At 43.5% G+C, this 144,179-nt stretch overlaps 2 protein-coding genes and 1 long non-coding RNA gene across 5 annotated transcripts; all 3 read left to right on the forward strand.

Moving 5' to 3' along the window:
* Positions 1 to 216: 216 nt before the first annotated feature.
* Positions 217 to 22,624, forward strand: LOC141991413 (uncharacterized). The gene is made up of 3 exons (XR_012640364.1): positions 217 to 250; positions 19,406 to 19,441; positions 22,543 to 22,624. It is a non-coding gene; the product is annotated as an uncharacterized LOC141991413 (long non-coding RNA).
* Positions 22,625 to 25,029: 2,405 nt separating this feature from the next.
* Positions 25,030 to 74,524, forward strand: SUSD3 (sushi domain containing 3). The gene is made up of 5 exons (XM_074959701.1): positions 25,030 to 25,264; positions 45,692 to 45,880; positions 47,388 to 47,535; positions 50,994 to 51,152; positions 73,876 to 74,524. The coding sequence occupies exons 1-5, from the start codon at positions 25,177 to 25,179 to the stop codon at positions 74,096 to 74,098; spliced, it is 807 nt and encodes a 268-aa protein (XP_074815802.1). The 5' UTR covers positions 25,030 to 25,176; the 3' UTR covers positions 74,099 to 74,524.
* A 9,443-nt stretch (positions 74,525 to 83,967) lies between these two features.
* On the forward strand, positions 83,968 to 133,290 carry CARD19 (caspase recruitment domain family member 19). Of its 3 annotated transcripts, none has more exons than XM_074957795.1 (6): positions 83,968 to 84,198; positions 108,449 to 108,591; positions 112,349 to 112,502; positions 118,952 to 119,011; positions 121,072 to 121,143; positions 125,339 to 133,290. In XM_074957795.1, the coding sequence occupies exons 1-6, from the start codon at positions 84,183 to 84,185 to the stop codon at positions 125,452 to 125,454; spliced, it is 561 nt and encodes a 186-aa protein (XP_074813896.1). In that variant the 5' UTR covers positions 83,968 to 84,182; the 3' UTR covers positions 125,455 to 133,290. The 3 variants fall into 3 exon arrangements, with proteins under 3 accessions (XP_074813896.1, XP_074813898.1, XP_074813897.1); XM_074957796.1 differs by lacking the exon at positions 83,968 to 84,198 and adding an exon at positions 95,105 to 95,308; XM_074957797.1 differs by lacking the exon at positions 118,952 to 119,011.
* The last annotated feature ends 10,889 nt before the right edge of the window (positions 133,291 to 144,179 follow it).

A 144,179-nucleotide genomic window follows, 5' to 3' on the forward strand; every position in this document is an offset into this window, starting at 1 on the left:
CATTCTCCCTCACCTAATAAGTACCCTTTTAGGAGAGAAGACTGAATACTACCTGCAACCTGGTATTGAATGCTATAAATTTGAAAGCCAATAATTATGAGACTAGAAATTTAACTTTATACCTTAAACTAACTCCTAGGTGGATGTCTCTTGGGTGGTGTCTAATTTCCAGGATATTTTGCTGGCTGCTGTGCCAGAGGAGAAAGGACAGTTTCTGGCACGGAAGATGGTGCAGCTCAGGACTCTTGCGGTGAGTTCAACCTTTCCATGCTCCACTTGCTTGAGAACTTCCTGTTCACCCTAAGCCTCCCTCCTGACATGGCCAACTTCCCCTTGTTTCTTTTTCCTGACCCCCCCGACCCCCCACCCCCCAGAGACCAGGAACCAATAGGGACAAAGCAGGTTGAAAGGTGGAGCTATCCAGAGGGAGAGCAGATAGGTGGGGTCAGTGACTCTGAGAGGAGGGTGGGGTAAGGAGAAGGTAGGTGGGTATACATTTTTGATCGTTATATGGGGAGGTTAGAGGAGTAAGAGAAGACTTTTTGGGGGAAGAAAGGGGAAAGCTCAGAAACTGGGAGGAATTGAGTTGTGAAAGAGCGTGAAAGCATACTTCTCCTTTTCAGTCCCTCCATGCAGAATAGTGACCGCCCGTTGCATATTCTCCTCCAGCACTCTAAAGTGGGATGCATGTGGTCAAAGCCCTGTAACATGTATTTTGGTCTAACCCTCTCACACATTTTTATTCTCATACCTGCCTTGTCTGCCAATTACATTTTATTGCAGTGAGTTAGAAATCAGTTCTTTAATATTTCATACTCTCAATGGTGTAATGGTAACCTGATTCCACATTTTACAGCAAAGACAAGACAAATGATTGCAGCACTGTAATATGATATTTGCTAAATATGGACCAGATCCAATCCCATTAAAGTCCATGGGAGTCTTCCCGTTGACTTTCATGGAAGTTGGATTGGGATCTATAATAGAAGTCTGGGGAAAACCTTAGATCTTTTGGTTCTCACTGATATGCTTTCCTGTTTCTAAAGCTCCCATCAACAAAATACTTTGGGGCATAAAAATAATAAATTATTATAATTAATTGGAACAAATTCCCAAGGGAAGTGGTGGATTCTCCATCTCTTGATGTCTTCCAGAAAGACACCCAGTTTTGATTTGAAGAGAGGTTTTGGCCAAATACAAATTCTGCTGTGTCATACAGGAGGTCAAACTAGGTGAGCTAAGGGTCCCTTCTGGCCTTAAACCTCTATGAGACCACAAGACTATATGGTGTGGTATAGTATTGTGTCCAGTTCTGGGTGCCACATTTCAGCAAAGATGTGGACATATTGGAGCATGTCCAGAGGAGAGCAACAAAAATGATTCAAGGTCTAGAATACATGATCTATGAGGACTGAAAAAATTTAGTTTGTTTAGTCTGGAGAAGAGAAGACTTGGGTGGTGGTGGGGAACATAACAGTTTTCAAGTATATAAAAGGTTGTTACAAGGAGGAGGGAGAAAAATTGTTCTCGTTAACCTGTGAGGATAGGACAAGAAGCAACGGGCTTAAACTGCAGCAAGGGAGGTTTAGGTTGGACATTAGGAAAAACTAAAGCACTGGAATAAATTGTGTAGGGAGGTTGTGAATCTCCATCATTGGTGGTTTTTAAGAACAGGTGAGACAAACACCTGTCAGGGATGGTCTTGGTAATACTTAGTCCTGCCTTGAGTGTAGAAGACCTGACGATGTCCCTCCCAGTCCTATGATTCTATGAATATTGATGAAAAATGGAATGGATCTAATGCTGACTACAGACACAGAAAAACCAGTTCTCTCAGTGGTTGAGAAATCACACTGAGCTCCTAGAGAAGATTTTCTGAGTTTAAATAGATGGATAAATGCTAACATGCAGATATCGATTCGCAGGATGAAGCCTGATATATAGTAGTAAGAAAAGGTATTGCTTTTGTCCAATGGGGAAAATGCCCTCAGTTACTCATTCCTCCCACTTTAACTTAATCTGCTGCAAATTGAAATTCCAGTCTAGGAACTATAGGTAAGTTTCCAGCTAACTATCTAAATGACAGTAGGGGAATAGAGATGAATTTTAAGGAACTATTAACAGCTGATAAAATTCTGAGAAAGAAACCTTGTCATTAGCTTCTTCGTCCCAAGCAGTTGGAATTAGCTAAGCACCTCTTGATGCTCTTTGGGGGATGAAGTGAGCTGTAGCTCACGAAAGCTTATGCTCAAATAAATTTGTTAGTCTCTAAGGTGCCACAAGTCCTCCTTTTCTTTTTGGGGGAATTGATTAGTTGTAAGATGTATGGTTAGTTGTAAGACGTATGCCTTCTTGGTTAGCTGTAAGACGTATGTCTTCACCTTCAGAATTTCTCTATTATTCTTCCTCATGAATGTACTCGGGCATGTAAGCACCTCTCAATTGTCTGTGTTTTCAGATTCACTAGCTAGAATAAAAACAAGGATGCCTGGCATTGGAATCGCCTGTCTAACTCCTTTGGGTGCAATATTCTTTGAGGGATGGGATGCACTGATTTGAGGGACTGGAATGATAATCCAGTTGTCTGTGTCACAAGTTAGCTCTCTGGGAATGAGAAACATGGCTGCCAATTTTATACAGGTCAGTGTGTGATGTGTCACATGACCAGTCATGACAAATCACGGATTTCCCTCGCCCAGTTCCCCTTAGCGGTGAGAGTGGTTGTGGGGAGGAAGGACCTTATTCTTTGCACCCCTCAGAAGAGGGAACAAGGGCTTGCGGGGAGCTAGAGGCAACTTGTAGGGGTATCAGTTACTGTGTGGGAGACAGCCTGGGAGTTCCTGAAGTGAACCTGGGAGGAAGTTTGCTGTGGAGTGGGAGGGACCCTCACGGATTGCTACCCAGTTGGAAGAGGGTACCTGGAGTAGCTGGGGAGTAGAGATTGTTCAACAGTAGGGAATATCCTGGAGGTGGATGTTGTTGGAGTAGTGATGGGACAGTCAAGGAGATTCCTCTGCTCCTCCTCAATCCGCCAGCCATATTCAGCCCCTATCCCCACTTCGGTTGAGTGCCTGGCCCCATGCTGGCCCCCCTCACTGCCCTTGTCCCCTGATTCAATCCATTTTATCCTGTCCCCTCACTAGTCCCTCCTGTTCTGTCCCCTTGCTAGCTCCAGCTTCCCCCTTCCTTTCATTAGCCCTTTCTCCCCCCTGCCTTGCCACTCCCTCCTTCCCTCTTGGCTGTGCCATTTGAGCAGGAGACCAGCAGAGGGAGTGGAGTGCAGAAGAGGGAAGGCCACCTGCTCAGCAGGCACTGCACACCAAGTGTCCACCAGGCTAACTCCCTCCTGTTTCCTGGAGCCCTGCTGACTACGTGACATCCAGACAGTGCTATGGGAATGGATGTCGGGGGCCTGGAGGTGTGAGTGTCACTTGAGACACGTGACACTTGGCAGGTCTGTAGTTAGGTTAATTTAGGCCAATGGAGGTGCCATGGCCTTTCTGCTTTGGGGACCATTGCTGAGTGAGACTTGACTTAGACTTTAATATTGGTTCCCATTTCTCACGACATTTCTGAGTCACACTCTCTAAGGTAAGTGGGGAAACTGAAAGTATAAGCCAGGTATTTTGTACCCTATTTACTATTTATACTTCCACAGTGCCAAGAGGTGGTTCAGCATCATAGGCAATATTTATATGTAAATAAACCTTTGCACAGCTTTTTATTACTAAGCAAGGGCCAGCCTTCCCCTTTTGCTCATCATGCTGGCCTCATAAATGTCACAGTAGAGGTGGTTTTAAAGAAAGATTTGGAGGAGAGGGGTCCGTTCAAAAAGGGGGAGCCATACATAAGGGGTCACATGGATGAATGTGTGCAGAGGTTTGTATGAGAGTCTGATGAACAAACGGATGAGGCTGGCACCACCGGTGCAGCAGAGGAAACGGAGGAAGTGACATGGACCAGACTATAGAAAGAGGAAAGGTTGTGATGGCCTTTTGAAGGTGAGGGCAAGAAGTCTGAAGCTGATGGAGTGAAACATATGGCGTAATAATACTTCAGTGCCTGCCATCTGAGTATCTATGGGGCTAGAACCCACTTCTCTTCTGATGTCCATTGAGCTAGTTTAATCATTAATCAGTGCTCTCATGCATGCAAGCTTAATTATGGCCAAGGCTAAATGCAAGATTTTCTGTCAGACCCAGAGGAGAAATCAGACTGGATATCGTGATTCTGAAAAACAGACCGCTGCCTGCAGAGAAATTGGTGCATGGAGATTCTCCACAACCATCGGAAAAATACAGGATTTTGTAGGAAATATTTTGTACAGGGCTTCACCCATCCTTTTAGCATACTGCAGTGGTTCTCAAACTGTGGGGTCGTGACACCATTTTAATGGGGTCACCAGAGCAAGCATTAGACTTGCTGCGACCCAGGGCTGAAGCTGAAGCCTAAGCTCCATCCTGACCCGGGTCAGTGGGACTTGGGCTCAGGCCCTCTCTCTCCCCATCCCGGGGGCAGTGCTCAGGCTCCGGCCCTCCTCCGGGGGTCATGTAGTAACTTTGTTGTCAGAAGGGGGTCATGGTGCATTGAAGTTTGAGAACCCCTGGCATACAGTGTTCTATGGGAATGCCCCCAAGAAATTCTTTCCCCAAAAACACTTATCGAAGCAAAATCATATTGAGTAAATTCTGAGTTTTTTACCTAAATGGTGGAAATATAAACACCCTGTGGAACTGCTTTGGTGCACCACAGTGATCTCTTCAATTTTGTTGCCTCTGAAAAGTTAAACTATGACCTGTTGAGCAAGACAGATACTCATTGCTTTGTTTGCTTCTCTGCTGAATCTCTCTTTCTCCTTACATGCTTCAGATGTGCCATAGTGGAATGCCCAGTGTGACAGATACGGGGCGTGTGAGAGCTCTGCCCCAGAGGCTCTAAAGAGAGACATCAGGTTGTCCGATGACTCTGTGCAGACTTTTGAAGGATGTTGGTCACTTGCTAGCAGAATGTTTATTATCTGAATAGTTGAAGTGTGAAATTATGAAAGGTAATTGCAGAAATTGCCAGGAAATAACTTTGGGTTCCCCTAGGATGCTCGTCAAGCACCCTATTGCATCCACTGCTTTAGTGCGGCGATGTGGGAGATGTGACTATGTCCTGCAATATCTTCGGGAGATCTTACTGTATTAAGCTTCAGTATCATTGTGGGTAGGGATTGTATGTAATTCCCTGTGGGAGAGTGACCACAGCTGCCAGGAACTATGAACAGTGTGGGGTAATCAGATAAATTCACTCAGATTGTAACACCTCCAGAGAAGTACCACCCCTTGGAGACACTCACATATACTGGTTCAGACTGGATTCTCCCGAGACCAACAGACAAAGAAAGGACTTCCGGATAAATATCCTGAGTGTAAACTGACCCAGGGCCTGCTTCTGATCCAACAAGAGGACAGGACCTTCTGTCCAAGGGGAACCCAATCCTTCCTGGGAAGGGCTGGAAGGATTTTGGCCTACTGAGGGCCTGTAAGATTGATGGGTGACCTCTGGTAATCTTATTGGCATGTGTGTAGATTCTTTTATTGTTTTAATATATTTCCCCTGGGAGCCTAAAGTGGATGCCCTTGGTGGACCATGGAGGGGAAATGCAGCTGCACTTGCCATGAACTTTGACACCTTGGACCAGACTGAAACTGTTGTGAATATGAAAGACTCCTGCAGAACTTATCTTAGTGCTTTTCTCTTTTGCGTGTTTTATTGTATTGTATTAGCCAAAAGCAGGAGTGCTCTTCTGGGGGGAACATTCATTTTCTATTGTATCTGGTTTTAAAATGAAAAATTAATTCCATCTCTTTTTTTCCCCCCCCGTAGCTTATTGTTTATTATAGATGTATTGCAGCATCTTATAGAACGGGCACATTTGCCATGTGTTTTAAAAACCCATTGAGCACAAACTGCTGTAATATCTACGTTTGACATTTAATAATCTAGACAAAATATGATTCCATTTTCTCAGTTCCCATATCCCATATTTTAGTGGGGAATGTTGAGGCTCTTGCTATACGTAATAAATTACAAAAAATAAACTGTATCTGCTTGGGTTTAGGACCTAAATTCACCCTCCAGTCCTTGCTGAAGCTGACTCTGGATGCCCTGCAGGTGAGAAGTTTGGTTCCTGGCACTGGGTGACAGGTTAGTTTAGTGAACAAGGAGGAATCGTACTCTATGCTTCTACACTCTTCATAAGGAGAGCCATACGGTTTGCCTTTGCAATACCTTTTGCTGCATTTAAATGGCAAGCTAGATGCAGCAGAAATTTCACTGTGTCCTCCTTTGGTTACCTCCACGGACAATGAATGTTACAGTCAGAGGCCAGCAGACAGATAAGCTGCTGATTGGGTACATTTCAAACATGCTGGTTGGGTACATTTCAAACATCCTCTTTTCTGCCTTTAGGCAGCCTGAAAATGGTTGTGACATGGATTTCCCACTTGCACTCAGCACTCAAGAGTTTACATAACAGTGGGAGGCTGCGTTATCTTGAAGGTTAAACGCCTCAACAGCCAGTAAAACATTCTCATTTCCAGAATACATTTACACCCACTGATTTGTCTTTATAATCCAGTGTGATAAGATCCCTGGGGGTGTGGCAATGCGTGATAAATGCGTATGCACAAGTATATGTAAATTGATGTGTGCATGTGTTTTCTTGGGAATATTGCTGGTCCCTCAATAGCTAATTACAGCTGATGATAAATAAGGCGCATGGGGGAAGACTTCTTTGACTTCCTTGTAGTGTTTCAGAGCCCAGGCTCCAGCTTGAGCAAGAATGTCTACACTAGTTTTAGCCCCACCAGCCCAAATCAGTTGACCCAGGTTCTGGGACTCGCTGCTGTGGGTCTTTTATTGCAGCATAGACATACTGCTTGTATTACGTGGCACACTCTGACACTTCAATTCCACAGGAATTAAGAACTTCAATACTGATTCAGGCAATAACACAACTGTGAGTTGGGTAAACTGAGATGGCTGAATCTTACCTGTGCAGGAACTGAAAGATCTCTTTCAGATGTCTTGTTTTATGGGAAAGCAACAGGAAAGGAAATACTCCCCCAGGGGATAAACACACAAAAGTTTCTTTGATCACATTTACAACACTGGGGGGAGAGATGCATTTGAACTTGTCTTTGGACTTTCCCATTTGCTGCAATGCTGTTTTCCCTGAATTTTCTATCTAGTCCAATGTACCCTGGGTATTTTAGATTGTTTTACTTTCTCCAGCTTCCTGGCTTTTCTTTTCCTAAATCTGAAATCTAATTTAAGAGAATGAAGCACCACTAAATACCATTGAGACTAGAATTCTGGTACAGTGCTGTTGGATAGGGAGGAAAGTATTGTATTTAGCTCTTTGTTTTCTTTAGCTTGAACGGCAGCAGTCAGTACTATATATTTCTGACTACTTCCTTTTTAGACTTGGCTTATTATTTTTTAACAATTATTTTAGATTTATGTTAATTTAGGAAACAGGGACCTCTGTGATCTTAATTTATCTCGGGCTGAGAGCATTGTGGTAGCAGTGCAGTCAGCAATCCCTTCCATGACTGTTAAATCTGGATAACGAAGGACCTAAGGAGGAACCATGTGCTAGCATTCGATAGCACAGACCATGTTGGCTAGAGAGTACGACGGGGTCTTGGTTGTGTAATGGGTGCTGGACACAGACATCTTCACGATAACAAGGCATGCAACCATTCTGACATGGTGGGCTGTTCAGCACACAGCATTAGTACTGAAAAGTGCATGGTATAACTGAAAGCAGAATTTGACCCTACATAGATAGTAAAATATTAATGGACCAAATAGGCTTAGGAAGAAGGTAAAAAAGAAGAAATGCTTTGGGCTTCTAAGGTTTTGTGACCATGATACCATTGGTCCTATGCAGCTGCATGTTCTGTTTTGGATTTGAGTTCCCATTGCCTGCTAATTCAAAGTCAATCAAGTGTGCCTTGGCAAGATTTATTATTGCTTCCTAACTTGCTACTCTAGGAGCCAGATTATCCTAGTTATGCATGCACCTGATTTATGAGTGTGAATCCATGTGTGCACACAACTGGTCTGTTTGCAGGCACGCCTGGCCAGCTAAGGTGCTCCCTTGTACTCTTTGGACGTAATGGCTCAGACTATAAATAGACATGCACTCGGAGATGTAGGGTAAAAAAAACCCTGGCCCCATCGAATTCAATGGGAGTTTTGCCACTGACTTCACTGAGATGTGAGCCTCTTTTTCAGCTTTGTCATTCACCCACCCACAGAGGAAACATGGTGACTGTGCTGCTTCAACTGTACGTGCATCAGGGTGGAAAGTAAATCATCTAGCGTGGATGTCCTGTTCAGTGTCCAATGCATAGTATTTTTCAGGGTGTTTTCACTGTGAACATACAATATTCAAAAAGATGTGACCAGAGACACAGCGGTTGTAGTGCTTTTCCACCTAGTACTGGAGAAATGTTAAACCAGAGCAGTCAACACAATAAAGAGAACTCTTTTATGTGCCCGAGCAGCCCATCAGGGACCTGGAAGGATGGCCCCATTTAGAAAAACTACTTTGGAAACTTTTGTATTTCATACTTCGTGAGACCATTTCGCAATCTATTTTACATTTATGCCCATCATTTGCCCCACAGACCAAAGGTAGCACATGGAGGCATCCCTCCCTCATCCTATTCTCTCATGTTTCAATAGTAAGCACTACAGGTGGTCAAACTATTAGTTAATAATGTCTGTTACAAATATAATCTCTCTTTCAGTCAATGAAATATTCATGACCTGATCTGGATTGTCTGACATTTTCTTTGTGATATTATCCAAACAGGTTGGAAAATTAATTTTCAACCTACCTCTTTTGGCTTTTTGTTTCAACCTTCAGCTATTTGTTTGTGTTGTGTGGTTGGTCAGCCTAGTCACATGGTGTAGATTCTGTTCCCTGACTGGATGACTGAGGCACTTTAAACATGAGAATAACAAACCGTGAATACTACAAATTCTGGGACATGGTTTTGATTGGATAAATCTTTGTACTGCAGTGTGTAAATTTTGGGGATTTACAAATAACCATCATGAATCATAGAATCATAGAATATCAGGGTTGGAAGGAACCTCAGGAGGTCATCTAGTCCAACCCCCTGCTCAAAGCAGGACCAATCCCCAATTAAATCATCCCAGCCAGGGCTTTGTCAAGCCTGACCTTAAAAACTTCTAAGGAAGGAGATTCCACCACCTCCCTAGGTAACGCATTCCAGTGTTTCACCACCCTCCTAGTAAAAAAGTTTTTCCTAATATCCAACATAAACCTCCCCCACTGCAACTTGAGACCATTACTCCTTGTCCTGTCATCTTCTACCACTGAGAATAGTCTAGAACCATCCTCTTTGGAACCACCTCTCAGGTAGTTGAAAGCAGCTATCAAATCCCCCCTCATTCTTCTCTTCTGCAGACTAAACAATCCCAGTTCCCTCAACCTCTCCTCATAAGTCATGTGTTCCAGACCCCTAATCATTTTTGTTGCCCTTTGCTGGACTCTCTCCAGTTTATCCACATCCTTCTTGTAGTGTGGGGCCCAAAACTGGACACAGTACTCCAGATGAGGCCTCACCAATGTCGAATAGAGGAGAACGATCACATCCCTCGATCTGCTCGCTATGCCCCTACTTATACATCCCAAAATGCCATTGGCCTTCTTGGCAACAAGGGCACACTGCTGACTCATATCCAGCTTCTCGTCCACTGTAACCCCTAGGTCCTTTTCCGCAGAACTGCTGCCTAGCCATTCGGTCCCTAGTCTGTAGCTGTGCATTGGGTTCTTCCGTCCTAAGTGCAGGACCCTGCACTTATCCTTATTGAACCTCATCAGGTTTCTTTTGGCCCAATCCTCCAATTTGTCCAGGTCCCTCTGTATCCTATCTCTGCCCTCCAACATATCTACCACTCCTCCCAGTTTAGTATCATCCGCAAATTTGCTAAGAGTGCAATCCACACCATCCTCCAGATCATTTATGAAGATATTGAACAAAACCGGCCCCAGGACCGACCCCTGGGGCACTCCACTTGACACCGGCTGCCAACTAGACATGGAGCCATTGATCACTACCCGTTGAGCCCGACAATCTAGCCAACTTTCTACCCACCTTATAGTACATTCATCCAGCCCATACTTCTTTAACTTGCTGGCAAGAATACTGTGGGAGACCGTGTCAAAAGCTTTGCTAAAGTCAAGAAACAATACATCCACTGCTTTCCCTTCATCCACAGAATCAGTAATCTCATCATAGAAGGCGATTAGATTAGTCAGGCATGACCTTCCCTTGGTGAATCCATGCTGACTGTTCCTGATCACTTTACTCTCGTCTAAGTGCTTCAGGATTGATTCCTTGAGGACCTGCTCCATGATTTTTCCGGGGACTGAGGTGAGGCTGACTGGCCTGTAGTTCCCAGGATCCTCCTTCTTCCCTTTTTTAAAGATTGGCACTACATTAGCCTTTTTCCAGTCATCTGGGACTTCCCCCGTTCGCCACGAGTTTTCAAAGATAATGGCCAATGGCTCTGCAATCACATCCGCCAATTCCTTTAGCACTCTCGGATGCAACTCGTCCGGCCCCATGGACTTGTGCACGTCCAGCTTTTCTAAATAGTCCCTAACCACCTCTTTCTCCACAGAGGGCTGGACATCTACTCCCCATGTTGCGATGCCCAGCGCAGCAGTCTGGGAGCTGTCCTTGTTAGTGAAGACAGAGGCAAAAAAAGCATTGAGCACATTAGCTTTTTCCACATCCTCTGTCACTAGGTTGCCTCCCTCATTCAGTAAGGGGCCCACACTTTCCTTGGCTTTCTTCTTGTTGCCAACATACCTGAAGAAACCCTTCTTGTTACTCTTGACATCTCTTGCTAGCTGCAGCTCCAGGTGCGATTTGGCCCTCCTGATTTCATTCCTACATGCCCGAGCAATATTTTTATACTCTTCCCTGGTCATATGTCCAACCTTCCACTTCTTGTGAGCTTCTTTTTTATGTTTAAGATCCGCTAGGATTTCACCATTAAGCCAAGCTGGTCGCCTGCCATATTTACTATTCTTTCGACTCATCGGGATGGTTTGTCCCTGTAACCTCAACAGGGATTCCTTGAAATACAGCCAGCTCTCCTGGACTCCTTTCCCCTTCATGTTAGTCCCCCAGGGGATCCTACCCATCCGCTCCCTGAGGGAGTCGAAGTCTGCTTTCCTGAAGTCCAGGGTCCGTATCCTGCTGCTTACCTTTCTTCCCTGTGTCAGGATCCTGAACTCGACCATCTCATGGTCACTGCCTCCCAGATTCCCATCCACTTTTGCTTCCCCCACTAATTCTTCCCTGTTTGTGAGCAGCAGGTCAAGAAAAGCTCCCCCCCAGTTGGCTCGTCTAGCACTTGCACCAGGAAATTGTCCCCTACGCTTTCCAAAAACTTCCTGGATTGTCTATGCACCGCTGTATTGCTCTCCCAGCAAATATCAGGAAAATTAAAGTCACCCATGAGAACCAGGGCATGTGATCTAGTAGCTTCTGTGAGTTGCCGGAAGAAAGCCTCATCCACCTCATCCCCCTGGTCCGGTGGTCTATAGCAGACTCCCACCATTACATCACTCTTATTACTCACACTTCTAAACTTAATCCAGAGACACTCAGGTTTTTCTGCAGTTCCGTACCGGAGCTCTGAGCAGTCATACTGCTCCCTTACATACAGTGCTACTCCCCCACCTTTTCTGCCCTGCCTGTCCTTCCTGAACAGTTTATAACCATCCATGACAGTACTCCAGTCATGTGAGTTATCCCACCAAGTCTCTGTTATTCCAATCACGTCATAATTCCCTGACATCACCAGGACCTCCAGTTCTCCCTGCTTGTTTCCAAGGCTTTGTGCATTCGTATATAAGCACTTGAGAGAACCTGCTGATCACCCCTCATTCTCAGTATGAGGCAGGAGCCCTCCCATCACAGACGTTCCTGCCTGTGCTTCCTCCCGGTATCCCGTTTTCCCACTTACCTCAGGGCTTTGGTCTCCTTCCCCCGGTGAACCTAGTTTAAAGCCCTCCTTACTAGGTTAGCCAGCCTGCTCGCAAAGATGCTCTTCCCTCTCTTTGTAAGATGGAGCCCGTCTCTGCCCAGCACTCCTCCTTCATGGAACACCATCCCATGGTCAAAGAATCCAAAGCCTTCTCTCCAACACCACCTGCGTAGCCATTCGTTGACTTCCACGATTCGACGGTCCCTGCCCTGGCCTTTTCCTTCCACGGGGAGGATGGACGAGAACACCACTTGTGCCTCAAACTCCTTTATCCTTCTTCCCAGAGCCACGTAGTCCGCAGTGATCCGCTCAAGGTCATTCTTGGCAGTATCATTGGTGCCCACGTGGAGAAGCAGGAAGGGGTAGCGATCCGAGGGCTTGATGAGTCTCGGCAGTCTCTCCGTCACATCGCGAATCTTAGCCCCTGGCAAGCAGCAGACTTCTCAGTTTTCCCGGTCAGGGTGGCAGATAGATGACTCAGTCCCCCGGAGGAGAGAGTCCCCAACTACCACCACCCGCCTCCTTCTCTTGGGAGTGGTGGTCGTGGAACCCCCAACCTCAGGACATCGCATCTTATGCCTTCCAACCAGCGGAGTCTCCTTCTGCTTTCTCCCCCCAGACATATCGTCTGGTCCACTCTCCGCAATGGTACCTGTGGAGAGAACATGAAAGCGGTTAGTTACCTGTGTCTGCGTTGCTGGAACCCGGACATTCCCCCTTCTTCTTCTGGAGGTCACATGTTGCCAAGCTTCTTCACTGGCCTCTTGGCTCCGCTGTGACTCCATTGTGAGTCCCAATGGTTGTGTGAAACCTCATGATTTTCCTGACTATGATGAGTCTTGACAGATGCCCAGGCTCAGTTAGTGATCTCTTCAGTTAAAATATAAATATTTCCTGTCTTCTGCAAAAGAAAAACCAGCAGGTCTGCCAAAACCCTTTGTTTTGACTAATCTCCTCGTAAGTTGCACCTGATTTTGTGAAATATTTTATCCCTCACCCACAGTCATCCACTGAATTTTTCGATTTGGGAAGTATTTGAAGCTGAAGGCTGGAACAGGTTTCTTGTGTGACTGAAGCTGGGAAGACCAAGCTCAGAGAGTTGAATCTTCAAAATTTTGCATCCCTTCAAAAATCTAAAATTAGAAAATCCTGCCTGGGAAAAAAACCGTCTTTCAGAAAGCTTCCTACCTTTTATCTTTCATTCATGTCCAGATAGCCTTTTTAAAAGTAGCACCTATGACACACAGACCCATTCCTTATATTGCTCTGGCAGTACCATTGAGCAGCTTCATTTCTTGGATACTAGGGTGCCGTCTGGCCTACCGTGAGACCAAGAGGAAATGGACTTCATTGACCATACTCAAGGAGTCTCTCTGAACTGCTAACATAGGATTGAGGTTTCTTCTGATAGACAGCTCATATCTCATAGAGAAGTGCCTCTGCTGAATTTTCTAGTCTGGCACTAGGACACAAAGTTCTCCTCAATTCATTGAAGGAAAAAAACTGTTAGTCAAAGCAGAAGTTAGCCCCATGTTAGGATTTGCAGGGACCTGCCAAGCATACTCACCAGAGTGCCCTAACAATCCAGACAAAGCTCCACGTTTCATGCTGAGGGCTGGGGCTGCAGAATGCTTAATGTGGATTCTGTGCCTGCTGCAGAGGGGAACTTGTTTTATTTTTGGCCTTGAAATTGCACCTAATGTCTGAAGTCTGTGCCTGCCTCAGAAGCTATTTTTCTGAGAATAGAGCCCTTCATGAGTTGTGGTCAAAGTACAGTAATTCCTTTGAATAAGCCCAAAGTAAACTATTAAGATTATTCAGCTTGTAGAATTAAATGCGGTTTATACAGTATACCGCTGGCAGATTTGCAGCAGGAAGAGCCATCTTCCTCTTGATTTTTACCTAAGGAGGTACATTTCACAATTAAATCAAATGGACATGAGACAATCTTTCTTAAAAGCCCTTGTTAATAGGATTTAAAACACAAATATTTCTAACAACATTGCACACTGGTAATAGAGCAGGTTTTTACTTCAGGCCAAATATTTAAGTTATAGTTTTTCTGTTCACATTAACATGTTGAAAGCCTGACAAATGACTATTGCAGACAGTTGCTTGCATGAAGTGCAACTGTATTTTATACAGAGTAATAAACAGAGAGCAACTAGCTTCAACTGTGTTATTTCAGCCACTAGCAAACATATAGCTTGCACTTTCAGAAGTTGCTAATGACAGCTTGGGTCAGGAATATATTTCTTTCATTGCCAGCACTCATTAAGAATAAGCTCCTGAATCTCCAGAGTATCAAGGTGAATAAACTGCGTGGCTACAAAGGAACCAAAAGATACATCCCATAATTAGTATCTTGGCAGGTTTTGGAGTGCTGCCAAATCACACAATGTGTTTTGAATGTCTCCAACGCCAGTGTTTAGCTTGCGGTGGGGAAATTAGCATAAATATCCTAATAATTACTTTTCTTGTGTATTAGATCACATTGATATGTCCCATAGGGGAAAATAACTCACTTAAAGAGACTTTGGGAAAGTGATCACCATTGCACTTGTTCTTTCTGTTATAAATTTGAACTTTCAAGGGCATGGTGCATCCTTTTTAGTTATTTATTATATATTGAGGAAAAACCAGAAGAACATCAGAGTCATTTAATAAAAAGCAAAGTTGGTAAATTCAGGTATATATTTTGTTGTCCTTTGGTTAGAATCCATCTCAATGAAAAACATTCTGAAGGGTTAAGATATATAGGGCCAAATGCAGAAGCAACAATTCTGCCATCTGAAGCAACAATTCCCATTGACAATGGAAGTTTCACCAATGTACATGAGGGCCAAATTTGGTTCCTCCTTTAGAATGTTTTTAAAAAGTGAGTAATTGAGCCTTAAATTTTTTAATATGCATCTCAGAAGCCTCTTTTTCTGTAGCTTTTGTTTTGTTTTAAAAATAGTGGGGTTTAAAAAGGAACAGGTATAGATTGTTATGCAGGGGGTTTGTGCTGTGTATGGTATAGGACTGGGAAACCCATTTGGACAGACCATGTTTCTTTGAAATTCTTCCATCCTAATCTGTCCACATATGCTCACACTTTTTTAAATTGGTGGGTGCAGAGTCAAAGCCTTCCCTTACAAGTTCTCTAATGCGGCAAGATTTAAAACAGAGAACCTCACCTCGCGCCGGCTACTGATTAAGAGGTATGCCCTTGCTCAAGGTCATTCTGATTTCCTCTTGTCTATTTTTTCCCACTCCGGGGGGAGTGGTGGGAAGAGGCGGGGCAGGGTCATCCTCTGTGAGAAGCAAATCCTTTTGCCTTCTTTCATGGTGAAATCTGCTAACTTGCTGATAACACTAGGATTCTGAGGATCTCGTGTTTCCTATGAGAAATTCTGTTCATGTTTAAAGGCAACAATTCTTAAATCTTTACAAAAGATCTTGTTTCTAGGAGCTATTAGGTCTTCAGTGATATTGCTCAGCCCAGCACTATTCTTAGCTGAGAGGAATCTCTCTCTCGCTTGCTCACGCACTCCTATTTCTAGCACCATTCTCCTGTTTGTTCATCTACACAAGCACTCTACCCAGTGTGGGAGTCTTCGCCTCTGGTGGACTTGCTCTCTAGAACTGGCTTCAGCTGTTTATGTGGCCACATTTCATTTCTCCCTCCACTTCTTTCTCCTACATCCTTCCTATTCCTCTTGTTAACTCATTTCCGGCACAAGCACCCCCCACTCACTCCCAGCCAAGGCCTCTTAAAACCACCACTTACTTGCTGCTCCTTCTCACTGCCTCCTCATGCTCCTGGGGCAATTCTGCACCAAAAAATTAAAAATTCTGCACACAATGTTTTAAAATTCTGCAGATTTTGTTTGTCAAAATAACACCATATAATCACACCAGTTTCAATTATTTTGGTAATTTATTTCAAAATACCTGTCAGCAAGTATGTCTGTAACAATACAGACACACAAAAACTTCCCCCAGGAGTAGAGAGTTAAAGGAACCCCCACGACAACCCAGTTCCTGCTTCTCTGCCCCCCTTCTCCCCAGCCCAGATACTCACACCTCCTCCCCCCGTGAGCCCAGCCATGGGGTCCCCCAGCCCAGACACTCACACCCCCTCTTTTTCCAGAGCCCAGCTGTGCCCTCCCCTCCTCCCAGCCCAGACTCTCACAGACCCTACCCTCCTAGAGCCCAGGGAGAAACAGCCTCATGTGGGGTCCAGGGTTTGTACTGCGTTTCCTGCATGCCACTTCTTACTTCAGGGCATGCGGGGAACTGCAGCTGCTGGAAACCCTCCAGTTTCCTCTTCCTCCCCCCCCCGGCCTTGTCTTCTATTTGCGAGCTGGGCTCTGCCAGGTCCAACAGCCCATAGTGGTGGCCAACATTTCTGCAGCCTATTTCTATGGGGGGAAATGGAAATTCTGTGTGGCCAACATTAATTTCTGCAAAATCCAGCATTGTGCAGAATTCGCCCATGAGTATCCTCAGAAGGCTCTCTCCCTTTCCCAGACATGGGGTGGTACAAATGCAACAACCCAGTCTGTGGGCTTCTCGGTCATGTAGTTATGCAGTGGCTGACTGTCCCACTTCCAGCTGACTAGTGACTGCCTATCTCCCTCATGAAGGGTCAGTCGATGAGATGGGGGTGGCCCTTGTCTGACAAGCCCACACCAAAATTCACTGTGGGAGGGGATAGCTATTTAGTATCCTCCCAAACCTGATGGAACAGTAGGGGGGAAGTCTCCAGACCCTCCACCCCAAAGATATCCATAAGTGTTCAGGGCTCTGGATATAAAAGAGGGTGATGGGAGTGCAGGCTGGATGGCTGGGGATCATGGTGGTTCAGGGCCTAAGTGAAAAAGAGAGAGCACCAGCTTTGGTGCTGGTTCTATGCAGCAAAGCAGGAAAGAGAGAAACTGATTGGTTTGGGTGATAGTGAGGAAGGAGTCTGCTCTGGACTGTTTTAGCTGCTTGCTTCTATGTTAATATAGGCAACCTGAGGCAGGTTTGCAATAGGTTCCCATGTGTTTATCAGTAATGGGAGGGCTGTCTAACTTCATGATGCTGTGCAGTATGTTTGTTTGTAACACTGGGATTTTGCATGTTTTTAAAACTTTTGTCTCCCTCCTATTCCTAGAAATGGAGCAAACAAAAGGGGAAGAGAATTATTTGTTTGCTGTTAAAATTTTCACAAGTGAACTGTGAAAATTTAGCAAGTGACATAGTCCAGATTACCATGGGCACTGAAGCCAAAACCAAACAATGCTTGGTAAGGCTGTCTCTGCTGAACTGTAACAGTGCTATCCCTCTATGAGGCTATAGTTTGCACCTTACAAAATAAAGCTGTATTGTGCTGGAGACAGAAATGATTGTTTCCATAATGTTTGTTTTCTCAAGCAAAAATGCATGTACATTAGGAGCAATTGGCCTCTTATGCTGTGCTGTTCATCGCTGTTCCATGGGATGAATTTGATCCCTCCTTAAATGAATGTACCGTTTTCAGATTCTGTTTTGATCAGAGATGCATCTGTATCTCTAGTACAATAAGTCACCACAAGTGCTTTTTATAGCAGCATTTACAAGAAATTCATTGATCTATGCCCACACGCTGTACCCAAGCCCTTAATAATATTGGATTGTGCCCTGTAAAGAAAGTGTAGGGTTTTTAGGTTATAGGAAAATCCCATTTTTGCTATACAGTTTGGTGGGTGTTTCCCTTTGTTATTGTCTGGGCACAGCACAGAGCTCAAGGTTGTGCTTTAGCCCCATTGTGTGTGGGTAGGACAGGGGTAATGAGTGGGTAGTAAATCAGGTTAAGCCTACAGCATACACTTCCCCACAGACAGAAGTAAATCTCAAGCCCCTTGTGTACCCACTCCCTTACCCTTGTGGGGGTGCTGAGAGCCATTGAACCCAACAGTAAACCCTGTATATGATGGAAACCACTTCAAGTCTGGGTGTGTGGCAGTACCCCCCAGCACTCATAGGGTGACCAGACATCCCATTTTTAAAGGGACAGTCCCATATTTAAGCCCTCCTGCAGGTAACCTGACTTTTTCTTAAAATTGGGCTAATTGTCCCGTATTTTCTGTCTCCCGCGATCAGTACTGGCAGGTCCTGCTGCTGGCCGGATCCCTGCTCGCCAGCCGCCCACCCACCAGCAGTGAGTGGGAGGGTCCAGTGGCCGACAATGGGGGTGGGTGTGCAAGGCTGGTGGCAGGGCAAAGCTGCAGCATGCGGGGCCAGCTGCTCCCCGTCCTGGTCTGTCAGTGCAGCCCCCGCAGCATGCTGGCTCTTGCTCCCTGTCCCGTTTCTGGCCGGCACTGGCTGCACTCTGCGATGGCTGGCGAGTACAGCCAGTCACCCGGCAGCAGCCGGTTACATGTCACCACATCAGCCATTTACATGCTCCCCCCTCACTGTCCTCCCTGCTTTGCCCCTTTGCCCCCTCCCAGCCCTGCTGCTCCTCCATATCCCTTCCCCACCCCCCCATCCCCCCCAGTGCGGCGCGTCCCACTCCCAGTTCTGCATGGAGAACAAGCCCCTGGTCGTACTGCTCAGCTCACCAACAGCCTGGCCGGCAGGCTCCTTCCTTCCCCCACTGCCTCGGGCTGGGCTGGCACTCTGGTAAACCCCAAGACCCTCTGGCTCAGTGCGCTGGCCAGGAGGAGCCAAACCCTGCATATGCCCCATAGGTGCCGACTTCTGCTCCCACCGGTGGGTGCTGACCCCTCTCTGCCCCTGGCCCCTCCCCTGCCCTGCCCCCCTTTCCGCCCCTGCCCTGCCCCCATTCCAACCCTTTCCCCACATTCCTGTCCTGGCCCCACCACTCCCCACTTCCTCCCCTGAGCGCGCCATGTTCCCGCTTCTCCCCCTCCCTCCCAGCATGCCGCCAAACAACTGCCTGGCAGCGGCAAGGCGGGAAGAGCTGGGAGGTAGGGGGAGGAGCGGGGATGCGGCGCGCTGGCGCTCGGGGAAGAGGCAGTGGAGGAGGTGGGGCACAGGTGGGGGGGGAGTTTGGCTGCTGGTGGGTGCAGAGCACCCACTAATTTTTCCCTGTGGGTGCTCCATGGAGTCGGCGCCTATGCGCCCTGTTGAACTTGCTTGAATACGAGTAATTTTATCAGGTGTCCCATATTCAGCATAGGGAAATATGGTCACCCTAGTTGAGCATGATTGCAGCCTTTGGTCTTAGTCCCACAATTGACAGAAGTAGCTGGGTGGCCAGGATCAGAGCTCTCAAGAATGCAGGATTGGGGTCCTCCGAGCTACCTGTTCATTTCTTTTTCCCATGTGTTTTTACATGCAGCACTTCCCACGAGCACTGGGTAGGATCAGGCCTAAGGTAAGGACTGCAGTACAGTGTCATCATTTCTCGAAATATATATATTCCTATTTTAACAGCAAAATGTGTCCACTCTTACTGATGAAGACTTTCAGTGAAGATGTAAACCCAGGGTTGTGAATTCAATCCTTGAGGGGGCCATTTAGGGATTTGGGGCAAAAATTGGGGATGGGTCCTGCTTTAAGCAGGGGGTTGGACTAGATGACCTCCTGAGGTTCCTTCCAACCCTGATATTCTATGATTCTATGTACATGCAATATATTGAAAGAAACTGTCATTTAAAAATATATTCAAAGAATATTAAAGAGTGATTTGTTTATTTTCACAGTGTAGTTTGGTGAAACATAAGATGAACTGAAGGCTTTAGTGGAAGTAATAAAATTGACTGAGTAACTTCTGACCTGTTCACATTATTGCATTTTGGCACTGGACTGTGGTGGGACATATGAGGCATGTGGTGTTTAGGTTCCTGATTGTGGTAAAACCTTTGTTTTTCTGCTCTATCAGTGATTCATCTCATTTTGGCTCCTGTTTGTCACATGTTTTCTCTTTCACTCTGATGTAAAATTGTGCAATAGCCAGGAAAATAGCTCTCCAGCTGTGCAAACAACAGATTTTTTAGTTCACTGGCTATTCTGAAAAAAAAAATTGTTTTAAGTCCAACCAAAAATGATTCCCCCCCCCCCCCCAGTTCAGCAAAACAAAAAGTGGAGAAAATAATTTGGGGTTGAATGAACTATTTTGTTTGAAATGAAATGTTTCATTTTGATTTTGAGCCTTTTTAAAAATGTTTTTAAATTGTTCTTAATAAAACTGAAGGGAATTTCAAAATGAAAAGTGAGCTGAAAAATCAAAATGTTTTGTTTTGAAAATGTCAAAAGGAAATGTTTCTATTTTTTTTTTCAGGTTTTTTTCTTTCATCCGAAACAATCGGTGAAACCAACACAAATTTTGCAAAAACATCTCAAGGTCATTTTTTTCACCAAAAATAGTTTTGGCTGAAAAATTTCACCCAGGTCTAATCCACTTGCCTGTTGTTAACCCTCTTTGACCTGAGTGGCTAATCAAAGTTTGAAGCCCTGGGGACACTCTATATAGTAGTAGAAATTGATGAAAAATTTGGTGTTCTTTTTGATGCAATCTTCTTTCTTTACAAAGAATGTACAAAGTCCTGCTTCTCTGAATGCAGGAGGAACCCAAGGCAAAAGGAGTAGGCCATGTCTGTGCTACAAGACTATAGTGGGCTAACTATGGCGCCCTAGCTATGCTGGTATAACCCTGTAGCATAGACGCAGCCTACAATGAGGGAAGGTGTTTTTCCATTGCTGTAGGAATACCACCTCCCCAACCGATGGTAGTTGGGTCGACAGAAGCATTATTCTGTCAATAGAGCTGCATCTGCACCAGGGGTTAGGTCAGCATAACTACATTGGTCAGGGTGTAGATTTTTCATGCCGTGAGCACCCTAGCTATGTTGACCTAAATTTTAAGCATAGACCAGCCCTCAGCTTACAGGACCAAGCTTCTTTTCAGCCAGCATCCAGAACTTCTCTCTAGGTTTCTTTCAGGGTCAAACAGCACTTGCAAGCATTTGCTTGGATTTCTTCAGGCTGTCTGCCTGCCTCTGGTTTTGTGTTTTATACACACACGCACTCCATCTGTCTCTGCCTCTCTCTCAAAACAATAATCAGCATAAATCCCCTCTGCTCACACAGTCCAAAACTCTTGAGTGTGTCACATAACCCTTTTTGTTTTAGGTAGGGGATTGTGATTAATTTGCCCACACATTTATGTTAATTGAAGTGTGTGTTCACACCCATCAATCTCAATGAGGTTTTAACTCAATCCATAACAAGGTTTCACCCAGCTCATAACATTATTTATTGATATTACAGTAGCACCAAGAGGACTCCATCAAGACTGGGACTCCATGCCACAGGCTTTACTAATACATATTAAGAAGCAATCACTGCCCTGAAGCTTGACTCAAATGTGTACTGTATTATTAGAGAGACAAGGATAAGGTAATATCTTTTATTGGACCAACTTCTGCTGGTGAAAGGGACAATTTCTCAAGCTCCATAGAGCTCTTCTTCAGAAGTTGGTCCAATGAAAGATATTACCTCACCCACCTTGTCTCTCTCATATGCTGGACTCAACACAGCTACAGTAATACTGCATACAATACTATTAGTCACTTTCAGAACACGTTACTCACAAGGACCCTCTTACACAATATTGCCTCCTCTTACAGGTACCTGCTTGTGGATTTGAAATGCATTTCCCCTGGTAGCTGCAACTGTCTTAATTTTGTATAATATTAGCAAACAACTCGGTACCTCACTAAATCACTTAAACAATGGAACCCAAAGGTGATAACTATCCCTTTAGTTTTGGTGTCCGGAGAGAAGTCTGTTCCAGGTACAGTGGGCTTCTCTATAGGCCTGATCCCAAGAATTTCTTTACATCTACAGCTCCCAGAGACATCAATGGTTCGGCCCAATTAAGAAAAAAAAAAACCTCTGTCTCGGGATCCTGGCTTACCCAGTGACCACTTTGAAGCTGAGTAAATAATTTAACCTCTCTGTGCCCAGTTTCCCCACCTGTAAATTTGGTTAATACTGACTGCGCCTACCTCTTAGAGGGAGTGTGGGGCTTAATCAAATAATATTTGTGAAGCGCTTTGAGATCCTGGATGGGAGTTGCTATGTAACATAAGTGCTAATCGTGATGATTACAAATGTTTTTATTCAGTGCAGAATCTTGAAAGGGTTTTTAGAGCATGTTTGTACTTGGCTTTTGTTGTGTAGCCATAGGGAGTGGAAAGGAATTTCAGTGCAGTGCATCACGAGCTGTAGTATTTCCCCAAAGTCTGATCTGTCATTCTAACCCACGTGAATCTTTTGTTTTAGACATATTTTAGTTACAGATGTGGAAATACCAGGCAGTATTCTTTGTGGCGTTTCAGTGAAGAACGTCCATATCCAGTAGCATATCATACCTATGGCTGAGTAGCCATTTCACTTCACTCCACTATATCCTGCCAAAACAATATTGGCAGTGGAATTTGTTACACTGTTGGTGTGTTTGGTGTTTTGTAGAATCTCATCTCTCCAGTCCATTGCTATGAACTGTGGTTCTGGAACAAAGCTCTGGCTCAAAAATAACAAGACGGTAAATCACCAGAGTGAGAGTTAATGGCCACAGCAATTAGTCTGGGCCCAGCTCCATATGCTCAGCGATATCGACCGATGCTCCCTTCTGTCCCTGCTGTTCCTGCTATTACCTCTGCCTCGCCAAACAACACAACCTGCTGAAGTATATCGTTTCCAAATCAGCTGCTGATGCCAACATCAGCAAATCAGAGAGATCACCAAACCCCATGCTTGTCCACTGACAGCAATGTGAGTAAGTAAAGAACCATCTGTGATCTTTTATTTTTTTTAAAGAGAGAGAGAGAGAGAGAGAGAGAGAGAGAAAGTTGTAGATGTTATGTGAAAGTACTGAATGTTATGGGTTGGTGCCCAATTAAATGGGGTGTGCACAGTGGCAAGTCCCATCCAGATGCAAAGTAAAGTGATCGTGGCACTGTCTGTCCAATAAGTTTAACTTTGTACCCTAATAAAATGATAGAACAAACTTCTGTGACACATACAGTGTCAGATCTGGATCCTAGAATATAATGGCATGATGAGCAAGAAGTAGACTTGTTTACAATGAACAAACCATGCCAGACAAATTAGATGGCTCTGCAGCACATGAGGATCCCCTTGCAATGGGGAAATTTTCCAGTTGTTGGACCTGCTGAATTTATAACCATGTTGTGCTTGCAGATTGATACAAAGTAGTCTCAGCATGGCTGAGAATCTAGGCCAATGTGTCTTAATGGGTGGTACTTTATACTGTACTAAGAATAACTTGAGGCATCTCACCCTTTTTTCACTGGGCTTCTGTAGGGTGTTAGCTTTAAAACTTACATTCAATATATACAACGTGGCAAACAAAATAATTGTTCTCAGATGGAAACTTGTTTTGATTTGAGCTTGGATTTGAGAGTATCTTTAGGGAGAGAAGGGTCTGATCTATACTCACAAGGAAAACAGAGCTAGTGGAAACAATGACACAGTCTGTCAGGGCAGCACAATTAGAGGTTATTGCTATCGTGATATGGAACAGATGGGAAATCTTGGTTCCTTCTGAAGAGGTCTTTGAAATAATGAGTCAAGCTGCATCCTTAAAAATCCTCCAATATTCTCCGGCAATGGCCCCAAACACTACTGTAAGTAGTAAGTAGTATTGAGATGGCTGATGGCCCATTAAGTTAGGAAAGATGATCTTGTGGTTAAGGCACTGGACTGGAACTCAGGAGACTAGGGTCTGCACAGGCTCCTTGAGACATGTGGGGCAAGTTACTTAATCTTTGCAACTCAGTTCCCTGTGTGTAAAGTGTTAATAGTGCTTCCTTCCTCCCACGCCCAGCCTTTGTCCACCTTATCTGTTTAGATTGAAGTTCTCCAGGTCAGTGGTATAGGGGGCCTGCTCTCAGTAATGACCATTGTTGTCAAGTAGTGCAGTATTGGGTGCATGGATGGTGCCACTCAAGGGGACACTTGCTGAAGTTAAAGGCAGCCACATGCAGTAGTAATGGCTGCAAAGTAAAGCCCCCTGCATAAATACACCGACAACCTTTGTGTTGCTGCTGTGCCTTGCCCCTGCCCTGCACTCTCCTTTTTCCGCACCTTCCCTTTGCCTCTCATTTGTGTTTGCAGATGTGAGAAGCACCCTCGTGAGTCAAGAAATGCCCATCACCCTGTAGCCACCATCTGCCCTCGCCCTCTGGGCCTTCCCTTTCCCCATCACTAGGGTATCCCAGGGGGAGCAGACGGCACTTGCCTGCAGCCTCAGCCCAGTCCCGCTCGGTTTAGCTTCCTCCAGCCGGTCAGCCAGGCCAGGCCCCAACTGCCGCGTTTGGGGATTGTGTTATCAGCGCCAAGGCCAGGGATTAAGGGTGACTTCCAGGAAGGGGGAGGGGGTCCCACCCTCGCCAGCTGATCGTCAGGAGCCCCCTCCTGCCGTCCCAGCACCGGCTGGAAGTTCCGCGCCAGCCATCATCGGGCAAAGAGCCACGTCTTGGAGCAAGCAGGCGTCCAAGCCCCTGCGGGGGTGGGTGCCCACGGGTCTCCAGCAGGTCTGGCTGCGCTTGGGGAGCTGCGTTCCCAGGCTCTCCCCTGCCTTTATCAGCCCCCCAAGTGCCCGGCCGGGGCTCGCCGCTGAGGAGCCGGTGTCGTGCCTCTGGCCCAGGCGAGACCAGCAGCAGGGGAGCCGGCTGACTGCAAATCTCTGGCTGCCAAGCGGTCCGGGGACCCCGGAGCGCAAAGGGGCAGGATGGAAGGAGACGCGTCTCCTCCAGCCCGGGCAAGCGGCTAGATCTGCAGATCGGCGGGAAGGGGAAGTGGGAGGAGGGGGGGTCTCCAGGTGCCAGCCCGCTTCCCCCGGCTGCGACAGCTCGGGGGAAGTGAGAGCCGCGAACCGGGGGAAGGAGAAGTGAGCGTGTCTGCGGGGGGCGCCCGGGACGGAGCAGCGCGGCCGGGTGGCCGCCGCGTGTCCTGCTGGGCAGCGAATCGCTCCGCCTCGGAGGGGCCGCGGGGAGCTGGAGGCTGCGAACCCTGCACCTGCGGGACGAGCTCGCCGGGCTCAACCCCAGCCGCGCGCGGAGGGCAGCCCGGGCGCCAGCCATGCAAACGGCCACCGCCTCCGGGCTGGATGTCTCGAGGGCGGGCGGGCCCCGGGAGGACGGGCGCAATGCCCCGAAGAACTATACAGGTAAGGGAGCCGGAGCTGCAGCAGCCCTGCCGAGCGCTGCTCCCGGGGCTGAGCCCGCCGAGTGGTTGTGCCCGGTGTGCCGGCAGCTCCTGGCTGTGGGGGCCGGGGAGTCAGCCGGGCTGCTGCTACTGCTGGAGCGGGGAGGGTCGGAGCTGTGGACGGGGGTACTCACATTGCTGGGGATTCACCCCACTTGCAGGAAACAGGGAGCAGCCTCTGAGTTCCGGTTGTTTTTTGGGGGGCGGGGTGGGGGGGTCACCTTTTGCCCAGCGGGGTCAGACTTCAGCTCCAGTGCGGATTTGAAATGCATCGTAAACTCGCACTCGGAGCTGCGTGGTGGCTCCAAGCCAGAGGAGGAGAGCAGTCCGGACCCCTTTAAATGGCCTTCACTGGCACTGACTTGCCGACTCTCTGCTGTAGCCATAGCTCAGTTTGCTGGATTTGGGACTCTTAGCTCCAGAGAGGCAAGTGGTGTCAAACGGGGTCATCAGATAAGCTGGCTTCGTGCAGGGAGAGGATGTGTTGGCAGAGGCTCTGAAGGGTCTCCTTAACGGAATGCACCCGCATAACACGTTATAACAACGGGCAGTCCTTGTGGCACCTTCGAAACTACCCAATTTGTTTGATCATAAGCTTTCCTGGGCTAGAACCCACTTCACTTAACCTAGCCCAGGAAAGCTTATGCCCAAATAAATTGGTTAGTCTCTAAAGTGCCACAAGGGCTCCTCGTTGTTTTTGCTGATACAGACTAACACGGCTACCCCTCTGAAACCTGTCACAATGTTATAGTGCACAGGACAGTACTAGACCGAGCTGTAAGGCACTGGGTATCCTAGGAATAACTAATTCCTTTATTCTCAGGCGAGGACCACATCATGATGCAGGCTGCTTGGTCTTTTAAGAAGGGAGTTTGGAGTAATCAGCTTTGCTTCCTGCACTTTTTCAGTCAAAGCCAAAGATGAGTTACAGTTTGGGCCAATCTGAGAGGAGAGGCCTGAGTACTCATTTTGAAGGTGCATCTCTGTTTCTGTTGGTATCACCCCCTACACAGAATTCCTTCTTTCTATCGCAGGTAATTATGTTGAGCTTGCACCACTGAACTCAGTGAGCCTTTTGCCACTGACTTCAATGGGTGAAGGATTCATTCCTGTAAGAATTGACCCATCCCTTCTAACCAGCCACCACCTTCTCAAAGTTTTTCAGATAAGTGAAAGAGGTTTAAATTAAGTGAGTCTCTGCAGATGACTTGGCCCTAATGTAGCTGCAATTCCATGGTAATCATTTCATAATAGCCTTTTAGTGGTAGTGATGGCTGGAAAGGTTCATGTACGTTGGTGTAATTGTATTGAAAAGCTGTCAAGACTCTATTCAGAGTAAAAGCTTTGAAGAAGATAAGGTGGAATATCGACATAATACAGTTAGAAAGAAAAATGCGAGCTGCTTGCTTGGGACTTGTAAAGCATGTTCACTAGCAAGATGTTTTACAGAGCCGTGATTCCATTTACAATAATCATAGTAATAAATGATGTTGCCTTTAGAGGAAAAATTCTGTTCCTAAATCTCTGCCTGTTATGATAGTTTTGATTAAATATTCGGTATCAGCAACCATTGCCTTGGTTTGCATTACGTTTAACAGCTTGCGTACACTAGACCATATTGTCTATTATTGGGACACAAAGCATACCTCAATGAGTTTAACAACATGCTGAGCTATTGCATGGAAGTACTAATTAAGGACCTGATCTTGCGGTCCTTACTCAGGCAAAAGGCCCAGCGAGTTCACTTTACTCACTTTGTTATACACTTTTGGATATGCAATACTGGTATGTTTGATCTGTGCAAGTATTTCGAAGAAACAAACATAAGAGGAATGCACCATGTTTTTAAGCCAACCCATGCAGGGCAAGCTGGCTGCAATAACTAGCCTTTTTAAGTAGGCTGCTCCAGAAAGGATTTTATTGAACTTTAAATATAATGGAATGGAATTAAATTATGGTAAAAAGTTTGAAGTCATCTTCTTTGTGCGTGTGTGTGTGTGTCCCATATTTATTTACAATGTGGTGGGGGGCATCTAAGAAACGCATAGATTAATAGACATGTGAAATGAGAGTATCACTTTAAAGGGGAAAGGAATACATTTTCATTATAATATCAGATTCAAAGATCTATGTTATTAAAATGAAATAATCTCCTGACAACTACAGATTGACCTGGCAGAAAATGGAAAATCTCATTTTTCCTTGCACAATGAGTTAGTGGAATAGAATACCTACATGTTGAAAAAAGATTTAAGGCACAAACTAAAGCTCCAATTCTGCAATGTAATCTGACAGCATGGGTCCCAGCAGCTGTGCAGAGTCCCTTTAGCTTCAGTGAGGGTTGATGCTAGTGGATCCTGATGCAGGATCTGGCCCTAAAATATTTAGGGAGTTTTACCATTGACTTTAATGGGAGCAGAGTTAGCCAAGTGCTGAGGGCTCTTGGAAATCCCGTCCTTTCTGTTCACAATTCAGCTTGTCCTCAAGAATGCCAAGCTGCACTGATTTAATTTGCTTGTGTGGTTCTAACAGGCTATATTGATGATCTGATTTTAGCATACTGATAGAAATGATCAGACACATTCAGTCCAGCATTTTTTGGTAATGCTTTACATTATGTCCACTACATACGTTTAACCATACATTAGATTTATTAGAACCGTTCATATGAAAAATAACCAAGTTCTAGGAAACATGTATTGAGAATTAAGAGCTATGTGTAAACACAGATTGTATTTCTCTGCATTTATGCTCATTGACTTTTGCAAAATTGTCTGGCTCTGCTCCCTTCCCCTAGAGTGTCAGGTCAGTTTTGGGGCTTTGCTTTGGGCTCACAACTGAAACATGGCTTGTTGGTGGCTTGTCCATTGGTGGCTCAGACCTTGTGCCAGTGTGGCCCATGGGTGAAATCCTGAACCCCCTGAAATCAATGGCAAAACTCCCATTGACTTCACTGAGCCTGGATTTCATCTCAGAAATCTGGTTCCACCAGGGCGAATCTGGCCTTGAATTAATTTAATTGCTTGGTAGCATATAGCACTTACCTGTAGGCTATCAAGCCAGCCCATCTTATTGCACTTATGGCAGGCCTCAGTAAATGTTTTAAACAACAATTTATATTTATTAATGTAGAATACCTGTGTTGACAGTAATACATTTTGTTGCTGTAATTAATGTCTGTTTCAGGCTAGCAAACTCTGTGTGTGTACGTGTGCACATGTATGCATGTGCGAGTATGTGTGTGTAAAAGTTGGTGAGGTGAAATCTATCCCCTGGGCCAGGGTCTGGGGCTACTGAATGGTTCCGTTCCCTTTTCCGCATGAATTTCATCATAGTTAAATACCAATTCATTGTCATAAAAATGTTCATTGAATTAGCTGACTCTGACACAGTCTTTAAATCTGCACTAGTGGTTTGGATAGTCAACCAAAAGTTAATTATCATGGACTAGTTGTCATATAATTCTAAATTATATCTTTATGTGAGACACTTAATTTAAAATGAGACCACATTATTTATGCGGGGATATTTGTAGGAGAAACGATATATGCAGAGTGCTGGTGACAAACTGAGTTTCCCCCAGGCCAACTGTTGTACTGTGCAAGATTTTTTTTCCTCTTTCATACTACTGGTGATCATTTTTCATATTGCACAAGTGGCGTGTCTTCATTGTAAACTTCCAGACCACAAATGAGAAGCTGGTGATAATGATCTATGTAGACAAACTCCCTCAGGCATCCCTTTTGCCGTCCATGAGAAAAGTGATGCAAAGTGTCTGTTTGCATTAATATGTTAATGAGAAAAGGCTAAAGAAAAGTTAAAAGATGTTCATCTACACAGTCTAACTTCTTTAAAAAGATTTTTAACTCAAAGGGAGTTACAGCTCCTCAAAATTCCCAGCAGTGAAGTTCAAACATGCTCCACTTTCTATGATGCTACCTCCCCAGGTTTCTGAGTGTAGGTTTTTCTGGCACATTTTCTCACCTTGACCGAAAATAGACTCCAGCAGAGTGTCTTACGTTCTCCTTTGTGATAAAATGTTGCGCAGTGGGCTAAGATCCTCAAAAAGGTACTTTAACCCTGAGCTATGTACGTTAGTATGTATTATACCATTCAGTCACAAGAAAAAATGTGTATTACTAGCAGCAGGCATGGCTAGAGCCACACACCAAAGAGATCAAAGTATTGCAAAAACCATGCTGGGGAAGATGCAGAGCACTGCACTACTAGACATATCTATGGAAGGAAGAGTCTGCAGAAAAGGGCATAGTGTGTGAAAAGGTGAGGGAGACTGTTCCAGGTACCTTTGCCAAAGCTGAGATGACATCTTTCCCTGGCCCCAGTGCTTGTGTGATTAAACATCCACAAACACATTTACCTTTTCCATATCACTCTCTGAATTTTTGCCAGGAACAAGTTAATGCTACTTGGAGCAGCGTAAACTTATTGTTAGCATTTATACTGGTGGGCAGATATTCACTGTCCTCTCCTCCGATGCCTCCCCAGTTCCTTTGCACTGCTCTGAAAAAGCATCTGGAATGCTGATATAACTGGCTACCTGGGGAACCTCCTAATGGAAGGAGCCAATGTAACTGCTCTGCCCCCAGTTTGTGGTCCCTAATGTGGGTGGCATGCCAGGGTTGGGAAAGGGAGCTTGGTCAGAGTGCTCCTCTGTTCTGTTGCCCCCTCAGCTGCTTGAATAGCCCGTTGAGGTCTTTTGCAGCCAAACACAGCTCAGAGCAGCCCTGAGGCTGCTGTAAGCTACACCTTGGGCTGATTGCATAGGTACAGGGTGGAGGGAGACATAATGGTGGTTTCTTATCACCCCTGCTGTGCTATGCACAGCACTAGTGCAGCTGAGGATCTGGCCCTTTGTTTTTCCAGTGTGGGGTATGCACAGCTGTACTTTGGCTTTGCCCTGACTCCTCGTGTGTTTCACCAGATCATTCCCTGATTTGGAGTTTGTAGCTGTTTTGTGGATCTTCTGCATGGAACCATTTCATGTTGGAGGTTAGTGTGGCAGCTCCCCAAGGAAGAGACTTCAGAGCTTTTTGATAGAATTGCAGGCAGGTGTTGAAGTATGTTGGTTCCTTAGAAGCCAAGAGAACATGTGCACAGAGATTTTATGGTTACTCTTCCTTTGTCCAGGAAGACCAAAGGTAAGCTTGTTCTTCAAAGCCATGAACAGCTCTGCTCTGTACAAAGACTGACAAGAGGCTCTTTGCTATTTTCCTGTGATCGGATGATGCATTTGAGTTTGTAGACTTGGAGAGAAAAAGACTCCAGGTTTCTTCTTAACTTCTATTTCCACTGGCCAAAATGTGAGACAACTTGGAATATGTGGCTGGTAGTTTCTTCCATTTTTTACTATTGAGATCAACGTAAAATCTTTGATTATATAAGATAAAGAAGTAAAGGTGACAGTATTTCAGCTGATAAGGATGTGGGTTTATCTCCTATGTGACAGGTAAAATTATTACAATTTTTGTATATGCCATAAAATCCTAGAACAGCATAAAACAGAGGTGGACAAGATTTATTAGGTCATCCAGTCCCGTCTCTGCCAATGCAAGATTGTTCCCTGCAGTATATTAGCCAGTGCTTTAGTCTGGTTTAGTTTTAAATTTAGTTTTAAATTACTCAGATTATACAGGTGAACTACATCTCGACTTCTGAGTTTCAGCTAATTGGTTTGGACTGAAACTTGGAGATTTTAAAAATCTGAAGTCACATAGCTGTACACTTCCTGGTTTTGGTGTCACCAGGAAGATAAAACACCAAAAAACAATTGATTTGGCTGTTCCCATCCTGTCAGAACTGGGAAAGTCCTGAAATTCCAAGAGAGAGCCTAACATCACAAGATTTCTAGCCTAAGAGCTAAATCAAAGAGAACTGGATGCTTTTGGTTAAGTATCTAGTGTTAATTTCTGCTCACCTTCCTCAGGCAAGACTCCCATTATTTTCCATATAGACTAAGGAGCACAAGATTCAGCTCTTAATATTTGGGATAAATTATTTCAGTAGAACCCATTCACTCCAAGCTAATTTCAGCATGGAAACTCTGACATGTTTTTTCTCAGCTGCAGTAGCTGATAAGCAACCGTTATTTTACAGATCAGTATTGACTTTATCAACAGATAAGAATAAGGCTGAAACAATTTACAGCCTTGCTGGAATACTGTCGTACCTTCCATGCTTCCCTTCTTTTGTTTGCTGCGTTTTGTTAGATGACAGATATTTTTAAACGCATAAGCTACAAAATGCAGAACCATTCGCAAAAAGAAAGCAAGGTGAATTCGCTATTGGGGGCAAATAAACAAAACTCCCATGGTGCAGACAAATCTCTGATACAAGTCAGTGGTAGTTTTGCCAAAGGCCCAGATTTTTAAAGGTATTTTGGTGTTGCTGAGTTCAGCATTGCAATGCCTAACTGATTCAGGAGCTTAAATTTCATTACTAAAAAGCGTTTAGGGACTTAGCCAAAATCCCATTGGCTGTTGATGGGATTTAGGCTCCTAAATCAGGAATTGCAATGTTGCAATGTTGAGTGCAGCAGTGCCTGAATACCTTTCAAAATCTGGGCCTAAGTGAGTAAGGATTGCACTATTTGGCTTGTTGTTGTCATTTCCTGGATATGGACTAATACTTGACTGCCATTTTAAAAGTGAATGGTAGAATATCCTATTGTATTCATTCTTCTGTCTAAACACACAGACTCGCAGGCCATTGTATGACACTCTTAAAGTCAACAATAAATTAATTAAACAAATCATAAGGGGAAGAACAGTTGGGAGGGATGCAGGTCTTCAGTATCTGAAATACGCATTCTGCCAGAAAAGGCAAGGGACAGCTCTGCTTTGGTACAGTAGCTCAGGACACTAGCAGCTTTATGACAACTAATCTACAATGGTTCACTTTGCTTTTCCTTCTCATGACAGTAGTAAACAAGAGTAAGCCGCTTTCAGTTCCTGTCATCTTTCACTAATCCTCATGATCAGGGAAGCCAAAACCTGCATTTATTGGATTGTACTGTGAAGCATTTGTGGCTTTGCTTCTCAGGTTTGGAGCGATATCTCTTGGGATCCATTAATTCCTATTACAGGATCCAGTCCTGCAAGATGCTGAGCACCTACAACTCCTGCTAAAATCAAAGGTACTCAGCACCTTGCAGAATCAAGTCCATAAGCAGATCTTGTAAAGATAAAACATTCATCCTTTATGGCTTTTAGCTCAAGTTGCTGTTCGCTTTTAAACCCTTGCACATGCTTAATTCTGTGCCATTTAACAGTATTATTTTCCTACTAACACACGTGCACATGCATGCTCACCACATCTGTATCTATCTAGCTACACACACACCCTCCACCGTGAAAAGGATCTGGAATCCTGAAGTCTGACCTCAGCAGTGAAAAAATTTACATAGTCATAAGACTGCAGAGAAGATTGTTAAATTGGTCTATTTGGTTAGGTTCTCAATACATGAGTGATTTCTATCACCAAAATAAATTACATGTTATTGCTAATTAACACTGGTTTCTTCAAAAAAATCAGTTATTTGCTGACAATTGCGAATGCTAGGTCACAGTTCTTTAGTACACACCTAGCAGCCTAAAACAGAAAACCAGTTAAAGAACAGCCTTCATTGTTCAAAAGCAAAAAGAACCATGCACAGGCCAGTATCCAGCATGGGAGAGAAGATACAGGCAAAATTCTCAACCCTTGAGCCTGCCTCTTTGCACAACTCAGGTGGCTTAAGGTGGACTCGCCTGACTCTAACTGGACAGCTGAGAATCACCCCAGTTTAGGGGAGCTATCAGATGGTATGAAGTGGTTTAACCAGTTCATGCACCAACTGCCCCGCCTCCCAGTGTAGTGGATGGGAGGGAGCACGTTGGGGGCAGGGTATAGCCTGCCAGCACTGACTCTGTTAATTCTCAACTGGAGCCTGGAGCCTGTTAGTGTGTGTTGGCACAGCCCCTAGGCTGTTTTAACTTACGTTGGGGGCGGAGCAGTTTGAGAATTAGGGAGCTGTAACCAGTTCCCTGATATCTCTTCCCACTCCACTCCACTAGGCAGTTTTTGACCCAGGAGAGTGTGGGCTGCAGAATTTTCCTTATAGGGCCCACTCGGCTGGGAACTTTCTGCTTTGCACACAAGTTGTGAGCAAAAGACTGGCAATCCTGAGGTAAAAGGGAAAGACCGCAGTCAGAGGCAGAATAGACATCTGGTTTGATGTGTTGTGTTAATTCCTGAATATATGTATTTTACACACCTTTTTAATGTACCACACCAGATAGTCTAGACCTGCCCCTCTCTATTGGGCCAAATTCCCAGCTGATGTATACTGGTGTCGCTTCATTGAAATCCAGTCCATCTACACGGGTTTATACCAGCCGGGGGTCTGACTCATAATATGTCAAATGCAGATTAAAGCTCTGAAGCCAGGTTCTCTACCGTGCTCAGTTCAGTTGTAAGGAAGGGGGTCATCAGCTGGGGACTCCCCTTCCCTGCCCACAACAGGATCCTGCAATTAAGCCTGTTGGGAGTGAGGCCTCGGAGGCAGCTACTCTGACTCTGTGCTAGCTGGATCTCCATTCCCTTTATAAAGGTAACAGAGCAGGCAAGTGAATCTGTCCCCTCATATATATGTACTACAAAGAATCCCAGTGAATAATAGTCTGTTCTGGGTTTAGGATCAGGCTCTCTTTTCTTCCTCATCAGAGAGCTTTTGCAGGCAGCATTTGAATCCCACCACTTATATTGCAAATTAAATGAACCATTGAAGCCAATGAAAAAATGGCAAACATCCTGATATTGTTATAGTAACATATTTTTTATTCATTTCTCCATCATGTGTGCTCAGATAACTGTTTTCTGTTCTTCTGCCTCTCCCCCAGGGCTACTGCGTACCTTAAATCCTCAGTCCCTCATATCTGATCAGCTCATCGCTCCCACTGCTTTATCCTTAGAGGATTAGCAGGGCACATCAATTATATATATGTGTGTGTCTGTGTAATATACTCAAGAGTATTATGGATAATATTGTGCTTGGTTTACAATTAAAGCCTTTTCTTCTTTCAGCCAGATACTTTCTACAGGCCAGGTCTAGTTTATGGGGCTGTGTTACTGTGTTTTGGGCTAACACAGCATGATATAGTGCAATATAAGGAAGACTGATGAATATAGCAGCTTTTTTAAAACAGTATTTTCTGATCCGATATCTGCTGGACCAACCCACCTGTGCATATTTAGCAGTTTATCTCAGTAAGCCATGCTGGGTTTGAAACCCTGGGTAATTTATGAAGGCAATCTCTACCTGAAGCAAAAACAGAAAACTACATCTTTTCTGACCTTCTTTGGACATACTGTAATGTTCAGCTACTGATAGAAACAGATTGTTTATATTTTTTAACTATTAAAAAAGGGGTGGGGGACTTCCAGATTGTGTTGCTGGTTTGTTTTCAGAGACAGTAAAACTGGTCAAAGATTAATTTACTGAGGCATTTAGAGGGATAGCTAAATATGGGTAAAAAGTTATAGTTTTGTCTTTGCAAAACGTTCATAAGGATACTGGAAAGGTTTGCCAATTTTACAGAATTTCATAGAATTTATAAAGCTGCTATAACGTGGGCGGCAATTCACATAAGTAAAATAAAATAAAAATCTGCCCCAACATTATAGGTTCTAATATATGTTAATACATGAACTGTCTGCAGCACATATCCTGCTATCATCCCCATTGGCAGCCTGCTCTGTAAATTGCCCTGGTGATCAAATAAGTGTTAATAAATCTTCACTATCAGAGCTATATGAAAAATTCTTACCACTGGGCCGAAGGATGGGGAACAGGGAAGGAGATCTCCTTTTCACCTGTTTTGCAAAAAAAAAACAAAAAAAACCCCCAAACCTCCTGCCCTTTTCCAGCACCTTCCCCACCCCCGCCACAAACATTTTGTGGTGCCCCTTAGAGGGTTTGAGTAGCTGTGGAGTGAAAAGCAAAGCCTGATAGCTTTCACAGCAAACTGGTCTTGCCCCATTGCTGACACTGTATTGTTATTAGAGCTGGAGAACAATTCCACTTCATAACAGTTTTCGAGGTTTTGGAATTTGATTTCATTCCGCATTGGAACAAAACCAAAAGCGTTCAAACATTTCCCTAAAACAGAATTGTCTTGAAACATCCTGTTTTCAGATTTGAATAGTCAGAATTTCAGTCTGGGTCTCTCCTCTTTTAGTAACCGGAGTCCACCTGGGACCTCAGAAACCTTCCTGTTCCTATCCAAAAATCGATACACCACCACAAAATGTTTTGGCTTCAGCAAAGCCGCTGAATGAAAAACCATTTTGCAAAAATGTTTTGACTAGCTCGAACCATTGTGTTCTACCACGTGGACTGGCATGGGCTGGCTCCTGAAAGCTTTTTGCCAATCAGCGATGCATATGCAATTTTCTGTTTGATGTCTTCCAACAATAGCTCCTATCTCCATTTTGAGCACTTGCCTTTTTGTTTCATGTGGTCGTCCTTTTGGGCAGGGACTGCCTTAATTTTTGTGGCTGATAAAGCACCACACAAAGAGTTGATACTTAACAATTAATAAAAGGAATGTTCAGGCCTATGCTATTCATAGCCTTCTCTCTTTATAGATAGAGCAATGTGATTTAAAGGTTTTGACCTCATAAAAGATTACTAGTTCTGTTATACCCGAGGCTCTTATATAGGCCTTATGAGAGAGTCACCAAAGACAGAATCACTATGAAGAGCTTTTTTTTTTCCCTCCGTGGAGATTTGATCTGCATGTGAGCAAGATGTTAAACTGGAGACTAAAATCTGAATTGTCATGAAACAATCACAAATGTACTATAGATGTGGCTTCTTTTAGTGACAGTTTTCATGCAGCTCTTGTATGATGACCCAAGACGTTTTGAACATTATCCCAAGATAGTACATGAAATTTCTTATGGATAAGGGAAAATTTTAACATTTCCTGTTGTCATTGTTTCAATTACAAAATATGGCTTCTGGTTAACCTATCATTTTGGACTGTCTGCAAAAATCCTATGGTTGGCTGCACATGTTTAATGAATTAAATGTTATTCATGAGCACTGGGAAAAAATAACGATGGAAGCTGAAAATATTTTAGGTATAAAACTACAGACTTCACCAGCTTTCTGTCTAATAAATGAAATTGCTGCCAGAGAGGCTATTTCCTGGCCTTACAAAATCTGGTTAAGAAGAGACAGGGTGATCCTGAAGCAATGCTAACATGACACAATGACTTTAGTGTCAGAGCGGATGATGTGAGTGTCAAGATCAGCTGCAGATGAAAGGATGCTATGTAGAATATTAAGAGAGCAGTGAGTAATTTGATTAGATTTGGTTACCTTTTTATGGTCTGTTCACTAAGATCTTTGTACCTTTATTCAATGGAAAAAGATGAAATGATGAACTAGGGGGCCATAAAAAAAGGGCCAAAGGGAAGTTGGCCCAGCAGAAGGAATTACCCTTTTTTCTCTCCTCCATTTTTATTATTCCTTGGTGAGAGAGGAAGTTGTATTGAGTGATGTACCTGAGCTGCAAATTCCAGATCCAAACTAGATTTGGTGTTGCCCAGATATAGACCCATAGTTTCACTGTTTGCATGAGTTAGTCACAAAAACAACAGTTGACATCACTTTCACGAGTAATTTTTATTTGTGAATGGTTTGCTTACAGGCATAATTCTGGTGAATTCCACAGCTGATTATTTTTTTAAACAGAGAAATAGCAGTGAAGAGGTAAGTAAATGAATGCTTCTAGGTTGATGAAGCATTTCCATGCTGGCTAATGAAGTCATACATTTACTTCTCTGAGGTATTGTAGCTTATGGTTTTAATACTGTTGGTAAATGTACTAATAAAGTGCAGAAAAAAACTTGGCATTTACTTTACCAGAGACCTCTTTAAATATCTTGTTTTTCATTTGATTATTTTTATCAATTAGTTCTTTATTAGAAAAAATACTCACTACATCTCTCTTCATTAGATCTAAAAGTGAGATCTATGGACCAGAATAACGTTGCTTTGATGTAAACTGGGGGGAAAATCAATCGTGGAGTGCGGTACAGTGACCAGAGCAAATCCACTTTAAAAAAAGTAATCTAAGAGACATGAGGAAGAATCAGCTTACACAGATTTGACATATTCCTCATATTCAAAGTAGGGAGAATCACATATATTGTCAGTCAAACCCATCCAGCATTTTTCGTGATGTATAGTTTGGACTTCTTGTGGATTAATATACCTTTCAGGCCACGCAAAAAGGGAGAACTGCAGGATATAGAATCATCGATATGTAGAATGGGAAGGGACATTGAGAGGTCATCCAGTCCAGCTTCCCATGCTGAGGCAGGACTAAGTATACCTAGACTGTTCATGACAGGTGTTTGTCTAGCCTGTTCTTAAAACCTCTAATGATGGGGATTCCAAAACCTCCCTTGGAAGCCTATTCCAGAGCTTAATTATCCTTCTAGTTAAAAGTTTTTTCTTAATATCTAACCTAAATCTCCCTTGCTGCAAATTAAGCCCCTTACAGTTTTTGTACTACCGTCAGTGGATGCAGAGAACAATTGATCATAGTCCTCTTTGTAACAGTCCTTAACATATTTGAAAAGAGTTATCTGGTCCCTCTCAGTCTTCTTTTCTCAAGACTAAACATCCCCAGGTTTTTTTAAACCTTTCCTCACAGGTCTGGTTTTCCAACCTTTTATCAATTGGTTGCTTTCCTCTGGACTCTCTCCAAGTTATCCACATCTTTTCTAAAGTGTGGCACCCAGAACTGGATACAATACTCCAACTGAGGTCTCATCAGTGCCAAGTAGAAAAGGACAGTTACCTCCTGGGTCTTATATATGATACTCCTGTTAATACACCTTAGGATGACATTAGCTTTTTCACAACTGCATCACATCATTGATTCATATTCAGTTTGTGATCCACTGTAACCCCAGATCTTTTTCAGCAGTACTACTACATAGTCAGTTATTCCCCATTTTGTAGCTGTGTATTTGATTTTTTTCCCTGAGTGCAGTATTTTGTACTTTATTGAATTTCATCTAATTGATTTCAGACCAATTCTCCAGTTTGTCAAGGTTATTTTGAATTCTAATCCTGTCCTCCAAAGTGCTTGCAACCCCTCCCCACTTGGTGTCATCCACAAATTTTATAAACATGTTCAATTTTCCAAGTCATTATTTAAAATATTCAGTAGAACTGGACAAAGGACAGACCCCTCTGGGAGCCCACTAGATACATACCCCAGTTTGACAGCAAACCATTGATAACTACTCTTTGAGTATGGTTTCTCAGCCAGTTTTGCCACACACCTTATAGTAATTTCATCTAGACCAGGGTGGGCAAACTATGGCCTGGGGGCCGCATCCAGCCCTTCAGACATTTTAATTCAGCCCTCAGGCTCCGGCTGGGGAGCAGGATTGGGGTTGGCCCTGCTCCATGAGTTCTGTGGCTCTGCACGCTCCCAGAAGCAGCGGCATGTCCCTCCTCTGGCTCCTAAGCATAGGGGCAGCCAGGGGGCTCCATACGCTGCCCCCCCGCCCCAAGCACAGCCCCCACAGCTCCCATTGGCCGGGAACCTTGGCCAATGGGAGCTGCAGGGGCAGCGTCTGCAGATGGGGCAACACACAGAGCTGCCTGGCCATGCCTCTGCATAGGAGCTGGAGGGGGGACATGCTGCTACTTCCGAGAGCTGCCTGAGGGAAGCGCTGCCTGGAGCCTGCACCCCTGACCCACTCCTAGGCCCCAGCTCCCTGCCCCAGCCCTGATCCCTCTCCCGCCCTCCAAATGCCTCGGTCCCAGCCTGGGGCACCCCCCTGCAGCCCCAAATCCTCATCTCTAGCCCCAGCCCAGAGCCCACACCCCCTCCCACACCCCAACCCCCAATTTCATGAGCATTCATGGCCTGCCATACAATTTCCATACCCAGATGTGGCCCTCAGGCCAAAAAGTTTGCCTACCCCTGATCTAGACCTAAGTTTCCTAATATGTTTCTGAAAATATCACGTGAGATGGTGTCAAAAGCCTTTCTAAAATCAAGATATGTCAGGACTACAGCTTCCCACATATTCACTGTGCCAGTTAACCCTGTCAAAGAATGTCAATGATAGAACAAATTTTAAAGGTGGGATTTTCAGGAGTGCTCAACATTGGCCTAACAATTACAGCTGGTTGGAAAATGGATTTTTTTTCCTGGCAACAATTGCAGCTTTTCAGAGAAAAATTGAAAACTAAAATATTTAGTCCAGAAACTGAAATATTTTGGTTTGGAAATGTTGCCGTGGTGCCTAATGGGAGTTGTAGTTCAGATGCGTCATGCTCCTATTCTCCTCTACAGGCTGGGCTCCTTGGTTTGACCACATTTCTCATGATGCACCGCAGTCTCCCCTCCTAGTGAGGAGAGGCCTGGCCATGGTGCACCATGGGAGATGTAGTCCGACTGGGGAGCCTGGCCTATAGAATCTGCAGCTTACATGTTGCAGGATCAGGGCTAATATAGACAAGACAAAGGGTGGTAGAAATGGAGTCACTGAGACATGAAGTGACTTGCCTAAGATCACACAGTGGTCAGTGTCAAGGCCAGGCATGGAACCCAGTTGTCCTATCCTTTCAGTGCCCCATTCCGTGGACTACTCTGCTTCTCTGTCATGTAAACCTGTGCATATTCCAGCATTTGCTTAAAATCAGAATGTGTTCATGTCATTGAATGTAGAGCTCAAGCTAAGGAAATGATTTCACAAATATTTGTGTAGTATTGTTGGCTTTGAGCCATTATCAACCCTTGCCCACTCTATTGAACGCGCTGCTGCTTTTCTTTATTGCTTTTCAGGTACTTAGTTTTAAACATGACACGTACAAAACCGTATCATAGGCAAGAAATGTCGGGCCATTCAGCTGTCGAGATTGCTGACGTGCTTTTATTAGAAACTATTGGAGCAAGTCATTATTATATAATTAAGCAATAACAAGACTTGACAGGCAACACACTTCTAGATGGCTATAGCACAGCTCAGAAGCTCTTAAAGTGCTCTCCACTGGTGCAAGTCCTGAATGGCCAAATTTTCCTGTTAATTTTATAGCTTTGTAGGTGTCATGTTTAACACTCATTTCCTGAAAAGCTGTGTAAGTGCCTGAGTTGGAATGTAAGCTCTTGAGAGCAGGGACTGAGTTCCCATGTATGGGTGCAGTGCCAAGTGCAACTGGGATACCAACCCTCATGGGGGGTCTTTGGCTGCTATCATGATGTAAAGGGAAAATACTGTCATGAGTGCTGCCTACATGTGGGATATCGCCACTCTCTTCTTCTCTGAGGGCCTCATGGAGGGTCAGTAGGTGTTTGTGACTTCAGGATATAAATTTTCAGAATGCATTTTGTTGAAACGTTTGCCTGCGGGAATAGTATCAGCCTATTTACTGGCGTAATGGTTTAGCGAGCCGGGGTTCTAGTTCTTACTGGCATCTGGCTATTGCGTTATGTCTTAGTTTCATGAAAAGTCAAGCAATAAGAAATGGCACAGCTAGGTTTACATGAGTAATAGGGATAATGAGAAAGCCAAGGATCTTCCTACTTCTGAATCACTGGCGAGCAATGATCAACTTGTGCCTTTTCAAAGGATTAGCTTTTTGTCTGCTGTTTCTTCTGTTTTTCTGTATAATACAGTGCCATTTCAAGTTTTTTCTCTTATCAGTAAAATATAAATCCAAAGCGTGCTTGGTAACTGTCTCTGACAAATTGATACTGCTATACAGATAATCTTACCAGGCCATGGGAGGAAACTTTTGTATTATTTTGTCTTCGTTTTTTTTGTTTGTTTGTTTGTTTTTAACCATTTCATATTATTTATTTTTCAGTGTCTGGAAATTATATGTTTGTCTACTTCTGAAAAAACCCTGCTTTGAGTAAATTAAAGTTTACAGATTATGCCACATTTAAATAGCTTTCATTCTGGGATGTTGATCTGTTGATCATGTGAAGTGATCTGTTTATTTATTGTGGATAATGCCATTCTTTTGTACTGCTGAACAAGTTTAATGGCCCCATACCTAAACCAAAATGCAGGATCTGAACACCCTGAGAATGCTCTAAATGTGACTTCAAACTGAGAAATGAATGTTTGTAAATGACCTCTCACTCTCCGAAGAGCTGACACAAAATTCCAAATGTTGTGAACATTAGGGCATTCAAAATTCAAACCTGGATCCAAATTTTGTGGCTTGAGGCTGCTTCTAAAATTGAGTGATTATTGCTACTATTTTTGAAAGATGAGAGCTGATACCATATGCTAAAACCATACACAGTGTAGGCAGATGTTATGCAAGATTTGTCAAGCAGTTTGGTTAATCCCCCTTACTAAATCAAACAAACAAAACTCCATTTGAATTTTTAAAAAGAATGTGTCCACTCTGCTTGCTTCACTGCAAATATTTGTAGTAAACTAATATTTGAAAATGTAAATAGTGAATTTTGAACTCATATTTGTAATGGTAACCAGATTCTAAAAGTTGCACTCACCAGCTAAGGGAGTAGCAATAATACCTTGTGACCAATCAAAACTAACCAAGACATCATGAATTTTGAGTACTCACAATGACCTGCTTACAAATGGTACAGACCACAAATTAGTCTCAAATTCCTCACAGGACTGAGCCTCAGTTGTCTGGGAGATGCAAAGACCAGAAGGTGCATGATCAACGTTTGTTCTGTTTTAGCTCATATTTTCTAGATATAAACACATACCAGAACCCTAGATCTGGACACTCGCATGTCCAGAAATTTTAGGTCCAGATGCAAACTTTGCTATCACAAATGTTTATCTGGCAATTGTTTTACTTCAGGAGGCATTTTAGTAGCAAATATTCTACACATAAAACTTAACTTCCTAATGATAATGCATCTAGTCAGATGAACATGCCTGAGGAGTATACAAAGGATAAAGCTATAGAACATCTGCTTACCTAAATAGAAGGGCAGGAAACGTACAGCAATGATCATCTTTTTAGAAACAGAAGAGTAAGGTTAACATGGCAGGAAAGTCACAGCAAGAAATGGCTGTAAAAAGATTACATGTTAATATCAGCAGGTATTAGATCCATATAGGAGAGAAAAAAACATATAGGAGAGGAGGAGAAAATAAGGATGAGTGGAATAGTTCAGATGAAATTGGAGATGAATCTGAGCCACAAAGCTCAGCTTTGGACCTGGACTTCCGTCACTGTTCAAGGATGTTCTGATCCAGGGTTTTGATTTTGGCCCATCTCTCGGTAAGAACTGACCTGAAAGTTATCCCCAAATTCAAATTGGAACAAACCCAGACCCATCTGTGCATTTGGATAATGCTCTGAAACCCGCACCCCCCACCCCCAAAAGAACAACAAAACAAAAACCTGGCCCTGCTGTGCATTTCCTGAATTCAGCATTCTGAAATCCCACAAGAGAGGGTGCCTGGGCAAAATAAAGCTGTGTTTTGTCAAAGAGCTGATATGACAAGATTTCTATCCCAGTTTTCAGACCACAGAGATTTGAATAAAAACAACGAGTCGTCCTTGTGGCACCTTAGAGACTAACACATTTATTTGGGCATAAGCTTCTGTGGGTTAAAACCCACTTCATCAGATGCTTTTGAATAGTTTACATTTCAGATCAGCACCTGAACTTTAGGATATTGTTTAAACTCAACCACTGAACCTTTTAAGCTTTGCTCTTTACTAGCCACTGTCCAGAGAAGCCATTTTCACAAGTACACTCTGACCAGGAATACTCCCTAAGGAGATGGCATAATGCTACTACGACCCAGGGGCACACCAGGGAAATACACATGGCTTAGTGGCACATCAGCTGATGAGAAAGATTTAGACAGTCTTAAAGGCTCAAGTGAAGGGAATGTTTGAAAATACGCAACTCAAGAAGGAATGCCAGCAAGGTAATTGGAGCTCAGAAAATTTAATTACTCTACATATACCACGGGTCAGGAATCAGTGCTTAATTTGTGCCAGGGCTGGGCCCTGGCACCTCTAAGCTTGGCAGTTCATAGCCCTGGCACCTCTGGGCTTGCTGCATTAGTTATGCATGTAAAAAAATTGCTTGAGCCCTGGCACCTTTCATTACAAATTAAGCAGGAGTATTAATGATTCAAAGAAGGGCAACAAATTATTTTAAATGTATCTTGAAGAAAAGAATCAAATGGCAAATTATCTGTTCTTTGGACAATGGTTATTGGATGAAGATGCTAGAGCTTTCAGGCCAATAGACAAGTGTACTGAGGGATTCTAATGAAGGCTAGTTTATGCTGCTTAAGAGAGATACTATGTACCAAATTTTGCTCAAAGTTACATTGTGCACTTTCCACTGATATCAGTGTCACCGGATGTCAACTCTGATCACTTTATTGGCTAGTACATACTCTATGTTCTGGCATTTTAAAAAATGAAAGCATGAAACTTGAAACTATCAGAAGCAGATATTTATATTTTTGCAGGTGTGACAATTGCTTTTCAGGAGAAGACTCTGAACCCATTTTCAAAAAATCACAGTAGTTGCTTTAAATAAAAAGAGAGGGTGCACAATTCACACATCAGGCAGGCACCAATGATCAGGTATTTGGGGCAAGAGAGGGAGGATCCAGGGGAAATCTCTCTAGAAAATATTTTGCTCTTGTTGATACTAATTATTGCAACAAGGTTGAAAGAGCTAACATAGCAAACAGAAAGAACCCTGCACAGGTTTCAAGTGTCATGTTTTTAAAATCAAGACCTTAATACATATTTGAATAATAGATTGGAACAGTAATTGTCACTGTGGCTTTTGTTAGTTTTGTTTGTTTTTAAAGGGCATAAATTGAGGGAAGGTAGTTATATCTAACTTTGAACAGCCTGTCTTTTGTTTTTATATCAGAAGCTCAACCTTAATTAAACACAGGGCCAAGTTCTTCACATGTGTGGGCCATTCCCATGGAATTCAGGATTTGGCATCTACTATTTAATTACATCTTAGTCTGTCGCTGAATGCTGGACCTTAAGAAAAGGCTCCAAAGTAAGCCAAAAAAGAATCAGGTCCCAAGAAGGGCCCTGTCCTGGTCCCCTGGAACTCAGTGGCAAAACTCTCATTAAGTCTAATAAGACCAGGATTTTGTGCGCTCTCTCTCTCTCTCTCTAGATATAGCTATATAGGGACTGGAAGAGGGTTTTTAAAAAATAAAAATAAAACAGATTTGATATGAACATGTAAACCTGTTAAAAGTTCCTAAAGAGTTATAAAAAGAAGAAAGTTCTTAGTAATTGTAAACCTCTGCTCTCTTATAAACAGTTCAAGAGCAACTCCCCTCCTCCTTTATTATTTTTATGATAATAGTTAAAACCCCATTGTTGCAACCAGTGGTGCACCTGCTGCTGAGTGTGTGTGGATGCCCACTGAAGTCTTTGGGAGAATCAGTGGAAGGATCAGAGTCTCAGATGTTAAAATGCTGAAAAAGAGAAACACTGGTGTTTACTAAACATGAATGAAAGGATGCATATAATGATATCCGGGTTATGTTAGTCCACACATACGAGACTAGAAAAATCACTCCATTTTGTTGTCTTTTAGCTGTATCAGAATGCTGTATATTTTCTTAATGACTGAGCAATTAAATTGTATTTAAAAATGAGTAGGACAGTAAATGCTAACTGAAGCATTTCGTGGCAGTAACAATCAGTATATAGAGATAACTGCCAAAATAGGTCACCAAAGCACCTACCACTCAGTTATTCCAGAGAGAACACTGTGAACTAAAGATTTTAGTACAAGGAGAAAAGTGAGGGGGAAGGGAGAGGTTATTACAGAGGGCAGAGTTAAAGAGAAATGTTTTTAAAAAGCAGAGATAATCAATTCTAGCATAAAACTCTGAGGTACTAAGATTTTTCTTGACATGCAAATAAAACAAAATTGGCACTAGTAAGGCCTCAGAAGAAAATCTGAATGCAAGCAATTTGATAGAAAGGCATAATATAGTATAAAATAGTTTTTTGAATATAGCATCCTTAATAGAGAACTTCACAAAAGATTTAGGATGAAATTCACCCATGTGTGGGAAGTTAACACAGTCTATGCACCACCTACATCCATCCCACTTCAGCTATCAATGTAGAGTTTAAGTGAGGCTTAGCCTATTGGTTGGTGCTTGGCTGAGAGGTGAGTTTCACCTTTAAAGAAGTCTCTCAGTTTGTTTGCTTATTGACCATTTCCTCATACTGAGTGAAAACATGATCCTCTTCAAGTAAAAATTAAAACTCCCCTTAACTTCAGTGGACCTGGGATTTGGCCCTAACATTGCATTGTTTTGTTCTGTTCTTTTAAATCTGCAGGGCAGTGTAGCCAAATCTTTCCCCCTCAGCTTGGCACGCTACAGATAATTCATGGCGATGGCACCGCCGTCGGAACGGTGATAACGTTCCAGTGCTCCGCTGAGCACCTGCTTGTGGGACAGGGACTCGTAACCTGCTTATGGAAGGGAGACAGTACACAGTGGACTGCTGGAGTTCCCTCATGCAAACGTAAGGATTCTTCTTCCAGAATTACTCAACACCTCTTCTGGGTTACGCTCAAGTTGTTTGCCCTGGGTAACCTATGAAGCTTTGGCATGAAACGGGGATTAATTCCAGAGTTCTGTGGAAAGAAGAGGGCATGTTGAATTTCATTCATTGCTATTGCCACTGACTATAATAGCACTCCGGGCACATTCAGACATCACGAATAACTATACTGGAAAGACTTTTAGCCAGATTTGTGCCTGGTCGAATATCAGTGACCTCAGTAAAGTTACACCAGGGATAAATTTGGCTCTATAGCTGCAAAATGTTTGTCAGGAAAATGTATAGATATGATCAATGCGAATGTACCTGTATATTGCATTATTTAATGCCATTGTTTTCAGGAGGAATCATGCGGCAAAGAACATGGAGATATTTGTAAAGTAAAATTACTCTGTTGCCTGTGGGTAGTAGAATGGAGCAGCTATCATATTGAAAAATAGAGCTTGAAAGGCAACAATATTAGCTGCCTTTCACTCTGTGCTGTTCCTTATTTATTACACGCACGACAATAATTTAACTAGAAATGGGCCCAAAGCAAAACTCTGGATCTCAATGCCTGTGAACTTCAGTGTGTTTGAAATTCAAAATAGACCTCAAGTTTGAAGCATGGGACTTTGTCTCACGTTAACCTAATAGATGAATAACGTTGCCATGCACCTGGAATTCCTGCTTCAATTGAGCCATACTTACATCTGATTTAGGAGTTTTCCATTATAGCAAGTAAATTAGAACATTCAGTTTTAAAGATTGTGAAAGTATAAAGCTATCTATGGAATTCAACAGAAACAATTCTTAACCTTGCAGTCAGGGTAGTGTAAGAAGTAGCAGTAGCTTTAAGAAGACGATATCAGTGCTCAAACTGGACTGGCATAGTTTGCTATACACTACTCCTGCTTCTTCGTTCCTTTGGATAATTTCTTTCTCACCCCTACAACATCCCCAATGTCCAGCCCTGCATGTTTACTGCTGCTTCCATGATCTGTCCCATTCTCAGTCCTAAGATATTGTACAGAGCTATCGTTCCCCTACGCAGGGGCTAATTTAAATCTTTTCTTTCCTTTCCAGTGTTTGTTTTTGCAGCTCTAGTCCTTGTTAAAATTTGATTTCAGTAAACCTCCGGTACATCATTTGCATTTGAGATACTGACAAAGTTGTGCTTTTTTTGTTATTGCAATGCTGGCAGCATCGTGTTTGATTAATTGCGCTGGCAAAGTTACTTGTGAACAATTAATTAGTAACTTATAAATAAGAGACTTTTTAATAGTCCACCTTTGAGACATCCTTAGCTTGAAATGAAGCCAAATGTCTCTGAATGTCTTAGGGCATACTAACATGAAAGTTTTCATTGCATTATTATTAGCAAGAGTGTGAAGCAGGTAGACTTCAGCACAGTTTAATGGAAATGAGAGAGCTAAATTTAATAAGGTGTTCATTTTGGAAACCTGTTTCTGTATTTGCTTTGCTGCAGCCATATCGAAATATGAGGCTTTTGGATTTAAAGTAGCAGTGATTGCCTCCATTGTGAGCTGTGCCATCATCCTGCTGATGTCTATGGCTTTTTTGACCTGTTGTCTCATCAAGTGCGTTAAGAAAAACGAAAGGAGGAGAACTGAAAGGTACGTCTCATTCCACAACGAAAGCCTTGTGAAACTGACAAAGATACCCATCAGAGACGGAAGAGCCATGTACCTTACTCACATGGCCCCCATATCCATAGTATTTGAGAGCTGCCTTATCTTTTTAAACATATTCATCCTAACAACACCCCTGTAAAGTAGTAGTATCCTTATTTTATAGGCGGGAAACTGAAGCACAGAGACTTGCCCAGGGTCACACAGGAAGTTGTGACGGAGGAACGAGTTGAACCCAGGTCCTAGCCACTGGGCCATACTTCCTCTCCTTGCATTCTGATGGGATGGACTGTATTATTCCCTCTCCTTTTATCTATCTATCTGTGTCCCTTTGCTCTAACTTTACTTCTTAGTACAGTCTGCTGGGATAATTAACCTCACAGAGGGTCAGCCACCAAAATGCCCGCCATCTGGAAAGTTGACCTAAAATGGTGACCCAGGTGTGACCCACGAGGGCTGGTGAGAGAGAGGACTTTGCTTCCTGGCTCAAGCTGGGCAAATAATTGACTTTTCCAGCTTGGCCAGCAAACCGAAAAAATACTTGGCTTGGTTCTGAAACTCTTTGGAATTTGTGTACAAATCAGAAACGTCTGTTTCATGCTGGCGAACTGTGTATGTATCTGTGTCTTTATAGCCTTCATCCGAGTGGTTGGGGCTCACGCCTGGGATGCGGGAGACCCAGTTTTGGATCCTCACTCTGGAGCAAGGACTTGAACTCCTATCTCCCTTTCCCCAGCTGAACATCTTAGGCGATTCTAGTCTCAGTCTTCCCTATTGAAGCTGTTCCTCTTTGGCCTGAAGAATATTCAAGTATTTACACAGACAGAGAGAGTGACTCTATAGGCTGGTGATTAAGGGACTCACCGCACAAATTCCTTCTCTGAATCAGGCAGAGATTTGAATCCACTTCTCCTACTTCCCAGAGTGTGAAAAGTGCCTGAATGATCAAATAGAGCCTTATGCACTATCTGATTTCCTGTTGTTCTTGGGAGCATACAGCTCTAGCTCATTACAGATCTCACCTTCTGCCAGTATGCCCAGGATAGTGAGCATGTTGGCATCTGTGCCACTGCTGACATCATGGTGCTATCCCCTTTTCCTCTCTCTCGTACATTCCACTCCCACACCTGCATTCATCTTCAGTGGTACTCAGGCCTGAGGCCTCCCGACTCCTTCACACCTGCCCAGAGCCCAGCTTCCTGTCCACCAAGTCCCATTGTGGTGCCTGCTCTGCACTGTCTCCACCGCCATTCCTGCTGCTCACCTTGCTGGATTCAAACCCAGAAGGAGCAATATGGGGCAGATGAGGCCAGCGAAGGGCAAAGTGATGGGGCCAGCTCTGGCTCCAGGCTCCTCCATGTACAGTTGCATCTAGAGCTGTGCTGGAACCGGAATTTCCATTCCGCGGGAAGTTCGACAGTGTTGAAATTTGGTTTTGTTTGAAATCAGAACAAAAGCAAAGAATTTTTTGAAATTTCCCACTAAACATAATTTTGGGGGGGGGGGGAATCATTGGGGTCAGTCAAGGTATTGTTTTTATTTTGACTTTTTAACATTTTTTTATTATATCATCAGTTTATACTATAATAAAATAAAATCAAGTTCTCAGCCAAAAGTCCTTTTGAAATGAAACCTCAAAACTTTTTGTTTTGAGAAGTTTGCCGTTATCAAAATGCTTGTTTTCAATTTTTTTCCAAACATGTTTTTGTCAGAATAAACATGTTCCCATGGAATGTTTCATTTGCAACAAATAGGCATTTTCTGATGGAAAAACGTTTCACTGGAAAATTTTCGACCAAGTCTAGCTACTGTACATCATCACAATATAACATGATTGCCTTTTTTGGATCCTCTGTTTGTTGCCACCACCTCTCCATCCATTGCCTACCTACTGCCCCTGCAGCCACCCCTTTCCCCCAGCCATACGTCTAGCTACTCTCCTGCCTTTGACTGTTTTTAATCCATATCACCAAAAATGTGTGTAAACTGAATTCAGGCTGGTCCAATGACATTCTGTTGTCTGTTGTAAGGGGGCTCTCAGTTCAGGCCCTGAGCTCATCCTCTGCTCCAGTGGCTGGAAGGAGCTGGGAACATTGGGTAAATTGCGTGGCTTAGCCCCACAGGGGGGAGAGCAGGTGGTGGCACATGATAGAAACTTCCCTCTCTCTGAGCTTGAAGTGGCAATGACACGTCCTGGAGAGAGTGGCTGCTAGGATGCGCGGAGGGAATACAAGTTAGCACAGTGAGGTTGGGGGCTGGTTGGGGGAGAGGAAATAAAGGCCAAAGATCCCAGAAAATCCTAGCATCCTTAGTGATAACTTAGCTCTTCACACTCCTATTCCCACTGAAGTCAATGGGCAGCACTCCCGTTTTCTTCAGTTGGAGCAGGATTGAATCCTGAAAAAACAAGGGCTGAGCAAAACAAAATCAGAGTTGCCAACTCTCACAATTCAATCACAAGTCTTGTGATATGTGGCGTTTTCCTTAAAGCCCCAGCTTCTGGAGTCATGTGATGTTGTAAGAATCGTAGGTTTCCTTTAAAACCAAGAAAAGTCCATTTCTAACCCTCGTGGTTGTGGAGAAAAGCTTGAAAATGTGACCTGAATGGTATCCTAAGGGGTCAGACACCAGAGGGTAAATAAAACAAGCCCCAAATGTGTTTGTTTTAATCTCATGATATCAGCTTAAAAATCATTATTTTTGAGGTCTAATTTATTGTTTGAATGCATGAAGTTGACGGTACTGCAGATTTTTTTCAGAGTAAAACAGTTTTCATTTTTCCATAAGGTACCAGCAATTTTTTAACAGTGACACTTTTAAAAGGCCAGATCCTGCTGTTCTTAGACAGGCTGAACTCCCTTTGATGTCAATGAGCGTTTGTCTGTGAAGGGACACAGGATCCTACCCTACGTGGCTTTTACTAGAAGTTAAACTTTAGGGAAGTATCTCATGGACCAAGGAGGGAAAGCATGGGTTGCTGTCACACCCAAACTGAACAGGCCCAGGAAGCACTACATTCCTCATGGGAACGTCCTCTGGAATTTAATAGGGATTAAATCAATAGGACTCTGAAAACTATTCTAAAAATCTATAGATTTGAATAAAAATAACAACCTTTCTATGGGTTTCTTTGAACTAATCCTAAGTGTTCCATAAGGGATTGCCCAGAATCAGATGTGTTTTTACAGTAAGTACAATTACAGTGGGTTACATTTTCAAGAATAAGATTTATCCTATCTTGAGCTGCAGTTGAAGACAGCATCCCTCTTCAGGAAGGCACATACTTAAGTCTGGTTATAGGTGCATGCTTAAAGTTAAGCCTGTGTGTTAGAGCTTTCCTCAGGAGAGATGATTTTAAGCTCATGTGTTCCTGAATCATAGGCGCTAAACTACTGTACCAATGTCTGCCCTGGCTGTAGATTTTAACCAAGCTGTGTTTACAGGGATATGCAGCTGTGGTACCAGCTCAGAAGTGAAGAACTGGAAAACATGCAAGCTGCTTATTTTGGTTTTAAAGGCAGAAATAACAACAATAATAAACACTTCAGGAATAAACCAGCATTTGACGATGGGACTAACCTGGCATATGACAATGAAGGCTTCTGCAGGTGAGATGATTAAAATGCAATACGCTGTGTTTCTGAATGTGTTTGCCTGAGTAGATGTGAGAAGAAGGAGGATTAGTGAAAAGTTGCCTCAGAAGAAAAAGAACGTTGTAAGTGTATTGTCTGGTTACGGGTAACACGACAAGCTGGTCTGAGTTCATGATGTTTGCAGTTTGTTTCCCAAGCTGTGTGTTCTCCATCCTACAAGACGCTGGGCACGCCTCCGAGGTGCTGTGCATGCTGGGAGGGTGCTGCATGCCCTCTGCTTGCATTATAATCAGTGGGAGCTGAGGGCGCTTGTCACGTTGCAGGGTCAAGACCTAAAGGTTTCATGTTATTGGTTGTTTTCTGTGGGAATTAATAATGTCACAAAGACAAGATTTTGAGACAGCTTGAAAACCAGCATGACCTTGAGCCCTTATAGCCATTCTCTGTCCTGTCCTCAACGCCGTTGGGTTAGGCCTGGTCTACACGCAACATTGCACCAAGTTAATTAAAGGTGTGTATTTAAGCCCATTTAGTGAAACTGGTGCCGAGACCTGTGTGGATGCACTTATTGGTTTAAACCTGGCTTGAGCCTGTGTCAGTACCTTTCCAGGCATGAGCTCAGTTGATATAACCAGTTGGAAACTGGTATAAGCCTGTCCATACAGGGCTTGGCACTAGTTCAATGACATTGGTTAAAAACATACCTTTAGTTAAACCAGGGCAAACTGTGTGCCTTATGGTTTCCTGGGCTTCGGGCCAGAGGAGACGCAGTCAACCACTGTACGTGGCATGCTCCCCTCCCAGACTGTCGGTATTCCCGGCCAATGTGTGTGGAAGATAGTGTGTCTCTGGACAGCATTAAATGGTTTCTGGCAGGGCAGCAGAGGAGTCAAAGCTACACGTTGTTTAGTGGGTGTTAATCTGGGGGCCAGACTGTATTAGCACTACAAGCCAAAAGAATGGAAGTTTTGCCATTGACTTCAGTGAGGCAAGGATTTCACCCAATATGTCTAAGGGACGATACAGACTGTCACAAGGTGGACCACACAGGCTAAGGGGGCTGAGAGGTGGTGTAATTTACAACTTAAACTTAAACTCACCTCTGAATTTGTGCAGATGTGTTACACTGATTTTACTGGTATAAACTAAAGAGCAGAGACACGTGAAGGAAAATGATAATTACCATGTGTCAGAGTCTAATCTCAGTTTCACTAGTGCCAGCCACATAATTCTGTGTCATTTCACTGAACTATCCTTTTGCTATCGCTTAGCACTAATATGCAATATACAGTATATTACAGTTCCTGTTTACTGTTAATTCACCGCTCACTTTACAGACTTTGCTTACAGCAATATCTATGATTTGTAATGGTTACCTGTAGAAAGCAATTTTATACAGCTTATAAAACACCTTCCATTCCACAGCTAGAAATTTATATTTAAGTGGCGCATTTAAACAAAAGTCTGATGGCTGTTTAATCAATTTTTAGATCTGGTGGGGCTCAGAAAGACTTCTAAAGCTAATTATAATGGTGACTATACTCTTAAACCAGCTCTTCAAAAGGATTAAGAACTAATTTGTCATTTTGAATAGCTACGTATGCTGGAGTGTTAACACAGGATAAAAACACAATCTGCTTTTAGAATGTTTTAAAATAAAATGTAAAATCCAGCAGTTCCTAAATATAAAGGTTATTGCTCCTTTGGAGCTACCAGCACCTTAGAAATTCTTATCTAAGCCACTCTATGGAGAAAAATCTTTTATTCTATTTACAAAACACTGCACCTCCTTCCTTAACTGAATGTAACAGGGAATATACAAGTCAACTGGACATGCAACGGTTCAGAAAAACAGCTTTTATAAGGTCCGAAAATGAGTTTGTTAGTTCATTAAGAACGTGGAGAGTTTATAAACTTTGCAGAAGAAAACAAAGGGCTGGGAAGGCTTATGAACTCTGCAACCTTTCCACACAGTAAACTTAATGACAGGTTTCAGAGTAACAGCGGTGTTAGTCTGTATTCGCAAAAAGAAAAGGAGGACTTGTGGCACCTTAGAGACTAACCAATTTATTTGAGCATAAGCTTTTGTGAGCTACAGCTCACTTCATCGGATGCATACTGTGAAAAGTGTAGAAGTTCTTTTATACACACAAAGCATGAAAAAATACCTCCCCTCACCCCACTCTCCTGCTGGCAATAGCTTATCTAAAGTGATCACTCTCCTTACAATGTGTATGATAATCAAGTTGGGCCATTTCCAGCACAAATCCAGGTTTTCTCACCCCCCGCCCCCCACACAAACCCACTCTCCTGCTGGTAATAGCTTATCTAAAGTGACCACTCTCCTTACAATGTGTATGATAATGGCCCATCTTGATTATCATACACATTGTAAGGAGAGTGGTCACTTTAGATAAGCTATTACCAGCAGGAGAGTGGGTTTGTGTGGGGGGGGGGCGGGGGGGGTGAGAAAACCTGGATTTGTGCTGGAAATGGCCCAACTTGATTATCATACACGTTGTAAGGAGAGTGATCACTTTAGATAAGCTATTGCCAGCAGGAGAGTGGGGTGGGGGGAGGTATTTTTTCATGCTTTGTGTGTATAAAAGATCTTCTACACTTTCCACAGTATGCATCCGATGAAGTGAGCTGTAGCTCACGAAAGCTTATGCTCAAATAAATTGGTTAGTCTCTAAGGTGCCACAAGTACTCCTTTTCTTTTTGGTAAACTTAATGTGCTGAAAGCAAATACTGGCAGATGTATCCTACCTTTGGATGACAGAGTGCTGGTTAATCAGGATTCAGATAATCAAGTTTCCACTGTATTTCACTGATGCAGAGACAACGTGCATCCAGCACATGTGGACTAGTTATTCAGATATTACAAAAAATCAACTAGATTTCAGTTGTATCAAAATCTCCAGGTTTGAGCTAAAAGCCTGGTTGTTTCAAATGACCACTCAGGTTCAGAAAGGCTGTTTCTTCTAAATGGAACAGGAAAGCATTTGTCTGAGTTTGGGCAGTTATGAACATTGCCTAAGACTCTATCCTGGAGTTACTGCAGGGATGAGCATGACCTTTTAACAATGCAAATCAAACCAACTTTTGCATAAGTACTTACAGTGGTACATTTATATTCTCCGTTCCATAAAACGTTATTAAAGCTATAGATTTCTACAGTTTAATGCTAGTAAATGGATCTGTGTGCATTGGATGAGATGTGGGAATTGTCTAATGCATTATGTGGCAAATGAACCTTGAATATGACAAATGATATGCCAGCTTTATGTGTCACTTTGAAGGTTTATTTGTTGTGTAATGAATTAGACAGAGTCACATCTTATTCATCATCCTAACCACAGCTTACTGTTAACAGCCAGGCAGTATCAAAGGATGGCTAGGTAAGTGCAAACGGAAGCTGTCTGATGTATTATAGGATGGGTGAACATTAAAGACCCCAAATGAGATAATAGCTTTCCCCATTGTTTCCTTTCTGTATATAATGCAAATACACACTTGGGCAACTTTCATTTTGGGCTATTTCCTGCCAGTGCATCAGTCGCCATGGGCATTCAAGCCTAAGTGCAGGAAATTGCGAAGCTCAGGGACAAAGTGAAAGCAAATCCAAACAAAGTCCCGTTTACCTTTTTGAGATCATTGGAGTAATTGACTTTATTCCCTGAGAAAACGTCCTCTTATTGGCAACATCTGGCCTTTGGTTGTAAATCAGAATTTCCCATTGTTTCCAGTGAGGAATTATGCTTAAAAAACATGGCTCATTGTTTGGGGTTTCCCTGCTCTTGTTCATGACCAAGCCACACAACACATAGACCCTCAATGGATCACAAGTTGCATGAATTTTTCCCCCTGCTGGAGAATGTTTGTGTGTTGGTTTTTTATGTGAGATAACAAAAGGAAGTAGTTCCCTCCCAGAGAATCTGAGAGATGAGGCATATGCTTATCTGAGGGAAGAGTATTGGAGCCTTGGAGATTTATACAAGTTTTATGATAGAATTGACTTTCTTTGGAGGAAAGAATTCCTATCACAGCAGTTGCTCCTTTGCATGATATGTATCGTAGGGTATATCTATATAGCAGTTAAACACCACTGGCTGGCCTAGGTCAGCTGAGGGGCTTCCGGGGCTCGGGCTGCAAAATTGCTGTGTCGATGTTTGGACTCAAGTGAGCGTCCCAGAATCTGGGCTTCAGACTGAGCCCAAACATCTACATGGCTATTTTTAGCCCTGCAACCTGAGTCAGCTGAGTTGGGCCAGCCACAGCTGTGCCATGGGTCTTTTATTCCAGTACAGACATAGCCTTTGAGAGACAAGGGTGAGGTAATATGTTTTATTGGACCAACTTCTGTTGGTGTCTCTCTCACCAACACACATTGGCCTAATAAAACATGTTACCTCACCCACCTTGTCTCTCTAAACAGTGGGACCAACGTGGCTCCAAGAACACTGCAAACAGCTAAAGTATCTGGGAGATAGAAAGCACCTTCTTTAAGACACTTCCCACACCTCTTGAGTATATCTTTAGCCTATTTCTGACTATTAAAAGCATTCTTAGAATCATAGAATATCAGGGTTGGAAGGGACCTTAGGAGGTCATCTAGTCCAACCCCCTGCTCAAAGCAGGACCAATCCCCAACTAAATCATCCCAAGCAGGGCTTTGTCAAGCCTAACCTTAAAAATATCTAAGGAAGGAGATTCCACCACCTCCCTAGGTAACGCATTCCAGTGTTTCACCACCCTCCTAGTAAAAAAGTTTTTCCTAATATCCAACCTAAACCTCCCCCACTTCAACTTGAGACTGTTACTCCTTGTTCTGTCATCAGCTACCACTGAGAACAGTCTAGAGCCATCCTCTTTGGAACCCCCTTTCAGGTAGTTGAAAGCAGCTATCAAATCCCCCCTCATTCTTCTCTTCCACAGACTAAACAATCCCAGTTCCCTCAGCCTCTCTTCATAAGTCAGGTGTTCCAGTCCCCTAATCATTTTTGTTGCCCTCCGCTGGACTCTTTCCAATTTTTCCACATCCTCCTTGTAGTGTGGGGCCCAAAACTGGACACAGTACTCCAGATGAGGCCTCACCAATGCCCAATAGAGGGGAACGATCACGTCCCTCGATCTGCTGGCAATGCCCCTACGTATACATCCCAAAATGCCATTGGCCTTCTTGGCAACAAGGGCACACTGTTGACTCATATCCAGCTTCTCGTCCACTGTAACCCCTAGGTCCTTTTCTGCAGAACTGCTGCCTAGCCATTCGGTCCCTAGTCTGTAGCGGTGCATGGGATTCTTCCGTCCTAAGTGCAGGACTCTGCACTTGTCCTTGTTGAACGTCATCAGATTTATTTTGGCCCCATCCTCCAATTTGTCTAGGTCCCTCTGTATCCTATCCCTACCCTCCAGCGTATCTACCTCTCCTCCCAGTTCAGTGTCATCTGCAAACTTGCTGAGGGTGCAATCCACACCATCCTCCAGATCATTTAGGAAGATATTGAACAAAACCGGCCCCAGGACCGACCCTTGGGGCACTCCACTTGATACCGGCTGCCAACTAGACATGGAGCCATTGATCACTACCCGTTGAGCCCGACAGTCTAGCCAACTTTCTATCCACCTTATAGTCCATTCATCCAGCCCATACTTCTTTAACTTGCTGGCAAGAATACTGTGGGAGACCGTGTCAAAAGCTTTGCTAAAGTCAAGGAACTACACGTCCACCACTTTCCCCTCATCCACAGAGCCAGTTATCTCGTCATAGAAGGCAATTAGATTAGTCAGGCATGACTTGCCCTTGGTGAATCCATGCTGACTGTTCCTGATCACTTTCCTCTCCTCTAAGTGCTTCAAAATTGATTCCTTGAGGACCTGCTCCATGATTTTTCCAGGGACTGAGGTGAGGCTGACTGGCCTGTAGTTCCCAGGATCCTCCTCCTTCCCTTGTTTAAAGATGGGCACTACATTAGCCTTTTTCCAGTCGACCGGGACTTCCCCCGATCGCCATGAGTTTTCAAAGATAATGGCCAATGGCTCTGCAATCACATCCGCCAACTTCTTTAGCACTCTCGGATGCAGCACATCCGGCCCCATTAACTGGTGCTCGTCCAGCTTTTCTAAATAGTCCTGAACCAGCCCTCTGTGGAGAAAGAAGTGGTCACCTCCTCCCCATGCTGTGCTGCCCAGTGCAGTAGTCTGGGAGCTGACCTTGTTCGAGAAGACAGAGGCAAAAAAAAGCATTGAGTACATTAGCTTTTTCCACATCCTCTGTCACTAGGTTGCCTCCCTCATTCAGTAAGGGGCCCACACTTTCCTTGGCTTTCTTCTTGTTGCTAACATACCTGAAGAAATCCTTCTTGTTACTCTTAACATCTCTTGCTAGCTGCAACTCCAGGTGTGATTTGCGGCTCTCTCATCCCAGTCAGGCTAACAGCATGAAAAATCTGAGGCAGATGTTTGTACATGCCAACAAAGATCGGTAACAGCATGCCGAAGCCCTGTCTACACTACAGAACTGCAGTGTTGCGAGCTGCCATGGGAATTTGTCACACAGTGAGGCACACACACAAAAGTACGCACCTCTGTGTGCACATGCAGTACACACAGTGTTTTCTGTCTTTGTTGAAATTTCTTTGAAAGATTGTGTGTTCTATATTTAGATCTAGGAGCAAAAATAGTTTAAGAAAAAAAAGAAGTAACCCCCCCCCCCGTTGATATTTGACAGAATAGATCTTTTTTTATCGTTTTTGACATAACTTTGAGCAAGTCAGTATCAAACTTTTGTCAGAGTGATCCCACAGTTTTTGCCTATGCTTGGAATAGGAAATCAGTGTGACAACTGTGTAGTGTGGGTTGGCAGCTGCTGACTTTAATGGTGACCACTGTACATGGAAGGAGCCACATTCTGACCTTGAATACACGTGAGCAAGTCACACGGAAGCGATGGGAGAGATGCACATACGTAGGTGAGATCAGCATGTGATTCAGTGTGAGGTGCACGTTAGCAATTGCCATCTTTGCCATCCAGCTGCTATTTGGAAGAAAGCAACAGTGTGGCGGTTACTAATACTTATTTTAATAAAGCCACATGCCTCTAAGCTCCATAGTTGGCAACATGACCAGTCTCTTGTAATATTCCAATGACTGACTAGTGCCTGAATAATTTACAGCCACTTACAGGGAGGATGTGCCACATAAGAAGGGACTAAAAAGTTTGTTTTCTCAGGATTTGGTGATAGGGGATGTAGGAAGGAGAGAGTGTGTTAATGGTGTATAACAGGGAGCACAGTGAAAAGGGATACTTTACATTGGATGAAGACATGGGGGAAGGAGTGTGGCCCTGGGCCATGCACACAGCCCAAACAATGTCAGTGAACCTCAACAGCACCTATAGCGAGGAGTACAAGGTCATCCGTCCAAGGAGAGGAGAGATGCCCATACAAACAGCAAAAGGTTTGTGCACCTGTGATGCAAAGGCAGAAGCAGAGGTAATTAGGGCTTATCTGCACAGGGAAATTGACCAGATTAGCTGTTCCAGAGTTAGTCTCCACTCGTGGTGTTATTCTTCAATCACTATTCCCCTTTAAATTCACACTCTACCTTACTCCAGAATAACAGCCCCTGGGAGATAACACCTTTAGACCAACATTCCCCCTTCATCCACAGCCAGGATCCCTGCTGGCTGTTTTATAGATGCTAGAAAAGTATGACTCTGCAGGTGAGCCATGCAAGCTACGCACCACACATGGACAGGCAGAAGCCTGAATATTAGCAAAGGGAAGTTTAATAAAAGCTGGCCGTCTCCACTGCAGGGTGACAAAGATATCTGAGAGATTAAAGTGAGTGTCAGTGAGAGATCATATTAAAGTAATGGGAACCAAAAGGAAAAATGAAACCACTTCCCTCCACCCAAGCATAGCTGTGTGGCCACCTATAAAGGAGCAGTCAATTACAGATGTTGTTCAGCTGAATACAAACTAGAACTAGGACAAAGCAAATTATTTTGGCCTTGGATTCACAGCTTGTAGGAAGAGGGAGAAATTTCCTTGGTTCATTTGTGATTGCCAAACTCAAACAACACTCTCCTTCGCCCCTTTTAAATGATTCCAGCCATTCTTCTAGGGATTTCAAGGAGAATCAACTAATAAACATGCATAACCTGGCACTAGGATAGGAAACTCACTACAGTAACTAGGGTACACCGTAAACCATCCTCCCTGTGCATATGAAAATATCCAGTAAACTCAGAACACCCTGCTGTGCGTGCCTTGCCACCACCAAACCAGGAGCATGCCATCCACTAGCCCCACCACTGGAAAAACCAATACAATTAGAAGTAGGAGAGCCTGCACTAGTTGGGAATTCAGTTTGAATTAACATCCAGATTATGGTATGAAATATCCAAACTACAGGAAGCCTCCATTTCCCTCACTCTCAGCACATGTCCCCCCATTTTATCCCCTGGGATAGCCCCTTCCTCGACAAGGAAAGAGCTTTGACTGGTGGCCTGCTTTCCCCCCTCTTCAGGGATTTTTTGAAGATCACAGCAGACCAGCTGCCTTCTATCACCTTTAACAAGCATATCTGCTATCTCTCTCCTTCAGACTTGAGGAGACAAGCCCAGATTGCTTCTGCTCACCCTTTTGGGTTAGACTCAGCTAATCTGAGTCAGCTAATCAGCCCCCCTGAAGAAGTGTCATGTGACATAATCCAGTCCACCCAGTTCAGCAATGCATCCCAAGGAGCTGCAATTAAATATAATGGGTTTTTTTTTCTAACATGAACATTTTTGGAGGAAATGCTGCATTTGTGTAGAAACATTGACAACAACCCAAAAACTCAAACCAGGAAATTTGGAGTGTTTGGAGTTCGAGGTGGATTCTTTTATACAGCTCCCTTGCTTGTTTTCAGATGTACTGTTGTCACCAGTTAGCTGAACTGACTGCAGGAGTGAGTCAAGTGAAATGAAAAAGCCCATGTCTGTGACTACACTTGAAAGTCCTCCTATTAGACACCCACTGCAGCTGGTACATATTACCAAGCCAAAATATCTGCAGCTGGGCAACAGATTGATGTACACCCACAGAAGTTATTTTTAGTGCTTGTCTCTGAAAGATCATGAAATTCGGTCTTGGGTCCTTTCCAACTACAGCGTGTCAGTCAGTACGCATTATCAGTGTAGTAAGGGAAAAGCAGATAAGCAATATCCAATAAAAAGATGTCCAAGAGAAATGACTGCAGAAAAACAAGATGTGCTTGGGAATTTTGAAGCAAATGTATAATAAGTGATGAAGCAAAATCAGTGAAATGAGTTCCCAACATTTGCCCATGCAGAAATCCCAGCTATGCTCTCTCTTCCGCTTACATAGAGTTGTAAAGGGCCAGGTTTCAGAGTGGTAGCCGTGTTAGTCTGTATCCGCAAAAAGAACGAGGAGGACTTGTGGCACCTTAGAGACAAACAAATTTATTTGAGCTTAAGCTTTCGTGGGCTAAAACCCACTTCATCAGATGCATGCAGTGGAAAATACAGCAGGAAGATATATCTATACATAGATATAGATATAATACACACAGAGAACATCAAAAAATGGGTATTGTCACACATACTATAACGAGAGTGATCAATTAAGGTGAGCTATTATCAGCAGGAGAAAAAAACCTTTTGTAATGATAATCAGGATGGCCCATTTCCAACAGTTGACAAGAAGGTGTGAGTAACAGTGGGGGTGGGGGGGCGGAATAAGCATAGGGAAATAGTTTTACTTTATGTAATGACCCATCCACTCCCAGTCTTTATTCAAGCCTAAGTTAATTGTGTCCAGTTTGCAAATTTAATTCCAATTCAGCAGTCTCTCATTGGAGTCTGTTTCTGAAGTTTTTTTGTTTAAGAATTGCCACTTTTACGTCTGTAATCGAGTGACCAAAGAGATTGAAGTGTTCTCCGACTGGTTTTTGAATGTTATAATTTTTGACGTCTGATTTGTATCCATTTATTCTTTTACGTAGAGTCTGTCCGGTTTGGCCAATGTACATGGCAGAGGGGCATTGCTGGCACATGATGGCATATATCACACTGGTAGATGTGCAGGTGAACGAGCCTCTGATAGTGTGGCTGATGTGATGAGGTCCTATGATGGTGTCCCCTGAATAGATATGTGGACACAGTTGGCAACGGGCTTTGTTGCAAGGATAGGTTCCTGGGTTAGTGTTTTTGTTGTGTGGTTGCTGGTGAGTATTTGCTTCAGGTTGGGGGGCTGTCTATAAGCAAGGACTGGCCTGTCTCCCAAGATCTGTGAGAGTGATGGGTCATCCTTCAGGATAGGTTGTAGATCCTTGATGATGCGCTGGAGAGGTTTTAGTTGGGGGCTGAAGGTGACGGCTAGTGGCATTCTGTTACTTTCTTTGTTGGGCCTGTCCTGTAGTAGGTGACTTCTGGGTACTCTTCTGGCTCTGTCAATCTGTTTCTTCACTTCAGCAGGTGGGTATTGTAGTTGTAAGAACATTTGATAGAGACTTTGTAGGTGTTTGTCACTGTCTGAGGGATTGGAGCAAATGTGGTTGTATCTTAGAGCTTGGCTATAGACAATGGATCGTGTGGTGTGGTCTGGATGAAAGCTGGAGGCATGTAGGTAAGTACAGCAGTCAGTAGGTTTCCGGTATAGGGTGGTGTTTATGTGACCATCGCTTATTAGCACTGTCCAGGAAGTGGATCTCTTGTGTGGACTGGTCCAGGCTGAGGTTGATGGTGAGATGGAAATTGTTGAAATCATGGTGGAATTCCTGAAGGGCTTCTTTTCCATGGGTCCAGATGATGAAGATGTCATCAATGTAGCGCAAGTAGAGTAGGGGCATTAGGGGACGAGAGCTGAGGAAGCGTTGTTCTAAGTCAGCCCTAAAAATGTTGGCATACTGTGGGGCCATGTGGGTACCCATAGCAGTGCCGCAGATTTGAAGGTGTACATTGTCCTCAAATGTGAAATAGTTATGGGTGAGGACAAAGTCACAAAGTTCAGCCACCAGGTTTGCTGTGACATTATTGGGGATACTGTTCCTGACGGCTTGTAGTCCATCTTTGTGTGCAATGTTGGTGTAGAGGGCTTCTACATCCATAGTGGCCTATTGTTACTCACGCCTTCTTGTCAGCTGTTGGAAATGGGCCATCCTGATTATTACTACAAAAGGGTTTTTTTTTCCTACTGGTAATAGCTCACCTTAATTGATCACTCTCGTTATAGTTTGTATGGCAACACCCATTTTTTCATGTTCTCTGTGTGTGTGTGTATATATATATATGTATGTGTGTGTATGTATGTATATATATCTTCCTACTGTATTTTCCACTGCATGCATCTGATGAAGTGGGTTTTAGCCATGAAAGCTTATGCTCTAATCAATTTGCTAGTCTCTAAGGTGCCACAAGTACTCCTCGTTTTTTTTGTAAAGGGCCAGGTTCTCTACTGCCCTGTGCCTTGTGTAAAGGGTGGGAGGAAAGGCCAGGAAATTGGAAAGCCAGAGGCCAGAATGCTAAGGTAAAGGGCAGCATGGCTGAGAGATCTTTACAGATGCAGGAAAGCATGGTGTGCAGATTTACCACAGCAAGAGAAGAGAAGGTGTTTTTTCCTGTGCTAGGAGCTAAACTGATCTAAAGATTTGATAGTAGGAAAAAAAAATAAGCAGAGCGTAACAAAAGACACAGAATGAGGCTAAAACCTCAACAGCAGAAGGTTATCAAGATGGAAAGTCTATTGATGGAAAATCAAATGGGGCAAATGTTGTACAGTCAGTAGCAATTTACCGCCAGACTGCAAGAGATCCCGGAAGGCCAATCTGCCCTGAGGAGATTTCCGCAATGCCAGGAAGTGCTGCTGGAGTTAACACTGTGTCTGTGTTTTCATTACTACATGCCCTTGCTTACAGGATAGCTGTAGTGTCCCCACAGGTATGGCTGAAAGGGCAATTGCATTCTAAGGGTCTGATCCAGTTTCCATTGAATTAGATAGAGCCAGATCCTTGACCCAAGCTAAATCCCCTTAATGCTGCTCTAAAGGGACAGCTGGGGATTCCTCCAATGTAAAGGAAGCTTCTGGTGGTGTAAGGTCAGTCTACCTGGCTTAGTTTCACCACACACACACCCCCATCCTACACCCTCCGCAAAGGTGGTATATTGGGTATTGGGGCATGGCCTGAATGCTGCTGCTCTTAAGCTTTGCCAGGGGCTGAACCGGCCTCCAGTTGCTCCCAAGACTGGGTGAGCAGAAAGGGGTCCTACTGCCACCTCTGCCCTCCCTCCCTCAGCTCATCTGAGAATGCAGCCCTTTGTGTGGGTGCAGAATCGGGGCCCTCTTCTCAGGCTCTGCTTTTAGATCATTTGGTCTGAAATGTCTCTCCGTGGTGAGTTCAAGGATGGCTTATTTGGGGGAGTCTGAAGGAGTCCATCCCCTTCCCCCCCATTATCTGAAAATACAAAAAAAATCTCCAGTGTTTTTCCACACGAACAGGCTTGTCCGGGTGCTGTTTTGCATTCAGATAATACATTGGCGATTTTACACCCACAAAAGCTGAAAACAATTATGAGCCAAATCAGCTGGGAGGAAGAGTTTAATCAGAAAAATGTGAATGATAATTGGGAATCATTTAAGAATACCTTATTAGATGTTCAGAAAACCACAACTGAAGAAGAAGGCTATACTTGTAAAAAAAACCAAAAAACAAAAAAACCCGAACTGGTTTATAGGGGAAGTAAAGGTAACTATAAAAAAAATAAAATATATAACAAATAGAAGAAAGGGTAATTTGGTACTAATGAATATAAATAAGTAGATAGGAACTGTAGAAATGTGATAAGGGAAGCCAAGGGACACCAGGAGACATCTATGGCCAACAGAGTTAAGGACAATAAGGAGGGGTTTTAAAAAATATATTAGGAATAAAAGGAATGCTGACAATTATATTGGTCCGTTACTAGGTGGAAAGGGCAGAATTATCAATAATAATGCTGAAAAGACCTAAGTGTTCAATAAATATTTCTGTTATGTATTGGTTGAAAAGCAGATGATATAATCTCATCATATTGTGATAACATTCTTTTTCTATTCCATTAGTATCTCTGGAGAACATTAAACAGAAGCTACTAAAGTAAGACATTTTTTAAATCAGCAGGTCCAGATAACCTGCATCCAAGAGTCTTAAAAGAACTGGCTGATGAGCTTGCTAAACTGTTAATGCTGATTTTCAATAAGTCTTGGAACACTGGGGAAGTTTTGAAAGAAAACTAATGTTGGGCCAATTTTTAAAAAGGATAAATGGGATGACCTGGGTAATTATAGATCCATCAGCCTGACATCGATCCTGGGCAAGATAATGAAGCAGCTGATAAGGGACTCAATAAAGGCTTAAAGAAGGATAATGTAGTTAATGCAAATTAAGATAGGTATATGGAAAACAGATCCAGTCAAACTAACTTGATTTTTTTTCTGAGATTGCAAGTGTGCTTGATAAAGGTAATAGTGTTGATGTAATATACTTAGATTTCTCTAAGGCGTTTGACTGGTACTGCACAACATTTTGATTAAAAAAAAAAACTAGAACCATGTAAAGTTAACATGGCACATATTAAATGGATTACAAACTGCTTCATAATGTAACTGTAAACAGGGAGTCACTATCAAACAGTGTATTTCCAGACGAGTCCCGCAGGGATCAGTTCTTGGGCCTATGCTATTTAACAATTTTATCAATAACCTGGAAGAAAAGATACAATCATCACGGATAAAGTGTGCAAATGACATAAAAATTGGGAGAGTGGTAAATAATGAACAGGACAGGTCGCTGAGTCAGAGAAATGTGGATTGCATGGTAAATTGGGTGCAAGCAAACCGGGTGTAATATATGGCTAAAAGTAAATATATACATCTGGGAACAAAGAATCTAGGCCATACCTACAGGATGGGGAACTGCATCCTGGGAAGCAGTGACTCTGAAAAAGATTTGGGGGTCATGGTGGATAATCAGGTGAACGTGAGTTCCTAGTGTGATGCTGTGACCAAAAGAGCTGGTGCAATCCTGGGATATATAAACAGGGGAATTTTGAATAAGAGTGGAGAGGTTATTTTACCTCTTTATTTGGCACTGGTGTGACTGCTGCTGGAATCCTGTGTCCAGTTTTGGTCCCCACAATACAAGAAGGATGTTGATAAATTGGTGGAGAGGGTTCATAGAAGAATCATGAGACTGAATAGAGGACTAGAGAACATGCCTTGTAAGGATAAACTGAAGGAGCTCAATCTATTTAACTTAACAAAGAAAAGGTTAAGGGGTGACTTGATTACAGTCTGTAAGTAGCTACACGGGGAACAAATATTTAACAATGGGCTCTTCAATCTAGCAGAGAAAAGTACAACATGATCTAATGGCTGGAAGTTGGAGCTAGACAAATTCAGAGTGGAAATAAGGTGTATATTTTTAACAATGGAGTAATTAACCATTGGAACATTTGGCAAAGTGTCATGGTGGATTGTCCATTACGGACAATTTTAAAATCAAGATTGGATATCTTTCTAAAAGATCTGCTCTAGGAATTATTTTGAGGAAGTCCTATGGCCTGTGTTATACAGGAGGTCAGACTAGATGATCACAATGGTTCCTTCTGGCTTTGGAATCTATGAAAGTCAGGACGTTCCAAGTTATGCTTCCCACAGCACTCAGAACTTGGCCATATTTCACTTCTATTAAGGTATAAATGTCAATTCAAAGGGTTTGGTCCTGCAGACCCTTAGTCACTTTGAGAGGGTGATGCAGCTGCTAGATGCCATTTGCACAATTCTGGGACCACTGGAGTCATGTGAATGCAAATTACATGTCTGCCCACAGCTACTCTCTCTTGCCTACTTGCAAGGCAGCACTTAAGTGGCAGGGAGGCCATCACACATGGCTGTGTGAGGAGATGCACAATTGGATGCCATGCTAATAAAACAAGTAATGGTGTCACTTTATATGCTTAATCTTCTATTACAGGGACTGTGCAGTGAAATGGGTACAGGTAGCACGTGACTAGTTGATACAACTGCCTGTAACTCAGGGCCGGGCTGCGCTGTTGTAGTGCTTTAGTGAAGACGCAAATATGCAAATGGAAGAGCTTCTCCCATTGGTGTAGTTAATCCACCGCCGTGAGAGGCAGTAGCTACGTCATTAGAAGAAGCCCTCCTGTCGACATAGTGGTGTCTGCACTGGATGAATTTTTCATACCCCTGAGCTACATAGTTAGTTATATCGATGTAAGTTTATAGTGTAGACCTGGCCTAGGAGAGTTATGTAAATATGTGACAGGGCAACTTCCTGCAATATCTATGGGAGACTATCTTGTATTAAGTGTAAGAATGGTTTATGTATCATTGTAGGCCAGGGATTGTATGCACTTCCCAGGGAGAGAGCTACCACAGCTCCTCCAGGAAGTAAAAGCAGTAGGAGATGGTTAAGGCAAATCACTTGGGTTATAACATCTTGAGTGAGGTACTGCCTGTGACACTGCACCACATATTCTTCACAGTGCTATTATTATGATATGATTATGACATAATTATGATGTATTTTATGCAAGATAAGTCACGTGAGATGTCATTGGAAAAGTTATGATTTGCTGAATATGATTCTTCTATTTGTATGCATATATCACTTTTGTATCTGAAGTTATGAATATTGACTATGTATCTGTATTTCAAATTTAGTTACGCCTGGGTAGCACCCACTAGACAAGATGCTTTCAGTCTAGATAGTGGGTGGGGAAGGGCCTAGTCAGGGCAATGAGCCATTAGGAAAAAAGAATAGGCCTTAGGAGAAGCTTATCTCCCACCAAGTGAGCCTTATTATGAAAGCTACAGACAGCCTCCGAGTAATGGCTGCTATGACTCGACAAGGACATGTGATGAGACCACATGTCTCTCGATTCCATCTTGGGATGTCAGTATTTTTCCACAGACTGGTCTGGGAACCAAGCTGTGTGAACAAAGGGTTCCCGCCATGTGCAAAGGCTATATAAGACAGGGAGTGACATCATCTGGTGTTCTTCACTCCCCCCACAAGAAGGTTCCTGGAAACACCTGAGGAACAAAGACTGAACTGGGGGAAGTGCTAGACCCAGGCTAATGGGATTCCTAGCCTGTGAATGAAACACCTAGGGATTACAAGCTGTAAAGAAAGTGCAGCTTGCCACTTAAAAATCTGCAGCCTGCTTGTATCATCTCTTAGGATGGGTCTGCTATTCACACCCAATCTATGTGGTATATTAAGCTTAGTTTGTGTTTTTTGTTTATTTGCTAGGTAATCTGCTTTGATCTGTTTGCTATCACTTATAATCACTCACAATCTATCCTTTGTAGTTAATAAACTTGTTTTTGCTTTATCTAAACCTAGTGAGTTGGAGTGTAGTGTGTGGGAATCATAACTCAGGGGCAAAGGCTGTTGCATATTCCTCTCCACATTGAGGGAGGGGGCGAATTTTATGAGCTTACGCTGTATAGTTCTCTGTGCCGTGCTAGATGGTATAATTTTGGGTTTGTACTCCAGAGGGGGGGTATGCCTGAGGAGCTGGGAGTTGCATTAGCTGTAGCCTTCCTATGCAGCGGCTGGTCAGAGAGCCTGCATGTAACTGCAGGTAGGTGCGTCCCTGCCTGTATGTATGCTGGTGAAAGTGCAGGCTGGAGGGCTCTGCAGCTTGTCACAGCAGTACAGTGTAAGAGGGAGCCCAGACTGATGGGTCAGGGGGCTCAGTGGTACCCCAGTCCCAGACTGCACCCCAGGGATGACAACCCATCACAGTGCCTCCTGGGAAGACTCGCGTGTTCTGGTTCAAACTGGACTCTTCAGAGACCAAGGTCTTTTAAGCCCATGCTTAAACTGACTCAGGGCCTTCAATCTGGTTCCTGATTTTAAAGACTGATATGAACGTGTAAGAACAGGGAAAACCTACTTGTAGGGTTTGAAGGACTGACACCTACCAGAATCCCATGTTGGAGTTGGGGGTGACCTCTGGTAAGCTGTCTAATATGCGTATAGGTTCTTTTATTGTCTTTATATACTTTCTCTGTAATGCTTTTACCTTAGGAATAAATGTGTTTGCTTAGGAGCAGCTGTGTGGTAACTTGTAACTGCTGGCAATACACTGCTGTAGCCCGTGGAGAGAAAGCAAAGCACAGGCACTCGCTTGCTGGACGTATCGCAATGCAGATCAGGGAGCTGTGCAGCCTTAAAAACCCTGGTTGGGAAGGAGTGAGATGCAGGTCTTCCCTCAGGAGAGGTGACGTCTGAGAGCTGGAAACCTTTAAGTGGGTGACCATGGCGGGGGAACACTGGGGCAGTTACTCTGGAACTGTGATGCATGATACTGGGCTGAACATTTCTTTTAAAAAGTCAAGGATACTTGCACAACTAAAATGACCTCTTAGAGCTTGGTGTGTAACTTAACTGGGCTTCACTGTCATTTAAAAATCTATGGCAACTGCTGCATGTGATCAGTACACCCCTTGAAGCCAGTGATAGCTGCTTCCATGCAGCAGATGTTGAGTCAGATCCACTGATGTTAAGAGAGAGAGGAAATTGACAGCTTAGAATTTAAGCTCTAGAGGAGAGGCAGGGTAGCGATGCCCCCTTAATGGTATGCATGTTAATATTATGCATATTATTGTGGATCTGGACATCCTAGAGTCTAGAGCTGGATGAATACCACCCCCCTCACTGAACCAGCCATAGTAGGGTTTAGCCATGAGAATTTTAGTATGAAGGCAAAGAACAGATTGTCTCTGGCCCTTACACAGGTGGGCAGGGGGAGGAAGAAAAGTGGGTGCAAGATCTACAGACAACAGCACTCTGGGGAGTGCAGGGATGGCTTTCTTGGCCCAAATGATCATAAAGAGGAGGAGGCAGACCTATGTCCCCTCTTTTCTCCATTACCATCCTATAGACTTGGCCAGGAACATTGGGGGAAGTAGGCTGCAACATCCCAGCCAGTGCTCCCCCAGTGGGGGTGATGTCGTTCTGTACCGCTCCACCCCCAATGTGGGTCAGTGGCTAAATCCCACAGTATGGCCCCAAATGGGGCACTTCAAATCAATCCTATCCAATCCAAATACAGTCTTGGGACGACTGGGAAAAGGGGTATGTGATTTTTAGCTTAAATCTGGGAATGCCCCAAAATATATACTATTCTTTTTCCCTGTCCACTTCCAACCCCCAATATGGTTATGCCTTCAGAGAGAGGCATAGGCTAGTCAGGGTTTGAACATGGACCTAGGAATCAGGGTCTCCAGAGTGCTAGTTATGGCTTTGACAATGATGCCCTATGTGATTGTGGGAACTCACTCCCCCTTCCTGCCTCAGTTTTCTAGCTGTAAAAGGGAGAAGATAACATCCCCTACCTTGTAACAATGGTAAAGCACTCACCATGTGAAAAGTGCTAGATATATATTTGCTAAATTATATTAATTTTCTTCCTTGCCTTAATATACTGTTGCAACTAATGGGGTGTGTGTATGTGTGTGTGTGTATCTGTATTTCAGAAAAGGTTCCATTATTGTTTTCATAATGGCTCCATTATTATCAATGCAAAGTCACCTGACATAAAACAAGAGAAAAGTTCCACCCGCTTCCATCAGAAATCACGTCATTGCCAAAACCAGACAGGAAATACAAAATGTACTTATGATGTCCCACTGTGCTGGAGTTCTCTCATTGCAAGGAGGTCCTATTAGCCTTCTCATCCCCTGCAGCTAGGAACAATTCTCAACTCTCACAAAGGAGAATTCGTTCAAACAGCCATTGAGGCATGCTTCTGTATATTACTCTTTTCTACTGGTATAGGCTTTGTCTATTTCCCCCCCCCACCCCCCATTACACCAGCCCCATGGACGGCATAATCTTGTTTTTTCTAATATTATTCAGGAGCTGTAGCATGTGCTGCCTGTTTATTTTATATTATACTAGAAATAGATTTGAGAAGAGAACAACAACAACAAAACCCCCAGGCAAATGAAACCTCTACACCTGTCCTTTCCAAATTTAAAGTCAAACATGGCCATGTGAGAGCATCAGTACCTAGTGTTACCGTGTTTGGTGTTATTTTCAAGTGAGCGCTAAGATGAGCAGGTGTTATGCGCCCAAGTCACTCACTAAGAGTATGTCTATGTTGCATTTAAAACCCTATGGCTGGGCCAAGCCGGCTGAACTCGCGCTTGCAGGGTTCATGCTAAGGGGCTGTGTAATTGCAGCGTACACATTCGTGCTTGGGCTCTAGGACCCTGCGAGGTGGGATCCAACAGCCCCTTAGCCTGAGCCCCACAAGCCCGAGTCAGCTGGCACAGGCCACACTGGTGTCTAATTGCAGTGTAGACATACCCAAGAGGCTTTGGAATATTCCAGCTGGGGGGGATAGCTCAGTGGTTTGAGCACTGGCCTGCTAAACCCAGGGTTCTGAGTTCAATCCTTGAGGGGGCCATTTAGGGATCTGGGACAAAAACAATTGGGGATTGGTCCTGCTTTGAGCAGGGGGTTGGACTAGATGACCTCCTGAGGTCCCTTCCAACCCGGATATTCTATGATTCTATGACTGGAATGAAGCAATGTTAAAGTACAAAAGGGGGTCACCCATGTTGTGCTGCTTGCACACAATGGAGGGAGCACCAGTGAACAAAAGTACAAAGTGAAACTCATGTTTCATAGATCAGTATAAATTCACAGGAATCAGTCTCCACCCGATGCACATGCCTGTAACTCTTGTTAACTCTGGGCCCAGTCCTGCAGCCTCTACTCAGGCAAAATGCCCACTGACTTCACTGATCCCACTGGCTTTTGCAAGGATTGCAGGATTTAGTCCAATGCACTACGAGCATTTTCCTTCAGGACATGTACATTTTTAACATTAGTAGGACTCCTCTAGAGAGGCAGCGGCTAATGCTCCAGTATTTGGTTGCACTCCACTTTTCCACTCAAAGCATCTACTAGTGGAGAATGACTACATAATCATCGAAGGCCAATTCCTAGTCTGGCTGAAGTCAATGGGAGTTTGCTACTGAGTGAAATGGGCTCGGGTGATGTCCCTGTAGAATAACCAGGTGGTGGGCAGTGATGATCTAACTACAGTCTTCGGGGAAATTTTTTTAAATCACAGGGCTTTAGTGGTGCAGCTCCCAACGACCTCCATGAGAGGCAGGCTGCAGCTGCTAAATCCCCACACAGAGCTTTATAGAATAGTTTCACAATGGGATCAACTGCAAAAGTAAGCTCTACATTAAATGCACAAAGGCCAAAAATAGCTTGTTTTGAAAGCTCTTTGCTGCGGTGTTAACATGGTCCCTTGACAGGTCTTGCAAATACAAGCATTCTGCACTCCATGCAACAACTTGCAGACAAAGGTACATTTTACAGAGTTCCTTTCCTCTTCTCCCATCCCAAACTCTGTTACTTTCTTCCTTCTCCCTCTGGCCTTTCTCCTTCTCCTCCTCTGTACTTGCTGTTTTGATGAGATTGTTTTCCCTTGTAACTACTTCCTATCACCTCAAGAGCATTGAGTGGAGTTGCTGGCACTAAAAAAAGCGTATGTCCTTGGCAACATATGGTGCCCCCATTGTGATGCTTCCAGTAACTGCTTTTTTTCTAATCAAGTGCTCGAAATGCCCATGGAAGTCTTTACAATTTTATGTTCTGCAGCAGCATGCAGTATCAGCGTTTGAATCTTGTATTTTTGTAGCACTTCGTTCTTGCACGGGTAAGTAATCTCCACACCCCAGCCATACTTCCTGCCGTGGAAAGCTTATTTCCTCTTTTGATACACACACTTAACTCAGCGGAAGGGTGGTGGTGCTTTCAGAGCAACGACTCCATCTCTGATGTGCTTCAGAAAGATTTTCTGAAGTGCTTGCCCTGGTTTACAGGAGGTGAAGGAAAGTCACTGCTGCTTGAAAATCAGGAAAGGGATCTTTCATGTCAATAAGCAGAACCTTTTTGTCATTTCCCTATGCATGGTTTTGAAAAATAAATAGGGTGAAAAACAAATCCTGCCTTTCAAGTGTGTGGGGGGAGGTGGAATTTACAAGGGGTAGTTAGCCCTCTGGCACAAGGGAATCCATGCAGAGGTGTGGGGCAAGAGGGTTTGGTCTGCTCATGTGCTGAGGGAACCCTGTTGCTAGGGCCCTACCAAATTCATGGTCCATTTTGGTCAATTTCACAATCATAGGATTTAAAAAATCATACATTTCACTGTTTCAGATATTTAAATCTGAAATTTCACGGTGGTGTAACCGTGGGGGGTCCCAACCCAAAACAGTGTCACGGGGGGCAGGAGCGCAAGGCTATTGCAGGGTGGTCATGGTATTGCCACCCTTATTTCTGTGCTGCTGCCTTCAGAGCTGGGTGGCCGGAAGGCAGCTGCTTGTCAGGTGCCCAGCTCTGAAGGCTGTGTCACTGCCAGCAGCAGTGCAGAAGCAAGGGTGGCAATGCCATACCATGCCGCCCTCACTTCTGCGCTGCTGCTAGCGGGAATGCTGCCTTCAGAGCGGGGCTCTCAGCCAGCAGTTGCTGCTCTCCAGCTGCCCAGCTCTGTGAAATCTGCTCTCCCCTACAATAGCCAGATTTCATGGGGGAGATCAGATTTCACGGTCCATGATGCATTTTTCACAGCAGTGAATTTGGTAGGGCCCTACCTATGGTGGGTCAACATCCACTGCTTGCATAGAAGGGGGGAATGCTGTCTCCTTGGTACCATTCCGAGCCACGAGCTTCATAGAAGCCCTTCTGCATTATCTCCATCTGGAAGGGGGCGGATGATGTTTTAGAGACAGGACGAGAGCTAGCGGTTAGTGGAGCGGGGAAAGCTGCTGTGCTCCATGGCAGTCTCCTCCTCAGCCCATGAGTGGGTATCCGAGCAGGTGTCCTAGCCGGAGCTGATACTGGAAGCATTAACCCATGCAGATTCCCTTTCCTGTCTGCTGCCCGGGGACGCCGGTGCCTGTATTAGGATGCAAGCAGAGAGATCGCTCTGCACCTGAAAGCTGTACAACCCCCTACCCCTCCGTGTAGAGACCAGCAGAAAAGTGCTGATACTGGGATAGCTTATTCCCGTTTGGGAAGGGGACTAAACTCTACCCGTGTAAGGCACCTTTATACCAGTATAGCTGCATCCATGCTGGGGCTTGTACCAGTCTAACTAGATCAGTAAAAAATCCCCCCTTCGCCCAACTGAGATAGTGAGACTGATACAACTTCCTCGTGTCGGCCAGCCTTTATGCTCCTTTACCCTAAGGCCCCTTTACGCTGCTCCATGAGAGTAAAGAGCCAATGAGTGAGTGTAACTGTAATTTATGCCCATTTTAAGGCTACTTCATGTTTCCAGAACAGTGTAAAGGGACTTGCGGATACCTGAGAATCAATCCCACAGTGTAGGCAACTACCATGAGTGGTCAGAAGGCAGTTAACAAAACTGCAACAAAATTCAAAAAGTTACACCGGCAGGTACCAGTTGTCTTCAAGCTGTGCCTCCTTCACAATTATGCAACTCTCCCAGCATCAGCTGAGAGACAATGATTTGCCCCATCACTGCCCACTGTTTTAATGCTAGAGCAAGGAGTCCATACAGCACAGCACAAATTGTTTGGTGAATGCTTGATGAGCAAATAAAATGGAATTGAAAGTTCTGACTCTGCTAAAGCAAGTGACACCCAAATAACTTTCGCCTTCTAACCTGCAGATTCCACCAAGAACGGACTAGGGACATCGCAGTTTCTGCGTGTTGCACAGAAAACGACTGTCAGCCCAAGTTCAACACAAGCAATAGTACAGCTATGAAACAATTACTGCCAGAACATAATGTTCCAATACATACAGTGAGTACAATACACGTTGCTGAGGTCTATAGACATGATAAGAATATTTGTAAGAAACCCATCTCTCGTATACCTGGATAGTCAATGTCAGAAATAAGTAATTTGCTGTGTTGGACCAAAATGAAATATGGTTAGAAATATGTGCCTTAAAGACTGCGTAGAAAACTACTTAATTATTCTTATGAATCTGAAAATTTTATACATCAAGATTATTTTAAAATGCTCCAGATTTAACTTAAATACAGTAATGAATGTTGATGCTTACAATAAATAGCGATTCTCTGCAAAGTGCTAAATATCATGGCAAGAATATAATATTCTCCTGTACATACTATAGAGAGAAATGGTAACCGTTTGTATATTTGCTTCATGTAAAGTCTCTGACAACAACTACACATTCATATCACTGCAAACTTCTTTTAACTTGCGTTCTTTTTGTAAACATGCCAGAAAAAAAAACATATTTTTGCACACTAGTCTGAGAATTACAATAAAGATTTCTTTTTAATGAAAAAGCATTGTGATTTTATTTGAGAATGGCATTACTAGGTAACTCATCCATTCTAGGTATATACAGGACCTCATTGTTCATATGAGAATATATGTTTTCTTGTTTTTCCAGTTTGGATCATTAAGGAACTGCTCTGGCTCTTATTCCATAGTTACAAGATAGTTGTTCTCCACGTTCAAATAGAGTTCTTATTTGTTCTCTCATCAGAAAAATAACAGGAACTGTTGCCACTTTCCAGCCCTTATAAAATATGATTGTAAGGCGAGCCTGACAATAGCCTTAATTGTGTGACCTCATTATGATGAATTCAGATGTTTCACTATGTCCTTTTTTCCCCCCACCAAATTTTGAAAAACTTTTAGTTATTTTCATCAGCTCAGATTGTTGGAGTTTGCCAAAGAGTCCAGAAAAACCCTACTTCATTTTGGCCCCAATTCAGAAAAGCACTTAAGCATGTGCTTAACTTTAAACACACGCTTAAGTCCCACTGAACGATGTTAAGCACGTGCTTATGTGCTCTGTTGCATCGAGCCTTTTGGTGGGCATGATGACTCTAGGAATTCTGCAGCCGAGTGGGCATGGGGCATGCCCGTTTGTGGTCTGATCAGTGCTCTCTGAGTATTGCACAGCACACTCCACTCCCATTGACTTTATTGGGAGAGACAAACACTCAATCTCCTGCAGGAAGTTCTCAGCACCTTGTTGGATCTGGCCCTTGTCACTTCACTCATAATGCTCCTCCAGCTCTCAGCTGTTTTGTTATAGTGCTAGTGGGTAAGAGGCCCAAAAGTGCCAAAGTCCCTGAGACAAAGTGGGAATTTTCTTTGTTTTGTATGAATACTGTGTGTGCCTCAGTTTCCCCTATGCACAGTTAACAAGGTGGCAGGAAAAGGTGGTTTATTCTTTGTAGTGATCCAGGTGTGACTGACAACTGGCTGTCTAGTGTCCCATGCCCATGACAAACCCAGAGGACAATGGCTCGGACATTTGGTGCCTAGCAACTAATGACCCAGAACTGCCGATGCCCTTTCCAAGAAGCTAGCCAGTTTTGGCCAGCGGGAGAACAAAGAACTGAGGTGGATGGCCAGGTGACCTGTTCTGCCCGGGAATCAGAACCAAGGATGGAGGAGGGGCCCTTGGGTTAATGGTTAGTGTGGGCTGCTGGAGAGTCATTCCAGTCTGAAGAGGTCAGGAGTGCATTGCTCCCTTTGCATGTGCGATTCTTCTTCAGGGGTCCAAGTCCAGTGGACTCACTGAGGGGAACTCATGGAGTCAGCCGAGGTGCTGAAGGCTCCAAAGTTCAGACCCAGGAGGTGGTGAAGCCAACGGGCTTACCCCAGTGAGTGTGTGAGAGCACTGGACCTGTAGATCTGTTACAGTCCCATTTTCAAAAGTGAATGAAGCTCTTAGGGCCAGATTTTTAAAGGTATATAGGTGTTTAACTCCCATTGAAATGCTCACCTAAATACCTTTGGGATCTGGGCCTTAGGTTCTTAAGTCACTTAAGTATTTTAGAAAATGTTACTGAGTGTGTAATTTCTGGGAATACAACAAAAGATTTATTGATGAGTTTGAGTTTTGTATGAATGTACACAGCTTCCTTTTGTTGGCCTTCCAAGTTAGAATAGTGCAAGGTTTTCCCCCCTTCAGCCCTCCATCCTGGAGTCATGGACTGTAAGCTGTAAGGTTCTCCTTAACCTCTGAGGATAGGACAAGAAGCAATGGGCATAAATTGCAGCAAGGGAGGTTTAGTTGGACGTTAGGAAAAACTTCCTAACTGTCAGGGTAGTTAAGCACTGGAATAAATTGCCTAGGGAGGTTGTGGAATCTCCATCATTGGAGATTTTGAAGAGCAGGTTAGACAAACAACTGTCAGGCGTGGTCTAGATAATACTTAGTCCTGCCATGAGCTTAGGGGACTGGACTAGATGACCTCTTGAGGTCCCTTCTAGTCCTACAATTCTATTAATGGGCCAGGCCAGCAGAGGTTGTTTCACTGGGCTGTAATGTTTATGGGCAGATTCCTGCTATCCTCATTACATCCAATTTCCTGTTCGTTTTAATGGGAATCTGCACTGCGTAGGGATTTCAGGATTTAGCTCACTGTAGTTTTAACTTTACCATGTGACTTTCAAATGCTTTAAGATGATTTAGAGCCAACCAGGGGAAAACCACATTCACTTGTTTGTGACACCAATGCACAGCACAAGAAGGGAGCTCAATCACTAGGTTTGACAAACCAGGCCAGTCTGAGTAATGTTTGCTACAGAAAGAAAAAAACCTGGAGGTTAAGGCCATTGATAGCCATGAGAGACAACAGAGAAGCCAGGTAGATTTACTATCTCAGTGCTGAAGCATTTGATTACTATCATTTGTTTAAGCAATCTACCTCAATAGGCAACAACGTTATAACAAGACAAAGGAACAACACCCATAGCGTTTTATGGGGATTGTGGTTCTGTTATCCCTGGGAATGTGTTTAGTTTATGATAATGATGCCCCCTGGAGTGGGCTTTATTGCGCATGTAAAAATTATTTATCATCAGAAGGAAAAGGAGTGCTCTGCAGGAAGAAGATGAAAACAGTTGAGAATATTAAGTAGACATTTAAAAAAATCATGTTTATTAAATTAACTCCTTAGAATTTTTACGAGCTAATGAGTTTAAATAGATTCATACTCTCATCTCTGTGCTATAGAACAAATCCCAAGGGGTGTTTCACATTGATTTGTATATTTTTAATGAACTGGCAGCTTATGCTTAAAAAAGCTAAATGTGTCTAACATATAAAAGAACCCCCATGGACGTATACTTATGAATTGTTTAATTGCTGTACATGATGATAAGATAGGATGATTCTAAATGGCACATGAATACCAGTGCACTTTCTTTCTTGTATTCCTTCACTGAGAATGGTTTAAAACTGCTTGCCTAATGCAAGCCAATGTACTGAGACAGCCCAAGTCACGCTGTTTGATTGCTAAACTTAGGCTGCCTACAGAAAGCCAAAAGGATGGTTTTAAGATCTTCCAATAAATAGCAAGAGGTGGTGTTGTCTAAGCCAGCTGGCATAACTCTTGCCATGGAAATCAAGAAAGCTGGTTCTCTGAGACAAATGGAAGAGAAATAATTTGCTATGCTAGAAACATGAAGGACCTGAACCTGTGAAGTGCTGAGTGCCAGTCAAGAGCGCACAGCCATTCGCGGGATCATGCCCCTAGCGAGTACTTGCCTGTTGCCAAAGGGACAGTCCAGATTCATTGTGGGGGCTAAGACAGCAGTGTTGCCAACTCTTGTGATCTGATTGTGAATTTCACAATATTTGGTAGGTTGTTGGGTTTTTTTCGTGGAGCCAGGTGAACCCAAGAGAATCTTGGTTTTCATTTAAAAATGAAGTGGGTTTTGAGCCCTCATAGTTGCAGATAAAAAACCTGAAAACAAGAGTCCTAAGGGTTCTAATGCTAGAAGGCAAATAGAAAGAACCCCAAATGTATTTTTTTTAAATCCCATGATTTTCGGAGGGGAGGGAGAGCTGACTGACATTTTTGTACACTTGGGGTTGCCAATCCTATGTGTGTGTTTGAAAAATATACTTGGGGGGGAGACCATTTTTCTCAAGGCAGCCTACACCCAGCTGAAGAAGTGAAGTGTTTAAATAAACATTAGAGTATTGACGATAGTGCAGGCATTTCCTGCATAGAGCTTTGTAAATGAACATTTGGAAGCCTGCTGAATGACCTGTTCTGGTGCTCTCTTTTGGAGGAATTAAAAGATACCATTTTCCACTGTGTGCTCTGCCACTCTGAAACAATGAAGAATACTCCCTGTTATGCAGTAGAATAATTAAAAATTCATTTGGGGCATGATGTATCTGAGAGAGAGAGAGAGAGGCCTTTGCAGGACACAGAAAAGAGAAAGGGCTGCAAAACCAAGAAAGTGGAAACATACAAGGCATGGCTGAAAATTAAGTAAGAGAAGATAGGCCCAGGAAGGTGGGGAGAGACATGTTTACGAAAAAGACTGAATATCTGAACAGGGAGAGGAGAGAATGCTTCTGTGCACGAGGCTTTTCATTTTTGCATGACTCCTGAGTGATTTTGCTTCTGGAACGTCTCAGGCATCCGTGACTCGTGGGAAGCAGAATGGGCTGCTTCTGTTACAATCAGATGTAAACAGCTTGCACAACTTTTCTTTTTACGTTGACGTGCAGCACACGTTTGTAATAACTTTAATTCAGAGGTAGACTTAATTGACTCTCTACCTGAAGAAAGTGAAGTCGTTCTGGCATCATGCCACCTGGTAGCTCCAAGGTGCGCCTACCAGTCACATTGCATAAGGTTGATACACGACTGAGAAGTGGTTGATTTAGCTGTGTTTTATTGAGAGACTTATTATCTGTTAAATGGCAGATTTAGGAATACACCTCCATGCCCTATGAAGTTCAGCAATACCAGCAGAGCCCAAACTTTGAGAGAAAGAGAGAGAATGGGATCTTGCAGCAGGGAGACCATGGCTGTATCAGAATTTTCTGTTTTACAGGGTCAGTACCTCAGTGTCTCATCCTTGTTCTGAACCATTGTTTGTAAATACGCCATGGGGAATCTGAACCAAATTTCAGCCACTGATTAACATGTGAGTGGAATGATCTCCAGTGTGTATTTTGGGTTTCCATATTGTGGGTTTTTTTGTTTGTTTATTTTTTTGAGAAGTTGTGAAAACCAGAACACTGAAAAAGCCTGGTTCTCGCACTGAACCCATTTGCTGCCCCTTGCCGCTGCCTGAGCAGACATCAGAGATAATCAGACACTCATCACTGACTCTCTCCAATTCATTTGCATACCTGGAGAGCGTCACAATTGCCCAGAATGTCATAGCAATGACTGCCTTGGATGCAGGGGTGCTGGAACTGCTGCGGGGGCAGCAGCCGCACCCCCTGGCTTGAAGTGGTTTCCATCCTATCGAGGGTTTACAGTTTTGTTCAATGTCTCTCAGCACCCCCACAGTACAAATTGTTCCAATGTCACTGCTTGGATGACTAGTTTGCCTCAGATTACCGTAACATTACAAAGAGAAGTCCTAGGCCCAGGAGGAGCTGTAATGAAAGCACACGGCTGTTGTATAAACTCCAACGTGATCCTTTGGATTTGTACTGGGGTAAGTTACACTCTTTGTTTTCAAAGGGTAAATGTTTGTTATGTTCCTCTCAAAGGGCTACACGAAAATCCCAGCTCCATTTCAAGTAGATCGTTGCTTCTTAACAAACTGGGGGCTATGGCTTTCTGGATATGTACCCTTTTTCAAAAGTGGGAAATTATAGATAAACCTCTACTCAGTTTTCTGTTACACAATTTAAAAAAACATGAGTTTTCCTGCAACTTCTAAATTATCTGTTGTTTCCCAACTCTGTGAAATCTGTGTATTTCAAATACATTTTTTAAACTTTTCATGACATGAAAACTTTCCCTTAAAATCCAGGAAGATATTGAATTCATGCTGACTTGTTTACATATGTTGACATTCTATTAACAATACTGCTGCAATTTAAATAACTGTGTATAGAAAGTAGAACTATTATTGTATACCTTGTTTTATGACACACGCACAATATTTTCCTTCTATTAAAAAAAGGAAATTCTCAAACAAAAATTTGCATTTAATATTAGTTTAAGGTTTCCTTCAGCAATAAACTAAACTATAAAAAATTCAGAAATTCACAATACACATTGTGTATTTAAGGGTTAAAAAGCTGCAGTCAAACACTCCCAAATTAGGAAATGCAAGAATGAACATTGCCCATGAAATCTTAATTCAGTCCTCCTGTTTGTATGCACTACGATACAGCCTTTAATTACCACCACCCTGGAGACTTGGATTATTTTCCTGCCTCTGCCACCAAGTTCCTATGTGTTGCTCGGCAAGTCACTTGCACCAAACTTTTCACAGGTAGTCACTTCTACATGTAATTAAAGACTGTACCATAATTAATATACAAAAAGGCTGAATTTAGGTTACATTGCATGGGCAACATTAATTCTGGAGTTTCCTAATTTGTGTGTGTCTGACTTTGCAGCATTTTAATCCTTCATTTTGTATTTCCTAATCTGTTATGGTTTCGTTTATTGATGAGAGCTACCTTAAATATTAACAAGAGGTTTTTTCTCCCCAACATATAGTTTCTGGCCCTAATGATTACAAAGAAAGTCTTCTAAATGTGAACAGAGCACAACCCAATGTTGTGGTGAGAATCTGCAGCAGATAGAGGGTCTGTGGTAATAGCCATAAGAGAGATCTGAACTCCCCTCATTCATCTTAATGGGGTGCTCACTGAAAACTGTGTTTAGAGGACAATTCAAGTCTCACCATTGTTCACAGTTTATTTTACAGGCATGAGGTATTGGAGGAATTCTGAGCCTCTTCATATCCTGGGGAGATGAGAACAGGAAATCCCAGATAAGCAGAGACCCAGAGAATCTACTACATTGTCTCTGCAATAGCCAGTTTCATCTCGCCTTGGTCTCAGCTACCCATCTGACTGAGTATTGCAAGGCACAAAAATACCCAAAAGAGAACAGATGGACCAGAGGACTGCAAGCAAGTTACTCCACAGATGAGACCCAAGAGACAGTGATTGACAAGGAAAAGAGTCAGGTCTCTCTGAAAAGTTTGTTTTGTAAAATTTAACATTTAAAAGTCTTTTTTTTAATGTATTATCTTCTTTCCTCCTTTTAAAAACACCTTTAGAAATCTTTTGGAGATAAATTAATGTGTTTTTATTCTGATCTGCCACCGGGCTCCCCTTCCGCCCCAATGCAGTGACCAGGAAAGAAAAACTCAGGCAGGGAAGAAGCAGGACCAGGGAAAGGATCTAAAGGTGAGAAGGGAAAGTTGGAGGGAAGAGACACTAGGGGTGGGAGTGAAAGCAGAAGGCTCCAGAATGGCGGAGAGAGGAAGCGGCAAGGTCCCAGGCTGCGGAGATGGGGGGATGATTTGGGGGAGGGAGGAAAGTTGTTAGCCCCAGAAGGGAGCAGCCAGCTCCAGAAAGGGAAGTAGGCTCAAAGATTCCAGGCAGGAGAGCGAAGCAAAAAACCAAGGGCTGGTGGGTTGCGGTTGAGGTGTGTGTGTGTGGTGGTGGTGGTGGTGGGGGGGGGTACTAAAAGCTCTAGGTGCAATAGAGTTTATTTACTATGCAGCAGAATTGCACCTCCCATCTTTAGGATCAGATTTTGCCTGAATTATACCCTATGCAACATCAATGGTTTTATGCAAACTATTTTGGCCAAATCCTAGTTCCCTTTGTTATACAAATAGCTTCATTTGCTTCTCATTGTACTCACATGAAGGAGTTGTTTTTGTATTTTTTAATAGAGCCTTATTATGGAAAGGATGATTTACAGAAGCTGTTGCTGGAAACGCCTTGTGTCATTATTTCACTGCCGTTGGTCATTTCTAAGGTCGTTTGCTAACTGGTATGTGTGTATCTGAACTGGTGCATGCAACCATGCAATTCCCACACTGCTGCCTGCTTGAAAACCATTCCAGAAACCCGATTCTCCACTGCCTTACACCAGTTTATGCTCATGTAACAATGGAATTGCACCAGCATAAAATTTGTGAAACAGTGGACAATCGGGCTCTGAAAGTACATCTACTACAGAATTCAGCTGTCCACTGAAGTCCTGATCCTGCAAAGACTTAAGCACAAGTGTAATAGGGACTGCTCATTAAGGTTGAGTATGTATGAAAGTGTTTGCAGGACTGGGGCCTTGCTTAGTGTTGCCCACAGAAAGCACTTTACCTCAATGCTCTGGAATCTGCATTGACTTCCAATCCATTTCCATGTGCTGGGTTTAATTTAAAAGTCCTTCGTGGTTGGCGTTCTGACTGCATCTCCCCTTCATCCTTCCCTGACAGTGGAGATCAGCTGAGGCACTCAAGCTAACAGTCCAAATATTTCCATACAAGGAGTATGGGAATGAAAAGCCTTCAAATGTGGAATTTTTCCCTTCCATCCTGGTGGAGTCTGAGTTTGTGACCTTTTGGGGCTTTCAGCAAGTCTCATTTATTTACACGTTAGGGGTGGAGATTTGGGGCTTGTGGGGTGAGAGGAGGGTTGTTTGTTTTTTGGTGTGGGGATTTCTTTGAATCAACACTGAGTCAATTATTTCATTTTTTGTGATCGTGCATTGTTAGAATTTGACATGGGCTGAGACATTGTGGCAAGTAGAAAAGGAGTACTTGTGGCACCTTAGAGACTAACAAATTTATTTGAGCATAAGCTTCGTGAACTACAGCTCACTTCATCGGATACATTCCAAACAGATTTAATAATTTTATTAAGATAATGTTGAAGTAAAAAGAAAACGGTACAGAGTTTAGGCATAGAAGTTTCTGGTTATCAGGGAAAAGGTACAGATTATCAAGGGGTGCGAAATTCGGTTTAGGAGTGGGTGGCGTAAGGAATACATAATCTGCAATCTCCCCGATTGGGGGTAAAAGTTTAACGGGTCAAAGTACAGACACTGAGCTATGGGGGTATGTTGTCCATATAATGGCTATATTCAGGTGTGGAGTGTGGAATGCATCCGATGAAGTGAGCTGTAGCTCACAAAAGCTTATGCTCAAATAAATTTGTTAGTCTCTAAGGTGGCACAAGTACTCCTTTTCTTTTTGCAAATACAGACTAACACAGCTGCTACTCTGAAACCTGTCATTGTGGCAAGTGTATTTTCAAACTCTGAACATATGCATGTACATATATGCATCTGGGAGTTCCTTATCCCATACATTCTCAACTGAACAAACACAGTAATGCTTGTTATAACATCTATCCAGCTAATTGATGACTTACCCCTAAGTCTTACGCATGTTGAATTTCCCAGTACACCCAGAACAGGACATGCTCCAGTTTTCCATTGTTGATGTCCGATCATCATTTTGTTTTAGTGTAGGGAATGGAATGTCAAAGGAAAACGTTGCCATTGAGCAGAATCAGGGTATTTTCATTCTTGGATGTGTGTAACAACACATGGAGGTGAGCCTGAGTGATTCAGTGTTCAGGTCCAGATTCAAGCGTCTGCAAAGTTTGAGGTGTTCACATCTAGAAATTTAGTTTGGCCTGTAACAGAGAAAGGGTCAAGTCTCAAAGTTTGCATCTGGCACAGAACTCCCCCTGAAATCCGGAGGTGTTTAGATTCAGCAGTTTACTTTGGCTGACCTCCCTCCAGCTAATAAATAAACCATAAAGGCTAATGATGATGAGCCCTTAATCTATTCCACATACAAATCCATCCTACCTAGTCATAACGGTCAAGAATCCTGCGATTTTCTGTAAAACCTGGATTTCTTCAGTTCCGAGCCCCCTCGTCCACCCATTAAAATCAGAGCCAAAGCTCCCATTGGCATTAATGAGAGTGGGATCTGGCCCACATTTGAACATTTCTCCCTTGCAGTAGTTTGCCTTACTGGCATTTTCTTCTCTTCTAAGCACACAAGGGAGGCCTCTGCTGGTCACAAAAAGCCTTACATGGCTCTCAGTGACTTTACTTTCACTTTATTTACTAGTCAGTGACCTCGCTGTTCATCCAAGCAGGGAGACAACTTTTTCCCAGTTTTACATATTTCAGACATAACAGGAAAGCCGTGAAACCCATGGACGATGCCCTACTGGACGTGTAAGTGATCACATTTTTGTATGGAATGTTTTCAGCAGAATGAATGGTTTGACTTTCAAAGTCAGAAGAAGCAAAACAACAGATCATGAAGAACAGAGAGAGGAGGGGTGAGGGATTGGGCAGAGGAGTGGCTGGTAGTTTGATGAATGCTGAGATTTTTCCTTTTTGGATTCTGGTTTGCAAATCGTCAACTAGCACTTGTTGCTGGGAGTTTAGTATGTAATCTGATCATTGAAAAATCACGGTCAGCTGATGGTTGTCAGTGCTCATTTTATTTTCTGAACACAGACAGAGATTTCATTTTAGACACTTCCTGCACTGCCCTATCCGGCTGGGAAAACAAGAAATCTTACTGTGATATAATGCATAACTGATAGTATGATGTATTTTCTCATTCTGATTCGAGGTGACAATGGCAACATTTAAGAAATAAAATAATTAAATTAAATAAAACAAGTATTTCTGCTTAGCAGAGCAGAAAAATCAGTTGTCTCCTTTGAGATTAGCTAATCAGGAAGTAGGAATGCTTGTCCTTTAAACTGTTAACTGTGGAAAATAAAACACATTGGTTGGCAGGTCATTTATACTGTTTGCTGAATTAGGAGATAAAAATCAAAGATGAATCTCTGCTTAGGAAAATAATTGGCCTCCACTGACATAGCATGGCTGTCATCGGCAGGGAGCAGGGGAGCTGGAAATTGCAGCTCTTAGATGTAGCAGTTTTGAAATGAGCATTATTCTACTCCTAAGCTGTAATGGTTTTGAAGTGGTATTAAGCTTACAGCGGGATACTTATATTAATACTGAAAATGCACATACCGTATCCAGTTAGGCTCTTAGACTATCATGGATCTGGCTCTGGATGGGTTTTCCATTGCGATGCTCCTGCCCCCTATGTTACGCCTATGGATATGTTTGGTTGTCTGTAGCACCTGGGCATACTTTTCATTGTGTTAACACGATGCATATGTTTGATTGTCCGTACTGAGTGGTTTTGTGTCCACTGTATGACTCATTCTGACTGGCCAATCCAGATTGGGTCCCCAGAAGAGTTCTCTTTACCATAATTGTGATTAGACTTACAAAAGTCATATCCATTCATATGCTGAAAGGACATCTACATTGGATTGGAACTCCTCTGTCTTTCTGAAGGGTCTGTCATGCCGGAAGGATATTAATTTCTAAGCTGAGAGGTAAAAACAAGCTGGGAGCTAGAGCACTGGAAACAAGAATCAGGGAATTAAAATGATCCTGAAGACAGCTCTTGATTCAGGGCCCAATCTATCTCCCTTTCCTCAAATCTTGCCTCCAGCACACAACATAAGCAGTTGGGCTGTGCACTGGGGATCTCTCTAGGACATGGGTAGTCAGTAGATGGATGGGGGCCCAAATCCAGACTGCCAGACGCTTTTGAACGGACCCCAGAATCTTTTCATTTACTTATTATCATTATTGTTGTTTTTATTATTTATTATTATTATTTTTTTCTCTGGAGTCTGGGCCGTGACTATACCTTTAACCAAGAAATGTGAACCTTGACAAAAAATAATTGACTACCCCTGCTCTAGGAGCTGGGTGGGGGTGATGGGAAGTAATTCTTCCTCCACAAGACCACGGAGTGGCAGCAGAGCCATTCTGCAGCTAGTTCTCCATTCTCAGCCTGGGAACAGACTTTATGGTGCCCGCATGCCACACCATAAAGGGGGGAAACTGGTGGATTCACAGAGTGACAAAACCACTAGCCCCACCCAGCCTCTGTATGGCAGCATAGTGGGACCTGGGCTCTGTAGCACACTGGAGATGCATACCCCCTCTGCAGGCTCTAGAAATCCTGTCCTCCCATATAGGGGCTCTTCCGTGCAGCACAGAATCTCCCCCAGTATCTTTGGTTAAATGATCCAGAAGTTAAAAAGTGAAGATGGGTCTCAACTGTATCCTCAGATCTAAACATCCCAAACAGTGAGGAATGTTGGTGCCATGTACAAACACTGCCGCTCTGAGCTATCAGACTCCTTCATAACTGAGCTGTTTAGACTCCAGTGGGTGTGAAGTGCTCTTGAACAAGTCAATGCTGCATTCTGCTGTGGATCACTGAGTGTTAAAACTGCACCTTGGAGTGCAAATATCATAAACACTGGGCACAGCAATGGGCCTGATCCAAAGCCATTGTGTTCAATGGGATTCTGTCCACTTACTCCAATAGGCTTTGGATCACGCCAAAGAGTTTTAAATTCCCAATAGCAAAAGGGAGGCCTGCTGGTGGTAGAGTTTGCAGTCAGTTCCTGATGGCCATATAACCATGTACGTACATAGAGGGTGAGGTGTCCTTAAACGAATCAGCTGGGATGGCCATACAAAATACAGCCAATCAGCCTTTAATTTCTCCAGGGAGAGGATGGGGGCAGGGACATAAACATGGCTAGAAGACCAAAGGAAAAATACCACAGTGATTCCTCTTCAGGTCTCTCTTAATGGGCATGCATAAATGTCAGGTCCCAAGACAGCTGTCAGGTCAGAATCTCTAAGAGTACGTGAGTGCATGTTTTACTGTGTCTATTTTTATCTTATCACACAATCATCTGGAGACCAGTGATCCATTTGCCTTTCACCTTTCAGATACTGCAGGATTTCTGCCTTGAAAATAGTGTTAATCCATGCTAAAAGTCCCTTTACACCTATTGTAGGCTGTCTTCTTACAGAATCTCTTGGAGGCATGGGATGTAAGCAAGCCAGTACATTCTGGAGCTGGATGTTATTAAATCATTATCTGGAAAGACAGTAGAGTGTTTGACAAACAGAGCTCAGAGCACGGCAAGATGCTAGGGGGACAATATCTCTTATTTCAGAGTAACAGCCGTGTTAGTCTGTATTCGCAAAAAGAAAAGGAGTACTTGTGGCACCTTACAGACTAACCAATTTATTTGAGCATAAGCTTTTGTGAGCTACATGCATCCAATGAAGTGAGCTGTAGCTCACGAAAGCTTATGCTCAAATAAATTGGTTAGTCTCTAAGGTGCCACAAGTACTCCTTTTCTTTTTGCGAATATCTCTTATGTAACTCAGAGGGTGTTCCTCAGATCTTCAGGCTGCACAGAATGGTCATGCATTGACAAGGTGCTGGACTGAAGTGTCAGGGGTAGAACACAGTGGCTGACTCCTTGCCATGGTTTTTAATCCCTTTCTGATGGTTGGAAGATCTGTGTTCCTCTTCAGTATAACTATTTCCTTTTATCTTTTTGATGCAAGTCATAATTAGAAAATGTCTTCCTTAAACTTGGTGTAACGTCTTAGAAGTATACCTCTTCCAAAATGCTTTAATTTAATTAAATAATTTCCTTTACCTAGATGGTGCAGTTATTAGAAATCCACAGTAATAAATAATGTATCTAGTTCTTTACTGATCACAGCATGCAGACTTGAGGCTCAGCTTTCTTACTCTGACAAAGCTTGTCTGCAAGGGTGTCAGCCTCCTGTCTGCACCTGGCTGAGTAACTGAATGCTCAGGGAATTCTGTGCTACAGGGAGGTTTTAAATGACACGGATCTCTTCATGCTTTCTGCCTCATAAAGCTAATATATCCATATTTAATTAGAAGCTTCAGTTGAAGCTCTTTCTTCAGCTGAGGGAAGTTGATTCTTTTTTCTTAGGTTTGAAAATCTAGCTGTCACCTTTGGTTTCCCTTTCCTAGTTAAGCCTAAATAAATGAATCCACTTTTCTAATTGTCCAATTAAGATAAATTGTTCATGGAAACAGAAACTACATGTGCCAATTAGAAAAACGCAAAAATTGTTTGCGGGACACTTAAATTATAAGTGGATAAGTAAATCATTGTTACAAATTGTACAATTAATGAATTGCTTCAACATTGGCAATTAATTCCTAAATGTATATTCCCAGTGCAAACTGCAAGCAAGTTAAATTGTCTATTGAACTGTATTATGTGTCAATTTAAATATTTTACCTTTTGGTACAATAATGAGAATTGAAAAGGGGCATCAGAACTGTGTCTGGTGCAGAGAGAAAATCCTACCTAAATAATGAATTACTTTGTAAGTGAACCTTTTACGTGTCAAGCTGCCTGCTCTATTCAAAGTTCTGCGTCCAAAGGCTTGCCCATTCTCTCTGATGAAGCAGCAGGTCATTAAATTTACTTTCATGGCCATGGTCAGCGCTGCTTTGAAACATCATGCAATGCTGGCTAGTACCCCCCAAAATTCACAGACAGGTAGAACAGGGATATCAGAAATACAGCATAGTATGATGTAATGAATGGCTCCACAGCCGACAGGACTTCCGGTTTGTAAGCATGGGTGGAATTCAGATCTCCTTGCTCCTAAAGCCCAGGCCACAACTATTGGAAGTAAAGAAGAAAAACCTGTAACTATTGTCATATTAAGGCTATTTTCTAACATGCATTTGGGGAGGGCTGGGGTTCCATCCAGTAGGGGGGTAACATATATATTAGCTAATTCAATATCTGTACTTCCTTTCCTCTTCGAATACTGAGATTGTGACATCAGAGTAAAATGATGTATTGTGACATCACAAATGGTACAGCAGGGGGTGGGGATTAGGTGATTGAGTTGCGAGGGGAGGACTCAAGAAAGCTATCAGCACATAGGTATCCATAATAAATACTAGAAGACTGAATCTTGCCATCCTCACTGAGACCAAAACTGTCATTGATTTCATAGACTACAGGAACAAGGCCATGACAGCTAATGCCAAGTCTTTTATAACAGCTTATTCTCGCTATTTCTAGCTTATTCTCCTCCTAGCTAAAACCAACACCAGTTCTCCCCATCGCTTGTGAAGACAATGAATGTTTTGTATCTGCCATATGCACACACTGAGGAAATGGATCTTTGTTTTGTGTTTCAAAACTTAAAAATTCATAAGCAAATCTGCAGGATGGCCAGTGCAGGATGGCCTTGGTTGTGGCTAACAACAAAATAAATCTCAGTATTTCTTAAAGTGAAACAGCAGTATTGGTATCCTCTTTCCAAGCACACAAATGATAAAAATTGTAGATTCACTACCATAGAAATTCCCTTTTGCTTCTGCTGATGTAATATACTAGCAGAATATGTTAACCTTTATACCTGTAGATCAAGAAATCTGTATGTGTTAAACTGAGTGAAACTAGAGTTAATACTGCATAGACATTATAATGTCATTCAAGACTCTTGGGGTAAAGACAAGTGCTACTGAAATGCAAAACAAAAAAGATTGAATGTTGAATATGAGCTCTTTTGAAAATCTGCCCATCAGTGTCACAATGGGAGCTGACGGGTGCTCAGTGCTTTCAAAAATCTGGCCCTTCATGTTTGCAGATCTGTTGACTTTGATCCTGAATTTGGTCTAGCTCAACAGTTTTCAACCTTTTTTCATTTGTGGACCCCTAAAAAATTTCAAATGGAGGTGTGGGACCCCTATGGAAATCTTAGATATAGTCTGTGGACCCCCAATGTTCCACAGACCGTAGGTTGAAAACCATTGTTCCATGGTAATGACAACCTTTCATGGACCCCTTAGACCAGCGTTTCTCAGATGCGGCCACTGTGGCCCCATGCAACCACCAGGGGCTTTTCTCGTGGCCACAGCCTCTGGATGGTGACTGCAGGGGGAGGGAGGAAGCAATGGAGTCACAAACACCAGAGGAGCAGGCAGCCAGTGTGAGTTCCCCACCTTCCCAGGGATGGTGGGGTTCAGGCTTCTGGCTTCAGCTCTGGGGTGGTGGGCTCTGTCCTCCGGCCACACGGCAGTAGGCTCCATCCTACAGCTGCAGGGCTTCAGGCTGTGGCCCCAACCCCAGGCTCACAACCCCGTTGCCCCTGGATTCTACTGCCTCCTTACCCACCTCCCCATCTAGGGCTTAATTTGTCCTCCGGCTTTCCAGGGCTGAGTAAGTCTATTGTGAAAAGTGGTATTTGTATGTTTGTTAACGTCACTTTTCACTGCCTTCTAGCTATCAAGTCTGCTGATGTGAAAAGTGGTATTAGCAAACATACAAATATCGCTTTTCACAGAAGCAGACTTACTAGCTAGCAAGTCATAAAAAAGCAACCAAAAAAACAAAACAACAACAAAAGACAAGAACATGCAAAGCACCTTATTTGTTTCAGAGTAGCAGCCGTGTTAGTCTGTATTCGCAAAAAGAAAAGGAGTACTTGTGGCACCTTAGAGACCAACAAATTTATTTGAGCATAAGCTTTCGTGAGCTACAGCTTATTTGTGTTTCTATTCTGTCTAGATCCAGTAAAGAATACAGACAGCTGTACATTATTTTTATTATTAGATCTGCAAAAAACCCTACATAAATAAATTAGACTGATTTGGACCTGTATATGTACATATTTATTTGTTTTTCCTAAAGTTAATTCAGTATTTTAGGAAAAATTATCAGAGTGGCCACCATCAAGAGTTGGTGGCCACACTCTGAGGCCACCAAAATTTTTGTTGTGAGAACCCCTGCCTTAGACATAGTCAGCGGACCCCCAGGGATCCACAGACCAGAGGTTGAAAACCAATGGTTTAGGTGACTTTCTGTGAATAAATCATCTGCCTCAGAGAGTCAGCAGAATCCATTTAATCCTCCACCCTGCTGGCAGGTGTGGTGTTTATTATAGGAATCAAAGATAAAAATGGGAACCTTTAAGCCTTTGTACAGTTTCATTGGCGATACAGAGTGAAATGCAAAATGTAAACAAGCAGAAAAAACTGTAAAAACATTAGATTTTTAAAATTTTGATTTACTAGAATCAATTCTCTGTAGGGATCCCCCTGACTTCTGTTTTTGTTCACTGGGGCTTCCTCAAGGGGAGATTCTTTACAGACATAAGTCTGTACATCTTTCCTATGTCTGTAAAGAATCTCCCCTTGAGCTCATTCTCTGGGGTGTTTCCATGGGTGGGCCCCCTTATGCTTTCCAAAGACCGATCTGCACTTTGCTCTGCAGCACACTCCCTTTGGCTTTTCCTTGCACTGAGGGCTGCTTCAAGTAAAGGGGATGACTCCACCTCTCCCTGCCCTACAGCCACATTGCTACTTTCTGCTGATAAGAGCACAGGTTTCTTCTCCCACCCCCTTGCTGCCTCTCCTGCCTCAGAGTTTACCTCTGGGAACTCAGAGACACACCTCTTTTGGCTATAAGTCACAGTGCTAACAGCTTTGGGAAGTGATACGATATCATTTCCAACCAACATATCAGCTGGTAAGTTCTTAAAACCTACCCCATTCAAAGTACCCCTTAAACCTTCCCACTCTAACTCAATGCGGGCTAAAAGCATTATGGTTTTAAACTGCCTCAAGGGTAGGAGTTTTACCTCTTCCCCTGGGATTATATCAGCCTCCTTAAGCACATCTCTCCTGACTAGAGAAATATGTGCTCCAATGTCTCTCCATCCCTGGCACACTCCACCATTTACCTTGGTCTGTTTAATAAACTCTTCCTCTACCTCCCAGAGGTCAGACCTGACAAAAATTAACTAGAACTCCTGCTGCCACCACTGAGGTCTCTGACTCATAAGAATATAAAAATGGCCATATTAGGCCAGACCAACGGTCTATCTAGTCCAGTATCCTGTCTCTGACAGTGGCTGATGCCAGATGCTTCCGAGGGAATGAACAGAACAGGGCAATTTCAAGTGATCCATCCCTTGTCATCCAGTCCCAGCTTCTGGCAGTCAGAGGTTTATGACAGGAGCATGAGGTTCTTTTTTGAACCTATTTATACTTTTGACCCTCACAACATCCCAGGGCAGTGAATTCAACAGGTTGACTGTGTGTTGTGAGAAGAAGTATTTCCTTATGTTTGTTTTAAACCTGCCTCCTATTAATTTCATCGGATGACTCCCTAATTCTTACATTATGTGAAATGGTACATTACATTTCCTATTCACTCTCTGCATGCCATTCATGATGCTATAAATCTCTATCGTCTCTTAATCATCCTTTCTAAGGTGAACAATCCCAGTCATTTTAATCCCTCTTCGTATGGAAGCTGTTCCATACCCCTAATCATTTTCATTGCCCACCAGTGTCTGGCAACCCAAGCCCTTCCAGGCCTCTGCAGGCCCCGCTGTCTCTTTACAGGTTAACAACAGACACACTCCAATCCCCCGAGCGTCTCCCTGGTGTGCCCAGCCCCTGATTCATGGGATGCTCCCAGAATTCCCAGAGGAACAATACATCACCCCTTACTGATTACACCATAGAACACAGCTCTGCTTCACATGCACCATTTAGATGTGTTTCTAGAGAAAGCAAGCAAACGTTTATTTAACGAAGCACAGAGTCAATTAATAGCAAGCAGAAATATTGGAAACAAAGGGTTACATAAGAAAATCAGAACATGCACACTAGAGCAGTAGTTTTCAAACTTTTTTTCCTGGGGACACAGTTGAAGAAAATTGTTGATGCCCGCGACCCAACGGAGCTGCGGATGAGGGGGTTGGGGTGTGGGAGGGGGCTCTGGACAGGGGGTTGGGATGTAGGAGGGGGTTCAAGGCTCTGGGCTGGGGGTGAAGGCTCTGGGGTGGGGCTGTGGATGACGGGTTTGGGGTGCAGGAGGGGCTCTGAGTTGGAGGGGCTCAGGGCTGGAGCAGAGGGTTGGGGGTGCGTGAGGGGGTCCCGGCTCTGGGGTGGGGCTGGGGATGAGGGCTTTGGGGTGCAGGAAGGGGCTCAGGTTTGAGAGGGGGGCTCAGGGCTGGGGCAGGGTATTGGGGCGTGGGCTTACCTCCAGTGGCTCCCGGTCAGTGGCGCAGCCGGGATGCAGAGGCAGGCTTCCTGTCCTGGCACGTCGGACTGCGCTGCATCTGAAGCAACCAGCAGCAGGTCCATCTCCTAGGTGGAGGTGTGCAAGCGGCTCTGCATGGCTCTCGCCCACAGGCACCACCCCCACAGCTCCCATTGGCCGGGAACCGGACAATGGGAGTGCAGAGCCGGTGCTCGGGGTGGGGACAGCATGTGGAGCCCCATGGCCTCCCTGCCTAGAAGCTGGACCCACTGCTGCCTGCTTCCAGGGCGCAGAGTGGTGTCGGAATAGGTAGGTGCTAGCCTGCCTTAGCTGGGCAGGACTGCCGACGGGACTTTTAATGGCCTGGTCGGCGATGCGGACCAGAGCGACCCGGTGCCTTCCATGCCGTGACCCAGTGCTGGGTTGCGACCTGAACTTTGAAAAACGCTACACTAGAGCCTAATCCTAACTACCAAGCCATTGTCATGTCATGTAGAACAAAAGCTCACCCCAAATCCTTCCAGCATACTACGAGTCACTCTGTCTTCTTGCCTCCTCTGTGGAAAGATGCAGAGTTTGTCTCTGTCCCTACAGTAATAGTCCACAAATCCATTGTTTTCACTTGCAAACAGGATAACCGCTGCTGCTTGTGTTTTCCTGTCTAGAATCTCCCCTGGAGAGTTTGCTATCACTTGTTTATCATTTTGCTCAGATTGTAAATGGGCATTCATTGAGAAGTGTACAATACTCAGTTTATATGTAGACTGACCAATAGATAAACATCTTCTGCCTGAAAGAAACTTATCTACTTCTGGTGACTGACCCCAACTCACAGACCTTAAGAACATAAGTTTCAGTGTAGATACATAACGCCTTCATGTTATCCATACATGACATGCCTGCTGGCACTACAGGTATGTCTACACTGGAATAAAAGACCCATGGCACGGCCACAGCTGGCCTGAGTCAGCTGACTTGGCCACATGGGGCTAAAAATTGCAGTGTAGACGTTTGGGCTCAGGCTGGAGCCTGGAGGCCAGATTCTAGGAGCCTCCCCCGTTGCAGGATCTCAGAGCTCAGGCTCCAGCTTGAGTCTGAGCATCTGCACTGCAATTTTACAGCCCCGCAGCTTGAGCTCAACAAGCCTGAGCTGAGTCAGCTAACCTGTGGCCATTAACGGGGTGTTTAATTGCTGTTTAGACGTACCCTAAGAGGTCCCTGGGTCACACTAGAACATCACCAAATCCTGTCCTGACTGGTGAGAAATAGGGAGCCGTTTCTTTGTCACAGGGATCTTGCTAGGGCAAAGGGATGCACGGCACAAGGTGCTCCATGCACTTTGCTGGTCATCTGATCTGGGACCTTACTCTGTAATCTCTATTTAGACTGGTAGCATTTAATCAAGCCCGTAGTCCCATTGACTTCAGCAGGACTACTCAAGTAAGTGCTATTTGGTGTGACTGGTCCCACTCCACACACCCTCCCACCGCAGGGCAGCTCTGAGCCCCCACGGCTATTACGTGCTAGTGTTACGTGCACAAACTAAATAGAAAATCCACCCATCGGGACACCTTGGAAATCTGGATGGAATGTTATGGCTTGAGCCCATTTCTAGTAAATGCCTAGTGTGCATGAAAGACTGCTTCCCTGCCCACCAACTGAGGGCACTGCTCTCTTGCATATGGGACCTCTGTGTACCCCCAGTGGCCCCTTTTCGCACACACTCCCCCCTTCTTGGGCACTGAAGAGCTGGCTTCCCTTGCTGTCTTTGGAAGGTGCTTGCTTTGTACTGAAATAACCATCCACTTGCCTTGCTCCTCCTGTTGCTTTCCCATACTACAGACGGGGTTAAGGACCAAGAAAAGGAATGTCTAAAGGAGGCCAGTTCCGTGCCAAGGCTGGGGCTGCTGCTGAGCCCCTGTAGCTAGGAGCCAAGGCTCAGAACCCCAGAGCTCATTTATTCTCCAGGCGTGATTCTTTCTGGGTCATCCGAGTCGGTGCCTTGTTCCAGGAGTTAACAGGTCCCATCACCACCCGACATGCAGCCTGCAGACGACATCTGCCCGTCCCGGGGAGGGAGCGAGGAGAAGGAAGCCTTGGGCCACCTTCGCTGCTGAGAGCTGGGCGGGCGGCGGCTTCTTTTGACGTGCAGCTGGGCGGGTGGATGATGTTGGAGAGACTGGTGGAGGGAGGCATTAGGCTGTAACCAGAGCCCCAGCAGCTGGGGCTCCCTGCAGCCGCCGCCTGCCAGTCGGAGGAGGACGGGCCCGTGAGCGTACGGAGGGGAGGGACTGGCTGCTGCGGCTGCAAAACAAGGAAGTCTCCACACACTGCCCCCGGTCGGGATCCCCAAGCTACCGCCATCATGCCAGGTCAGCGAGCGCCCTTCGCCTCCAAACGGGCAACTGCTGGGGACGGCGTGGGAGGGGGCAGGCGCTCTGGCTAGGCTCGCAGCGCGTCTCGTAGGGGGCGGCAGCTCCGGCTGGCAGGAGATTGGCTGGAGAAAGCGCCCAGAGCGCGTCCGGTGGCTGTGGGTGACTGTCTGCAGGGGGCGCGCGGAGCTGGGGTGGCTGGAGAGGGCGCCCAGAGCGCGTCCGGTGGCTGTGGGTGACTGTCTGCAGGGGGCGCGCGGAGCTGGGGTGGCTGGAGAGGGCGCCCAGAGCGCGTCCGGTGGCTGTGGGTGACTCTGGCTGCAGGGGGCGCGCGGAGCTGGGGTGGCTGGAGAAAGCGCCCAGAGCACATCCAGTGGCTGTGGGTGACTCTGGCTGCAGGGGGAGCGCGGAGCTGGGGTGGCTGGACAGGGCGCCCAGAGCGCGTCCGGTGGCTGTGGGTGACTCTGGCTGCAGGGGGCGCGCGGAGCTGGGGTGGCTGGAGAGGGCGTACAGAGCGTGTCCGGTGGCTGTGGGTGACTCTGGCTGCAGGGGGCATGCAGAGCTGGGGTGGCTGGAGAGGGCGCGCGGAGCTGGGGTGGCTGGAGAAGGCGCCCAGAGCGCGTCCAGTGGCTGTGGGTGACTCTGTCTGCAGGGGGCGCGCAGAGCTGGGGTGGCTGGAGAGGGCGCCCAGAGCGTGTCCGGTGGCTGTGGGTTACTCTGGCTGCAGGGGTCATGCGGAGCTGGGAATGGAAGGTGGAGCAGCAGCTGGAGGCATTTAGGAGCATTCTCTGCAATGAGTTTGTAAGGCCTCAGCAAGGGCGAGCAAGCCAGTCTTTTGGAAATAGTTCCTGCTGTGTCTGGGCAATGCTGTGTCCTGATCAGTACTTGTTTGGAAAACTTGGCTTGTAAGCACAGCGTTGACTTTTGGAAGCAGAAGTTCTCCCCCTCAAGAGGAAACAACCCCTTGCATTTCTACAGTTCAAAACTCAGTCCTTTTTTTTCTTCAGATAGCCCTTAAAAATGTACTGTGGGGCTGAGAGCTTCCCTATGGCAACCTTCAGCTTGTGTATCCCAGCAATGTAATGACTGGCAAACCAGGCCCATTTTAATGGAATCCAAGACAGTCTGCAGCCTGAGAGCCAGGGGACTTCACTGGCCTCCACACCATGCTAATGGTCACACAGCACATTGTGTGGTAACCTAGAGCTGTGTCTGTGTACGTAGCTCTATGGTGAAAACCCAGTTGTGCTGTTAACTTGCAGCGCAATAATTTTCGGCCATAAACCTTAACTCCAGTTAATAATATACCCTTTGGCATGTCTTTGCACTTGGGTTATATGTACTTAGCTGATTTACAGTAGTAAATACCATGTCCCCCCCGGTTGACACAGGATCAATAGTTCACGTTGGGCAGTAACAGTCCACTTATCCTCATCTTGCAAGTTCTGAGCTCAAATTAGGAGCCCCGGTCATGGACAAAGGCCCATTGCATTCGGTGCTGTGCAAACACAGAACAAAAAGATGGTCCCTCACGTCTCCACACAGTGGTTCTCAAGTTCACATCCACCTCTAATAAAATGCAGAGGGTAAATAAAATGAACTAGCTGGCTGGTTTCAAGAGCTGTGGGGCAAAATAGACTGATTTGAGATTTTGTTTAGTTTTTCGTTTTTTTTCTTCCTGGCAAACATTGCAGTAACTTGACGTCTGCGTCTACCCATGCGGGCTTGCTTTTAACTCCTGTGGAGAAGTGCTCTAGTTGCCACAGCAAGGGGCCCTTTATAAATGCAGAGCATAATAATCAGATCTATTACAATTACCACCAGGTGAATATGAACTGCTGGCTCATGGCTTGAATTTGGGAGTAATGATTTGTTTGTTTCTAAACAAACACAAAAAGCATCTATTTAAATAGCCTGAGGTGGCTGATGTGTGTATGTATGAGAGATCATCTCTCCTCCATAGTTGGCTGTGGGCCTAATCCTGTAGGCTGTCCATGAATGAATCTCCCATTGAAGGCAATGGGAGCTCCAGGCAGGAGGCATTTAATTCCTGCTTTCTTATTTAGCATTTAGCCTTGGATGATACATTTTACATGACTGTGATGTGGAGAATCAAATTTCAAAGCGCTGATGACTTTCAGCTTGATCAGTGTACTTGGAGCTATGAAAAATGTTGAGAAGAAAAAAGAATTTAAGACACTGGGCTCCTGGATTTTTTTATTTAGTTTTACTTTTTTAATCCTAAAGTTAATTTACGACTTAATCCTGCAGCTCTTCCACATGAATAATCCCTAGTAGTGAAGACGGAAGTTTTGCATGTAAAACAACAGCAGGGCTGGTTTCTTAACGGCTCTGCATAATGAGAGATTTTTAACTTCAAGATAATTATGGTGAGAGTAATTGCCATCAATTTGTGCACAGCAGAGTTACTTGGGTTACAAGTCTGATATTTTAATTTCACGGGTCAGTGGAAGGTTTTCATTCATTTACTAGAGCTATTCACTTCTGATCTGATATCATAACAACTTTGAAGCTCTTAGCAACTGCATTTTCAAAACAGCCAGGCCACCGCAAGTGCTGAAGCTATAAAAATGGGGACTAATTATGATGTGAGACATGCTTTACCCATTGAGTCATGCATTTTTGATATAGAGAGCCAATATTTATGTGGAGTTTGTAAGTAGTAGTACTGTATCACTCAAAATATTTGGAAAAAGTCTATTGAATACTATTTGGAAAAGCTTTCTTCAGTCCTAAAATCCATTTCCAAAATCTTGTTCCAATTCTGAACAGTACAACAACCCTGCAATCAAACATGCGAGCATGGATCCCATTCTAAGGCTCCAATTCTGCAGGTAGCTAGGCACCTGTTTATGTGCATAGCTCCACTGAAGTCAATGGCTAGGTATGTGCTTACATTTAGGTATATGAATAAGTGTATTCAGGGTTGGGATCTGCACACAATTCTGAGGGAGCGAGGGTTGGTTTCTATGTCTTTGCTCATTTACGTCATTGGGTACTGTAACGTATACGGACAGAAGACACCAGCAAGTCTGTTGCTGCTACATATTAAATTTCATAGCTTAGTATACTGAGAGCACAATACTGTGATCTTTTAACATTTTAATGAAAATAATATATATCACCAGTATAATATACCCAATATCTATCCAGCCCTTCCAAAAACATCTGTGTAAATTATATCTAATCGGAGTCCTCTATGCATCAATATTCTACTTCAGTACATACAGTACAAACACTTCCTGGTTACGGTATAGAGGAAAATATTTGTTGTGACCTTCATGTGAAGGTTAGAGAACTGATAACAAGTGTGAGACAATTGACACCACATTCAGTGATCAAATGCTTTGTAATTTTTTGTGCTTTCCCAGATGAATTTAATATGTTAGCTGTTGTTTAAAGTAAAGATGGGTTACTAATTTTGCTGCAGAACATTTTTCTGAGTGCAAGCACTTGCCTGTATAGTGTATTAGCACTAGAAACTTTCCATGAACACTAGGCACTGCATGACTTAGGGGACTGGCAGTGCAATATGGAGCCTTTCACGTCTAGGTCATCACTTTGAATCCAGCACAGATGAGTAGAGACCAAAATCATTATCATCTGCCAGCTGTTCAGTGACAGATGTGATCTGATAATCTTAGACCAGTTCTCTGTGGACACATGTCTATTTAAGAAAAGAAAGGAAAATAAGAAGCAGGCCTTTTTTGGAAATCTGAGCAGAGAAGCCAAGAACTGAAGGAGCAGAGAAAACTAACCTTTCATCCCTAAAGAGGGTTCCTCCAGCTTCGTCCTAAGGCACCTTGGTGGGGACCTTGCATTGCCGTGTACCTATCATGTGCCTTCAATTTCCAACTCTGTCAATTTCACTCTAACAGGATTATGAAAAGTGCCAACCACCTTTTTAGAGTAATAATTGGAGATTTGCAACAAGCGTTCTGGAGAATCCTTCGGTACAGTGGCCACCATTACAACCTGGAGAATTGGTATCTGTGTATTATTAATGTTATTATGGTGTGGAGAATAAGGGAGATAGCTTTAATTTTTTTATTTTTTTATGGATAACTTATGCAGCTCAGTGTACCTGCTTGATACTAGTCTACCTGTCTTCATGGCGCTAAATCAAAGGAGGCTGACAGGGGGAAACAAGCAGGAAATGAAACAGTGACAAATATAAGTTATCGCCAGAGTGAATACCAAGGGTCCTTAGGGAAACAATGCGGGAGCTATTAATTGGGAAATTAATTGCCTGGATCCAACCAGCCTATCCAGGTTTATTCTTCCCAGCTCTGGAGCCTAGGATCAAAGGGGTTACTAAACAGTTAAAGAGCCTGGCCTAGAGAGGAAGCAGGTAGCCGCAGGTTAAGATGGATCTTTGACAGAGACACGGAGAATGCTGCAGGGCTGTTCGTCTCTCCCAAGCCAGGAGTAGGGGATATGGGCTGGATGGAACTTACCTAGAACTTGCAAAGAAAGAATAAAGGCTGGGTAAGACCCAGACATATATGCCTTTTGTTGTTTTATCCTTTCCCTCTTCTTCCTTTGGGTGACTAAATAATCATTTGTTTTGAAGAAGCTGTTTTGGAGTTGCTTTAATCAGCTGCTGGTCAGAGGCTCCCAGAGGAAAAGGTGCCAATCACAGTTGGGCCTGCCTTGTTAACACAGCTGGTAAACTGGTGGGCTGCTGCCCTGAGACCTGGTCTAAGAGTGGTAGGACTGCGTGATTCCACTCAGAGTGAGTGGTGAGGGGTGAGGATAGCAAAACCAGTCCCCAGAGGGGTGCCCTCAAGAGGGAATAATGGGTTCTACAGCACAGCTCACCCTGTGTCTGTGACATACGGCATGCCCTATCCTGTTACCATGCTACTATATACAACCATGCTTGCACTATACCAGTATATCCTCTACTATAAGTATGGGGACTATCACAGTGAAGTTAATTAGGCAAAAGGACAAATTATAAAGGTGTTTATGGTGACCACTGTAGTTTGATATTATGGCCTGGTCTACACTACTGCGGTAAATTGATCTAAGTTACACAACTTCAGCTATGTGAATAATGTAACTGAAGTCGACGTAGTTAGATCCACTTACCTCAGTGTCTACACTGCACTGTGTCAACGGGAGATGCTCTCCCGCCGAATTCCCTTATGCTTCTCGGGGACGTGGAGTACACAAGTCAATGGGAGAGTGCTCTCCCATCAACTTAGCGTTTCTTCACCAGACATGCTAAAGCGCAGCAGTGCCAATCTACTGGTAAGTGTAGACACGGCCTTAGTCTTGTTCTTGTTGTTATTTGTATTTTGCTGGTCTGATGACACCAATTAAGGATCAGGACCCCACTGAACTAAGCACTGTACAAACAAGTTACAAAAAAATAGTTCCTGCCCCAGAAAGCTTACATTTTAAGGACCCAATCCTGCAGAAAGAACTATGTGGGCAGACCCCCCTCAGCTTCTCAGATGCCAGTGACTTTAGTGTGAATTGGAGGTGCTGGCATCTCAAAGGAGGTTCTCAACATCTTGAAATATTGCAAACAGTGGGGGAAGGGAACTTCCCTAGTGCCAGGGCATGTAGCCCTGATTCCTTGCCAACCCCCTCATATCTTCATGTTCTGGGGCCAAAAACTCCTGTTGGTCATGGAGTGAGCAAACCCTGCTCCCCTAATAGAACAATTTGGGTGAGACATTTGAGAGGGGAACTTTGGAATTCTCCCCTTCCCCACTGTGACCCTTTTCCTGCAGGCTTATGGAAGAGGACAGTCTAGCAGCCTGTATTGTTTGCAGAGTCTGGTCGAGGGCTGACTATGCCTTGTTGCCTCCAAGAACAGAATATATCATACCCATTTTCAAACACCAGTAGTTACTATAATGACCTAGTCACTCAGCCGCTATTGTCAAAAACATAATTGCCTGTTTTATAAGAAGAAGAGATATGTGTCATTTTATGGAAGGTTATAATGGAAATGATGTTCTGCCTGAAGGCTAAAAATGATGCACATGTTGCTTTGTTACCATCCCTTGCTTCTTGGAGCATTTATAACATTGAATTATGTATTTTGTTCCATATCTGAGGATCTAGTGGCAACAAATAACTGATGATAGCACATTTCTCTCTGATATAAGTCTTGATTATATTTTGGAAACATACATTTCTTTCTTTTTGTTCTCTGTCTGAGGCCAGGTGCTAGCTCGAAATGTAAACTTGACCTGCATCCAGTATGTTCCTGTGACCTTTCAGGATTTAGGCAGAGGGGGAAAAATGTCAGGACACATCTGAAGTGTGCTGAATTTGCACTGTGTATGAGTCAATATGTAATTATTAGGCTTTGTTTACGTGTCTGTTGCTTCTAACTACTAATGGCAATTCCTGATTCTCCTGTCCAGCTCCTTTATAAATGCTTCCATTTCCTATAAATAAGAAAATGATTGGTCTTTGTTTAAACTTCCTCTCAGTCACTGAAATAGCAGCTAGTCTAAGAGCCATCTTCTACATCTGTCTTCATAGCCCAGTATGGTGGTAAATCCAGAATGGGGCTGACTTCAGTTCACTAGTTCCATGTTTACAGTCTCCATACGGCAGTTCCATGACTGAATGAAGCTAGGGCTGGATTAAAAATCAATTAGGTTAATGTTGGTAGAGGAAGAGCAGTTGTGCAATGTGATGAGTGTCCGCCTCACCGTGCTCCTATGCAAGCAGGGCTGACTCTGCAGGGCCGTGACTCTGTTTTCCCTTTCTTCAGGGCTCGATAAACAAAATCCACAGAGTCTCTCTTCCAGTCACAGCCCTTCTTGGAGTCTGGGTGGGTTGGGTTTTTTTAATAGCTTAAAGTTCAAAACTAAACACAAAAGTCTATCCTCCTGCCTTAGCGGACTACTACCAGCCCTTCCTAGCTGAAGCAATTCCCCTCGTCTCAGAGTCTTCCCTGCAGGAGCCTCTCTCATTCGCTGTAGTCTCGCTGCAGCCATCTTCTATTCTTTATAGGAAATTGTCTGATTCTCCTCAGATGGGACTCATTCTGTTCTCAGGATTGGCTTGGCCCCAGGCTTTCCAGCCCAAGGGCAAGCCACCCTGTCACGTTGAGGAAAATGTAATTGTTTAACTGCGGTGACAGGAAACTATTATTTCAAAATTAAATACTATCTTTCCCTGGTCTGCTGATTGTCTTTCCTACGTGGAGGCATGGAATTGCAGTACTTTGCCATCCCTCCACATGATACAGCACCTGGCGCAATGGGGCGCTAATCCTGATCAGAGTCTCAAGACACTACTGTAATATAGCACAGCGGGTAGAAAGTTAGTAAGGATATATTCAAAATGTAGCTTGTTGCAGAATTGTTTTAATGCACAGGAAATGCACAAATATAGGGTTCAATGCCCACATTTTTATTCACTCAGGTAGTTCCATTGATTTCAGTAGGGCTACTCAGATGAATAAAGGTTTTACAGGATCTGGTCCATAACCTGTAATAAAAAAGGGATAATCTTTCTCTCTGTCTCTGAAATTTAATGAGTATTCTGTTCAAAACACAGAAGCCTTCACACAATAAGTGATGAAAGTGTGTTGTAATTAGTCTATTAAAATAACTGGGGCAGTGCCAAGATGGTGCTGTAACCTAAATCCGCAATCTCGTTGTGCTGCTGGCCTAATTTCTGAACTTTTTAGGCAAGGATTAAGGGACAGAGAGATAAATCCTTCTAATATCAATATAATGCCTGTTTTTTTAAAAAGAAATCTTTGCATACACCAACATAAATGTTTTGAATTTCTCTCATGGTAGTTGCTGCTTCTTTGATGTAATGTCATGCAAGTTAGAAATGCAGAACAAATCCCAATTTCTATTGCTTGAAAATAGATCAATAATCTTTCTCCTGCATGTGTGCACTCCTTTTTATTTTATTTTTTATGCATTATTACAATGTTGATAATAGGTTTGCACAAGATAGAAAGTCTCTGCTCCAAGGAGTTTAAATCAGGATTCTCAAATTGAGAAATTGGACAAATTGGCGAAAGTCCAGAGAAGAGCAACAAAAATGATTAAAGATCTAGAAAACATGACCTATGAGGGAAGATTGAAGAAATTGGGTTTGTTTAGTCTGGAGAGGAGAAGACTGAAAGGGGACATGATAATAGTTTTCAAGTACATAAAAGGTTGTTACAAGGAGGAGGGAGAAAAATTGTTCTTCTTAACCTCTGAGGATAGGACAAGAAGCAATGGGCTTAAATTGCAACAAGGGCGGTGTAGGTTGGACATTAGGAAAAAATTCCTAACTGTCAGAGTGGTTAAGCACTGGAATAAATTGCCAAGGGAGGTTGTGGAATCTCCGTCATTGGGGATCTTTAAGAGCAGGTTGGACAAACACCTGTCAGGGATGGTCTATGTAGATAATACTTAGTCCTGCCTTGAGTGCAGGGGACTGGACTAGATGACCTCTCGAGGTCCCTTCCAGATCTATGATTCTGTGATTCTCAACCTCTTATGATTTTAAAACTTCATTTGCACATTGCACATGGGCTTAGATTTAAAATAAATAACTGAGGTCCCATGACTGCCATTAAAAAATGGATGATTATCACACCACAGTGCCTTAGGTTTGCTTTGTGCCAGTTTTCCAGAATAAAGCCAGCTTAGCTAGCCATGTGGATAGAATATAGGTGGCATTTAGAAGCCACTACAATGGCTCCGCTAGCCTTTTTCTTGTGGCTGGCATAATGAGTCTCAGCCAGGGGTACACATACACCTGGGGGTAGAAGAGGTCTTCCAGAGGGTACATCAACTCACCTAGATATGTGCCTAGTTTTACAACAGGCTACAGAAAAAGCACTAGCAAAGTCAGTATCAACTAAAATTTCATGCAATGACTTGTTTATACTGCTCTATATACTATACACTGAAATGTAAGTACAATTTTTATATTCCAATTGATTTATTTTATAATCATATAGTAAAAATGAGAAAGTAAGCAATTTTTCAGTAATAATGTGCTGTGACACTTTTGGTTTTTTATGTCTGATTGTGTAAGCAAGTAGTTTTTAAGTTATGTCAAACTTGGGGGTATGCAAGATAAATCAGACTCCTGAAAGGGGTACAGTCATCTGAAAAGGTTGAGAGCCACTGCTTTAGAGAAAAGGTGGTGGGGTTCCCAGAACTCACTGGGGCTATTGGCGAGATTAGAGGAGACTGCAGAATCAGACATTTACAAGGCAGCCTCAGGAGCAGTGTATCACATTGTTGCTGAAAGCCACCTTAAAGTGTGCATATGTACCCTCCAGATTTACATTTAATGCTCCTCAGCAAGACCCCAAGATCCAGCCCATAATTTAAAAATAAAAGAAGTAAATTGAGTTGCTGAAGCACAATGGATTCTGCAGCCCTGGAATAGGGGGGACCTGAGTGGAAACATTTCCTCCTGTGGTTTGTGTGGACCTTTCACACAGCAACAGGGGAGAGAAGAACCCATGAAGGGCTCAGGTGTGCTATCTGATAGTACCTCGCTACTATCTCTATTAATTGACGAGAATCCCTTTAAGATATTTTGGCTATTTACCCAAATCCAAATTCTGAAGCTATTGGGTACATTCCACAGGCAAAAAACAAAATAATTGCTCCTCATAAGTAACTGTCTTTGAGCCAGGGAACAACTTAATCCCTGGGAGGAACAATTCAGCAGTATCCAGTGGGAGGCCTGAACTCTCAGACAAGGGAAACTAGAATCACTGTCTGAAACCTTCTCTCCTGCCGGCTTTGGCGTAGAGAGGAAGAAAGCAGAGCCATCCCTGAGAACCTAGATGTTTACACCAGACAATATAATCCACTCTTCATGAAATGCGGGATTTTCAAATGTCAGCATAAAGCTCCCGAGGAGGGGTGGCGATTTCTTGGTGACCATATAACTGTCAAGGGCTGTGGTTGCAGGGAGCATTCCAGTCTGCGCAGAATGTGCTCTTAACTTAAATGTAAACTTCAGTTGATGTAACCTCACTTTGACCAGTATAACTGCTGTTAATGCACTGTGGAATGTTGTCTGTATGGCAGATAGGAAAAACTAGGAGGGCGGCAAAAAAAAAAAAATGGAGGGGAAAGTCAGCTGGTGTTTTCACCTCTTACATTTTTATTTGGCCTTGCACATTTGTTCTAGCAGTTCCTGGTGGTGCTTTTAGCACTTGCATTCATATAAATTTACCTGAGTCTTGAGGTGCCCTAATTGTTCAGGTGTTTATAACTCCCCTGTTTTAATTCCTGTATTATGGTCTGCTATGGAAGAACTCATGCAAGGTGTGACACTCAGGCTTCAACTCAGAGTCTGTAATCAATTGTCTGGTTGGATAGGAGGGGGACAGAGTTTTGTGTCCACACAGGCAGAGCAGGGAACATGGCTGTCTCATCCGAAGAAGTCCTGCATGCTGTGATGAAATCTCTTAGATTCTGAGTCATCTATGTAGGGCTGGGGTATTTGCATGGAGAGTCAGCATTTCTACACCCACACTGCCAATGCCTCTCTGATTCAGATTGAGCCTGGCATGCATTAGGCTGAGCTGGTCTGAAGGTATGAAGAGGGGAAAGTCCAATTTCTGCTCTGACTCATGTACCATGAAGCTGCTTTGAAACAAAAGGGAGTTTCATGGCATTTGAGTCAGGGTAGCAGTTGGTCCTAAGAGCTCAATACACACTGTTTAAGCACGTAATTTGGAAAGTAAGAATTAGAAACACATGGAAAAGATACAGGGTTTGTAAAACTGTTTACTATAATGGATAAATAGTAACAGTCTAACTGAAATCCAATTGTGTCTATGAAATTGCAAGCCCTCTCCAATATCAATAGACAATGTTTTTATTTTAGTAGGAGTGACTGCCCCTCTTACTGTATTATGGTTACTCTGGGAGGTTTTAATGAAGCCTTTCCTGTTCATTTTCAATGCTGCACAGCTGTAGAAAAGGAAATGTAATACTAAACCTCTGATACGTAAATGTCAGGGGCTGCATTTATACTGAGAGTAGCACGTGAAGGTTCTGTGCTCAGGCTGTCCCGTCATCATTTAGTTCACCATGTCTAGCTAGTGAAGCACAGAGGCTAGGCAGGATCACGTACTGTCTAGTAGCCCAAAATACCAACAAAACCTGTTCATATAGTTTAATCATACCTATGTACCCTGGGATATTCTACATGTTTCTTTTCCTACACTAGTCAGATCTGATGTCTAGAACGAACGCTTAAGTATGTAGAAGACAGTAATAGAACCATGCATTTTTACCATCTACTTCAAATATGGTTCTGAATAAACACCTCTTTCAACGTCTAGCTAAGGAACAATAATTTGTGAACTCTGCATGGATCTGTATTTGAAAATTTGGGACACAAATAGCCATAGAGCAATACAAAATATTTTTAGTTGAATGTTGTGCTCTAAAGAGAAAGCTCCTGCAAAAGCGGTTACTGGAAAATTGGAAGTGATGCCTACAACAATGCAGGAAACCAGGAATCTTGAATTTGCTGAAGATTACAAAGGACTTAATTTACATGACACATTTTATTTTGAAGTTCTATATATTTTCTACCTGTATTTTATGCACTTTCATTGGAGGGATTTATTGCTACTGGAAGTTCCTCTTTTCCCAAATGAAGTGTAAAGATGCATATTATTCCCTTTAAGGAATAACAGACTTAAAATATTTTGTACTGCCCAGGAGAGGGCTGGGAAGTACAGGACACTTCTGGAGCAAATTCTAAGACTGGGGGTATGTTGGGGTCACCTCGTGGTATAACCCAGGCTGGTGAGAGCCAGAGTGTAACCCAAGTGTGGCTGACACACAAACACTCAGGGTGTGGCTTGCATGCTGGAAGGCTGCTGGTGAGTCACCCATTGGAAGATACTACAGCAAAGCATAGTGAGGCACCAAAGGGTGCAGGGCAGGGTGTGACACCGCTGCTCATTTGTCTGGATTGTACCCTGGTATGTCACATAAAAGCTATGAAGAACTCCCTGTACTTTAGCAGAGATGTTATTCCTAATGCCCTGGCTGCATTTCAGTTTTGGGAATATACCTTGTGCCAAGTCTTGTTCAGACAAAACTGGCAGTAAGTCAATGGGAACTTTGCCTGTGTGTCAGCACAGAGTCAGGACTGCAGGATTCCTTCATTCAATCTAACTAAATTCCCCCAGCAGTTCTGACTGGCTATGGTAGACGTCTTCCTTTCCTGCCCTAAACTATTGTGTACAGTTGCCTTAAGCAGGACGGCTGCATTTCCAGCAGGGGAAGAAGGGAATAATATATGTGCCATATTTCAGCGACGTGCCCTTTTACCATTCTAAGTGATAGTGGGTATCACTGTGAGAAAAAGAAGATTTTTTATTAAATCATGAGTTTTTAAAATAGTTTAAAAAATTACAACTTGATTTAATATTTATAAAAGTTAGGAAATGTATTTTCTGCCCCATCCCTTCAGCAATGTTACATCTTTCTGACAAGTGAATGCAATGGTGATATTTGATACATCCATTAATGCCTTGGTAGCATATAAATATCTTAGGTCAGCATTTCCCAAAGTATGAAGTGCATTCCCCTAGGAGAGGGAGGATGAGTGCAAAGGATTTGCTGAGGGGAAAGAGGTGGAGGAGGTGCAGAAGATGTATAATTGCAGATGGATGGTCCCTTGACAACATATGGAGCATATGGTGAGGTTGAAGGGAGGCAACAATTGATTGTATTTTCTTGAAAGCCGGCTTAGCTTGCAAAAGTTTGGGAAGCACTCCTATTAATTAGTTATGCTATTAATAATTCCCCTGCCATTATGGAGCTTTGAACACGGCTGCACCTTGGTCCCTGCTGTTCTCTGCCTGTGGCACATAATAATCTAGTCTCCAGTGGTCTTTGATATTTTCGTCTACTTTCAGCTGTTGGGTTTCATGTGCAGGTGCTGAGCGGGTTGGTGGCCTGTGATGTGCAGGAGGTCAGACTAAATGATCTGGTGGTCCTTTCTGGCTTTAAACTTTAGGACTATGAAACAAAGTTGGTTTACATGTGCTACCTTCATCACGAAAGAGGCAATTTGTGGAACTTACGGATAGTTTTGCTGTCAAATAACAGTGGTTCTTTGTGTGTGCTCTTTGGTTCATAGATCAGTCTTACTGTGATCGGCTGAGGCAGGACATGTACTTTCTCACGAGCAATGGCAGACTGAGTGAGCACCTGGCTGATAAAATTATTCTTCAGCTAAACAGAGTTTATCCCCAAATTCTCACCAATAAAGAAGCAGAAAAGGTAAGTGACTGGATATACCTGCAGTATTTCTGGATGTAGCTTTATTTTCTGGCTATCCTGCATCTAGGTTAGGACACCAACTGGTGAAGCTGCCCATGCCAACCTAGAAGACAAATCCCAAAACCTCTGAATGGTTGCCCCTTTGCTTTCTTATTATCTACAAAATGTGCACTCATCACTGTAGTATTTGAGAGCCTCACAGCTATTAATGAATCTCTCCTTACCACATCTCTGTGTGGTAGGAAAATATTATCTGGGAAATGGAGATCATGAGGAACTGAGGCCTTTGTTACCAGGTTTGCCCTGGGGTACTTTGGGGTATGCTCATTTATTAGGGTTACTCTTCTGTGGGGGTGGGGTTCTGTAATTCTATCTATGTACTGCTTGTGTCACGTGTGTTTTCATATGGAGCGCTACTTCTCCCTTCTGCAACTCCCCTCCCAATGGAGCTATCCTGCAGGACCTAGGTCCCCCAGGGCTGGGTTCCTCCAGCTCTAGAACTGGATGAACACACACACTAACAGAGCAAATCTGAGTGGACCGGGTCAATCAGCACTTTCAAGCTGACCCCTTATATGCCCCTGGACTCAGTGGGCTGCGTCAAGCAGCACTTTCAAGCTGTCACCCCTATGTGCCAAAGCTACCACACCGGAATAGAGTACGCCTGGGCAGGCTGGGTCGAACAGCACTTCCAGGCTGCCGCCCTCATGTGCCCCTGGATGCAGTTGTCTGGGTCGAGCAGCACTTCCAAGCTGCTACCCTCGTATGTCACAGGTTCAGCACGTCCCTATCCCCACTTTCACATCACAATTGTACTGGTAGTAACCCACTGGATGAGCAAACCCCACAGGATTTTGGGGCACTACAGGGATCTTTAGCTGAGGTAAAAGAAGCGTTGCTGCAGAGTAAATGGGGAAGCTAAAAACACAAAAGAGTAAAGTTCAGAGAGAGAGAGAGAGAGAGGCAACCAGCTTAACCATAAAAGTTAGTTATTGCATAATAGTGATAACTACACAAGGAGAGCCTAAACCAACATAACAGTTACATTATTAAAGGTTACAAAAGTCATATATAGAAAACCTGAGGTAGAAAAGAAAACAGAGAGAGAGGGGGATAGAGGGATCTCACCCACTCCATGAAGCTTGAATTGGTCGGGGTTCCCAGGTGATGGTGGTAGCTCAGGGTCCCGAGTGCTGGAGACAGGCAGAGCCCCCAGCACGATCAGTCAGGAGAAGATGAAATCCCAGTGGAACTGATACAGAGTTTAGGTCCATGCATCAGAACATTTACTTGAACATAGGTAGGGGTTTTTGTAGAGAAACAACAATGATCCAAGGGAGAACACTAGATTTGTTTATGGATAAACTGGTGACTCAAGGGTTTTCTTTAGGCTAGACAATAGGAGCTGATCACTTTTGGCTATGGGTGGTGTTTCTTACCAGGGAGCTCACAATGCAATTAGGCTGCTTCAGTATTTTGGATATCAATCAAGGATTCATTACTAGAATTGGTCTGATAACTACTGAGCTGGGTGTGTGCAGGTGTAGGTTCATTAACATCTGGAGCATGGATCCCCCATGATGCAGTGCTTCCCTACTTTTCTGGTCCCAGAGTTCAGTGCAGTGCTCTGTTCTCCATTCTGTATGCTAATGGAGATGCCACCCTGTCCCATCTTTCATGCAGATGAGGCATGGGGAGTTGCCTTTGTTCTTGTCACCCTTGTCAGGAGGGGTCTAGCTGTGTCTCCCAACACCCTTCACTGCTCTCTGCAAGTCTTTTCTCTGATTGGTTTTGGTTCAAGCAGAGGCTGGTGTGGGTGGGGGGGTGTGTGTTTCATGAGTCAGACAGGCTGGATACTGCGCCCTGATTCCCCAAGAACACAGAGCTGACTGGTATCACCTTGTCGTTATTACAAGGTTGCACCAATTTAATGAAAGGAGTGTTTTTAAAGCAAATCCCCGTGCTAAATTAATACGAGCCAGGTTTAAATTGATTTAAGTGTGTCCAGACCAGGGTTTAACAAAACTGATTTAAAAATGCACCCTTAGTTAAACTGGGGCAAATTGGAATACAGATCAGGCCTGAGGCAGTAAAGCCAGCAAAGCCAACCTTTTCAAAGTGGTCCCTGCTTTGGGGTACAAAATTATTTATGCCAGTACAAAGCGAGTGCAACATGGGTATAAAATGCCAGCACATCAGAATGGTAATAGTTTGCACTTGCTCTGTATGCAAGATGCAGAGGGCAATGGTGAATCAGACTTTTAGGCCTGGTCTACACTGGGGGGATCGATCTAAGTTACGCAACTTCAGCTATATGAATAACGTAGCTGAGGTCAATGTACTTAGATCGACTCACCGCGGTGTCTTCACTACGGTGAGTCGACTGCTACCACTCCCCCGTTGATTCTGCCTGTGCCTCTCGCCGAGCTGGAGTACAGGAGTCGATGGGAGAGTGCTCGGGGGTCAATTTATCACGTCTAGACTAGAGGCGATAAATCGATCCCTGCTGGATTGATCGCTGCCCGCTGATCTTGCGGGTAGTGTAGATATACCCTTAGAGTTCAAAATAATAGGCTGGATCCTGTTTGGCATCAGTTTCAATTCGATCTGTCATCACTGAAATGAGTGGAGTTATTGCAGTGTAAGATGGTGTCTGTCCAGACCAGAATCCAAACCATTCTATCTGCATAGTTAGGAGAAGAGGCCTGACTTAGATGATGTGAGATGTAAACAGTTAAAAAAAGGCTCATTCATTTAGGATTCACAGTAAATTTAAGTCCTGACGTTATGAAAGCTGGATGCCACTCTTACACTCATGCTGAAACTGATCACTTTCCCCTGAGCTCGTGTACATTTGTTCTCTTTTTCATTTCCAAAACTTGTACATATTATGCTCCATCTTGCACACCTTACACTACTGGCCTCCCAGGGCTTCAGTGGGAATTTTGCCTGAGTAAGGAGCGTACGAAGGCATTCCTCTAGATAAGAAATCAATCCTAAGTGTAATGTTATCTCTCTCTACCGTACTGATCCTAAGTGTAATGCTTTTATATTGATTTGCCAGATAAATTTTTGAACACTTTGCAAATGCACTCATGTCTAAATGATTTCAGCTAAGGTTAGGTGCAACATTTTCACTCTCACTGTAAGGTTTACTACTGTTCAGCACTTTGTCAGACCATGGAGAAGGCCATCTCTTCCTCTGTAGCAACATGGATAGGAAGACAGGATGAACACAAAGAGTGACACATTAGTACTATCATGATGGCTAGAACATGTCCTGGCCAAACTCCAGAAAACTGTGGAAAAACCCTTTACATGTTTGTCCCAGTTCTGAGATGTGCATTTTTAATAAGACTAAATTAGAAGTAGAGAACTTTTTATTAGCCAATGGCATCAAAAGTATTTCTATTAATGCTGTATTTACAATAAATTGGTTCCTTGCTAACTCAAACTCTGGGGAAATGATAAGCATCCTATTGTGTGGGCTACACTGCAGTTGATCAGATGCTAAAACAATGTTTGATCAAACTAAGTTAAGCAGCTGGTTCAAATTGTGGATGTTGACATTTGAGGTCTGAATCATTATTTTTGTTTCCTATCCTAGAATGCTCATGTACTGACAGATACTTTTAGCAAAATAAACATAACTCTGTATTTTCACTCTTTCATAATGTAAATGTAGGGTAGGAACTAATTCAGCACTGTATCATTGCTTTTGTAGTCTTTGTTCTAATGACTGCTTTTTCTCGTACAGTTCAGAAATCCAAAGGCATCGCTTCATATTCGGTTGTCAGATCTTATAAGCCACCTACAAAAGAAAGGAGACAAACACTGTCAAGAATTTTACAGGGCTTTACAGATCAATGCTGAACAACTGTATAATGACTTGCCAAGCAGAAAAATCCTGAGTAAGTTGGGAGACTTGTGGCTTCCCTGAGTCAATGTATCACAAAATTTGCCTTTGCTGGCATCCCAGCTTATTTTGAGGAATTAAATGCTCTTTTTCCATGTGTTACTTTCTTCAGACTGGAGGATTTAGAAGCCACCTAGTGGATTTGAGTGCACCATTAATTTTGATTGGAACTGGATGTCCAAATCTCTTTACCAGCTTTGAAATCTCAGCCCCTGTATTTATGATACAATTTATGCCCAACATGTAAAATGCAGAAAAATAACCTAATTCAAACTTTCTTTCTTTTAATAACTGCCTCTTTCCCTTTTTTGCATTTTGTTCAATAGCCCATTTATTTATTTTTCAAGCCTTTATTCTGACTTGTAGTAAATAAAAGAGCTATGTTTTAAAATAACAAGTGTGTGACACAAAGTAACAAAATCAAGGCGCTCAGAGACTTGGCTTCCACTCAATTCTTAAATCACCCATCTGTGCTTCATTAACTCCACACACATCAGATGTTAGATCACACTTGTTTCACAAATACTTGCAATGGCAAACCACAGTGTTAATTACCTGGACCCTGATCCTGCAAACACATAGGCATGAGTAGTCACACTGAGTCTATGGGCCTTATTACATGCATACGTATTTGCAGGATTGAGGCCTTAGCTATTTCCATATTTTATACTGCAAAGCAGATCTTTTTCTAAAAGCAGAGAGATGAGGTCCAGCTTACTGTGCTGGGAAAATAATGCTTGCCATGTATGACTCATCCTGTCCAGTAAACTGAAGAAAGAAAAAATGCTCAAAGAGGAAGTGAAATACATTCAGCACATTGAAACAATTTGAGTAGCATGAGGAAGGGCTGTTGCAATTAGGTTAATGAAACTGCAAAAGGGCTGCATGTTACAAAGTCCCTACAAACTGTCTAAATAGCACTGATGCTGCACCATTCAACCCCCGAGTGGTTCTGAGTAGCTCTTCAGTAATATTCCAGCAGAGTTTTTGGTCATGTGGTCAAACCCCTAAGATTGACAGCGTAAAGACAAAAACAGGCCAGGCCAAAAATCCGAACATCTGTCTTTAATTAATATGTAACAAATAATTTTTTGGAGAACAATTGACCTGGAAAATAGTTACTGTGTTTCAAAACACTGAGCCTCCTGCCTTCATCTAGCATCTCTTTATGCAGTACAGCTGTTGTACACACTGAACTAGAAACCCCTACTGATTTGGAGATAGCATCCTCTTCATACCACACACATGCTATCTCCTGGATAATATGCAGACTCCAAAGTTAGCCCAAACTTCCCTCACAGTTGGAGGGTGTTTGCATGTGGGCTTTGATTTGGGTCCATTTCTATATCAGAAGTCCACATTGGTAATTATCACAGCAGCATTAAGTCCGGCCCTTTGATTTGATGTGCGCCTCGCAGAAGCCATCCCTGCTGAGGCTGTGTGGAAGCTTGGATCAAACACACTAGTATCTCAAAGAAATCTGTCCCTTTAGCTGAAGGAGTCAGGAATAGAAGTGCAGAGTTACCCTTCCAGGCTGAGTAGAGGACAGCCAACAGTCATCACTTAGGAAGGGCTTGATTCTGCAGCCCTTGCTCACCCAAATACTCCCGCTGAATTCACGGAGGGTAAAATTTTCAAAAGCACGTTAATGACTTAGGAGCCTAATTCCCATTCATTTTTTAAATCAGATATTAAGTTTTTAAAATCCCAAGTCCCTTTAAAAATGGGACTTAAGCCCTTCTGAAAATTGTGCCCTGAGCCTACTCCAGGGAGTAGATGTATCAGGATTGGGCCCTCACACATTAAGGGTGAGAATAGCAAGTGGGGCTACTAGACATGTAGAGTGAAGTAAAGCATAGAGGTGTTCCTGCATCTGTGGGGTAAATGAGACAGGATTTTGCACATTGAATAATATTCAAAGCGGTCCCAAGACTGCTTTTGCCTCACTTGTGTGGTACAACCACAAAGCAGCATCACATTCCCTATTCCTTAGCAGACTCTCTTATGTCATTGACATGAGTAGTATCATTAAGATTTCGGTGCTAAAACACATACTATAACTATATTGTCATAGATTGCAACTTCCTTAGTCTCACATAATAAGGAAATAAATGATGTATTCTGAGAGCATTGTAAGTATTTGTATATTAGAGGTTAGATAGCTAAACTGGTTGATCCTCAGACTGGATTAATTTGCTAATGTTTGTGAAAATGTGAAGTGCCAAACAGCTGGTGTGTCTTATTATTAGTAATGTATGAACTAACAGCGCATGAAAAGTAACCTTCTTAAAAACACAGTCCCTTTCTAAACTAAAGCAGCAGAAAGGAAGCCTATTGTTTTTACTTCTCACTGAGGTAAACTTGAATTGGTTAAATACTGAGGTCCTGATCCTTCAAGCCTTTAAGCACATGCATAACTTTACTTGTCTGAGTAGTTGTCCTGTTGTTGAGTAAAGTTAAGCATGTGCTAAGGATTTGGGCCCTAACATTGTAAATATGAAGAAAGAAATGACATCTTCAAGCTGAGATCTTTATTTGATTTCATCCTAATCTTTATTTAGAGCAAAGTTATGAACACCTAAAAAAGAGTTTGTAGTGGGATTTGCCAAAAACAAATCATGCCAAACCAGCCTAATTTCCTTCTTTAATAGGGTTACTGACCTAGCAGATGGGGGGAAGCAGTAGATGTGATATATCTTGATGTTTTTAGTAAGGCTTTTGATTCGGTTACACATGACATTCTCATAAGCAAACTAGGGACATGTGGTCTTAGATGAAATTACTATAAAGTGGGTGCACAACTGGCTGAAAGTCCATACTCAAAGAGTAGTTATCAATGGTTTGCTGTCACTTGGATAATGGTTTGCTTGTGACTTGGATAATGGAGTGGAGAGTGTGCTCATGAAATATGCAGATGGCACCAAGATGGGAGGGATTACAAGTACTTTGGTGGACAGGATTAGAATTCAAAACGACCTTGACAAATTGGACAATTGGCCTTAAATCAACAAGATAAAATTCAATAAAGGCAAATACAAAGTACACCCTGGGAAAGGAAAAATCAAATGTACATCTACCAAATGGGAAATAACTGGCTAGATGGTAGCGTTGGCGAAAATAATCTGAGGGTATAGTGAACCACAATCTGAATATGAGTCAACAATGTGATGCAGTTGCAAAAAAGCCTAATGTCATTCTGGGGTGTATTAACAGGAGTGTCGTATGTAAGACTCAATTGTCCTGCTCTACTCAGCACTGGTGGTGCCTCAGATGGAGTACTGTGTCCAGTTGTACAGTTCTGGACACCACACTTTTGAAAAGATGTGGACAAATTGGAGAATGTCCAGAGGAGAGCAACAAAAATGATAAAAGTTTTAGAAAACCTGACCTATGAGGAAAGGTTAAAAAAACTGGGCTTGTTTAGTCATGAGAAAAGACTGACGGGGGGATCCAATAACAGTCTTCAAAATATTTGAAGGGCTGTTCTAAAGAGGATCAATTGTTATAAAGGGGATTAATTGTTCTCTGTGCCCATTGAAGATAGGACAAAAAGTAGTGCCTTAATCAGCAGCAAGGGAGATTTAGGTTAGATATTAGGAAAAACTTTCTCATTGTAAGGGTGGTTAAGCTCTGGAATAGGCTTCCAAGGAGGGTTATGGAATCCCCGTCATTGGAGATTTTTAAAAACAGGTTAGACAAATACCTGTCAGGGATGGTCTAGGTTCCCTTGGTCCTGCCTCAGTGCAAGGGTCTGGACTAGCTGACTTCTCAAGGTCCCTTCCAGCCCTATGACTCAATAATATATAGTATAAACACGGTTTGGGGCATGGGGAAATATTTTCTCCAAATTGCCTTTTTAAAGAAAAACTATTGTAAATTTCAAAGTTTTTTCACAATCTTAAAAAACAACAAAAATTCTTCCCTTCTCATTAAATATAGAGCTTGAAGATAAATGTCTAGTCGCGTTACAAGAGTCCCGCCGGGGGGCGAGGGGGTGGGGAGTGGGGGAAAGGGGCTAGATACACGATACTGATTGTTTCTGATGTATTCTGAAGCTTTGAATCAATTCTCATTCTCTGATACTGATTGAAGTTCATTTTTCATTTCTCTTTATACTGACAGAGAACAGAATGATAAAGGGCTAGATCATCCCCCACAGGACTACCCTGGTAAGGGGCTGGGAACTCTGCAGGGCCTCTCTCCTGGGGTGCTCCTGGCATTGTCCTTGTGGGTGGTTCTCATGCAGCAGACAAGCAGGCCAGCCCTCGAAACCAGCCGATCAATCATCATAGGTTTTGAGGACTCCATAGAGGCTTTGGAGAGGGACTTTTTTCCTCCTGACTCTCGCCAACCTCTTGGCAAAAAGGTTCAGCAGTATCTGTGCTGTTTGAGGCTTCCCACTTCAGTGAGTGCTTCTGTAACGCCACTCAGAGGGATGTCAGAGCACGGGAGAAGAGAGCTCCCAAGCTAACGCTGGCTAAGGCAGAACTAACCTGGGCAGGTTCGCTATGTTGGATTGGTGTGGTGGGGGCAATGTGTAGCGAGGGCTCATGCACCCCCGTGACCCACTTGTGGATCCAGAGCCCGGAGGGGTTTCTATGGTGGAAGTGGAAATGATGCCAAGGAGGTGCATTTACCCCATTCTGCAGCGCCTTGGGGGAGGTCTGCCATGCTTTTGTTCCAGCTGCCCAGGGAGCTGGATGGGCTGATTGGGCACAAAGGTACCAGAAAAATCAATATAATAAAAGATCTCAAATTGCTGCAATGCAAATTTGGAATTCAAACAAACTATAGATTTTTTTTTATTTGAAAAATTAACCAGCCTCCCACAACTAAATTCTTCTGACTGAAAAGCTCCTTCCACAAATCAGACAGTGTTTCAGTGGAACAATTTTGTAATATTAATTAAACATTAGGAGCAATATTCATTGGTCCTGGTGTTTCCACAGTAAGAAGCCTGCCAGACCTGTGCCACGCTGAGCTCCGCATTCTCAGGGGCCTAGGTGTCTCTTGAAGGAGGATCCCCTCCTGCCCAGGGCAGTGGTGCTGGAACTAGGGTGTTGGGGGGTGCTGCTGCACCCCCTGGCTTGAAGTAGTAATAATCCAAATACATGGTTTCCATCATCAGCACCTCCACTATAAAAATTGTTCTAGCACCCTGGCTCAGGGTAAGAGTTGCAGACTCTGCCCTTTCTGGGCTTTGGTAATAATATATGCCCACTCATTTGCCATCATTTAGGGTAACCAAATGTCCCAGTACAGGGGGACAGTCCCAAGATCCTAGCCAGAACCTAGCACGGGGATTGGCTGCCTGGTTACTATCACGGTGTCTCCTGTTCCATCCAGTCCCTGCACTTGAGCTAGTGCGGGGCCCTACTGCATTGTCTTCTAGAAAGTGATATGTGGTCAACCATCTGTCTTAACCAGTGGACAGGCAATATAATAAGCCATGATTAACACGTGTCGAGCAATGCTAGTTATACACACTCTGAGACATGCATGTTTAGTGTCAGAGTTCCCTGAATGGGGACAGAGGGTGCTTTCACACTATAGCAAACTGATAAAACACTGTCAAATTAAATAAATGACTTCTCCAGCTGTGATTGCTAACAGTGGAAAATCTTGTTGACAGGCTGGATTCCCCTGCTGTTTGATTTTGCAGAAAAGTACCAATCTCAGGACCACATCCGATGTGCCAGATGTGAGCACGCAGAACCCATTGACGTCAATGGGAGTTGCAGATGTGTGTATCTGAAAGCAGAATTCGGTCTCTGATGTTGGCTCTCCAAGTCCATCGCCGTGTAGGTTGTTTTCATGGCAAAAACACAGCTCTGTGACTTGGCTGTAGGACGATGAGGAGAACATCGATGGCTGTGGGAATAAACCCTTGTTTAAATCCTGATATTTTTGTAGCGATCCGTTTTCATAGTGACTGTTGATTTGAACTTTGTCCCAGTATGAAAGCCTCTCTCTGATGTAATGTATTACCAGTCTTCCTCAACACTCTGGGCATTCACATATCTGACAGGCGAAATGTACAGAACAATCTGACTGTTTGAGGCCTCGGTCTAGCAAGGCTCTTAGTCACAGGAGTGATTTTACGCATGTGAGTACTTTCACTGGGTGCCCATCAGGCCCCAATGGGACTACTGGCACGCTTAAAGTTATGCATGTGATTAAGTGCTTTGCTGGACCAGGACTATAAAACCTCAACGTCTTCCACCTGCGTTGAAATGATGAATTCTCTATTTCTTTAATAAACACAGGGCCTGATTAACTGCAGCGGTTACATGTCTTTAGAAGGGGTGAAATATTTCACATAAAGATTTACTATCTCTCTGAAAAGTGGTAATACAGACTTTCCCTCCGTTTTGCATGAATTGATACAGAAGTGTGTTGGCTTGCGCTCAGTACTAACTCTTGGTGTGTTGCTTTTATTTCTAGAAACCTCAGCTTCCACAGCGATAGACACAGACAAGGAGAAACATATTCTAACTGACAGGGGTAAATAAAATGCATACAATACCATTGGACAGAATGATACTTTCAGATGACGATGCAGTTTATTTTTCAACTTAATTTACATTTATGGAGCAAATAATTTGTTCTCCTATGTCTTTATTGTAGCTATTTAAATAGGTTTAACTTGTATTAGAGGAAAACTTATTCAGCCTGCAACGGAGAAATCTGGTGTCATAGAATTTAAGAGATTATAGAGCTTTAGGCAACATTTACATTGGCATTATTTTTAAATTTGGCATATTTTTAACTAGTGTTTAATTTTCCATGCCCTTCCAATACTTTAGCAATAAAGGGTTTTACAACAACTGTTGTGCTTTTGCAGAAGAACCTTGTTACATCACTTTTGCAGATTAGTGAGTAGACAAAAAGCAACCAAACAAATAAGAGAAAACCAACAGCAATAACAAAAAGCCCCAGTAATAATGGTGAACTAAATATACTTTGTCCATTACCGGTAAATTGTGTCTCTTCCCTTGCCCCACTCAGTGCTGTGGTGGGGTCCTGACAGCAACATAGCCAGCACAAGAAGGGGAGGGTAAGCTTTTTAGGAAGCTGTGCAAAAGGTCAGCGCACCTTTGGGCTCCATCATGCTGAGTAAGGGGCTGTGGATTGGAGACCACTCGTATCCTCTAGCCATTTTCCCTAGGCAGCCACATCAAACTGTTGTAATGATGACCCTGAAGTAGCAACTGCAGAGTGACTGCACTGATGGAAAATTTCTACTTCCTGCTCTCCCTGTGTCTGTGGACAACCCCAGCACATAGTCCATTTGTTAGGCTAGAACTGGGATTTGCTCCTAAAAGGATAAATGCAGTTTAGGTGGATTCATGATAGCACTTCCCAGTATGCTAGTAAATGTACGCTACCATGTTGTGTAATAGGGAAGAAGTCGTGGTAACCTGAGGCCTCGCTACAGCACTCAGCCATTAAACATTGGCCAGTTTTTGTCTGGGGCTGAGTGAAGTGTGGATTAGCAAGGTTCTATCATACTTCAATATAAGTACCATATTTCATTTCAGTTGGAAATGTTTAAATGGTTTCCAGTCAGGGATTTGAATTAAATATACAAATAGCTTTGCATCTCAGTTGCATTCAGAACCATGAACAGCAACAGAAAACATTTTAAATATCGTATTCATTACTTTGCAGTGCACATCTAAATGCATTCACACACCATACTCTTCCCAATTCATTTTATATAAGTAAGAATATACATCTCTATACTGATAGCTGACATTTAAATAAATGAGATGTATATCCACTCAGAAATGTGAAAATCTTGGGTGCTAATTACATACAGAATGGTTGATGACTGGCCTTTTTCCTTTTCTTTTTCTTTCTGGCCATAGTTTATTTCATAAGGTCTGATCCTGCAGTCCTCGCTCAGAGAAAATTCTCAAGAAAGTCAAGGTAACTGAAGTCAGGAGTTTTGAGCATGGACTGAAGGACTGGACCCATAAAGAGCAGTAATTCTTCCTGGTGGAGAGCCAGGAGATGGGAAGGATGAAGAATGCAAAGTATAAAAAAGAAACATTATGAAAAACTACTTATTTGGGGTCACATTTCAATACCGTCACTCTCAGTGAATAGTACCTTACTCTACGAGCAGTTCACTGACATCCGTGCGACTACTCGGGGAGTTAGGTGCCCCTTAGTGTGAGTGAATGTATCAAAATCTGGCCCTTATTTTGCCATTTTTGTTTAAAAACAAAAAAGGAGGTGGTTTTTTTTACACAAACTAGACATTTTTATGTAAATCTAAGACCTTTTTCATGTGTAATCAGGCCTCCCATTCTGAGTTCGTATTAGAACAAGAGAGGCTAACAATCTCAGAGTAATTACAATACAAAACACTTACAATAAAGTGATTGTATTTTATAGTACAATAGGCACAGAATATACCTAATTATGGTTATGCAAATTTCATGTGAATAATCTTAGCCATGCATATTAATAACTGAGGTTAGTGAATCATCAGATAAACTAAACTTTCACTTTTCTGTGCTCTTTTACTAAATTCACTTTTCCTTTTTCGTCCTTAGGTCCCATGTTCTTCCTTGCTTGCTTTAGTGTTGCTGCAGGATTAGCATTGTTCATGTACTGCTGGAACCCAGGTAATCTACTGAATTGTTTTAAAGGGAAATTTTTATTCTCAATCACTTTAAGGTAAAACACATTTGAGGGGTTCCCTGCATATCTTAAGAACATAAGAACGGCCACACTGGGTCAGACCAAAGGTCCATCTAGCCCCGTATCCTGTCCTCTGACAGAGGCAAATGCCAGGTGCCCCAGAGGGGATGAACAGAACAGGTAATCATCAAGTGATCCATCCCCTGTCGCTCATTCCCAGCTTCTGGCAAACAGAGGCTAGGGACACCATCGCTGCCCATCCTGGCTAATAGCTATTGATGGACCTATCCTCCATGAATTTATCTAGTTCTTTTTTGAAATAATATCTTGACTAAAAGCTGCTTCTACACTAGAGCTAATGGAAGATGTTATCATTCGTTAATGAGGTTAGGATGCAACCTGTGCCCCAGATATGCTAGGAGATAATTAATAAAAAGCTCACAAATGAGAAGAGTCACTTTTTAAAGATCTAAACCATAATACTGTGAACTCTCATTGCTACAGCAGGCTGCGAGGATTCATGCTTCCAAATGAGAAAACTTATTTAAGTAGTTAATTGAAGTCTAATCAGTGCCTGCACTCTTAGTTACTTAATCACAAGGAGGGAATTTTTTTATTATTATTATTTTTTCTGTCTGGACCTTCAGCATATGATCAGTACAAATACCTGACTTACATAGAAAAAATCATTTTTATTGTTGTGACCTGTACCACTTGCATGGAGAGTAGTTTTCCTAGATTTCCTCCCTAATGGCATGCACCTTTTAATGGCTCATGAATAAACACTGCCTGCCCACCCCCGTACAAGTCCCCTTCAGTAAATGACAGGTTTCAGAGTAACAGCCGTGTTAGTCTGTATTCGTAAAAAGAAAAAAGAAAAGGAGTACTTGTGGCACCTTAGAGACTAACCAGTTTATTTGAGCATGAGCTTTCGTGAGCTACAGCTCACTTCATCGGATGCATAGCATATCGTGGAAACTGCAGAAGACATTATATACACACAGAGACCATGAAACAAAACTTCCTCCCACCCCACTGTCCTGCTGATGATGTCTGTCTGTATCTGTACAAGTTTTTTCATGCAGTTGATAGATTTCCACTCCATGCGGCTAAATGCAGTGCCTTGCATAATGACAGGTTTCAGAGTAACAGCCGTGTTAGTCTGTATTCGTAAAAAGAAAAAAGAAAAGGAGTACTTGTGGCACCTTAGAGACTAACCAGTTTATTTGAGCATGAGCTTTCGTGAGCTACAGCTCACTTCATCGGATGCATAGCATATCGTGGAAACTGCAGAAGACATTATATACACACAGAGACCATGAAACAAAACTTCCTCCCACCCCACTGTCCTGCTGATGATGTCTGTCTGTATCTGTACAAGTTTTTTCATGCAGTTGATAGATTTCCACTCCATGCGGCTAAATGCAGTGCCTTGCATAATGACAGGTTTCAGAGTAACAGCAAGTTTCCACGATATGCTATGCATCCGATGAAGTGAGCTGTAGCTCACGAAAGCTCATGCTCAAATAAACTGGTTAGTCTCTAAGGTGCCACAAGTACTCCTTTTCTTTTTTCTTTTTACGAATACAGACTAACACGGCTGTTACTCTGAAACCTGTCATTATGCAAGGCACTGCATTTAGCCGCATGGAGTGGAAATCTATCAACTGCATGAAAAAACTTGTACAGATACAGACAGACATCATCAGCAGGACAGTGGGGTGGGAGGAAGTTTTGTTTCATGGTCTCTGTGTGTATATAATGTCTTCTGCAGTTTCCACGATATGCTATGCATCCGATGAAGTGAGCTGTAGTTCACGAAAGCTCATGCTCAAATAAACTGGTTAGTCTCTAAGGTGCCACAAGTACTCCTTTTCTTTTTTCTTCAGTAAATGAGTAGGTCTGCTTGTTCTGAGAATTAAGGACTTGTGCATTGCCCAGGGCCCTGTTCTGCAGCCCTTACTCAAGGTGACTAATGCTAATGTAAGTAATCCATTGGCTTCAAGTGGTGTGAATGAGTACTACACAGCATGGGAAGGGTTGGAGAACTGGGCCCTTACTTGATAGCTGATTTAATCCTTTTTCCCTGCAGTATAAAAGACTCCCAACAATATAACATCTAAAGAAATAGGTATGGGGGGCACACTGCTATTTGACAAGGTTCTCTTTAAAGTACGTTAAAAAATCAGTTGTAAATAAGGTGTAGATAAATATTTGTCAATCTGTGACCTAAAACAACACCCATCACCCTGGTATCTGAGCACCTAACTATCAAAAAATAAATACTGGGAGATTCTCCTTACACTTGAGCTCTGCTCCATGCAGGGATATATGTGTGTGGGTGCGAGCAGGAGGGGGAATTAAGGTGCTGGTAACAACACCCTGATTCTGAGGGCCCACCCTAACACTGCTTAGAGCTGTTGCCTTAATGGACTCTATGCCATTAAGAGGATTAGTGTAATGGAGCAGACCTCTGCCCTGGCCTCTCACCATCTCCCTACAAGCATAAGGCACAATGTCTGATGCAGTGACAGGGAGTTCCCCTACAGCAGCGGACTTCTCTGATGGGGATCTGAGACTGGATTATGGCCTCTTTCTGCCACCTGGGTGGGGCTAAGGGGCCATGACAGGGCTTGTGAATCCCACCCTTAGAGTATTTCAACTTTATTGAGAGTGATAGCCGTGTTAGTCTGTATCAGCAAAAACAACAAGGAGTCCTTGAGGCATCTTGGAGACTAACAAATTTATTTGGGCATAAGCTTCTGTGGGCTAAAACCCACCTCATCAGATGCATGGAGTGGAACATACAGTGGGGAGGTATAAATACACAGCATATGAAAAGAAGTGGGTTTTAGCTCACAGAAGCTTATGCCCAAATACATTTGTTAGTCTCTAGGGTGCAACAAGGACTCCTTGTTGTTTCAACTTTATTTGCTTCTCCTGAGGAAGATACTGCTTGGGCCTGAATGATCTTGGCAAATTAAGTCATAACTTGAGCCTGGTGTATTTACCATGAGGATGTTCATCTATTTCTTTTGGAGGAGATTCTTTGGTTTTTTGCTTAACACTGCTCATAACAGTGGGCAAATGCTGGTTGCCTGCCACAGCACCAGAGTTCACATATAACAGTTTGAATATGAGTCATCAATGTGATGCAGTTGCAAAGAAGCCTGCTATCGTTCTGGGACGTATTAAGAGGAGTGCCGGATGTAAGACACAGGAGGTAATTGTCCCGCTCTACTCAGCATTGGGGAGGCCTCAGTTGAAGTATTGTGTCTAATTCTGGGTGCCACGCTAGGAAACATGTGGACATATTGGAGAGAGTCAAGAGAAGAGCAACAAAAATAAGAAAAGTTTTTGCAAACCTGACCTATGAGGAAAGGTTAAAAAAACTGGGCATGTTTAGTCTTGAGAAAAGAAGACTGAGGTGGAGACCGGATAAAAGTCTTCCAGTATGTTAAGGGCTGTTATGAAGCAGACTATGACCAATTGTTCTCCATGTCCACTGAAGGTAGGACCAAAGTCATGGGCTTAATCAACAACAAAGGAGATTGAGGTCAGATATTAGGAAAAACTTGCTAACTAAAAGGGTAGTTCAGCTCTGGAACAGTCTTCCGAGGAAGGTTGTGGAATCCCCATCATTGGAGGTTTTTAAGAACAGTTTGGTTTTTGGACAAACACCTGTCAGGGATGGTCTCGGTTTACTTGGTCCTGCCTCAGTGCAGGGGATTGGGTCTGAATACGTTTCAGGGTCCCTTCCAGCCCTAGGTTTCTATGATTCTGCTTCCTTGAATCCCTTCCATTCTAGCTTCAGCTGAACACAGTGTTCTTTATTCCTTCCCCAGAGCTCTAGTGCTGTTGACAAACACCAGCTCATGGACGACTTAAGCCAAAGAGATCATTTTGATAAATATTGAACATGTGTCAAAAGTGATCCATAGGTTTTTTTTTTTTAACTTGAGATTCTGAAATACTCCCTGTTAAATTGCTTTTGCAAATCAAAGGTCCCTTAGCTAGGCTTTTCAGTTCAGTTAATTCACAAAGTACTCAAAGGAACAGCTTTCCCCCAGAAGCATTTTTGTAAAGAATCTTTGCAAAACGCTGTTAATTAAAACTGTACTTATCAATTGATTAGTTCACTTTCTTTTTTCCCCTCCAACCTTTTTGTTTTTGTTTTAGATCCAAAAGTTATAGGAGGAGCCAAGAAAATATTGGGATTTTCTCCTATTATCATAGGAAGACATGTTAGAAATATTTGTTTGGTATACATAGAAGATACATCAAGGAAAAATTAAGGAAAAGCTGCTTCTTCAGTCTTCTGTACAGCATACCTGCCAACAGGAAAACAAATATATATACACACACTATCTATTATACCAAAGATTTAGGTAACTGGCTTTAGCAGTAAATATGCTGCTTCAAGGTGCTTTCAAATGGTCAACTATATATGAACTTGTGGAAATGGATCATTTATTTTTGTAAATGCTTCTTTTAAAATACTTATCGTTTGGGTATGAATATTTTTAATACACACCTTAAAAGGATATTCTAAGTCATTATAGCTCTTAAGCCATGTTTGTGTATTTGTGTTTTATACTGGTGTAGAGGAACACAGCAGTTTAAAGGATGTAATTCTATCTCTTTTTACTGGTTCGTTTAAGAATGACACTTAAAAAAACCAAAGCCTTACTAAGAAATGGACCTGATCTTTTGTGTCAGGATTGTTCATTCCCATCTGTATTCTTTATACTACAGGAGTATATGGCCACTGTCCCTACAAGACTCATCACTAGCTGGTTCAGTTTGTGTGTATTCAAAACCTTGCAAGGTTTCCTGACTGCCGGGGTCTGAAAACTGTCTGTTCTCATTGTTATAATACATTGAGCAAGGGTAGGCTTCACACAATGACCCTTTGACTCTGTGGGATGGCAGAACTATCAAGCTTTCGAAGCTACCAAGTAGGGTTCTCAGTTTTACATAGTTCTTTCCTTTCCAGGAAAGTTTGTTTAGTTTTGGTATAGCCAGGAAACTGAAGTAATCCAGTATATTTGACAGGGACTTCAGAAATAATCAAAGCTGCATGACATGCTTTTGTTTATGTCTGAAAAGATGTATTTGAACATGAAGTACTGTAAAATTTCCCAAGGTGACTTGATCACATGTTATATTGTTTCTTCTGTGAGTAAAATCCTGAAAAACTTGTGAAAGTCTTTCTTAACACATCAGGAGTTGGTGTCAGGCTAAAGCATGTATGGGAAGTACAGGGAGCCAGGACTGAAAATAAGATTTGAGGGGGAGTGGGGAGAGGTTGTTTTGTTTTGCATTTTGGGCCCAATCCTGCTCTCATTGATGTCAGTAGGAGTCTTCTGTCCTCCTGCTCCTTCTCCCTGCCTGGGTCCTGAACCTGGCTACAAATAGTGACATTCACAACAGGTGGGTTCTCTCATGACCTACTCCAGAGTATAAAAGAAACTGGGGATATCCTTCCCCAAACTGCTTGGTAGGGCGATCTCTTCATCAGCCCCTCCTTCATGGGAATGTTTTGCCCATCAATTGATATTCCTTTGTTTTGCCATTCCTTGATATTCCTTTGTATCCTCATGGACACAATTAATCATAGTAACAGGTATTGGCTTTCTGTGTTTCAGATTCTAGAGTCTTTCAAGGTTCACCCTCAAGTACCCCAGTCTTAGGGCTTGTCTACACAGGAAAGTTATACCAATATAAGATAAGGTGTGGATTTAAATCACTATAGTTATGCCAGTATAACTCCCTGGGTGGACACTCTTATTCTGGAATAAGAGTGGGATTTTGGGGTTTATGGGAGTTTATGTCATGTTAGAAAGGGTTGAAGCTAAACCAAAGTTTAAAAAAAAAGCCTCTCATTCTGGAATAAGAGTCTCCCCAGGGGGAATTGTACTGGTATAACTATGGCGGTTTAACTATGCTGGTATAATTATACCAATATAATTGGTAAAAGGTCTTGTGTAGACAAGTCTCTAACTGTGAAATTTCCCACCCCCAGAGAACAGGTTTCTAGGACTACCCCTGGACTATGGCTGCATCTTAGGGCAAAATGTCCTGTTTCACCACATTTATAGCAGTCTCTCCCCAGTCCCATCTTTCTGAAAAATGGGACAAGTCTGAGAACCCCCTGCCCTTATGGCCACCCATATGATAGGGCCCATTCTTTCCAGTGTGGTAATATAAGGTTCTGTATTGTCTCCTGGCATCAGGCGTGTCATCCCAGGGCCTTTCCACACTGGAATCTGATAGGACTCCATCTCTTTAAGAGCCTTGAACATTGCAGCCCTTTCTTCCTGTGGCTGGGCCATCCCTGTTCTGTTGATCTTCCTGAAATCTCCGGAACTCGTCAGCCTGTGGCATGTCATCTGTCTGCTGCCTCCCTTTTGTCCGAGCCCACTGAACAGCGAGCCACTTTAGTGTTGCCCTCACTTGGTCAGGTGGGTCACCGAACAATCTTGTCTTTAGTTTAGCAGCTGCCCCTAAAGGACTCAGGGCTTATACTTCATCCCACTCCTTAACTTCTGGTCTGTACCTAAGGGTGGATAGACAGGATCCTTGGTCTAGCTCCTCCAGCACCCCCAGCAAGCATCTCTTCTGACATCTTGATGGGTAGATGTCCCCACCACCACCCAGAGAGTAGTAAGAAGTTGTACAAAGGTCCTTTCACTGGGCTGTTTAGTTTTGGACTGTAATCTCCAGTGCTTTGATTTATACTTTCCCCTTCTCTAATGCAAAGCGGACTTTTTCCCACGTAGAGCCTAAGCAACATCCCATGCATGACTCCCTAGCAAAGGGCCTGGATGAATGGGTTGGCTTATGTAACGCTAGTGCTCCAGTCAATCAGCTTGGGAGGAGAAAAGGGCTGGAGCAGCAATAACCAACTATCTAACCAGTCAAAACACATCCCAGGGGTTGTCAACATTAACAGTTTGATTAGGCAGGTCTTAGTTAGCACCTACTGGCTAGTTCTCCACCCTCCTACCTCCTTACTGACTGTCTGATCTCCTCTTCCTACCATTTGAACAGTTTCCTGTGGTCTTAATGGGCTCACTTGGTGCAGTCCTTCATGTCCTCTTGTAAACAATACCTGGTTCTCTGGTGTGTGGGTATTTGGGCTGTAATCTCCCAAACCTATCAACTAAACCCTGAAGGAAGGGTGGGGGAAAACCACCCAACAGAAACCTGGCAGCATCTTCAGGTATTTGACTGTCCTGTCACATACACCAGTCAACATTCATGGGCCCTGCATGCCCACCAATGGCTGTGGCCCTGATCCAGCAAGGGGTGTAAACTTGTGCCTAACCTTAAGCATGTGAGTAGTTCCATTGATGCCAGTGGGACTACTCATGTGTTTAAGTGCCTTCCTGAGTTGGGGCTTTTACCAGAAAATCTAATTTTTTCCCAGTGTCTGAGTTTCAGAGCACCCTAAGAAGGTAGTAATGACAGGATAGTTTATACCTAAGAATTCATCTGACTCTTCAGTCTGATCATCTTACTCCAAAGAGAACAACCCACATTATCCTCTTAGAAACAACTGATCTTGTAATACATTGTTTCCTTCCGAGACAAATTTTACAAGAGGCAATAGCAGGCCTGGGGAGGAGCGGGAATCACAGGACCAGATTTCTGAATAACGGACCCCTTTTAGCACCCTCAGCATATTTGTGACCAATTGAGGAAGGGCTGAAATAGGGCCCAAAAGGGCCCCATTTCTCCCCTTGCTGACATCAGTGGGAGTTTTTCCATTGCAGTGGATGGGAGAGAAGCCAGCCATAACTAGACAGCATAGTTTGTCTATTAAATTTCTAAAACTCTGTGTTTTCAGTGGTTTAACTACCTTAACTTCACTAGAGGAGCTCCTCATTTACATACACATACAGCAATGTCAGGAGTGGGTCACAGGACTATTTAAATATATAGCATAAAATGGACATGAATAAAGATTCTATGCAAATGAAATAACATCATTTGTCCTTACCCAGCAGAACAGTATGTTTAGATGTTTTTTCTTCCATCTGCCCCATCATCTCTCATGTCTATTTCATTCTAATAGCCACCGGGTCAGGGAATCTTGTTACAGGGATAACTGTGACAGTGCTTGCAGCATTTCCTGTAGAATTGCCATGATAATGTCCTCAATGAGCACAACCCACAGCTCTGCTGCCAGAGTTGCGCACTGATCCAGCATTGTGCCTACCTCCAAGCTGGAAAGTGCTTGAATTATATTCTGTTCTTCCCGTGTCTTGCCCTGTAGGTAAAGTCAGAGCGATTTTTTTCCCCAGCACACCGTCTCTAATTTATAACATCAAAAACCAAATGTGACTCTCCATCCAGCAGGGGCTCCTCTCTAAGGGAACTGAAATAAAACGCTTCTGAAATGTAAAAGGGTTTTAAATCTTCATGCCAAAACTGTATTGGAAACCTCATTAGAGTGAGATGATTTCTGTTTATAGCAAAAGCACTGTACAAAACAGAGTCCTCTCAGACAGCCACATCTCATTTTAATGCAAATACAGCAGCCTCGTTACGAGTAAGCAGCTTCTCTGTGTCTAGATTATCCAACCTAGTGTGCCCTGGACAAAAAACTTTAAACTGTGATTTGTTATGAGTTATTGTTGAAATCCTACAGGAAGAATTAGCATCTCATACACTTTGAAGGTCAGATTCTGCCACACTTGTAGTGTATTCTACCAGCAATCCCACTGAAATATCCCTGGAGTACTCAATGTAAGCATGGCAGAATCTGTTACTGATAGGGGTTAGGGCCCAGAACCTCAAAGCTATTTAGGTGCCTGGCTCCCATTGAAATCAGTGGGAGGTAGGTGCCTAAATAGTTTTGAGGATTTGGGCTGGGTTCTTTAAAGAAAATGGCTTTGATCATCCTTTGCAATCATGCAGGAATTGGTATATTTACTAATGGCTAAGGTTATAGTCTTTCCAAGTAGTGTTTCCAACTACTTGGTGTTTGAGATCTACTGAGATGAGGTCACTTTTCACAAATAAAATCTCCTGGGAAGGACAATCATTAGATTCCCAGCTACTAGCCCTGGAGAGAGTACACATGCACCCTGTAGCAGGATTTGGCTGTAAATCTGAACACACAAGGTAAAATTTTTCTTATGCTTCTGTTTTCAGGGCAAACTTATTTTTGGTCCAGTATGGTCAGTTGAAGAACCCCGAGAGTAAATAAGAGAAAACTACTTGTTCTTTGTTTGCTGTTTCTTGCATTACTTGTAAATGGAAACTGATGGTTACTTTGTATCGATATATGTAATTTTTACACAGTGCAATGCACAATTACTATATGCGGTGTTGTTGTAGCCGGGTTGTAGAGAGACAAGGTGGGTGAGGTAATATCTTTTATTGGACCAACTTCTGTTGGAAGTTTGTCTCTGACACCAACAGGTGTAGGTCCCATGAAAGCTATTACCTCACCCACCTTGTCTCTCTTGCACAATTACTGTACTAGGTTTTCTCCCACCACCACCCCACCTTTCTGCTTCCCATAAAGAGGATTTGAGGAAACAGAGTGACAGCAATAGATTTCTTTTTATTCTCTCAGTCTGGAACAGAAGGTTCCACACAATTTTGTAACCCTGTAGGGATGGATGCCTTTTCTTAAAAAGTTCTTCATTCAGGAATGGATACTGAGCGATAGCTCACTTTTTTGTGCAGTGTGTTTGTATACAGCATATGTCGGTTTTTCCATGTCCAGTGCCATGGGAAGTGGATAGGCTAGCCCTTTGGAAGTCATGAATTCTGTGGTGTCCTTCTACAGAAGGGAAATTTAGGTTAGATATTAGGAATAACTTTCTAACAGTAAGGATAGTTAAGTACTGAAACAGATTAATAGTGGAGGGTATGGAATCCCCATACTTGGAGGTTCTTAAGAACTGGTTAGACAAACACCTATAAGGGCTGATCTATGTGTACTTAATCCTGCCTCAGCATGGAGTGATGGACTAGATCTGTGGCTCAAACTTATTTGATTGTGCCTCCATTCTTTGTGTCTGTAGTGTATGCCTCCCCTACGGGGCGCTCGACCAGCAGTCGCCACTCTCCTGCAGCCCAGCTCCAAAGGCAGAGCAGAGAGCAGCGGCTGCTGGCCGGACTCCCAGCTCTGAAGGCAGTGCCGCCGCCAGCAGCAGGGAAGTAAGGGTGGCATGAGATGGTACTGCCACCCTTACTTCTGCACTGCTGCTGCTGGCGGTGCCCTCGGCAGCCACCACTCTCCGGCCACCCAGCTCTAAATGTGCACTGTACGTTTTTTTCCCCCAAAGCATCTCATGCCCCCCAGAGCATGTTCCACCCCCCACCCCAGGAGTGCGTCCCCCCCGTGTGAGAACCTCTCAACCGGATGACCTCGTGAGCCCTACATTTCTATAATTCTATTATTATTATTGTTTTACTTGACATAAATAAAGTTAAGTTTTGGATCACTCCATCTATTTGGAGAGAGCTAAATCCCCCTTCAAACCCAGAATAAACAGCCTGCCATTAATGATTCAAACGGCCATATTTAGGCCCTAGTCCTGCAAGGATTTGCACACATGCTTAACATTCCGCATAAGGATGTAGTCCCACCTGTGTAACTTTAAGCAGTGGTTAAGTGCTCGCTGGATCCAAGCTTACTTTCTAAATTATAGTGGGTTACCACATTGTGAAAAATTGTTCCTGTGTGTCTGCTAAAGACTGAATATAGCTCAGCCGTATTGTCAGCATCCTCCAACCTACTCAGAGTAAACTGACTATGCACAGGGCTGTTTAGAGAGGGAAGAAATTTGCTGTCCCTTCTTCCCCGAAGCCTTAGCCTCATGTTACAGTAGCATTGTGGAATGGGGGGACATTGCACAATACACCCCTCCAAAACAAACAAACAAACCCTCCGCATTGGCATGGTCATAGCAGCCTCGCAGAGCACAGCTTTGCCGCATATTAGAGACTCTGTACCTGGTGTACAGATTGCCTGCATCTTGTCTCTGTGAAACGGCACTTTTTCTGTTGCTTTTACATTTGTGTGGGTGCAGCCAAGGGGAAGTTTGTCCCCCAAATGATTGCTGTCACTATGGGGAACTTCTTTTTTCCTCTGGTTTCTGTCATGAATGGGCTATTTGATTTAGATCAAAACTGAACTGCCTCCAATTGCCTCAGTCTTGATGTCAAACGTACCCAGCTTCAAGGAAAAAAGACGGGCAATAGCCTGATCTTTAATCCTCTAAAATAAAGCAAGTAAGCAGACAGCATATAAATAGTTAAACCAGGCCAACTGGGCCATCTGTATCCAAAGGGCGTGGAAAACAAAATGACACATCCCACAATAGGTTTGCACAACTCCATTTGAAGGGAACAACTGCACTATTTAAAGCGTGACTTGTCTGCAAGCGAGAACTATATTAAAGTGATCACTCACTCAGGAATGTACTGGGTTACTTTACAGTTCTAGCTGGGCTTCTCAAAGCCACGTAGGAGATTTGGCTACTCAATTCCCATTGAAAAGTTCAGCTTTTGGATCATTTTTGTAGTACTGTATGTAAATATCACTCGTGGCTTTGTTTTGGAGTTTTGTGTACAGTAATAGCAAAACAATCATAAAATATTAATAAGGAATCTTGCAATCTTAGATTTTTTTTATTGGGGAATTGTATAGACATCCATTAGTCCAGGAAATTCATGGAATTCTTGAAAAGTCTGGCCAGTGTTACTGTTCCACTAAGAAATGCAAGCTAGCTAGTATACTGCCTGGGTTTGATATTTTATAGTCAAATATCCTTGTTCATATCTTCCAGTGATAACATTTATCATGTAAATATCATGTGAGCTAAAGGAAAGTTGTTATAAAGTAAAAATATTAAACAAAATTGTTAATTCAAATTAAATTTTAAGAATTTAAAGAATCTGTGTGTTGGGAGGACTATAAGGTTGTGTTTTTTCATGTATTTTATGCTTTGCATTGAAGTCAAGAAGTGCCCTACAATGTGTTATGTTGCCCCCTAGTGGCTGCTGCCTCCAGGGGCTATACTATACTATACCAGGGTGAATGTTTTGAGTGGGACAACTAGTTATCACAAGTTATTTTAACTTCATCATTTTTGTTTCAGATGTATTTACAGTATTCCTTGTTAATCTGTTCATCAGTCTTAAATTAAACATGAAATACTGGTTCATAAGAGGGTCTTTGTTAGAGACTGCCTTTACACGTGTTTGTTCACTGTTTCATTTTAAACCCCTTCACTCAGACTTAGAATAAGATAAAACCTGAAGTATCAGGTATGAAAAACTCTTCCTGTTGTAAAATAACTTCCTTAAAATAATGGCCTCAGGATTTGATTTAAGCCTGCCACAAAGAGGTTCAGAGCCAGGCACAAGTGCAATGTGTGACCTGCCCCAACCTTTCACATATAGCTCTGAGGGGTGAACTGTCCCATGCATTTTAATGGAGTGTTAAAGGATCCACTGTTCTATCAGGTCCCACCAACACCACTCAGCAGAAGAGAGCCACTGGGGTAGGTAAAATGGGGGTGGAGGGTGAAGGAGAGAGGAGACACCTGCGGCTTCCAGTAGAGAAAGAAAAGAAGGCCCCACACTACTGCACCTGCTTCTCTGGATGTGGGGAGGGGGGAGCATCCCTGCTACCCGAAGTGAGGGGAGGGGCCACAGTGGAGGACTGGAGCCATAGTATGGAAGCCTCCTATGTTACTGTGTGTCTGCTTCCCCAGATTACTTTAATCCTGCCCTAATAGCCAGAGCGATCAGTGCGGTGCTTTCACTATCTCTAATCATCATTGTGTTGCAGGTGTGTCATTTCATATACATGTGGGCTGCTGAAATATAACTATTTAGATAAAGTATGTATGAAAGTACCATGACCGCAGGAGCTTCACTTTTGCAGTGTGCTCCGAGTGACCCTGTTTGCAAACATTAAGCGGGAGCTAACTGCTTAAAGATATTTCCTTGTTTTCCAAGCCATGCCCTGATCCCTGCTTTGGCGCCCTCCCTTTGTGAGCTGACCATCCTTCCACCAGCGGGGTTTAAGAGATCTTCCTGAACGAATGAGCCTGCGTGTTTTGAACAATTGGAACGTTAAATAAATCAGCTCAGAGCTATCTGAAAAATTGCAAGTTGGAAAGGAGGTCAGCTGGAAACTGGCAAACTCTTCCCGTGACCAACCTGAGTGGTCCTGTTTGATCTCACTGAGGCTGCACAGGTTTAAATGAGTTCAGATTTGGTCCCACCACTTCACGTAACACTATCCTGGGAAGTTTCAACCATATGCACAGGAATGTTTACACATTCGTTTCTTAGGCTATCCACTCCTGAGCAGGACTTCTAGTGAATCATCAGTTCACTCCCACTGAAGGAGGGCTGGAGAATATGCTCCTTCAACCCAAATTAAATCTGGCAGATTCCTCGATGCCTGATCCGGCAGATCATTCCAAGCCTGGTGTTGTTGGAGTAAAAGGATTCCAGTGTCATTTTCAAAGAGGAGCTAGGCATGCCTTTAAATAGGGGACTGAGCAGAAGCAGAACAGGGGTCCCAAAGACCAATGGTTAATCTACTATGAAAGTGCTGCTTCAGAGTTCAGTAATGCTGCTGAATGATCAGGTCTCTTTGCTAGGTGGGTATTTAGCATTAAGTTTTACCCACTGTACAAGAAAACAACATTTGAAAAAGGCAGTCTTGCACATTTTGTTTTCATTAAATTAGTGGGGGAGAAAAATACATTGAGGGCCATCTTTTCTAAAGGGTCTAACCCAGCCTCTAAATGCATGGGTCCAATTACGCATAGGCAGCCTCTGTTCACTACCCCCCCTCTCCTATCCCACACACTCCACTTTAGATAAGCAGTCTTTGCATGTGATATTTGTGTTGCTAGGTGAGCTGTCTACTGGGCTGCGGCATTCATATGTTGTTTACCTGCGAACATGGGCAACTGTAAATTTAGAGACCATTAAAAAAATCCTTTCAATGTGTCTTTCCATTGTTAAGTGAAAAATAATCAAGGAAGTGTCTTCTAATGGTTAGAGCATGGGACAAGGCTCAATGAGTTCTAGGTGCCATCTTAATTTCTTTCACTAACTCACTCATTCAGTTTTCAAACGCTCCTAAGTCTCATTGGTTCCTAAAGACCAAGATGATTTTGAAAATTGTATGCAGAAGCGCTTTGTGCCTCAGTTTCCCCATCTATAAAATGGAGTCAGCATTGTCTACCTGACAGGGAGGTTTGTATAGCTGGCTTGCTTGTTTGTAAAGTGTTTTGAAATGCTGGATGAAAGGTGGTGTTGTTAATTGTTAGTAGTTCAGAGCAGCACACCCCGAGAGAAACTTTCATCCACTGCGTTTCTTACTAAACAGGCGTGCTGTTTTCATTGTCATTCTATAATCTCATACATCCTCTGTCCTACCCCACCCCCTGGGGGCTTCTTTGGCTGCCATGTTAGAACCAAGGATTCTCCCTTTCAAGTCCCTAGAAGTAGTTCCCTTTTGAGGTGGAGAGGGGAGGTGGGGATGTGCCACATTGCAGAGTGAGAAAACACCTATATTAATGCTGATAGGTATACTGTAACTGTCTAAGACACTTGGCAAATATCGCAAAGGAATCTGGCATAGACTCTAGTAGGGAGGGAGAAGGAGCAGTGCTGAGCTACTTCTTGATGAAGGGCGCCAAGATTTTCAAGGATCTGGACGTGGGAGGACAATAGAACTGCATCTCAAAGAGGAAGCCTATTAAAGCAGCACCAGCACTGAAAGGCAAAAAGTCAGTCAGTTTCATTCTTCCCCAGAAGAAATCAGTAGTGCCTCCAGCAGGGCAAGGAGGAATTCTGTAGCAGCTGTGGCTGTTACTACACTGACTCTAAAAACATCCGACAAGCCACCTGCAATCTCTGATTGGTAAGTGTTTGGCCAAAGAAGAAAGACTGAACAATATGAGGGCATTTGTCTCAAGCTGTAACATAGATGCGGGAAAGACAGCTGGAGTGAGTAGAGAGGGGTTGGGGGGAAAAAATGTCCTATGGAAATGGAGGTAGAGAAGATGCAGTGAAAGAAATAACTTCATATAATACAGAGTTCAGTCTTTAAGGCCACCTCAAGTTGTTCTGCAATCTTGGTTACAGGCTAGGTACTGCCTCATTTCCCAGCTGTTTTCTCTTCCTTGATCATTCCTTGAGGTGGCTACAAAATAGAATGTGTCTGCATTTTTTTTAACTTGCCAAGGTAGGTAGCAAAATGTAAGTTAGTAAGAAAACAATAGCCAGGCATGCTACTGTTATCAGGACAGATCCTCAGCTGGTGCAAATCAGTGTCACTCTTTGAATTCAATACGCCAATTTACTTCAGCTGTGGATCTAACCCATCATCTGAAAAAGAGCCATATCACCCAATCCATCTGTTTTGGAAGAAGAACACTGCAAGCTGTGTATGTGAGAAAAGGCTTCCTTAGATTTTGATTTTGCAATATCTTTACTTAACATTATGTCTAGCAAAACTCATTCTAGAATATGCCTTTGAGGTTCGACTTTTTGATAGCTGTTATCAGTGGAAGTCAGGTGCAATCAGAGTAGGAAAACGTAATGCACAGTAGTCTAGAGCTTGGAATAGCTGCTTAGTAAGTAGAAATAAATAGTCGTCGAACTGCACACGGTAGACATTGATGACTGGTAGTCTTCGCTGAGACTGTACTTTGCCTGTGACTGTTCACTGAGGCCCAGATCCTCAAAGGAATTTAAGCCCCTAACTGCCATGGAAAGCAATGACAGTGAGGGGCCTAAATACATTTGAAGATCTGGGCCTTACAGGATTATATGGTGCATTTCATGCATTGAGCTCAGTGCTTTACAAACTGCGATTGGAAATAAAGGATAGGAAAGCGTGTCACACTTACAGACTCAAGCTGTTTAATTCAGCTCGCTCTATTTAACTTAAGAAAGAGAAGGTTAAGGGGTCACTTGATCACAGTCTATGGCCACGTCTACACCGGGAGCTGGGGGTGTGACGCCCAGGCCATGTACAAATACGCTAGCTGGATGAGAATTAGTGAGGGTAAATAGTAGCATAGCCTTGGTAGCGTGGGCAGTGGAGACACAGCTAATCTGCTACTCACGCTACCACAGCTGTGCTACTATTTATACTCGCACTAGCTCTCATCCAGGTAGCGTGAGTGTGTGTACATGAACTGGGAGTCACACCCCTAGCTCTTGGTGTAGACGTAACCTAGGAGCACCTACCTAGGTGCAAAAAATGTACAATGGGCTCGTCAGTCTAGCAGAGAAAGGTCTAACAAGATCTTATGGCTGGATATTGAAGCTAGACAAATTCAGACAGGAAATAAGGTGCTCTTGTTTAACCGTGAGGGGAATTAACCATCGAAACAACTTCCTAAGGGCTGGGGTGCATTCTCTGTCACTGGCAATTTTTAACCAAGTTTGGGGTGTTTTTCTAAAAGATTTGCTGTATTCGAATAGGACTCCAGTCAGGGAAGGCCTCTGGCTTGTGTTATACAGGAGGTCACTAGATGAGCACAGCACTCCTTTATGGCTTTATAATCTATTAAATTAGTTTAGCAGTCTGAGGGCTAGTCTACACTGGCAATGCTAAAGCGCTGCCCCGGCAGCACTTTGACGTGGCTTGTGTGGTCGCGGCGCTCCCCCAGCGCTCTAAAAAAACCGCTTCCACAAGGGGCGCGGCTCCCGGCGCTGGGACACTGTCTACACTGGCGCTTTACAGCGCTGACACTTGCTGCGCTCACGGGGGTGTTTTTTCACACCCCTGAGCGAGAAAGTTGCAGCGCTGTAAATTGCCAGTGTAGACAAGCCCTAAAGTTTCAGAGCATCAGCACAAGCCCAGAGGAAATAATCAGCTTTTATAGGTATTCACTGGGTGCAAGGCTGCCCCAGCATATATGGAGATCTGGGATTTAAGGCCCCCCATCCAATTCTCACTGAGGTGCGGGGCGGGGCAGCAAAACACGCTAGGGTGTCATTTGGGGTCAGGGAGAGAAGGGTCGAGAGAAACAGAGTGGGAAATGTCTGCTCTGCCCAGAAAAGAAATCTTGACTTCTGCCATGTGAGGCATTTGCCTTGGCTGGGCCTGAAGTGGATGAAATGGTGGCTGAGGCCCAAAGTCCTACAGATAAATTGGTGTTTATTTTGTATTTATTTATCCAAAGAATACGTGGAGGTTGCTGCAAACGTTGTCCCTTATTCTAACTATGCTACAGTACTCTGCACAACTCAGATTTGTGGGGCGGGAGTCTCGAGAGAGGCTAGCTCGGGTTCACATTATGACAATCATCCTGGAAAACACACTCTCTTGTGTTAGAACAGCTGCGTCAATAGACCTGGGGCTCTGCATAACCATATTTTGCTGCACAAACCCTAGCTCATTGTGTTTTTGAAGATGATCAGTGACACCTAGTGGATGTTTTGTATCCATCCATCCTCAATACATGGTTTCTTCTGATCTAGGCAAATGACCTGATGTTGAAATAATACGTTGTTTCTGGGGTTCCCTTATTTTCCATAAGAGAGACTATACATAATTTCCAAACTGTTACATGGAGCAATTTTCATTATTAACGAAAAGAGACTGACTTGAGTGTCTTCTCACAGGCTGCTTTGGGATAATCCAGTTTAGCATGTAGTAGCAGAGCTGGAAAAAAAGAAAGGGTTGTGTGAAGGGTGTCTGGGCATCTTGATTATTATTCCTCTTCACTGTTCATTCCAGACATCTGGATTTTGCTTTTGTCCTTAAGAGGTGGAGAAAGAAAACACATAGGTGGCTTTCAAATCTTGGCCTAGGGGATTTAGGCACACTGGTCCCATTGGCAGTGGTGGAAGGTGTGTATCTACCGTCTCACTGACAAGCCAGCTTTGAAAAAAATCTCAGCCTTTTTTCCCTCTCGCTAGAAAAGGGTCCTGCTAGCATGGTTCTTCCTCCTCCTTCCCCCAGGTTATTTGCTGCTGAAATAACCTTTTTATTTGGGGGGGGGCAAAGGGAGAGGAGGGCTGGCCAATGTAACCAAATCCTGCCCTCCGTGAGCACATCACTAGGCGCAGAGCCAGCAAGGGGGATTTTTGGGAGAGCTAGTGAGAAGATTTTGGGGATAGCCCCCAAAACTGAATGTTTTACATTTAAAATCATGCATATTGTAATGGGTGGGATCCTTAGACCTCCCCCCTGCCTCTGGCTGCAAGAGTTAAGTGCAGCTGCTTGTGGGGGTGGAATGGGAAGGGTCCTGCATGTAGCTGCAAACATTTAAAATAAAATCATCTTGGAAGGGGATCTTTGGACCCCGTCTGCTCCCTGCCACTGGGAGGTTCTATATTCATTTAGGTGAATTTAAGCATGTAGAGTACTCAGCAAATAAAGTATTTAATGGTCAAAGCACTTCTTCAGATGTATTAGTAAGTATTATCCCCATTGTGCAATGGGAAAGCTAAGGAGAAAGGTTATGTGAGCTAACCAAGGGCAAGGAATCGGTGTCAAAGCTGGGATTGAATTGCAGGAGTGCTTTATTCTCTGTCCATGCACACTTCACTAGCCCAGTGGGTCTCAACCAGGGGCATGCAAAGGTCTTCCAGGGGGTACCTCAACTCATCTAGCTATTTGCCTAGTTTTACAACAGGCTACATAAAAAGCACTAGCAAAGTCAATACAAACTGAAATGTCATACAATGACTTGTTTGTACTTCTCTATACACTATACACTGAAATATAAGTACAATATTTATATTCCAATTGACTTATTTTATAATTTATGGTAAAAATGAGAAAGTAAGCAAATTTTTGGTAACACTGTTCTGTGACACTTTTCTATTTTTATGCCGGATTTTGTAAGTGGGTAGTTTTTAAGTGAGGTGAAATTTGGGGTACGCAAGACAAATCAGATGCCTGAAAGGGGTACAGTGGTCTGAAAAGTCTGAGAGCCACTGCGCTATACTACATAGCCTCTCATATTCTCCTGCTGGTGACCAGAGGTCATGCTGGCTGCTCAAAAGAGGAGCTGGCTCAGGTTGAGACTGCAGGATGGAAGGGAGTCTGTAGCCCTGGTGCAAGCAGGGGCCATCTGGCAATGCCTCCCACACCCACAAACTGAAACGGCATCTTACTGAAAACTTTGGGACCTGTGATCATTTTTATCATGGACTCCAAAGGGCAACCCTAGGCAGTTGTATGGAGACCACAAATAACCTGTGATCTGTAGGGGGAAAAAAAATTAGTGGAGATCATCTACCCCTAGCAATCAGTTAAGGCTGTTTTCAAGGCTGGCCTTGCAAAGCAAGGGCTTTTACAGCAAATGCCCATGTCAGGGTTCCTTCCCCACTCTAGGGTACAGATGTGGGGACCCGCATGAAAGACCCCCTAAGCTTATTCTTACCAGCTTAGGTTAAAAACTTCCCCAAGGTACAAACTTTGCTTTGTCCTTGAACCGTATGCTGCCACCACCAAGCGTTTTAAACAAAGAACAGGGAAAGAGACCACTTGGAGACGTCTTTCCCCAAAATATCCCCCCAAACCCTACACCTCCTTTCCTGGGGAAGGCTGGATAAGAATCCTCACCAATTTGTACAGGTGAACACAGACCCAAACCCTTGGATCTTAAGAACAATGAAAAATCAATCCGGTTCTTAAAAGAAGATTTTTATTTAAAGAAAAGGTAAAAGAATCACCTCTGTAACATCAGGATGGAAAATACTTTACAGGGTATTCAGATTCAGAACGCACAGGTCCCCCTCTGGGCAAAACCTTAAAGTTACAGAAAACAGGAATAAACCTCCCTCTTAACACAGGGAAAATTCACATAAAACAAAAGATAAACTAATCCGCCTTGCCTGGCTTACCTATACTGGTTGCAATATTGGAGAATTGGATTAGGATGGGTTGGAGAAGATAAATTTCTGTCTGGCCTCTCTCAGTCCCAAGAGAGAACAACCACGTAAACAAAGAACACAAACAAAAGCCTTCCCCCCCCTCCAAGATTTGAAAGTATCTTGTCCCCTTATTGGTCCTTTGGGTCAGGTGCCAGCCAGGTTAGCTGAGCTTCTGAACCCTTTACAGGTAACAGGATGTTACCTCTGGCTAGGAGGGATTTTATAGCTCTGTATCCAGAAAGGTGGTTACCCTTCCCTTTATATTTATGACAGTCCATATATATATATATAAAAGGGATCGGCAACCTTTGGCACGCGGCCCATCAGGGAAATCCACTGATGGACTGGATCAGTTTGTTTACCTACAATGTCCACAGGTTCGGCCAATCGCAGCTCCCACTGGCCGCGGTTCGCTGTTCCAAGCCAATGGGGGCTGCGGGAAGCAGCAGCCAGCACATTCCTCGGCCCATGCGGCTTCCCTCAGCCCCCATTGGCCTGGAGCAGCGAACCACAGCCAGTGGGAGCTGCGATCGGGTGAACCTGAGGACACTGCAGGTAAACAAACTGTCCCGGCCCACCAGTGGATTTCCCTGACAGGCCGCATGCCAAAGGTTGCCAATCCCTGATATATAATCTCTTACATTTCTAGGCTTCTCAAGCCAGTAGGGGGCATGACTGGCTCTGTAATCATTTACTTTGTGAGTTCGTAGAAATCTCCAAGCCCCTGGCTAACAGTCTTTTGGCCTGCAACTGTGTGCCCACATTCCCATATTCATCAACTTCCTGGAGTTACTGCCTAGGCTGCTAACTTGCAAACCTTTATCCCTCCCAGTTCTTCCACCACAACTGCTTGTTCTCTCTTCTTTTCTGCTCTTTTCCTACCACTGCCAGATCACCTCCCAACAGAGGTGGCTAAAGCTCAGTCAACCAATTCCTTAAGTTTGCATTGGTCCACACAGTCCCGCTCTAGGAGAAATGCAGGATCTTTCTGCTTTTTCAGCAAGACCAGGCAGACCTAATGCTTCTCCCCTCGCTCTCCCTTTGAGCTGGTCAGAACATTTTCAACTAAATGTTCTTTCATCAAAATATGCTGCTTTGTTGAAGCAAAACATCTCACAGCAACATAGTGATTTTGACGTTTTCAGTGGGAGGGATGCTGAAGTCCAGGCTGGATTCTTCAGTCACTTCCAGTGGAGAATTGAAAACCTGTGCCATTTGCTCTAAAATGGCTGTTTCCCCACAATTCTGTTTCACAAAAATGTTCAAAAGTTTTCCTTTTTGTTCAAATGCAGAATGAAAACAAGTTTGGAAGCTCAAAAGTTATCACAAAACAGAACTGTTGTGATCTATCTATCTATCTGACCTGACCTGATGAAGAGCTCTGTGTAGCTTGAAAGCTTGTCTCTTTCACCAACAGAAGTTGGTCCAATAAAATATATTACTTCACCTCCTTTGTCTCTGTCATGTCCTGGGACTAACACAGCTACAACAATACTGTAAATATCTTAGGTATTGCCATGGCCCCCACCATCAGAGTATCTAAATGCCTCACAATCTTTTAGCATATTTGTCCCCTCAGCACCCCAGTGCTGTTATCATAGAATCATAGGACTGGAAGGGACCTTGAGAGGTCATCTACTCAAAGTGGCCTGGTCTGCGAGCCATCGGCTGACGGGCCGCGGTGCCTGGGACCTGAGGCAGCACATTCTGCTCCCCCCGGCTCCGCTCCGCTCCCCACGCGCTGCCCCGGCTCATGCTGACTCAACCCCGGCCGCCGCAGCAGCAGCTGTCAGTAACTCTGCTGTGGCCGCTGTCATTGGCCGGGTCGCCCCCCTCCACACCCCCTTACGCCGCGGAGAGGGAGAGGCGCTGCCTGAGCTGCAGCGTGTGTAATGTATGTGTGTGTTTCCTGCACATTGTGCCATCCATTCACGCTGCCCCCCTGCCCCGCCCTGAGCAGACAAAGCCCACGGACACTCTCAGAAGGAGAAGACTCCTTAATCTCTGGCAATTTCTTGGGCTTGGCTGCCACCCCCTCTCCTTTCCTCACCCGTCCACCCCACTCAAAAAAAAAAAAAAAGAAAAGTAGCCCCTTGATGCTGGAAGACAGTTTAGCTCAGGTTTGGGGACAGGAGGATTAATTATTATTGTTGGTGTTGTTGCGCTGTGAAATTTGACAGCATCTGCATTGACCAGCGGAGCTGGTGGAGGAAAAAGACACTGCAGCAGGTTGTCGGGTGGGAGCGGATAAGCCCCCTAAAAATGTCTGCCAACTTTTATTATATTCATTATATTGTTTCCCATATAAATGAATATTACTACGAATGTTCAAATAATATTTTCTCGGATCATAAACGAATAATAGTCATTTTATACTATCCGCACAGAAGCACAGCCTTTGTCAGTCTTCAGTGAATTTAAATGGGAACATCTCCGCGAATACGTCATGCTCCCATTCCAATTAAACCAATGAAGAATGTTCGTTTGTCTGATCTGATGTGCTAGGTGCCTATGTGAATACGATAATAGTATGGCACAAATATGATACTGATCCCTGGCACATTGGAAAAAAAATTGCCGGCCCGCCACATCAGATAGTTTGAGAAGCACTCCAGTCCCCTGCACTCAAGGCAGGACTATGTATTATCCCCCTGTTACAGATGGGAACGGGAGACATAGAGAGGTTAAGACCTTGTCTACACTAGAATTTATTTTGGTGTTACTCAGCAGTATGAATAATCCACACCCCTGAGCGACGTAAATTATATCGACCTAAGCGCCAGTGTAGACAGCGCTATGTCAGCAGGAGAGCTTCTCCCGCCGACATAGCTGCCACCTCTTGTGGGAGGTGGAGTAATTACGCTGATGGGAGAGCTCTCTCCTGTCAGTTTAGAGCGTCTTCACCAGAAGCGTTACAGCGACACAGATGTATTGGTGCAGCTGCACTGCTGTAGCACATCTAGTGTAGATGTAGCCTACGTGACTTGCCCACAAGCACTAGAAATCTGTTGGCAAAGGATTCAAACCTGGGTCTCCCAAGTCCTAGGCCCAAGACCTGCATGCCCTAACCTCTGGATAATCCTTCCTCTCTTATTCCACATATGATTAATGGGCCCTAACTTGG

This window comes from Natator depressus, chromosome 7, assembly GCF_965152275.1.
Source record: "Natator depressus isolate rNatDep1 chromosome 7, rNatDep2.hap1, whole genome shotgun sequence".
Taxonomy (NCBI): Eukaryota; Metazoa; Chordata; order Testudines; family Cheloniidae; genus Natator; species Natator depressus.

What these genes read in the sequence shown, in the direction of transcription:
- SUSD3 (XM_074959701.1), top strand. Translation starts at nt 25,177, where the DNA reads ATGCAAACGGCCACCGCCTCCGGGCTGGATGTCTCGAGGGCGGGCGGG. An exon ending in TGCCCCGAAGAACTATACAG is followed by an intron (nt 25,265 to 45,691) that starts GTAAGGGAGCCG and finishes TTAAATCTGCAG; the next exon opens with GGCAGTGTAGCCAAATCTTT. An exon ending in GAAAGGAGGAGAACTGAAAG is followed by an intron (nt 47,536 to 50,993) that starts GTACGTCTCATT and finishes CTGTGTTTACAG; the next exon opens with GGATATGCAGCTGTGGTACC.
- CARD19 (XM_074957795.1), top strand. An exon ending in CCAATAAAGAAGCAGAAAAG is followed by an intron (nt 108,592 to 112,348) that starts GTAAGTGACTGG and finishes TTTCTCGTACAG; the next exon opens with TTCAGAAATCCAAAGGCATC. An exon ending in GCCAAGCAGAAAAATCCTGA is followed by an intron (nt 112,503 to 118,951) that starts GTAAGTTGGGAG and finishes TTTTATTTCTAG; the next exon opens with AAACCTCAGCTTCCACAGCG.